Source organism: Emydura macquarii, unplaced genomic scaffold (assembly GCF_026122565.2).
Source record: "Emydura macquarii macquarii isolate MOO-44397 ecotype Brisbane River unplaced genomic scaffold, CSIRO-AGI_Emac_v2 contig_480, whole genome shotgun sequence".
Classification (NCBI taxonomy): domain Eukaryota; kingdom Metazoa; phylum Chordata; order Testudines; family Chelidae; genus Emydura; species Emydura macquarii.
The window spans coordinates 5,720,586-5,825,488 of record NW_027130617.1 but is presented as its reverse complement, the minus strand read 5'-3'; the positions used below and the strand labels follow the sequence as shown (position 1 = coordinate 5,825,488).

Below are 104,903 nucleotides of genomic sequence, written 5' to 3'. Positions count from 1 at the left end.
AGTTAAAGCTATTGTGGGGAAAATTGCTTTCAAAGCATCTGTAGTTTTAACCAAATTAAACATTCGACCCTAGATCTAAGTCTATGAAAAAAAGTTTCTCAAAACTCTTATAGTAACTGGAAATTGCATTGCAGTACCCATGTTCATGAAGCCACCATGCAAAAGAGAGGCAGTTACAGCTACAATGATAGTAAAGGAAGAGCTGTTTTGCTTTTATCTTTCAAATACAGACTTAATCTTTTTTCTGTTGAAGCTTTGCTGTGAAAATTAGTCTACTACGTTTTAATAAATTATTAAAGAGAGGTTGGAAGTAGTTACTGCATCTAACTACACTGGGGAGGAGAGGAGAGAAGAGCTCTTCCTGGGAAATGCATCTGCAGTGGAAATGAGTATTGTTTATGTGCTATGTAAGGTCATGTTAAAGTTGACATATTTGATTCTGACTTGAGCATGATTTGTCTTATCGCTGTCTTGTGTTTCCACAAAAAAAAAAAAAATTGTCTGAAGAGCACTTTCCAGAAACACCATAGACCATATTTTTTCTGGCATTTATATTAATTTACATTTTTAATGCAAACTGAGTGTTACATTCCTGAGACAATCCTACAACACTTGTACTGTCGATGCAATGCTTCCACTAAAATTAGATTAACTACTACAAGGGTGCCAAAGTGAAATTTACAGGCTGCCACCGAAATTGAATGATTAGTGCGAATTGTTGGTGGAGGGTAAGAGAGGAGGGGAGCTTGTCAATTGAGAAGTGAAATTGAGACGCTCCCCTCCCCCCCCCCCCCTGAAAATGAGGGATCAGTGCGAATTGTTGGCGGAGGGTAAGGAAAATGTGGCTCTTAGCATTATCCATAGCTATTTTTTGGCTCTTCGTCTATGACTGGTTGGCCACCCCTGAACTACTACAATTATCAGTGCAAAATTACTGTACTCATTCTGTTTGAATTCAGAGACTGAACAGTAAAGATCCCACAAATATAGCTTTGATTTCCATATTTGAAACTGTTCGTTAGTCTGAGTACAACATGAAGCAAGAAAAAGGAAGTCTCCTTTTAATTAATCAGAAATAAATTTGTTATTTGAAGTGAAGCTCTTGAATTTATAAATTGACACTTAATATGCAGTGTTTGTGTAGTAAAACAAGACAAGGATGCTTGCTTAAAAAAACAAATGTGCTGTTGACTAGTATGAATTCTAGATATTTTTCTGATGCAGATATTAACAGGTTTCCTTGTAACTGACTAAATACCCAGTAATGGGTAGTGCCAAAATCAAGGAGCATTGTAGTTCTAATCAATTCATCTTCAGTCACAGTTGGTGAGCATTGAGTATGATAGATACTATAGAAATATCTAAGATTGAATTGCAGGGATGGTTTGTATAGTGCAATGGTTTTGCTGCAAATGTGACTACATTATTGCCGCTTCCATGTTGCAGGGGATAAGCAGCTTCTTAAATTCAGTTTTATTCCTCCTATATGACTCAATTCTCTGTCTGTATTTTATATATGAAAATGCTGCTCATTTGCTAGTCTGTGCCTTGAGTTGAGTTCACCAAATTGATGTAAATATACAAATGCTGAATGAAGTAATTCTTAATTTGTATAAAGCTGAGATTCAACCCCCAAGGTAAGACCTCTTCCATTACTTCTGTAATGTCATGCATGTACATGGACTGTGGATGTTGCCTTTTGTTTGGGTAGTCTTTTAGACAGGCAATAATGCAACAGTTTGCTGGTCTTAAAGATGGTGGTTTCTGTCACTTTGAGCCATCGTTTTAAAAGGAAGACCCAACCGTCTTCACCTAAATTGTACAAGCCATGAACTTCAAGCTAACTTTGGGCATGATTATTTCTTACATCTTTGATGTAAGAGTTACAGCTTTGATTTGTTTCTAGGCTGATGAACAAAGCTTTCTAATCTTCTTCTTAAAATACTTTAACACTAGCCAAATTATGGGGGTAGGCCATTTATCGTTAATGTTTTAGCTGAATGTTAGAGGAATGCATTTTCAATTGCTGTGACTTACTAAATGTCTTGCAGCCAGTGAGCAATTGCTTGGATTTTGCTTTTTTTCCTTGTGTATTTTAAAAGAACTCAGGATTATTGTATGGCTAATCTTTCTTGCCAAGACGGTATTTGACTGAGAAGATAATCAGTTTCCTCCACACTGAGCTTTAAAGAAAATTGCTCTTTAACCTACTTCGCCACAAAGATTAAATTTCTTTCTTGCCTAGGAAATCTTTAATTTGAGACTCTGGGGGGCAAAAATCAGCCCTATGGTGGCTTTCTAATGAGAAATGCATATATTTTTATAATCAAGATGAGATAATCACGTTTGGGATGATTTGACATTTTATAGCAAGATGTACATAGCTTCCACATTTGTTTTTATAAAATGTAATTTAAGCGTGATGATAGTGTCAGAGCCAGTTGTTTGCTGTCGAGCAACAAGTTTATGCTATCATTTCAAGTACATGACTTTTTGGCTGAATAGACTTCTTTTAAAAGAATGTGCGAGTAAACTGGTCAAAAGAAGGTAGGGAGTATACCCTGCTTTTTAAGTTTGTGTAAATTTACTTCTGTAGCATGAAGTCCAAACAGCATTGTTGGGTAGTTCTCATGCTGTTGCTCGGACAGTGTAGAGGTCACCAAATCCATTATGTGCCTCTGAGATGCTCTGTCCTGAGCCAAATCTGGAGCGTTACAAGATAGCATGCCTGTGGGCAGGTGTGAGGCCATCCAGCAATCGTGTTTTAGGTCTTCCAGGAAGTCTTTCGTCCTGCTTCCAAACAGCATAGTAACATTTAATTTTTTTTCACCTACTAATGAACTACAAGGTGAGCTGGAATTATTGAAGACTGTAGATCATGTGGATAATTTAAACCCCTGGAACCTTGAACATCAAGGACTACTTACAAACTTTTTTTCAAATGACATTAGATTCTGCTTCTAATATACTCACGGAGGTGTTAATAATTTCTTCATCCTTTGTGCTTATTTGAAATTGTCAGTGACCAAGGATGGATGAATCCCTGCAGAAAGGTCTATTTTAAGAGTGACTTTTTTGTAGGGAGCAGCAGGAGAGGTAACTGGTATTAGATTCTGAACCAGTTTCTCCAAGTCTAGTTTTCTTTCCCACTCTTTTCATAAAGTTTAAAATATATCTTATGTATTTCAGGCCAATATTACTGTATTTCTTTAAGACTGAAAACTAGAGTGACTTCAGGCAAGTTCACAAAACTTGAGCTGCATCATAATTTCACTTTTCTAATTGGCAAATCTGGTAACTGTCAAAACCCAGAAACCTCATTTAAGTCTCCATGAAGACATAACAGCAAGGGGCTATAGTGAATCTATTACTAGAAACTTGTATAAAATAATTACTTAGTACCACTGAACATAACATGGAGGAAAATAGGCCATCCTCAGTTTAGAGTGAGCCTGAAAACACACTCTGTACGAGTGGTGGTTCCCCAAATGAGGAGCTTAAGTAAATCTAGTATCCTACTATACTACAATGTGTTAAACTAGTACAAAAAATAAGCATGTCAGAATAAGTGAACCTGGTATTTTTTTGTAATGCACTGTTGCAGTAATCTGCATTTGGTCTCAGTCATTAGTGGAGTTCTGTACCTGTGAAATTTTAAAATCTAAAGTGTTCTAGAGGGGCTGCCTGTGCATTAATCAGAATCCAGATCCTTTTAACTCCTAGGTGGAAGCTAGTGCTACTAAGAATCAATATTTTAACTCTATTTGAGGTTCAGTGGTTTGTTTTTCTTTTAATTTTTAAGAATTAAAAACCTGGGTAGAGAAGGGAGGAAGGAAATACCCACAAGTTCAGTACAAATACTATCTGTTGGGGGGACGCAAATGAGATAGTAAGAGAAGTTGCTGCTGAATAGTATTGTTCTTCAAGCTTATATACACCTTTCACATATTAAGGTGAATTGCTTAATAGAACTTACAAGGAAAACGGATCAATGCGCTGCTCAGGATCTCATAATACCGACTTATGGTGCTGCATAATTCAGGTGTCATATGAAACCTTCAGAATTGTATGAAATAGAAAATGGGTTTTAAAGATGTTGAATTTTTATTAAATAGGCATGAGAACCCTAAAATATATCTAAAAGATTAAGTACCAGTTCAGATCAGTATCTTTATTCCTGAACAATCTTATCCTGTTTTCTTCAATTAGCTGTTACAATTGCATTTGATATGACAGCTAATTTTTTTAAACTGTTTTTTTAGATGTTAAAGGAATAATATAAGATAGAGGAGCTTTCTTCAACCCAGTTCTCTAATTGTTAATATTGGTTTTGCAAAACCAAAATATGGTGGTCTCAGAGATCCTCCCTTAATAAGACAATGCATTGCATACAAAGGCACTACCCACTCATGCAGTGGTTAATTTTCCGCATCCCAAAGTTCCCAGATTCTCCTCCTGCTTTATTTTTTTACTCCGCCTTTTCCTCAAAGGCCTTATGTTGATGATCATCCATTTCTGGTCTTCACAGGCCAAAGGTTGCTATAGTGCCCTGTGAAAAGCTGCAGAGCATTCTCCCAGGATCTCTGGCAACTGAAAATTTTATTCATGTCTCTCTGCAAATGCCGAATAATCTACCTTTCAAGTTTAGTGAGCCACACTTAAGGGTAAGTTTTTGTCTGTGGTAATTGAACTCTGCACAGAATGTTTGGCAGAAGCATTGTTGTGTAAAGGAATATGCATATTTCACTTCTCATATATACAGAAACCTTGATAGGTAATATGTGCCAGGATCTTGTTCAGAGTTGAAATTAGTAGCTGCAGCGAGGGCTGGCTAACGTGAAGAAATGTGAATGAAAAAATTGCCAAAACCATTCCTAGCAACACTGTACTGCGTTTGCCTTTTCAGTTAACTTTTGAATACATGAAGTACTCTTTTATTGGTGTGCTTAAATTTAATGGTGTGGTATTAGAACACCTATAAACAAATGTTTGAGTAATAACAAAGAACTGACTCTGCGTAACACTGTGGAGACAGTGTACTATAACTTGGTTTGGGAATGCTGAAGTTAGCCATTAGGACTTGACCCAAGTGCAATATTAAATTTTTAATGTAAATCTCTTTTCTACTTGAATGGTCGAAGTAAAATGTTTCATCTGATGTATCTTGAACAGATTTGGGATCAAATTTCCTTTCAATAAAAGTTGGTTAAAAAACCCTACGTGTGCATTTTTTCATACTAGAATCATTAGATGAACAGTAATAGTTAAGGATCTTGATAGTCCATATTGTATAGCTGATCTTGGAAGAGCTTCAATTTAATATCAAGATGTAGATCTACTGCATAGAAAACACCCTTTAAACTAACTTTGGTACAGCAGTTCAGAACAGGTGGGTCCGTTTTTAATCACACAGCAGGTGCCAACACAATACCTAATAGATTTTGATGTCTGCTGGCATCTCTATATCTCCCAGTATGTGGGGCTGCAGCTCCCTGAAATGACAGACCAGGGGGGCTCTTCCATTGCCTGCTGCTTTCGGGTGATTAACAGTCACCACTTCAACAGGTTCTAGGTTGCAATGTTCTCACTTCTGTTCTCTTTTTTAAGGTAGAGGTGGGTTTATGGACAAGCCTGGCAGTTTCCCATAACCCTCAGTTTCTTTCCACATATACTTCCCCCATTGCACACAACTGGTGAGATTAATTACATCTTTTGGACTGCTAGGGTAGCCCAAACACTTAACAGCTTGGATTGCCCAAGAATAGGTGTCTCCTTGGGTGGTGTAGTGAGACAGGAGCTGAGCACAGCAAGGTTTCCAGAGCACTGAGCCCAATTTCTTCCCTCATTTGGAGAATGTGGTGCAGCTCTGCCTCACGCTAGTGGGACAGTGCAAGTGGTGCAACACAAGACTGGCAAGCTATTTTTTCCCCACGCTTACCCTGTTCATCTTGCTGAGGTTCATCTGACTTTCTCTTTGCACTGCCTACCCAGAGGCCTTTCCTCCTCTCCAGGGTTAGAACTTTTGGCATTTATGATGAGCTCAAACCTGTGAAATGAGCAGGACACTTTCCTTGCAGTTTCATGTCTTCATCTGCAGAGTGTGTGAACTCATGTTAGAGGGAACGCTCAGGCTCCCATGGTGTCGGAGGTAGCAGATACAAGTCCACTGACGCTGTCTGGATGTTTAAAGTAAGGATGGAAAAAAAACTCATTTAAAAATTGCCAGTAAAGGCTCTTTATTCAAGTGTTCTTTTGACATTCATTGTCTTCAAAGATAGATTCATTCACAGCAAAGAGCTTAAGCATATCTGTTTCCAGAGGATGCATGTTGCCTGCTATGATCATGGAATGTAGTGGACCACCTAGTTCCACTGTGGACATCTGTTGTAAGGTGCCTGAAGCAATTTTCTGATCCATAGCACCCACCCTTGCTAGGCCAACACAGATTGTGTTCTCTGTAATTTCTACAAAAGAAAATGCAATTTCAGGAAGGAATCCATCTCTTTCATTTTCTAGAGAGCAAATTCAAAGTGACAGTCTCTTTACTGAGCAATATTTCCATCATTGAAAGTAATGAATGTATTTTACATTTACAAAAGCATTCAATTTCAAGTTTCCAGTCTCTGATTTTAGTTAATCTAACATTTTAAATAAACCCAGGAGTTTTGTTGCGCAGTGGGATGGAAGTCTGTTCTTTGAGGAGATAAAGAATTAAAAGCCACACGGTTACAGTAGTTAGAAAGGAGTGTGGCAAACACGGGAAGCTGCTTACTAATGGTGGGTTGGGTATAATAAAGGAACTAGTTCCCTTCTCCAAGGGAATCTGCCTTTCAGTCAGTGCTAGTAGAAGGAAATTGGTCTAGGTGAGAAGATTACCTTACTTTGCATTCCTGCTTCCAGACCTGACTGGGGAGAAGTAAACTACTAAAAGAATAAGGGCAGGGAATTTGCACTAAAACGTATATTTGTAAATAAAAATCAAACCAAATTTTAATAGAAATACACAAATGAATTAAGGTGATGGTTTTAGCTCTGCTCTCTATAACGGTACAAATGCAAAGTAGCTACCTAATATATAGACTTGGTAGAATGTGGGGGTTTTTTTTATAACTGACATATCAATGGTATCAACCGACATACCAGTTTTTACCGTTCCACAAAATTATGGGTTTTAAGCATTTTTTGATTTATCAATTTAAAATTTCAGTTGTGGGGAAGGTTAAAATTATTTAATGACAGTTCATGCTGAGATTAAAAAAGTTAAAGCTTTAACTTCTTATTGTATATTTTGACATATGTTGTTGACAAAGTAAATAAATATCCCTAAAACAGACTAAGTTCTCAAGAAGCGTTTTTCTTTCGTTACCTATTTGAAAACTGACATCAACAAAAATGTCAGTTTGCATGAATATGATGAACTAGACATCCACCAACAAATCTAATCCTTCCCAAGCCTCTTTATATCAATGGGATTAATCTGAATTTACCCTAGTGTAAATAAGAATTTGGCCCATAACTAGTAGAGTGACTTAGGTGTCTACCTCACTTCTCCATCAAATGGAAACATAAAGGTACAGTTGTCTCAAGTGTTCACAGTACAGTTAAAGGGAAAATGTTGAGTTAGAATATTTTAAACAGTGCTAAAAACCTGTGTAAATAAATCCTCCATTCTGATCCCATCATACAGCCTCGCCTTGTTTAATGGCTCAAAAAGGAAAGATGAATGGTAACAGCGGTTCTCAAATTATGACAACTGTACCAGTTTAACCAGACTAAAGGCCCTGACTATACTTCCATAAACCACTAACTCCCAGTCACCAGGACTCTCTGCCTGCAGTACAGCTTGAGCTTTGCCAAATCCATCTTGCGATCAGCTGACTATGACTGAAGGCAGCCCACTTACACTTCAGGTCAGGGGCTGCTCAAACGAATAGCTGAGCAATAGTAGAGGCTCCTCAGTAAAGTTAGAGAAAGGAGAAAGCCTGAAGTGCTAGCACCTGCAAACAACTATTATATATGTACCTGGTTCTTCTCCTTGAAGCCTCCTATTTTGGACAATGGCAAGAAGCTGTTCTGCAGCTTGGTTCACACTCATGTACCGTGGCGATTCATAAATTTTCTTTCCTCTGGAAAAAAACTAATGTAAGAACTACCTTGCCAAATACTATTAAACCACAGAATACGAAGTAGTTGTAATTCTCTCAGCTCATTATTTCTACTGCAGTAGATTTCAGCTGAAACTCTTAACACGTAGGCTTTGTGGTAGGCCTTCACATGAGGGGGAAGGGTGAATTTCAGCTCAACTGCAGTCCCTGAGGTCTCCGCACACTTGTAAAACAGCAGGGCGTGATCTGGCTAATAGTTTGCTATATTGAGATTCTAATGAGACTGCTGGAAACTATACAGTTCCTGCCGCACTTTAGAAAAACAAAGCTCAAATAATTCAATGCTGTGTTCTCCCAACAGCCATCATGTAGGCAGATAATTACAGAACAGAAATATATTCAATTATTCTCAAACACTCTTCAGCTAGTTTGCCAACTCTGGCTACATGCAAGCAAAGTTTGCAAATGTGAGTCTAAGCCAAAAGTTGCAGCATGTCTCGAAGCAAGAGTTTACAGACCCAGTTATAAAAACAGGGTTTGGATGGAGATGGTTAAGAAATGACAAAACTTCTTTGAGACAGGTAAATGAACTTTAACTAACAGTATTAAAAATGCTTCCGTTCGGTGTTGAGAGAATGGAATGTCAGTACTCCAGATGCAGTTTCAGGCAAAAGCACTCTCTTGCTATTAGCCATTCATCTGCTTCAGGGAGACAGACTATACTGTGCAAGATTGAACAATAATAAGACTTCATTCACCCAACAATCTTTCATACAGAAGGAGGTAGTTAAGAATGGTTTGTTTATTGAACATAATACCGAAAACTAGTGTGCAGTTGCTGCAATCTAAGGGCTCAATCCCACTGAAATCCGTGGCAAAACTCCCATTCACTATAGTGAAGGCAGGGCTACACCTAACTGCTTTATTTCATTAAGACTGAGCATTTAAGGAACATGTGAGTGCAGCATTAGTAAGCAGGAGAAAGGATCTTCAACCAATTTTCATTAGAACCTGCTGATAATATATTTATTTTCAAAATAGTGACTCACCTCATCAGGTTTTCCAGAGATTGCTCCTTTACTTTAATGTCTGCAGGATAAAAGTTATATTTATTAGGCACAAAGAGACTTCATCTGAGGTACTGTAATCTTCTCACTCATCGTAATTTTCTAAACTCTTAAGGGCTTAGTGAATAGTTTAATTAATAGGTCCTTTTTGCTTATTTTCATATACCAATATTTTAGCTATTGTGGGAACTACGAATGTGGATTGCTAGCAAAGTAGTATCAACTCTATTACGATTCATGTATTCGTTATGAAAAAATATTTGCTCTTAACTATTTTCCTTTCCTTTTATAAAGAAGTAGTTTTACCTGGGATTGCATTACTTCTAGGATTCTAGAGCAAATAAACACAATGTTAAACAGCCCTTAAGTACTACAATGATGGACACAGGTCACAGGATTGAAAAATCTCAAATGATCCTGTTCTAAAATATTTAATCATATCAAGTTTCTGAAAGCCAGATGTATTGCCCACTTTATTCATAGATTTTAGGTTCAGTTGCACCTTTATGGTCAGAAGGCAAAGCAACATAACTGAACTACAGTATTCATTTTAACCACCACACAGGAACACAACTCATTAGCACTTCTTCCTGCCTCAATCAATTTCTGGATTTGTGTGTTTTAAATACACAGCAACTCTGTAATTTTAAGGAGCCTCCTGAGCTATCTCTGACAGGCACTCAAGTTCTATAATATGAAGCAATGAAAATTATATATGAAACAGCAGAATGCTTGTTTAGTTTGTACTGACTGTCAACTTTTGACTTGGTGGTATTCAAATCAGTGTGCATTACATTGCATACACTAAATACAGAGACAGGAGACTTACATCACACATCTTAAATTTGTATTTCAATGCATAAAAAAACTACAGAAAAGTAAAAGTTGGGGTAGGTTTTCAATTTTGAAATAGCTGTTCAGATTTTAGCATCAACCTTTGCCAAGGAAATTCTGAGGAAGAGGCACAACTTGGCCTTTTTTTTTTTTTTTTTTTAAAGTTGTGGGAACTACAGCTACCATTTATCAAAGTTCCACTACTTCCAAATCAGCACTATTTTTGCATTTGCTCATTTGTAAAATATCCTTTAATGTAATTTGACTAAACTATCAATTAAAAATAAAGACCACAGTCCAGTGGTATTAAAGGAACGCTTAATTTGAAATTATCAAGTTTCAAACACGAGTTAGTTTCATGGCAGGCACAGGACTTGACATATCCACCCCCACAAAACATTGTGGTTTTATAATTATTACAAAATTGTCTTCTCCCGTGCTCCTGTGTTTAAAAAAAAAAAATCAACACAGAAAAGGGAAACAGTGCAACAGTGATAACAGATGCAGAGTAAGTGAAGAAAAAAAAAATATCTCCCTCCTGCTCCCTTCTTTCAGTTTACTTGTAATAACAGGACTTCAAAAGTTTGCAGACAAAAGTAATTTAAATTCATGTTTCTTTTAAAAAGTTACCAAAATCTAATTTTAATTACCTCTGAAAACACATTTCTGTCCATGTAAAAAGTCAGTCAAAGGTGCAATGACACTTGTACATTTAAATTGTTTCCAGACTAAAATTCTTCCAACCCGCTCTGCATGTTTTTACTTAATCTATTAATTTGTTAAGCACTGACAGCTCCCTCCTGAATCCAAGAAACACATGGAAATGGTTTCATCCTGGACCTGGTCACAAGCCAAGGGCTCAATCCTGCACACATTTAAGCATGTGTAATTTTATGCACATGAACAGGCCCCCTGAAACCAGTGGGACTAATAACTATGTTATTAGAGTTATACACAGGCTTATGTATTTCCAGCATTGAGGTTTAAGATTTGGGTTACGGGATAGGGGCAAAGCGAAAGATCAGACAAAACAATGGGAGATGCTCAGGATGGCACTAATTTAAAATCAGTTTTAGATCCCCACTTTATGGTGTTTTTGTATACAATGTAACCTTGTCACATTGTAAATCTCTTCAGACATAAAAGCAAGGTCACTTTAGAAGTTGAGAATCATTTCATCAAGTGCTACAAATTTGGCTAATATGACATGCTTCTTCCAAGTTCGTGCCTATTAAGGTCTAAGCAATTAAGCAGTCAGATGACACTTCCTAATTACTGCAACCTGACTTGGATCCTGAGCAGGAGATATACTTGTCCTTAAAATGCAGTATGAGTTTAACAGCATCTAGAGATGTCTGATCCTTGTTGAATTCTATTGAAGCACTGTTTTGTTCTTTTTTAAATTCTTGACTCCCTTTTAGACATCCCTGGCCACAGTGAAACAAGGCCAGGGAAGCTATTCTATATTCACATAAGCAATACAAAAAGGATGCAATTTTTGGTATATTTTCTTCAAACAATTTTCAGGACTATAAATTAAGAACATTTTTCTTCTAAATGTCCTATGTCTGTCACCAGAGCCTCTGGATGTTGTACCAAATAGCAACTAAAGAACAAAGACAGATGTCCCTTACCAAGTAAGCACAGCGTGTGCATTCCATTCTGCTTGTTCTTCTTGATCTTGTCAAAAAAGCTTTCTGGTTTCCATGTATCCGTCCAGAAAACTACAGAAACAGTTTCTCCAAAGTTGTACAACTAAAAACAAAAAAAAACCCACACACGCAAAGAAGAAATTACTTAAGTGGGGATTACAAAGAGTTCCTATAATTTAAATATACAAAATTAAGGCTTGACAGAACTAAAACACTTGGAGGTCTTGAACCTGTTTAAGGAGGGAGCATTAGACTGGAATTCAGGCAACCTTCTAGGAAAGGGTATTGTCTAAACAATGTTTTTGTTGATTATGCAGGAAATAACTCTTTTTTTAAAAAGGTGTCCTGATTGCCCCTTGCTACATGGCAACTCCTTGTATTTCTTGGAAGGGTCTAATGCATTAACATGACTTTGTTTTTTCTTTTTATCTAAGTCTGGAACAAAGTTTCCCTCTCTGCTATGGAATAGGAAATCAGCTACTGTTCCGTCATCCTCCAAGCAGTGATGCATGTTGGAGAATGAGTAATGAAGCTGCCTCCTAAGACTTGTATCCAACTCTTTATTCTGGTCACCATTCTTCATTAACTTTCAATATTCCTTCAACCCTTAAAAGAACCCAATCACGTAGTCCTTATTCAGGCAAAACTCCCCAGTTAAGTCAAGGCAAATTGGGCTCTTTTGAAAGACTGAAGCAAAACTGTAGGTATCAAGTACATTATTTCCTAACACTATAAGGAAGCAGGTAGCCAGCCTCCAGTAATGCTGTAGCATCTGCAATGCCAGTGTAATGTTTCTACAAGCCTTGGGATACGTTATTCTTGTGATATTTGTATTAAAGTAGTACTCAGAGGCTTTGCAGAGGCTGAAGGCCCAGGGTGTTCTATATGAAGATGCTGTCCCTGTGCAAAAATAGTTAGACTCTAAAGAGACAGCCAATACCATGAAGATTAGAGGACAATGGATACAGCTAGATATCTTTTGTGTGTGTGTGTGTGTGTGTGTGTGTGTTGTGCGCATGTACACAATTAAATAACTGCAGATGGACAGTGGCAATTGCATTCACTTGTCCCTCAGTCTTTCAATCGTATATTGTCTGTCTTCTCACAGTAATGGGTGAGGTGGGCCATAGGCGATATTTGATACAGTTCTGTAGATTAGATCCAGGAGAACAATCCATTTTAAGGTACAGCATAAAATATAAATATTTTCCTGAGATGTAATTATACACAGAATTTGGCCTGCAAATCTTTATTACTGGTGGTGATGCATATGAAGGAAATAAGTCAACTTGGCTTTAAAATCCCAGGTTGAGTTGCAGGGTTGGGAGTTGGAAAACACATACTTATGCATCAACTCTAGGTTAACTTGATCTGAAAGGCAGCAGAGATGATAAACACTAAATCCTGATCTGTTTACTGTCTCACCTCAAAAGGTAGAAACACATCTTCAAGATCTTGGCTTAGCCATGTTGTGGTCAGTGCAGGTCCAGGGTGGGGCAACAAAGATGGATCTGCAGCTCTCTGAAATGGGGCAGGGTGGGGCTTGGCTCCAGAAGCCAGGGATACCTGGGGCAACAGATGCCCTGGCCATGCCCTTTTCCCCCTCTACACCGCTGCCACCTCTTCCCCCCCTCCCCTTACTTTAAATCCTACATAAAAGCAAAGAAAGGAGTGCAGCTCCCTCTTCTGTGCTATAAGCAGATGGGAGTTCCTCCTTCTGTCCCAGGCTTGGGAACTCTCCAATGATTCTCTTCTGTCATCCGTCACCTGGCTCCTAGCTACAGGTGGCAGACAAGAAACAGTTAAATAGATTGAAACGGGAGGGGGGGAGGGAACAGTTGCTTTTCAAGTCTGGGACGAGGAGCTCCCATCTGTTTTTAGCAGAGAAGGGGGAACTGCACTCCCTCTTCTGCTCCCCTTTCTTTAAATCTTACACAGAAGACAGTAGGGTGGTTCTAGGCCATCTGGGAGAGGGCACCCAAGAATCAGGTCTGCTATTTCAGTTCCGACTTTTGTGATGCTTCAAAGTTAGTTGTCTAGGGAACTGGTGCCCAAGTATTACCCATTCATGCTGAGAGGAGGACAGTACGTTCAGTGATTCTTGGCATGTTACACAAACTATTTCCTCATTTAAATATTACACTTCACTAACTCAAAGACATGAATTCACATTTCATAACCATGAAGTTCCTGCTGGTAAACTTTAAAAAAAAAAAAAAAAGTCACACTGAGGGGTAAGGTCTTGATTTAATTTTTAACTTTTTAAGTCCCATGTTGTAGAAATGGGGAGGAAGGGGAGGAAGTATTTTTCAGTTAGCTAGACCCCTCTCCATTTTGTACCAAAACATGGCCAGAAGCTGTTGAAACATAAATTGATGGATTTAAACCCACCCACCCTTTTTTTTTTTTTTTAAATTAAAGTTTATGCTCTGGAAATAGATTAGCCTTTAGTATTAAAGCTTAATTAGTGATCCACTTGCCTTAAAGTGTGAACTATAAATACTTTGGTAAATGAATAAACAATGTTCAGTTTCATGATGTAATTTTCTCTGCTGAAATGCTCTTTTATAGTTATAAAAAACACAGTCAGAAATTGGGCTAACAAAGTTAACAAGAGGAGATTACACAGTTGTACAGTATCACTGCTGGGTACATTCTACCGTCAGATTAGAAATATCTTGCCCCCAGGCCTCATATGCAAAATGAACGTGGGAGATGAGCAGCATCCAAACATCTTGGCTATCAGATCTGTCAGTGAGATCAATTATCTTTAATAATCTGAATTGTCTTCTCAACATGACTGGGATCACTGAAGGGCCAATCCAGACAGATTAGCAGCATCCTATTCTAGTCATTGGTGCAGCAACCCCATGGTCAGCCAGGGGCCCAGCATAAACAGACAAGCTTACTGGTTGACATCTGAAACCATCAGATCATTCACTACCAAATCAGGAGTGGTCTCCTCTCCAAAAGAAGGCCTGAATGTAAATTAGAAGCTACCTGCCCTGCCACTGGTGGCCAAGTACACACAGAGCAGAAAAGCTTTTCCCTTAACCAAACATCAAAGAAAAGGGTGGTTGGAGATTGGGTGACGATGTCTGCAATACAGACAACCATCCTGCTATGAACTGGACGGAAATAACCAACTCACTTCACATTATTATTTGATGACAGTTCTGAGGCTAATCACTCCTTTAGCCACTACACCTCTCTCCACAATGATTACTGACCTGAGCTAGGTATGAACTAGAGACCTAGGGTGTAAAACGTCCCTCTTTCCATTACCAATTACTCCTATTCTGTTATTTCTCACAGCACTGCTTCTCAGAGAATTGTGGCAGAGTCTTAGTGAAGCTGCATCTTCAAAAATGTGAGAAACTTTATGTGCTTGTCAATGTTTTAAACAAATCTTCTGTACGATTATCTGTTACAGTACAACTATGAAAAGCCAGGAAGAGCAGCCAGGTCTCCTGACTCCCCATCCAGTGCTCTCTCCACTAGACCAGACTGCCTCCCACAAAATGCAATGAAAAGCAGTGCAAACAAGATGGTCAGTTTCCTTTCACTTTGTTTTGTCCCAGCATAAACTGAAAATGTATTTAGTGCTTTCTATTTTATTTACATACTTAAAAAGAAAGAAAAGCAAATAGCTTTTTGTACCAAAGACTAAGGAGTCTACGGTTATTTTGTACCAGTATTTTTAAACACTGTGGTCATAAATTAGATAATACTGTTTATTGTCTGCAGTTCAGCACTTGGGCTAAATACAAACAAACTGCAAAGGTGGAATGAAGTATATTAGAGAGAATGGGCTAGATTCTGATCTCACTTACAGCAGTGTAAACCCACTGAAGGTTGAAGGCATCTTTCCTGGTTACATAAGCATTTTTTAAAAAGGTAATTGGCAATGTTTTCTCGGAGCTGAATGACTCTTCTTGCTCTCCCTGCCAGCCATGTTAGTCCGTTTAAAAAAAAAAAAAAGATGAATGGCACTAGTTGCAAGGTTGGAGGTTGAGGGGTTAAGCAGCTCTACTGCAGCTCCTAAAGCAGGGAAGGGAGGTTATGAAACAGAACCAGTTTGAGCCATGCCTTCCACACAGGCCTTTGGTACCATAGCAAGGGCATGAAAGGAAAACAACAACAACACACTGTGTACTGCAGCCAGCCTAGGGCTGGACTGCTTCCCATGTACTGGCTCTTTAGAGCTGCTTCTTGAGGCACACCAAAGCATTCATTTAGTTTTGGTCCTACGAACGGGGAAAGAATCCCTCTTTCAAATGGTAAGGGGATTATAAATTTAAGGTGGTGCAAGAAGTGTGCCCATAAGGCCAATTTTCAGCTAATTAATGGTGACAGTAATTGGATGTGGTTGCCAAAAGCAACACCATGTTAAAACTAGAGCAATTTGCTTATGTTTTTCCTTCTCTATCTATTCCAAGCCCCTCACCTTTAGTTGGTCCCTTCCCTCGTTCTTGTTCTCTCTCCCCCTACTCTCTGGCTCTTGTTAGTCAACCTCTCCCCTCCTGACCCCCTCTTTGTAGGTCCCAGTCTTTATATCTGTCCCCACAACTTGTCCCCCGCCTCACACTTCTATGCTACAGCATCTTTTCTATTGCAGCATTCCAGGGAGGGGAAAATTACAAGCCATTTTTGCCTCAGCAGTTGGCCTAACAGTGAAAAACCGAGCAAGGGAAGAGCTGAAGCCTGTGGAAGGCAGCAAAGAACTTGTCCCTTCATTCCACCTACAGGCTACATGCTGTACGTTCGTGGAAAGAAGTAGGGCTGAAACCATGCCTGTTTCCCCAAGTAGGTGAGCAGGGGAAGAGCGGAGGTCATTGCTCAAAACACTTGGCTTCCCAATACCGCCAGATCAGCTGCTGGGGAGGAAGGCTGCAGTGCTCCAGCAGACACCAACTGGCAGAAGTGCTATGTGAGGGCTTTAGACTGCACCCCCTCCCCAGTCTCCCCAGCAGGACATTCTACATGCATAGATACAGAATTGCAGAGCCTTTAGAATGGTGCTTAGTGCCAGAAATTGTGATATTGCATTAACAAGTACCACTGAGACCATCCAACTTCACAGATCAGAGTCCAGAGGGCAATGCAGAGAAGAACCCACTAGTACTAGGTTTCAGTGGCAATTCACACCCAAGGCACTTTCCCACCTGGCTTGTTTGTCCTGTTTTAACTCATTTTGGAAAAATAAAAGGAACATTCTCCAAATCTTGAACAAAAGCCTGATACTGCAACCAGGAAGACAGAGCACACAACAGCGTGAAGAGAGAGGCACAGCCAGGATCTTGAGGCTTTGGTGCAACATGACTAGAGCTTGTACCTGTCTTGCAATGTGCCTAATTGATCGAGCGCTCAAAAAACCTCCAACCAACTTATCAAAAACTGTAGAGAAAGAGTTTTTCAGAAAAACTCTGCATTAAAGGACTTAATAAAAAGATCTTGTCCCTTTAATGTGATATGAACCTCTGCAATGGCTTCTTTAACACGTTTACTACATGCAGTCTCTATCTGTTATCACAGAGGTTCTCCATACCAGTAGCACAGATCTGGACTGCATGGGAGAGATGTTTTCAGAATGGATGCACATTTTTTCCTTCCAAAATATTTTGCTTTTGATGTACAAAATAGCAAAAACTACATTTCTGCTCTTTCAGTCCCCGAAACAGTAAGTCCAACTCTAGTTCATGCTGAAATCTGTAGTTTATAGCTTATGGCAGCATCTTTGTAGAAATAAGTACACAAAAAGTGATGTATAGTACCAGAATGCTTACTCTATTAGCGTCAATGATTCTCTGCGCAGTAAGAATATGCAATTAATAGCACGTTATATGCTGCACAGAAAGAACATCATATGATAGACACATTCTTTTGTGAGCAGCTTGAGCAAAAACTGCATTTAGCCCAGACCGAGTCTAATCAGCAGCTATAGCTCTTTGTTCTGAAAACCATAAATACAATCTATAAAGGTGTTTCCTGTTTTTCACTAGTAGAGTAAGTTTTGTATCAAGATCACTTTAAAGGACAAAAAAACCCAAACCCGTTCTGTAACACCTCCTAAAACACATGAAACAAATTCATGACAGGCGACAATTACGAAAATAAAGAAGTGGGGAGTGTTAAGGGAGGAGGGAAGTGACAGTCACAACAAATAGATGACACGTGCTTTGATCTCCCTTCCTGATTTGTTTGCTTCCCCAAGGAGCACTGAAGATTTAAATATTCAGTTTGGTTACGGTCCTTTCCTGCAATACAACATGATCAGGATTTCCCAGGGTGTTTTTCACAAGAATGGGAATATGCTGATTTATGAGAGAGAAGCCCCTCCCAGGTTAAGACCAAAAAAGACTATTGCAAGGGTGAATAATCCCATGTTCCCTTCATGGTACGTTCCCTCAGCATTGGATAAAGAAAGTAAAGACAATTTTTTAAGGAAATGCATATGTAATCTATAGCATGGATTGTTTTAAGGGCAGTCCTGATTAGAGACTGCTTCTCCATAGCAGCATTAGATCCCCTTCCTGTAATAACTGCTGCAGGGTTGGACAAACTTTCAGAAACCCTACGGATTTTTAATACAGGGACCTGCACTATCAGGGGTTGGATTGGAGCGTTAGCCCGGCAGTTTCTCTCCTAATGGCAAAGAAAGCAAGACCATCCCATGCTAACGAGTAGTAGGAACTCATTGCCAACTCTTGAGAGTAGAGACAAATTGTGCACCACCATAAAACAGATGGGGGAAAAAACCAACCCTTGTGCTGCCCTATACTTACATAAGTGCAGCCATGTGGCAACCGCCACCTGTCTACTGCATATGTACGTTTTAACACCAAAAGTCTACTTCCTTCCTAAAAGATAATCTGACCTCCCTTTACAGCAACAGGCAGGTGTTGGGAGCAAGTACTCAGCGGGGGAGTTATCACACTTCTAAGGTCACGGGTTGTGTTCCCTGAGGGCAAGTGTACACTACAATTAACATTCATATTTCAACCATTGTGCTGCAGAACTCATGCTCAACTGCTAGAGCAGAGAGGGCTCAGTCATTTTTACCACTATGGATACGTCTACACTGGAACTGGAGGTATAATTTCCCACTCGGGTAGACGTAGCTATGCTAGCTTTGACTGAGCTAAGGCACTAAAAGTAGCAGGATAGCCATGGCTGAGCGGGCAGCAGGATGGGTTAGCCACCTTGAGTACAGACCTAGGGATTGTATTTGGGTTGGATGGCCTGTCTCACCGCCTGTGCAGCCTCGGCTACCTGCTATTTTTAGCAAACTAATTCACTCAAAGCTAGCAGGGACATGTCTACCCAACTTGGAAATTACACCTCCAGTTCCCATGTAGACGTACCCTGTGTCACAAAAGCCTGCTCAGAGTAAAAGCCTATGCCATATCTACCACTGGTACCGCTGTGCTGTTGCTGGCAACTGCTGAAATATGACTATTTTTTTCTGGTCTATGTTTGGAGGTATCAGTTATTTCTGTTAAAAACAGGCAACTCTCCCTTCTCTAGGCTAGAAGGGCCGGTTTCTTTCCGAAACGGAAATACTCTGGACATGCATCTAACCGCTTGTTTACGCCCTGATCCTCCAACTGGCTCCTCATGAGCAGGCCTGCTATGCTCACATAGAGCCTCACTGACTCTTCACAGGGGCCTACACGTGTGGAGCCAGTTGCAGGACTGAGGCCTTCAATGACCAGTTCAGTGGGGGCAGAGATGGTGTATGGTTGAGCATCCTGCCAATGTTCATTATTAACTAGAGTAACAGAGGGGAAAGTTGTAGAAAGCCAATATACATATGATTAGCGACAACAGATGTTGGCATAGCATTTTTCCTGTGTGATAGGCAGAGAGGTTCAGGACATCTATGAAAGGAAGCTGCCTAGTATTTGCTTGCTGGACACCAATTAGATCATCACTGCCTTAAATTTGTGAGAAGCAGAGAAACTGGACCTACAGTAGTTACATGGCTTGAAAACCGTTTATACTGGATACTAACTTATTCCACGATTGAGTCAGGGAGTTCCTGTGAGTTTTCCAGCCAAACAGCACCCATTTTTCCTTTATATATTAAATGAAAATACTCCAACTTCCACCTTGGGGACTAGAACTATTTTCTTTTCTTCCCTTGAAACTATATAGCTGCCAGTAGTTGATTATTTGATTGGGGAAACGGGGAAGGGAGAGAGGAGCGAGGAGGGGAACATAAAGAAGGTTTTACAAGACAGGTAGAGCAGCCCACGACAAAGTTATTTTCTTTAACATTTTAAAATAGATCTCTGGTTAGATCTTTTCTGGGCCTGGGAGGCTCCGGAAAGTAATCTATGGGACACACAACAGGCTAATTTCTTAAAAAAAAATAAATATTCAAGGTATGTGGCTCTCATCCTTGCACTCCCTGATAGAACAAAAATAAATGATCTGTTGGCAGACAGGCAGGGAAACTGAAGAGGTGAGGGTCAACTCAAAAATATGTCTGATGCCAGATTTCTGACATCACTTTTAATCTGGGTTTGGGATAATACACAGAATCATGTATGTACCATTTTATCTCCATTGACAGTATATTTCTCAAGCGGATAACAACTTCATTGAAAATTAACAACTTCACCTTACCAGATGACCACCAGTAGGAGCAATAAGCCATTAAGCATTGTAACACATGAAATTACCTATGAAATGCCTAGAAAATACTGCCTAGTTTTGTTCATGGGGAGAGAAACCAGAATTGTCACCCATTTATTCACATGTACATCAATACAAATAGGAATTTTGCTTTCCAAACATTAAGTTACATAGTAATGAAAAGTATGGAACAAGCTGAAAAGGAAATGTTAACTAACACATTCTGAAAACTTGCCAGAATTTCTACAGCTGTGTTCCTTAAAAGTTTAGATTGCATCATGCGGCCCTTTAGTAATTTCAGAGCGGTAGAGATCATTAATTCTAACATTATCAATTGTAGAACAGTATGTATAAAAGAATTACCTGTAAACCACAGCAGCCCACTGCATTCATTATGGAAGCATTATGAATAACTCTGTATGGAATCCCAAGCTTTACTGCACGCAGAACAAGATCACTGTGCGTTGTGGCCCTGTGGTAAGGAAGGAATGGGTTAGACTGACAAGAAACAGTGACTGAGCATAACCATCAGTGTAGCTTGTTTTGAAAGTAAAAATAAAATGCTTCATGAGTAAAGTTATGCAGTGGTAGTAAGACTGACTTTACCATAACAATAAGTAGCAAAAAAAAAAGGGCTAAAAGCATAGGGACCCACATGAACATCACAGCTCCCAGTTGCTTTCTCAAAGTTAAAACTGAAACACTAGCACGTTTATTATTTTTTAAAATAGCTTTTGATAGCAACTTAAAGAGGAAAGTCCTATTTCTCCTTTGTCTTTTGCAGGTGTCTGCTGAATATCTGTTGAAGAGCTAACGTCAGCTTTACTTAGCACAGAGAACAACCTGGCCATAACTCCAGTATTCTTCTTCGAGTGATGGTCCCTATATGGATTCCAGATGTGGGTGCGCATGCGCACCAGGTGCTGAAGTTGTTTCTAGTACTGTCCATTGACCTACATGTGCATCAGCTATGTGGTGTGTCTGAGACTTTAAGAGGCTGTGTGGGTCGATGCCGCTCCAGTTCCCTCTTACCGCCACATGGCTAGAGTCAGAACCCCAGTTCCTTAGTGCTCTTAGCTTGTTAAGAGAACTTTGTCCATTTTTTCCTGCCCTTTTGTACATATTTTTTCTAGTTGTATATAGTTACCACCGTTGTTTGTTAGTTAGGACTCCCCTGTTGGACTTCTTCCCTTCATAAGGCAACTCCCCACCTTCTCAGGGACTGCGCCCCAGCAAGGCAGCTTCAAAAGTTGTGCTTTGTGCCTGTGCTCCTTCTGTGAGTGACGAGCACCAATGTTGTCCCTATTGCCAAGCACACATGGTCACCTGCTGTTCCATCTGCCGCTCGTTCCCGCCTCACACTCGGGAAGCTAGAGAACTTTGCTTCCGCAAACATTTGATGTAGGAGGTTATGTGCCAACACGCACAATCGGATCCAGAACCGACAGATCTACCCGAGTGGCGTCCATCACCGCCAGTAAGCGCTCCCCTGGTCCCTTCCTGTGCATCAGCACCCAAGGTACCACTGCAACCACCAAAGCCCCACTGTGACCACAAGAAGCATGGACACGGGCATAAGAGCGGGTCCCCAATGGCCTCTAAATGTAGCGTTGCCTCCTTGCGCTGCACCACGACCCGGCTGCTCCACTTCCTAAGAAGCCTCGCGTGGAGGCTTGTCCAAGCACCACAGCAAACTGCTGGCACCGCCTCCAGCCATAGCCACAAATTTCATAGTCTGCCAATTTCACCTCTGGCAACGGCGATGCTGCCTGGTCCCCGGCATGCCAGGACTCCTGTCTCCAGATGCCCATGGCTGAGCTGATGCTGCCATACACAAGCTCCCCTCAGCGCCCTGGCCACCTTGAGGCTCCCATCTCCAGCGGATGAACCTCTCCTGCTCGAGCAACACCCTATTCTGCATTTCCTTGTACCGATGGCCCCATGTCTGCCAGAACCTCCTTGGATTCTTATGGTCCTCTAGGTCGGGCTCCTCCTCCTCCCTATGCGATCCTACAGCCCAGATCCTCAGCGACAACCGCCCTACCTGGCAGCATATGTAGGGTGACAAGATGTCCCGATTTCATAGGGACAGTGCTGATAGTTGGGGCTTTGTCTTATTTGGGGGGCCTATTACCCCTCACTCCCCGTCCCGATTTTTGACACTTGCTATCTGGTCAGCCTAAGTGTACAGCCCTTCTGCGGGGGCATGGTTCCGACACCCCTGGGGTATGGACTTCCAGTTTATCCATCCACCCCCCCCAATTCGTTCATGGTCTGCATGGGGACCAAATGCACCTGACAGAAACACTTCAAGGCAAAAAACTGAACCTTCTGGAGTGCAAGGTTTACTCCTCCACAGGCCTCCAGTTTTGTATTGCCAACTACCAGGCCCTGCTGGGAAAGAACGACTTCCTCTCATACTCCAAGTTGGTGGAGCTCCAGGCCTTCTTCCCAGCGGAGAAGCAGCAGGATTACCGGGCACTGCTGGATGAAGGCAAGCTGGTTGCCAAGGTGGCTCCCCCAAGCTGCGGTCAACACCCCCATTCTTGATCTCCGGTTGCTGAACAAATTCATTTGCAAATTCTGGTTCCAGATGGTCATGCTCCCTCCCATTATCCCATCTCTCCCCCAGGCGACCTGGTTCGCAGCTCTCAATATGAAGGATGCAGTCTTTCACATAGACATCCACCCCGCTCATCAAAAGTTCCTGTTTCACAGTGGGACACTCTCACTATCAGATCCTTCAGGGTCTTGCCCAGACTCTTCCTCACCATTGCAGACCGCTGCTGGGGACACGTCCTCTCCTCACAATGCCTCTCTAAATGGATCTCCCATTGCATTGTTGCATTCCTTCACCACCTCGAGTCATATCCCACTCCATGCAGGCACATGCCACCGTGTCAGCCTTCCTTGTAGATGCACCGTGGAAGGACATTTGTAAAATGACCCTGTGGTCCTCTGCCCACACCTTTGCTGTCACTACACCATTGCTGCAGCGGTGGCGGTGGATGCGGTGGTTGGCCATGCCATCCTGCAGATTGTGACTTCCTGAGAGTGCTCTCACCCACCTCCACACTTAGCTCTGCTCGCTACGTACCCACATCTGGATTCCATATAGGGACCATCACTCAAAGAAGAAAATGAGGTTACTTACTGTAATGGGGTGTTCTCTGAGACATGTAGTCCCTATTTGGATCCAATACCCACCCTCCATCGCCTCTGCTGCAGGCTCTTTTGCTTGCTGATATGAGGGACCTGAGGCAGCGGCGTCCTGAACAGCTTCTTAAAGCCTCTGCCACCCCATGCGGCCAACGCACATGTGGGTCAACGAACATCAATACAAATAGTTCTGGATCTGGTGCATGGCATGCATGTGCACCCACGTCTGGAATCCAAATAGGGACCACACATCTTGAAGAACCCCCACTTACAGTAAGTAACTTTTTCCTGTAATTAGCATGCAACCAGGCCTTATCATAGCTGTACTGAGAACCGGTGAAAACACATTAGAAAGACAGCAGTACACAGTATACAGAATGTTTTAAAGATTTATGCATACTGTAAATGTACATGTATACAGTAGCTATTCATTAACTTGGAAAAGCAAGCCTGACGTGCAAACTATTCTCTTTGACATATTTAAGTACTGAAGTCCACAAAGACTCAGGGAAACTGCTCTGGGATATGTAAAGAACATACAAAGGAGGGGGAAAATCCATTCCAGAAGTAAATAAGAACAATCCCCATTTAAACTTACCATAAGCTGAATTTGGCTCAACATACCCATCAATCAGTATGCACCCCGTATCTTCACATTTGGACTAAACTCTCTGCCAGGTTAATGAGAGCTTTGCCCAGATGAAGACTGCAGGATTGAGCTCCAAGTACTATCAGCATCAGAAATGCACAAAGATCCAAATTAATCTTATTTTTGAATTGCAACAATTTAAAACAAATTAATTTTGATTTCAAATGGGACATGTGCATGTTAAGATGTTTAACAAGGATTATACTCTCCACATTACATGTGAAAATGTGTTTAAATAACAAATCTGTCAAATCTGAACAATGGCTTCAGCTGTCTCCTCTTCTCCTAAGGTACCTCAGTCAATGCTGCCTATTCCATACAGGGAAACAGGAAAAGCAGCAGCATCTGGTTGAGCAGAGTAATTAAACAGGAGGGTTGTTTTAGCCCTGATATCCTCTGTAATTCAAGTCTAATTCTCAAAGAGTTCCCTCAGTCCCTGGCCTGACCATTTCCCAACCCTAGTGCATTTCTGTTATGCTACTACTTAGGCAGGTCAGCTGCTATAGATATTGACACAGAAATGTGGCAGCAGCTGGTGGGGGAGGGAGGAAGAATCAGTTTTTAAAAAATATGATAAAGCCCCATTCATCTACAGCAGACTAAGCCCTTGTCTCCACTAGTACTTATGCCAACAAAACTTTTGTTGCTCAGGGGTGTGAAAAAACACCCCCTCTTGAGCAACATAAATGTTGCTGGCATAAGCACTGTGTGTGGGAGATGCTCTCCTGCCGACATAGCTACCACTGCTCGTTTAGGTGGCTTTACTATGTCATAACGTATGACATAACGTAGCTACTACACAAGCACTCTTACAACAGTACTATAAATCGTACAGCACTGTGCCGCTGTAAATTTTAAGTGTAGACTAGCCCTTTGTAGAGGAGTCTGAATTTTGGGAAGTCAGGGAGTACTGCTAGAAATAGATTACAATACCTAGGAGAGCAGCAGAGTTCCCTCATGAACTGCTAAACTTGCATCCCACCCCCTACACTTCCATGAGCAAAGAATACCCAAGCACATCTGCTTGTGGGAGAGCAGGGGGCTGACTCTTCAGCCGTGTCCCCTTTTCTCCATATCCATGGCATAAGGGCTCAGAAGGACTTTGTGAATCAGGGGAACAGCTGGCTTTATTTAATGAAATCTGCTCCAATCAGAATCTTTTCCCACTAAGCCCCTCTGCAAGGGTAGCTGCAGGCAGTGTGCTCACAAACAGGGACTCAGCCAATTGCAGCAGGGGGCCTGAGGGAGGAAGCCCTCTGTGCCCTTGTCTACACTATCACTTTCCCTAGCACTGGTAGCAGCTTCACAGGCAGTAGCAATGATGGAAACCCTCACATAAATAAACGCGCACCTGCATCCAGTTTATTTCAGTCACCGCATTGTCTGACGGTGCTAAAAGTTGCCTGGTTTACATTAGTACATCCTACCACTATTGCAGACACAACAGTGAATGGACCAAGGATGGGGATAAAGAACTGAAAAATTCCAGTGTATCTGCCCCTTGTGTGGATGTCTCTGTATCAGCCAGACTGAAAGGCCACACTTCCTGCACTCACTAAACCACTCTTTCTTGAAGGACAGATTACTTGCAAACTCTGGAGGTCAACTTTTAGAGTTTCCTGGCTCCTCCATCACCCTCCCACAGGGTTTTCCACAGGATAGGACAATCCTGCTCTTTGTTACTAGGAGCAACCAGTCACCTCATAGCCCTACAGGGAGCAGGAGTGCTTGGAGCAATCAGAAAGAAAAAGATATCTGAAACGAGGTGCATTAAACTTCAGAACACTGTTCTTCAGTAACTTGCCTTCAACACTCATGAGAGTACAAACACTAACTGACAGAAATATACACCATGGACTGTGCTATCCTGCTTATAAATGGTTAATGTATGTCACAGGCTTTATGAATTTTATATCTACAGCTAAAAATTAATCCATATTTCCCTCAGATTTAGCATAAAAATTGATATATTAATAAACTGAAAGAGTTATTGTGGGATTCTTAGTTTCATTTCTTGTTTGCAAAGTTCCCCTACCCCCACCAAATGATTTGGCCACAGTTTAGTTGACCATCCTAGAGGAAAACGTTTCTATAAGGAACATGAACAAATTACTGAACTCCAGTGTCTAGTTTTAAATCCATGAGGCACATAAGTGGCCTGATTTTCAGAGGTATTGTGCAATTGTAGCTCCTATTGATATAAGTAGTTCTGGGTGCTCAACCTGTCTGAACAGTAAGCCACTTGGGGGGGAGGGGGGGAATACGGAGTTACCTAGCTTTAGTTATCCAACTTTGAAAATTATGGCTATATAATACACTGCACAATGCTCTAGAACATCAACATCACCAACCAACTTCAAAGCTGCCTGGAGTTAGATCTTAGGGTCCTGGTCCTGCAATATAGTCTCCTCCCAGCCCCACGCAGGGGGACCCTTACATCCTCCCTTATGGAGACTCACTGAAGTCAGTGGAGCTCCACACAGGCATTAGAGTCTGCCCACATGGATCTGACTGCAGAACTGGGGCCTAAAAGCCTACACATTTAGACACCGTAAATAAAAGTTTTAGAAAATACTTCATACTTTTTCAAGACAGAGTATGTTATAATAAAAATTATGTTTCTATATTATGTGTTTTTAATAATTAAAAACATTGGTATACGCATTTGCAGAAGCAGGCCAGGTGACCCCCATGCAACCTCCAACTAGGTTTTGATGGACACAGTCATTATGTGGTTTGTATGCCTAAATTTATTTCTGGATTACAGCAAGAGGGTCCAGGTACTGCACCTTTAACTTAAACCCTGATTTGAATGGCAATGCACATTGAAAAGTATAATTACTTCAATATTTCTAAATAACCAGCATCATCTGCAGCTACATAGTTTAATAAAAAGAAATTATCTTATAATGTTTCCCCAGGGTCTGTATATACATAAATTACTCTTCTCCTTTACAACCTCTCCCCCCCATTAAACTGTGTGCTCAGTGATTTAATTTTCCTTGTGTCCCTTAAAGCTGTGATACAAGTCTTGGATCACCAGCTGGAGACAAAGATCTCTTCTGTATGGCTTGACATTACAGATTGATGATGCTTGATGGGATAGGCTCTTCTGGTAAGAGAAAAAGGCTATAGCTTTCAGCAGGAATAAGAAATGGAAATAAGAGGCTTAATAAACCAAACTGATAAGACATTTATAATGACCCAGCTGTCCTTAAATATTAGAATAGATATAACCAAAAGCGTGTGCAACCAACACCAGCATCCAATTAAAAAGCAACTGAAAACACAAACCATGATTAATAGAATGTTCTCTTACAAAGAAAACATTCTTGATTTCTTGATTGCATTTCTTGATTATGTAATAGCTTAGAACTTCTTCTGCTAAACTGATAAAATTTAAAACACTGGGTTTTTTATGCAGGGCAGCTTGGATAATGGCAATTAATTTTACAGTTGTCGCTTGACTGTTGAAGGGAAGATTTATATACCTATGTGAGTGCCTGTGGATCTGAGCTCCTATCTGATAAGGATGTTTTTGCAAGCTGTTCGGGTGCAAGAACTGAAAACAAGATTAAGAAAGTGTGAGAAATGTATTTGCATTTGCATCAAATCAAATGTAGCCAATTGTGCAAGAAAATGAATGTGGGCCATTCCTACCGTTTATGAAAACGATATGTTTCTTTTTCCAAGCAAGAAAATTATGATAACATGATAAAGGACTGTAAAGGACTAGCAGTAGCCAAATGATCAAGCCAGAAGAATAATTAAAATGTTGCCTCTTCTTACCCAAATGGATCACCAACTACAAGAAAAGCAACATCACAGATATCAGCATCTTTTAAAATATCATCTGCTTCTTGTTCCACTGTTTCTCTGTCAGCCAGAATCAATTCTCTCCCATAGAACTTCTCCTAGACATTGAAGTAAAATATCAAAATTAAACAGCTCATGATGACTTCCATTTGTCTCAGTCTGTTTTCTGCGGCATCCAATCAGATGTAGATCAGACATTAGCTAAAACTGTGCTATGACCCAGTTTTTTTTATATCATGTTGTAATTAACCAGTCTTTAAATCATTATTTATTAGTATCCCCAGTGGAAGGAGACTCCAACAGCTGATGCTTGGTTTCTCTGCACTTCAGATTCACCCTCCAACTCTGGTTCTGCATGCTGAATACCTTTCCATGCATATTGATATGATAACACAGTTAGCCTCTGATCCTTCAAACACTTACCTTTGAACAGATGAGCAATCCTGCTTAAATCAATGAACTATACATGTTCTTTAAATTAAGCTCGTGTGTGAGCATTTAAAGGATCAGGGCCTCACATAGGAACCATGATACTTAGTTCAGTTCTAGAATGTTTAGTGACTATCTTGCACAACTGTACATCCTTATAATTCAAGTTTCATCATCCTATGTAAGTACTATTATTACATTAGATTACAAGCTTCTTCAGGGCAGGGGTCAGACTGTCATGTCTTTCTGTTCTGGGATCTGGTAGACCTAGGTTCAATACACTGCTCCGCTACAGACCTCCAGCGTGACCTTGGGCAAGTCATGTTGGGCTAGACCTACAAAGGTATTTAGGCACCCAACCGCCTTTTCGGGCACCGAAAACCAATACTGAGGTGCCAGTGACATTCACAAAACCATTGGTCAGCTGGTGTCTGAAGTCCCCCCTGGCAAGCCTATGCACAGCCAACAGCTAATTAGCAGCTCATGCCTAAACCCCAGCAGGGTTCTCATACTTAGCATCCCCTTACTATCTCTGCAGTGGGGCCTGACAGCACATCTACCAGGTCAGGCCTTGTGCAAGCCAGGGGTGAGAAGAGTGGGAGTTTTTCAGGTGAGGGTGTGAACCTCCCAGGACAGTCAATAGCCCAGTTACAAGAGCACTCACGTGGGATGGGGGAGACCCGCCATGTGGGCTGTTTTGAAATCCCTGCTCTGCCTGATTTGGAGCCAGGGCTTGAATCTAGGTCCTCCATATCCCAGGAAAATGCCCTAGAATTGGGCTGTTGGCTACAAGATCCACACAGTTCTTCCAACAAATTGAAAGCCGACCTAGATAGTTAATATGCAATAGCTTTAACACATATTATTTTAAGCTGGGTTGATAAAGCAAATCATGCTGTTTGGACTTTGAGGTTTATCAGAAAAAAGAGGAGTAAGTGGACTGAGGAACTAAACACAAGTATTATTTAACATTTGTTTAGTGGTAGTGCTTAAAAGTCAACAAGACTGGTCTGGACTGGCAGTGGGAAAGTGAATCATCTGAAGAGCACGTCAACAGGGCTACCCAAAGGTTGGGGGAAGGCACAAAAATTTGTCTCAGAACCCCCATTTCAGAGGCCCCAAATCCATGGGACTGGAGGTAGGGGCATTATAACCTTGAGCATGCTGTCACAGTGCCACTCAGATTTAGCCCAGCTACTTCTCCATCATGACAGAGGGGCAGCTGGGCCAAATCTGAGTGAATGAGCCAAGATGCAATGCTATGCACTCAGATTTGGCCTCAGCACTATTGACGGAGGGATGGCTAGGTCAAAACTGAGTCATGCTGTGACCCCATATGCCAGGTCGCAATATACAGAGCAGGGAGCTGGGCTCAGCCTTGCAGGACAGGAACCAACACTGCAGAGTGAATGTGTGCAAGGTGGGCTCACTCTCCAACACCGTCGCCCAGAGCTCCTGTTTCAGGATGGAGGGGCCTCAATTTCAGATTTGACCCCAGATTCCCACAAACGTCTGTGAGACCCTACATGTCAAGATTATGGGATGGGTTTTAGCAATTCATTGCAAGCCAGTGTCCTCATCTCTAGACAGCTTTCTGATTCCCTGTATTGTTGCTCATATGCGATCGCTCACCAAACCATTAAGCAGCCAGTTTCCAGGTGTCATCTACTTCTAACTTGGTCAGTAGTGTCCTAAGAGTCATTCTTTTTCATCTGAAGAACTAGCCATTTATTCCTTTTTTTTTTCTGTTTTTTTTCTCTTTCCCATCTCCTAACCAGACTCATAGCCTTAAGAAGGCCTCATCCTAGGAATATTAAACGTTCAAACCTAAGCCATATCAGTGACTTCATGAAAAGCTGTTTGAAAGAATAACAACAGCTCAATTTTGCCAAGGTTTACTATTTGGAAAATCTAAACTAAATATTTTGTTTCTGATAAATTAAACCCAAATCAAACATTTCAGGCAGTTTATTGTTGAACTGACATTTATGTATGTTGCAGTTCAGGTGTTTTACATCCTCATTGGCTCCTAAGCAGTGGGCTCTAGACTACATCTCCCATGATGCACTGAAGTTTTCCCTATGACCAAATTGTGTGATGCATTATAAGAGACTTAGTCTAGACAGGGAAAAGCATAAGGGCATGAAGCAACCTAACTGCAATTCAGATGAGGAACCACTGACAGCACCATAGGCAGATACAGTTTAACATTCAACAGACCAAAAATAAGGTCTTTTTTACACAGTGCATTAGTCTGCATCAGTGGGATGCACATTTTAACGTGCACTAACTGGCCTGGGTGGTCCCTGCTGATGTGCACTAAAAGTCTTTTAGTGCATGTTAATGTAGTCCTAATTCAGCACTACACTAACGTGCACTCGGGATCTTTCAGTGTGTGTCAGCAGGGTCCCAGATGGGCCAGTTAGTGTGTGACACACACATCACTGTGCACTAGAATGTACACTTCTGTGGTACTGACTTACGCACTGCTTTAAAAGTTCCAGTTAAACAATGAAATGTTTATGCATTTCTGAACAGATTTTTCTAACTTTCTGTTCCACAAAACATTTTTATATTTAGACTTTGTCCCAATTTGGGATAAAAACGAATGTTGAAATAGTGGAATTTCCTGTGGCTTAACAAGCTAGAGAGACAAGTTACTCACATAAAATGCTTGCTGGGTTTGTTAATATAAAAGACGCTTTACCATTCTTTCTTCTACTGAGTTGCATTATTGTTTTTTCCTGGTAATGTTACTGATCCACAATACCCTGGAGCTCCCTTAATACCTTTTTTGAAATCACAGTAACAACTTTCAATTCAGCGGTATATAAACCTACCAGTACTTCCTTCCCTACAGTTAGGATCGACGTGTAGGCCTCCAGGTAGACTCTGCGGCACTGCTTTACAACCTCCAGTCCTTTCACTGTAATATCTTTGGCATCTCCCAGCCCCAGTCCAATCAGATACAGCATTTTAATTCCAGGAGTGGAACAGATGCCAGCTCCAGAGTGTGACTCTGTAACCTGCCACAAGACGGACACTGGGATCAGAGCGGGTCAGCCCGTGCCCTGGATTGCTGTGGGCCGCCGCAGGGGAGCACTAACTGCAGGACTCCCCGGCAGAGCTCGGGGTCAGCCGGGGCACTGGGCGCGATGCCCCGTAGGGGTTACCGGGCAGCTCGGTGACGACCCTCCACCGTACAGTTCTCGGACGCAAAGCAGCTTCCCCCTAACGTAGCATCCCGACCCCTGGCCCCGCATCCAGCGCCCCGCCCCGGGCTACCACCGGCTGAGCCCCTGCAAAAGATCCCCTCGGCTCACGGAGCCGCCCACAGCTTGTACCAGCGGCACGCGCGGCAGGCGCCTAGGCCCGGACCCGGAGCGCGCTGGGCCGCGCTGGCTCCGCACGCACAGGGGGGGCACCGAGCCTGGCTCGCGGCGGGGGCGGGGCCAGTCCAAACCTGCTCGGGTCGCGGCGAGTCCCAGGGACCACCACGACCCCATACGGCACCGCCGCCGCAAAAGCCCGCCGTGTCGCTTTGCGGCGCTCTTTACGACGGCAGGGAGGGAGGGAGGGAGGGAGACTGGGATCTGGGATCACTGGAGTGTGGTTGCCCGGTGCGGCTGGATGAGCCACTCTGATGGGGACACGGCTCAGCATGGCCTCCTGGGCGCCTGGGCGAGCGCTGGGCTTTCCCACGCTCCCCCTCTCCAATGGCTTACACATCCCTGTGCTGGGGCTGGGTAAGTGCCCTGCGCCTCTCCCCCGCCAGCCGTGGTGGTGGTGGGGCTGAGCCCAGTGCTAGTCTCCCCCCCCCCTCCGCCCCCCAGCCCAGTGGCCCTACCCCGCCCCATGCCACCCCCCAGCCCAGCGCTTGTGTCCCTGCCCTGCCTCGCCTCATGCCATACCCCAGTCTAGTGCAAATGTCCCTTCCCCACCCCAGCGCCCACGGCCTGTGCCACTGCCTTACCCCTACCACAGCATGGTCCAGTGCCTGTGTCACTGCCCTATTTTGCCCCCTCCCAATGCCACGCCACACCACACCACACCATAAGCCCAGTGCCTATGTCGTTGTCCTACTCATACCACACCACAGCCTGGTGCCTGAGTCATGGCCCTGCCCTGCAGTCCCATTTCACAGCACAGCCTGCTACCCACCGCCTGTGTCACTGCCCTGCAGCAGCACAACATGCTCTCCAGCCCCACTGTCCAATGCCTTTGTAATTGTATTGCCCTGCCCTGCCCCGCCCCGTCCCATGCCAGAACACAGCCCAGTGTTGCAGCTAGGCTGTTTCTTGTGGGAGGCTTCCAAGAATCCCAAGGGTGAGTATCACAGCCTGCCCTTATTGAAACCCACAGAGCAACATCCTCCTATCCTCATAGAGGGAGACTATACCTCTGCATGAATACACCCCTGCTTTCCTATCAAACCCTTCTTTCTCCACAAGTGGGGACTGTAAACACTGCCTACTGGGGACCACTATGTTCCAGAGGGGCAGGTCTGAGTTTGTGAAAGTTGGAAGAAAGGAGACTTTTTGGGGTAAGTTTTCAAAAAGCATTCTGTGTTCACTTGCAAGTGTGCATCCTTAATTGCACATGCAAATCAGGTAACTGTGTGCATAAATGGCTAGTTGGCTGTGTACCTAACCATTTGCATGTGTGATTACCTGACTTGCACATGCAGTCATTGTAAAGGCATGTGCATTTGCTGGTGCAGTTTTGAACATAGACTTCAGTCCTCCTTGTATAAAAAATTGGCCCTAAATATCACAGTGAAACACACAGTGAAATCATCTGACCCCAGAGCAAGATGGCCTTTCAGCATCTGCAAGGTCTGAATTATTACTATGCAGCACCTGTGTACTTTGTAATAGGTTATATATAGGATAATAAACACATTAAATAAAATGAAATCCATCCACTTCCCCACAATGAGGGAAAATGTAGAGCAGGTGTGTCTGCCCTGCAGCACTCAGGAAAAAAAAGTTACAACTGACTTCTCTTTCTTGACTTTTTTATTTCCAGTTTCAGGAGATTTGTTTAAAGCAGTGTTGCCACTGGCTCTTGTGAATTTATCTTAGGTCTTTCCATATTAGGTGTTTTTCTTAAAGCTCCAGCTGCTGGATTCAAAAGTCTGCCAAAAATCTCAGCTTTCATTTTTTATATAAAGTATAGTAAGTTTTTAACCTTCATGGCTGCAGGCAAATATTTGAAAATGTGACCTGTGTGTATCCTAAAGGTTCAGACAGCAGAAGGCAAATAACTCATCTATTTTTTTAAAATCTTATGAATTTTAAGGCAGTCTCATGATTTTTTAATGCTTAGGGTTGGCAATATTGTTATAAGGTATCACTAAGGATAAGATTCTGTAATGGAGGTCATGGAAGTCATGGATTCCTTGACTTTCTGGGGCTTTTGTGACTTCTGGGGCAGGGCTGGAGCAGCTATCAGCCCCCAGGGCTGAAGCAGTGGCTGGGGTTGAGTCAGCACCCTTGGGGCTAGAGCAGCTCCGGGGCCACCGGAACAGCTGACTGGCAGCCAGCTCCTTGGTTGCCGGAGTAGTGGCTGGCAGCCAGCCCCAGGGCTGACAGAGAAGCGGTTCCTGGGCCCGCCAGAAGGCTGGGATTGGGTCAGCCCCCTGGTGTTGGAGCAGTGTTAGTCAGCCCCTGCCTCTGGAGCAGCACTCTGACTATTTGTCCTCCCATGTGTATTTTTAGTAAACATCAGGGACAGGTTGCGGATCTCCATGAAATTTTTTTTTATTGCCCTTGACTGTCCCTCACTTTTACTAAAAATACCCATGGCAGAATCTTAACTTCAGGTATAACAAATGTGTGGAGGGTTGACCATCGATATACAATAAACATATCACTGTTTTGATGCAAATATGCTGTTGATACAATAACAGGTTTTAGGTTTACTGTAATAGGTAGAAATCATATAAAATAATTCTATACTCTTTTTCACTTGGGTGCTTTGGCATATTTGACAGAACTTTTGTATACAGTCAGTTCCACTGTTTTGTTAATGGTCAGTTGCACTTCCTGCCTCATACCCTAGCAGGATGACATCACTGTCATGCATTGCTCTGGAGAGATCTTCACTCATTCTTCCCCTGATTCTGTACCAGGGTATTTATTTACTAGTAAGAGCAGCAGCAAAAGTGAAAATGAAGAGATAGCAGACAGGTATATATACAGAGCACTTCTTGATTTTTACCAGTTTTACTTTTTGTTTTTTCCAGTGAAAAGTTGTTTAAAAAAGTGTTCCCACACTTGCTCTTTTTTTAACCTCCCCCCCTTTTTTCCTATGGAGAAAAGCTTCAGAGGGAAAATAAAGAATTTTCCTGCCATTTTGAACCAAAAATTTCCTAAAATTCAATTTTTTTTTAAAGATGGAAACGTCTTCCAATCTAATGGAAGAAATATCAACCATTCCCAATGTTCAGTGTTGCTCTTACATTACCCCAAAAGGCCCTTCTAATCTTTAGCTGGGAAATCAGAAAGCTTAAAAACACCCAAAAACTTTATGGACATACTATTTAAGAGATCCCTTCTATGAGACAGCTGGATGTTTAAAAATTAGTTAATAGAAAAAAGTCACATAGATATTGTTGTTTCAGTCCACTCTAGTTTAAGTCATCTCGCTGCTACCTCTTTTGGGCCCAAATTTTGCCCCTTGTCTTAAATGAGAGTTTTGTACACCATTCAGATAGTCGAGTTTGGTCCTTTAGTTTAAGCAACAAATCTCTGAAGGATTGACTCTTCTGGGAAATTAAGGGGGAATAGGAACCAGCTTTCTGAGTGGTTTGTGGGATGGTAATGCTTCGGTGTTCCTAACAGGTAAAGTGTGGCAAGGAGGCATAACATAGGTGCCTAAGGACCAAGAACACAATCCTGCAAATCCTTTGTTTGTCCAGGTTTATACATGTGAGTAAAATTAGTACAGGCATATATTTGCAGGATTGGAAGGAAGGTTCATGGAAGTGGAAACAAATATTCTTTGCTGGTTAAATTTAAGCTAAAATTTTCAGTGGTTATTTAGTCAGTTCATGAAAACAATGAAGTGGATCATCACATTAAAAAAAGTTACTCGCTTTTGTTTATCTGCTTAAAGTATTTAGTTCAAATCCAATTTACTAATATTATGACCAGGAGCTTTGTGGTAAACATTGTGTCATTGGTGGGGATGAGGTTGTGTAATATAAGTATGGCATTTTCAGCCAATATATTCTGTAATACAAACACAGGATTGCCAACCACAAGTATTCAAAAATCATGAGTCAGGCCCCTGAGTCATGAAGTAGGCTTAAAAATCATGAGATTTTTAAAAATAATACATTTGGGAAGTTTTATATTTGCCTTCTGTGTTTGAGTCTTTAGGGTTCCCATTCTCCAGCAACCATGAGGGCTAGTTCCAGAGGGGTAGCTGTGTTAGTCTGTATACAGCAAAAACAACGAGAGTCCTGAAGCACTTTAAAGACTAACAGTGACAATTACTTCTTGTAATTTAGATATCCCTTCCAAATCCCTATTCAGACGCAGTCTGATTGTGTCAAGTTTGCATATGAGTTCCAGCTCTGCAGTTTCTCCCTGAAGTCTGTTTTTGAAGTTTTTTTTGTAGAAGAATGGCAACTTTCAAGGGCTAGAAATTTTTGAAAGCTGAGATTCTCATGTAATCAAATAACTCCTGGAGCTAGGGCTTTAAGAAGAATACAGAAAATCACAATAGCAGACAACACTGCAAGCAGTGATTATAAAGAGAGTTCTTGGCATGATAATGTAATCCTAGCACAGTCACCAATCCTGCTGCCAGGCATGAGGGTTCATGTATGGGGGTCCATTTGCAGAATTGTGGTCACAGGCAAAACTCACACTGAGGTCAATGGGATTTTGGATTGGGCTCTCTATACAGATATTTTTGCTGAAGGCTACTAGATGTCATTTGCTGTATTTGCTGTCATTTGCCTTGCTTTTTACTGTATCAAACCCTTCTTTGTGCTATAGCAAGTCAATGCCTTATTCTGAGACTTTTGGAATTACAGATAAGACTTTGCAGGATTGAAGCTGCACTGTTCTTCACCCAGTGGGTCAAATACTAGTAGTTTATTAACAGTCATATTATGGTGCTATGTGAGTGAATTTGGCTTTTTATAATAATTGTTATTAATAAAAGCAAGTTTCTTCAAATAAAAAGATCATATTCTGTGCCTGAAAATAGGAGAATGATAGTGAAAATAATTGTTTTGTCAATAACAAAATTAAAATGCAAAATACTGACTGCACAGCAAACTGTCCTACATTAAGGCTAATACTTTAGGGAGCTTTTACATAAAAATGAAAAAGAAAGTAGAAACCTATCTGGACACACAATAACTATCTCGGTCAAGGCTAGCAATGGGTCAGAGAAACTGCTTCATAAAAGTCAGCATAGCTGGGAATACAAACTCCCCAGAATATATCCCTGCTATGCCTATTCAGGCATCAGAGTTTCCATAAAGTTTGAAAGAAAAGATTTCCCTCTTATCAATGAGGCAGAGCAAAGCAGGTATTCCTTCCCTCTGCCCTTTGAGAATTAAAGAAAAGGATTTTCTTGTTCACTGAACTGCAGTTGAAATATCCTGAAAAAATAAATGTCTTTTGGATTAGAACATTCTTTTTGGCTGTCTGTAGGACACGTTACACATCCACTACCCCAATTTCAGATCTCTCCCTCACAGCCATCAGAATTTTCACCTTGGCTGATGGTTCTGAAGAATCCAATCATTAACCGATGTTGTGTATTTTGTGTCTTGCCTAATTACCTAGGTTGCCATAGCAACAGAGGGTAGCTTGTTGCCATAGCAATAGAGTTAGACTATTAGGGGATAGCTCAGCCAGTCCTGGCTGGTTTTAGTGTTAGTTCAATAAAGACTTTTCATGGGTTTGCATCTCTCTGCGTTCTGTGCTGATTTCTCTCTGACTACAAGTACTTTCCAAGGATTTAATATAACAACTGACATGCAGCCTGAACTACTCTCTTATTCCTAAAGATTGTCCCGCCATTAAATCAGCATAGCAGCATGTAGGTAGGAGAGTGAGAGTAATCCTGCACTGCAGCTGCCTGTGCTGTACATATTCAGTTGATAAATAGAGGATTTCAATCTTCCCGACATACAAAAGGCACAAACTTTCCCAGATAGGAGGACGGGGGAAGGACTGGCTGGGATAGAAGCATAGCCAATAGATCCCACAAAGGGAAGCAAACCAGCCACGGGGTGAGTGCAGCCCCAAGACTATAGTAAATACTGTCTAGGGCTCTGCTGCTACTCTTCAGCCAGGAGGATTTCTCCCTCCTTCCCCCCTGTATGGAGGCCGGGAATCTCGCACCTGATTTTCAAACATTTTTGTTCATGACTATTAATTTTTCGCACGTGTCTTATGGAAAATTTAATCTGAGCTCTTGTATGTTGTAAAGCAAACTAATTAATTTGACCATTTGCTTAAGATTGGAGTCCCTTTCATGCATCATTTGAAGAGCTTTTATTTTTTTTCCTCTTCTCCTTTGTGACCTTTCCAAAAGCCTCTTTCATTTGACAGCATGTTGTAAAACTTAAGTACCTTTTCCAAACCATTCCACATTAAGCATTATTCATTCTGCTTTAGTTAGATATTACAGCTTCTCTGTGATTTAAAAAAAACAACCCAAAACCAAAAGCACTTGTGTTCTTTGTCTGGTTTGCTGGAATCAAACCAAACAGAAACCATCAAGTAATTAAGCTGTAAAGTAAGAGGGGTTTCCACTTCTTTAATATAGAATAGAAGGTATTAATATTCACATGTAGTTTCTTTTCAAGTTTGTGGGGCTGATTCTCCATTCGCCTTCTCCAGTTTGACATTGATTTTACACACTTCTGACTTCAGTGACGTTATCCTAACTTTACACCAATATAAATGAGGGCAGAATCAGGCCCAATGGCTTCAGGAGCAAACTATCAAAGACAGAGCATGAAATCCTGGCTCTGTTGAAGTCAGTGGGAGTTTTTCCATTAACTAATGGGGTCAGGATTTCACTTAGAATCTTTCTTTTACATGTGGGTAATTTTTAATGTTTACTGCACAGTGCCAAAAACATTTTGAGCACAGCCATAAAACTGGAGCCACTCAGTACCATTGAGAAAATTAGTTTTAAATCACTGAAGTGTTTATCACTACAGTTTATCACTACAGTTAAAATATATGTATTTTACTCTGTTTGAAATATTTTCCTAATTCAAATAATTTTGTTTTATTATCTTTTAACCTTACTTTAGTAAGGGTTTGATGTAACTGTCAGAGAGTGTATGAAGTGGTCTATGTAATTCAAATGGTTCATTTTATTCCCTTTGCTTTAGTTTTTTTAATTTAATTCAGAGCACTGTCTTTGATCTGTGATAGTTGAATTGAAGAATAAGTTCCTAACTATTGAGTTAGAGTTTATGTTGACAATGCACTAATGCAGACAATCCGCTTTTGCTGTCAGTCACTCTGAGAAAATTAGAATATGTTGATTTCTGACTGCCTCAGAAGTTATGTCCTCCACCCACCAGCCCCACTGGAGATTGTAAAACTACAAATTGCATATCACTGTATTTGGAATTGCTGGTAATTGGGGAAGAATTTATTAGCTTTTAGTATCTCTAATACGCCTTTGTATTCTTTTCAAAATAGTTTGCCTCCTTCTAGCATTCAATAAGTATTAAGCAATTTTTTATAGCGCTTCCTAAGAGAAACCACAAGAAGGGGACTAACAAAACAGAAAAGCAAGAAAATTCAGAGTTAAGTTTGAAACATGCTGGGCCAATAACTCTGTCAGATACGACTTCAAAGGGACGACTGTTGATTAACAGTGTTATAACTGTGTTGTTGTAGCTGTGGTGGTCCTAGGATCTTAGAAAGACAAGGTGAGTGAGGTAATATCTTTTATTGGACCAACTTCTGTTGGTGAGAGAGACAAGCGTTGACTCGAAAGCTTGTCTCTCTCATCAACAGAAGTTGGTCCAGTAAAAGATATTACCTCACCCACCTTGTCTCTCAATGTTATAACTGACAGCAAAATTTGTTTATCTAATCTCTTTTTTTCTGTTGCTACCTTGATAGAGCATTATATAGAATATAAATTATAAACTCACCAGTTATCTTGAGGACCCTACAATATATAGAAACAAGGCAATATTAAAAAATCCTTAACTATGCCTCAAAACACTTCAGGCAAAAAAGCATGAGACTTAGTCAATTTATATTCAGATTTGTGACCAAAGTATTAATTCCTGAAAATACAATGCCTAGCATATTGGTGCATGCCAGGGGCTCCTAAATGCTACCACAATACAAATAAATAAATAATAATAGTAATATAATAGTAATGTGTTGTTGGTACAGCCATAACTCTGCTGGTGCTCAAGGCTTGAAAAATCCACTCAGCTGTGAAGATTGGAGAACTTTCCCTGATGATTGGTGGTAAAGGGATGCCTAAGCTAATTTCTGCAGAATTTAAGATTTAATTTAAAAATAAATTATAACTCCTGTGGAACTGAATGGACCCCTATGGACAGTACAGTGCTGTCTTCATAAGTCTATATTTTACTAACTTGTACTGATTTCAGCATTCAGGGTTAGTACGTACCATCAATTTGCATTATGACAATATAATATTTCCTGTATTATTCTCTGTTCCCTTCATTACAATGCCTAATTTTTCTGGAGCAAACAAAAAAGCAGATCACTGCTCTTTCGCAATAATATCTCATGAGAGGTTACAGATAATTCAGAACCTCTTGGTGCATGCATGCAAATATTTTAAATTCTGCCTTCCAATGTACATTACCTTGCACATGTCCACACTAAATCCTGCAGTTTTGTTACCCACTTTTCTAGTTTTGTTAGGTTAGTTTTAGAGTTGCTCAGTCCTTTCTAATCTTGACCAACCAAGAAAGTGCCTCCTGCTGTTCCCACTGAAATCAGTGGAAGTAGCAGCAACATTGGGCTCTAATTTTTTGTCAACCACAAATTTTGCCACATTGCTTTTTGCACCTCTTTCAGATCAAGAAATTTATGGAACATTGGTCCTGGTATTAAACTCTATGGCATGCCCCACTATTAATCTTATTGCATACTGAGAACTGGCTGTTTATTTCTTCCCTTTGTTTTCTATCTCAACCAGTTTTTTGGTTTTGTTGTAATCTTGACAGGATTTTACTTCTCACCCAGGGTTACCAAGTTTCCTTAATAGCCTCTTGTGATGAACTAAATGCCATGTCTATAAATCTCTTTTTCTCTCATTCATCCACCAGTTCAGTAGCTCTGGCCTTGAGAAGCTGTACTTGATCTTTGAGGCCCTCCAGATACTTCACTTGCTACATACGTTCAAAAGATGGCTAATCTCCAGGCAGCAGTACATTTGCACTCAAGGCAACAAAATGAGCATCCTGTTATATCCTGACTAAACTGTTGGCCTGCTCACTCCATTGCTTTCCCTAATTTCACCCAGTTCCAACTTGGTGCTTGTTTACTTTATTTTAAAAACTTGCTAAACACCAATCTAACTTATTTTTTAAAATGTGCACTTTTTTTGCTTCCATTTTTGTATAAAACAGTCCTGAAAGGTCTTGTTTTTTGGGAGAGAAGTTGCTTCTTCCTCTGCCCTGCCCTTTAGAAACATTCAGTACTTTCAAAACTATCCTTCTCTGTTTTTGTTGGAGTCATTGGAGAATTAGACCTGGTCTATACTGCCAGCGGCGTCAACGGAAGAGATGCAAGCTACGTACTGAAACTTGCGTATCTCCTGTCAACCCACTAACATTCCCTTACCAGGGTGTCTACTCAGCTCTGTGTTGACAGGAAATGCAGTCCAGTTGATGCAGCAATACTCTTTTCGGGGGGGGAGGGTGGATTTACTGTGTCGGCCGGAGAGCACTTTCATGATGGATTGTGCAGGTCTCCACTGCCTGCTCAATCGATCCTGCTGCATCGATCCATGGAGCCCCACAGCCCTGGCAGTGTAGACATACCTAGAGAGAACAAAACTGAGTTTTATCTGAAAAGACAGGGGACTGTTAAATCTTTCACAAAAAATTTTCCTACCCAAATGTTTAAGTTAAATAAATGTTACCAAAAGAAACACAAGGAGTTTTAATTAAGCCTCATTTATATATCATACAGACAAAAAAAGGGACTCAAATACAATTTTTCCCTCATTGTAGTCATGTTTAACCCCCGCTCTGGTTTTAGAACTAAAAAGTTTAGAAAACAGCCACGAACAGCTCTCATCTGGTTAATGTTGTTTAAGAAGTTTAAAGCACTGACCCATCTGTAGCACTCCCTAGTCGTTGAAAAGGGCAAAGTTTACATCTGGTAGCTAAGTAACATTGATTGACCAGTTTATTGGAAAGAATGGTTCAGTTTTTGAATCTCTAATTTCAACTAAACTGAACACAGAGTTGGGAAAAGAGTACGTAAACTCCCTTATAGGCATAATGGGAAGACAATTTGAGAATAAATTTAAACCACTTGATTTTGAAAATGATTCTAAAGGAAATGACCTTGAAGTGGGTATAACAAAAGATTGATGATTTCTTTGTGCTAAAGACAACTGTTCTCTCTTCGCAGGTTTGCTTTCACAAGGGGAATCAAAAAGTGGGTGAAGCCATTGGGAGCTTTGCCATGATTTTTCAGAGATTTGTCGTAAACTTCTGGATCTATTTAGAAAAAAAATACAGAGGATTTTATAGTATGTAAGAAATGCATGACCTGAATATTTGTACCAAGTTCATACTAGTGCCAAAAATGTCTGTGTAAGTGTGGCCCCCCTCAAGTGAATCCTAGGGACTCTTGATTGGTTGCAGCCATATTCCTATACTTATGGTTCTGAAGAAATGTTTATGAAGAAAACCCAGGAGGGCCTCCTGGAATTCACAAGGCCAAATTCCGCCTTCAGTTGCATTTCCATTTGGATTAGGGTATGTGGTGTGAGTGCTGCCACCCAGTGGGGAGTAAGAGGAAGGGGAAATAGTGTAAAAGTACCTTTGTTCATATTTTTGGGAGGGGAGAACCCTATAGAAAGGTACTTCCTTTCAGAACAGATTCCTCATGTGTTATTCCTGCACGACATTGTTTGCTTTACGAAGACTGGCTCACGTGAATGCTCTCCTATCTACAAGAACAGTCTCTCTATTTGTCCAAATTCATGATCAGCTCCACACATTAACTCTGCTTTAACAGCAGAAAGTTAACTAGCTTAATCTCATGCTGGCTTCTCTTGCACTTTTTGATCATGTAACAAGGACACAAATTGTGTCACTGGCACTCATCCCTACAGTAAGAGGACAGTAAGAATTCTGCACCATCATCCAATGAGGAAGTGATCCTCACTTGTATGAAAGGTAGCAGCAGTAAGTAGCCGTTTCCATTGCCCAAGATTAGTTAAATCCAAAAAGTAAACAATTAACAATAATGAAAAGTAAATTAGATTTTTAAAACAATCACTTTTGATAATAAAATTATATTACTATAGATGAAGACATTTTAAATATATGATTTTTAACCCAATAGTGGTGATTTTAACTGAAAATGGTTTTGTATAATATAAAAATCCAGTTTGTATTTTCTTTCTTTGATAGTGGTCTCATAAAAGATAAAAGAAATAACATAAAGCAATCTCCAGATGGGCAATAGAGCAAACCTAAATATATTGAATTTTAGACATTCACTGGTGTTTTTATGATGTAGAAAGATATTTTAAAATTTTTTGTTTAAAAAAGGGGTTTTCTCCCCCTCTTTCCCCCCCCTTTCGCATATCACGTTTGGAACATAAAGCCCCCACTTCCTTCTTTGCCTAAAGTCCTTGGCAAGATCTTTGGAAGAGATGAATAGTGATGTCACATGAGGCTGTAATCTAAACTGCTGCAGCTCTCATCTGTCTTGTCTGAGGGAGAAGTGGTGCTGATTTGCAGACTTTCTTCAGGTCCTCTAGTATTCTTGCCAAGGACCTCCAGCAAAGAGAGTGATATGAAGACCTGATTATGCAGAAAACAAGCAAGAGGAAAAACAAGATGGGAAAAAAGGGTATTTGCAAATCGTCTTTGAGGTAGTCTTTATACGTTATAAAGAAACATAGGGAGAAACTTTTATTTTTTACTTTTTGCTGTTCACATTTACTAAAGTTTCACATACAGTATGCTCAGTTCCCTATGCTCAGTGCACGAAAGGAAGTCCTTTGCATTCTAGTACATAATAATCTAAGGCTATGTGTAATAGAAATTATGAAACATGTAGTTCGTCTTGGAGACATTGAAAATTTATTTTTTTCATTGTCTTATTTGAAATTAAAAACAAAACACATTTAATCAAAAGGGTACCTTATTGTCAAACTTCAGCATTCAGTCTGAGGCCCCAGTGCTGCAAACATGTTCTGAGGCAGACCTTTGCACCCACCCAAAATCTAGTGGACCTCAGCAGGATTCCATGTGAGTCTAAGAGACTGCATTAGTTTTCAGGGTTGGGGCCTTGTTTCAAGAAGATATCTAACCACATCCTAACTTTAAGCACATGAGTAGTCCCATTGGCTTCAGGGGCACTGCTATTGTGGTTAAAGTTAGGCGCAAGCATAAGTACTTTGCTGAACTGGGGTCTAAATCAGCAATAGCTCTCAGGTATACTATGATGATAGTTATTGTAGCTATATTTTTGACACCTAAGGTATCTAGATATATGAGCATTGTAGATTTTAACTTTCTTTGTACATAGGTATTTTAAGTGTTAGTTTTGTAATTATTGACATCATAGTAAATTAACTCTTTTTCCTGCATCTGTTTAATATTTTTTTAAATATTGCCATCCCTCTCATAGCTGCACAGCCATAAATGGTACATTGAACATTTTTGCAAATATGAAGCCCATAGTTTATACTGTAATAGATCAGTCTCATACAAAGTTTCTTTCTGCCGGGAAGTTTGTCCTCAAAAGTAATTATCTCCTTGTGATAGATCACATTTGCCTCATACCTTTATGTGAAATGCCTTAAAAAAAAAAAAAAAAAAAAAAAAAAGGGGGGGGGGGAGTCATTTACCTGGAAAAGGATTCAAAATATTTAATATTGTTGATCAACTATTATCTTTTTTAATTTACTTGGTAACAGCTAATATAAGTGCATTACAAGATCTTCATCAGAGTGATACAGGTTGATTTATTAAAAGCCTAAAATAAGGTATGGGAGCAGGGAGAACATTAATGTTATTTCTGTTCAGTTTACTTACTTTTAATTTATACATTTTGCCAATGTGCTGCGCATATCATCCTGGCCAGTTATGAAGTTAAAGTTCCATCAACGTATAATAAGCACTGGAAGTAATTTAAATTGAGTTAACAAAAGGGATGAAATGAAAATCATTTAAAACTGGTTCACACCAGCAATTCTTCGTGCACTATTAACTGCTAAGATCTAGTCACAAAACATTATTCTGAGAAGAAAAGGTTTATTGAACCCTAGAAATTGGATTTGATTTATGCCAGAAAATCTGCCTTTTCACTGCTTGAGATTTCTATGGAAGAAAGCCACAGTCTTTTACCAAATGGTTTCTAAGGAAACATCTTATAGCAGAGCATCTGAAAACAATTTGGTTGTTAATGAGAAATAGTTCTCATGATGGTGGGAAAGTGTTGAGTGAAAGAAAAGGCTGCAAGATTTGGCAGTCTGTCCATAAAGGCATTTAAATAAATGTGTGCTGCAGTTCATCTTATGAAATTTCTACATGGATTACACATTCATAGCCTGCCTTTCAAATGTGCAGGTCTGATTTCAGAGCTGTTCTTCCCTAAAGATAAACTCTACAAAGAGGTTATAAGCAGTAGGAAGAAACATTTGTATCCGAAAGCTGGGTACTTCAAATAGTTAGCGTATCAGAGCTCATGTCACCCTGCAGCAAAGGTCTTTGCTCTGGGTCGTACTGTGACTTTTAAAAACAGAACTGCATTAGTGGATTTATGGCTGCTGAGCAGCGTTCAGTGACAGTGAGTGGAGGTATTCTTCCTGAAGAATGCCGAGGCATGCAGGGCCTCTATGGTTGCTATGGGGAGTACTCTCAGAAGTGATTCTAATACCTCCTTTTTAAAGGTCCTGATTAGAGAAATGCTAGCTGATGATGTGCAGGGCAGGGCCTGAATCTTGTAGCAGATCATCAGCATCTGAGTGTCCTCATCCTACCCTGGCCAGCCATGCCCCTTTTGGGGTTTAGATTGCCTCTGTCAATAATGGCTCACCTCCCCCCCGCACACCCACTCTACACCTCATCGCTGTCCCCCATTGTGCTCAGGAAGCCTAAACTGCAGCATTCTGGCTTCTCTCCCCCCCCCACCCAAGAGTGGAAAAAGGCTCCTACCTTCTCCCACATTAGCACAACTAGAATCGAACTGTGTTTTGCCTTTCAGTGGCTGAGTGGAGTTGTAGGGAAGCTCTGTTGCTTTCTTTTATTCCTCCTCATATGCACGTCTACCAGTTTATTTTAACTAGAAGAGTTCCAGAGGGGTAGCCGTGTTAGTCTGTATATAGCAAAAACAACGAGAGTTCTGTAGCACTTTAAAGACTAACAATTTTAATGTCAGTAGGCATAAGCTTTCGTGAGCCTCAGCTCACTTCCTCAGATGCAGTTGGTAGAAATGATACAGCAAAATAGGAAACTAGAAAATATATAGAAGGCAACATTTACATATCCAAGGGCATAGATAACAATGGGGAAGCCGGGTACTTGAGGCTTGATGACAACCATTGAGTAGGAGGTAAGAATGGGTCATCAGAGCAAATTACTTCTTGTAATGAGTTAGCCATTCCAAATCCCTGTTTAAACCCAGTTTGAATGTGTCAAGTTTGCAGATAATTTTTAACTCAGCAGTTTCTCTTTCAAGTCTGTTTTTGAAGTTTTTTTGGAGAAGTACAGCAACTTTCAGGTCAGCGACAGAGTGCCCTGGGAGACTGAAGTGTTCTCCGACTGGTTTATGACTGTTATTATTTTTTATGTCTGATTTGTATCCATTTATCCTTTTGCATAGCAATAGTCCAGTTTGGCCAATGTACATGGCAGAGGGGCATTGCTGGCACATGATGGCATATATAACATTAGTGGATGTGCAAGTGAATGAGCCCGTTACGGTGTGATTGATGTGGTTAGGACCAGTGATGCTGTCACTAGAGTCGATGTGTGGGCAGACTTGGCAACTGGGTTTGTTGCAGGGATAAGTCCCTGGGTAGGATTTTTTGTAGGGTGTATGGTTGCTGGTGAGTATTTGCTTCAGGTTGGGGGGCTGTCTGTAAGCCAGACGGGTACCCAGAAGTCACCTACTACAGGACAGATCCAACAAAGAAAACAACAGAACACCACTGGTCACCACCTACAGTCCCCAGCTAAAATCTCTCCAACACATCATTAAAGATCTACAACCTATCTTAGCAGATGATCCGTCTCTCACTCAGGCAGTGGGTGGCAGACCCATCCTGGCTTACAGACAGCCCCCCAAGCTGAAGCAAATAGATGCCCTGATTGTCCGTTTCTCCCACAAGCCACAATGTGCTTTTATCCACACAGCTCTGTACATGTGGAATACCCTACCAATTGGGATCCACCAAGCCATCACATTCTCTTCATTCAGAGATTAATTAATTAATTAATCCTTAAAATTCATTCATTCATTCAGATGATCCATCTCTCGCTCAGGCAGTGGGCGGCAGACCCATCCTGGCTCACAGACAGCCCCCCAAGCTGAAGCAAATAGATGCTCTGATTGTCCGTTTCTCCCACAAGCCACAATGTGCTTTTATCCACACAGCTCTGTACATGTAGAATACCCTACCAATTGGGATCCACCAAGCCACCACATTCTCTTCATTCAGAGATTAATTAATTAATTAATCCTTAAGATTAATATCTTTCACAATGGCCACAAGAAGTAACTAAGCAATAATAATTACAACGAAAAAGATTTAATTGGCCGTTTGAGATATACCCATGCCTAAGTTAAAGTAACTGCAAGATCTTATTGTTGTAACCCTTGACTTTCCTCTCCTCCTTCGTTCACTACAGTTTACCTCCACTAAGCACATAGTTTTATGTTCAAATGTTGCAAAGTTTTAAAAGTTGAGCAAAACTCAAAAATAGTCAGGAGAGGAGAAGGGGAGAGAGGCAAGCCACATAAGTGGGGCTTGGGAATGAGAGCATATTATCACTTTTATTGCAGGTTAAACAATGCATTTGGTATCTTAGTGCTCTATCCCCACAAAAGGGAGCTCTCTGCTCAGGGGAAAAAATGACTGAGGTTCTGTTGTGCTCTGATATCTTAACATCTGTGTGGGCTGTGCACCTTTTTTCTTTTAAGGAATTACTTCTGCAGGGTTGGCCAAAACCTCATCCACATAATGCAATCTGACTAGTGTCTTCCCTCATTTGTAAGATGAAGTTTGTGGCATATGGAGGCCATACACTAAAGCTGGTTTGGAAATGGGGGGGAGGGAGGAATACGTGAAAATGATCACAAATTTATGTTTCTGTTTTTTGTTGAAATTTCCCTGTCAGTTTTACTGCAGCCCTATTGTTTCCATAGGTTGCACTTCTATATTAAAGATGACAGGGGCTGCAGTTCACTCCATTGTATGTATGTTAGGTGCTGCTCTTGGACTTCTGGCAAGTTGTGAATGTATTCCTCACTTGAGCAAAGTCTACATTTATTTGGAACATAACTTGATCCCAAAAATGAGATTAATATATAAACATTGTGTTAAAATTATACAGAGTGACAATTTCATAACAAAATGAAACTTTCTGAGACCAGCTAGTACATAGGAAAACTCTGTGTTCTTCCCAAGCAGATAAGACACAATGAATTACTTATTATGGGACACTAAATACAGCTTTCATAGTAAATGACCCTGTTATTGAAACATAAACCATCATATAGCAATAAGAGTGTTTGTGATTTGTACTGCAATAGTTGTAGAGAGTTAACATGAGGCAGTCTGGTTCTGTGATAGAAACTTGAGTTACTTTTAAAACTGTTTTACACTTTGTTAAAAGTCATGCAAAAATAGACATGTCACTGTTTAATTTAAATGCAGTCTGATGGAATAAAAATGTTCTAGTTGAGTAATTAATCATATACCAGAACCAGATAAGGTCAGATAAATTAGCATGCTTATGGGATCTACATATTCTTTTCTTTCTGTGTTCACAGTCATGTAAAGGCTTACACGTGTACGTAGACACATTGACTTCAAGTACGTAAGTTTAGTAATAATAAAATGAGAGTAACCCAGTGAAGAACCAGACCCTATTATTTTAGATGTTAAAAGGTTATAACTTAATATGAAATGGGATCATTTTCATATTAGCACACACAGCTTTAGGATATAGTTCTCCATGGGGAAAAAAAGTAGTGCCTGGTACTCCTTTGCATTAATATTGACCAAAAACATCTCTAGCAAAATGTCTACAACTTCCAGTGAAGTAGGAGAGGGAAGGGTAAGGGAGCTGCTTTGCTTATATGGCTTGCATTCCATCCCTTTGATTATTTTTGTCACTTGCCTCTGAATCCTTTCCAATTTCTCTACATCCTTTTTGTACAGTGGTGACCAAAATTGGACACAGTACTCCAGCTGAGACTTGCGCAGCATGAGGTAGAGTGGTACTATCACCTCCTGAGATTTGCATGCTATGCCTCTATTAATGCAACCTAAAATTGCATTTCTTTTTTTTTTGCAGCAGCAGCAGCATCACATTGCTGACTCATGCTGAGGTTGTGCTTCACCACAACTCCCAGATCCTTCTCAGCAATGCTGCTGCCGTGCCAGTTTTCCCCCATTCTGTATTTGTGCATTTGGTTTTTCTTCCCTAAGTATAACACCTTATATTTGTCTTTGTTGAATTTAATTTTGTTGTCTGTAGTTCAGTTCTCCAATATATCAAGATCCCTCCAAATTTTAGCTCAATCATCCAAAGTACTGGCAACCTCCCAGCTTTGTGTCATCTGCAAACTTGATCGGTATGCTCTCTATACCTACATCCAGGTCATTAATAAAGATGTTAAACAACTGTGGATCAGAAAGATAGTACATTCAAATAATGGTAAAAGTTTGGCTTAACAGTAAAAATAAAAAACCCAACCAACCAAAAATAAAAAAAAAAAAAATAAGTTCAGAGTTAAGGTTATACTTCTATTCTTAACTCATCCTAGTTCCCCTCTGAATTACAGCACATATGGTTCTACAACAATATGAATAATGTGAGAAGCCTGTAATTCCTAGAATTCCTTGTCTGAATAGCATTATTAACTCTGAAATACTTGGTTTTCATGATTTCAGTGGTTCATACTATATACTACTCTCTCTAATTGTTGAGGGACTTTAATTTACTGTAGCAGGGCTGATATGGCTTATTTTAATTTACAGATATTCAGAGAATTCCTTCCCATTGTCTGTTTATTTCCTCTGAACATAGTACACACTCAGTCATTAGAAGAGAAACAATAACAAACTGAAATCTCAGATATCCCTGATCATAAAAGGGTTAAAAAAGTAAAAGTTTTTGTGTCCTAAATATTCTTACTGGATTCCATTATGCATGAAAAGGGTCTGAGTCCATGTGCAAGACCTCTGAATGAACTTCATTCATTCTGTACTTGGAAATGTCTATTCAACCACAAACAGACACAATAGTTACAACCTAATTTCTTTGGCACCAATAACAGCTTATTAAAAACGAAGAGATCATTATGAAAAAGTGTAGTAACTTTTCTATGGTAGCTATATAATTTACATTCCTTTAACATCTCATGGTGTATTTGTATAAGTATATTATTTTTAAATGGTTAAAGTGTGGTAATATTACATTCATTTTACATTTCTGAACAAAATTAATATGAAGTTTTTGCAACATCTAGTATATAAATATAATTTGTTTTAGCTTTGTGAATATTAATATGAAACAAACATATGCATACTCATTTCTGAATCTTTTGTGAATGAATTCTCATGTTATTCATATTTAGTGCCAATATTTAAGGACAAAAATAGCACTTTTATCCCCACCATGTTTTTTCTCTTTTAAAATATTAACATTTTATTTCATATTTGAAGAAGTAAAAGATTTGCTGTGTCCTTGCTAAAAGTACAGGAGTACAGTATTATCCCTTCATTAGGCCTTATTCTGATCTTACTTGCTTTGGTATAAATTAGGAGTAACTCCACTGAAATCAGTGGTGTTACATCAGAATGTACATCAAAATGGGTGCAAGTTTGTGCAATATCAGGTTAAATGATGTTTTGTTTGATGTAATGGGAGAGATTAGATGGATATAGTGTCATGACTTTCATTCTGAGATGATGACTGAACATACTGTAACAAGAATTTAGGAGAATCTAGCTTGCTTTATTCATGCAATATAGGGATTCCCTAAACTCTCCTGAATCTTACAACAATTGGTTAGAAAGTTCCAAGAGCCGGAGTCCCATGGAGGGAGAATGGGCAGTGACTCCCACTCTTCCTCTTATGCAGGAACAGTAGACATGAGGAGGATAGGAAAAAAAAGTTATTTTATTTATTTCCCTGGGTTCTCCTTTGTGATACCCTTAATGAATATATACACGGTATATCCATCTGGTAAAGGTGTGGATCTTTGTGTCAGTGTAGAATGAAACCATTTTGGAGGGTGAAGAAAACCAGCAAAGGATACCCTTGAATAATATTCTTCTGCATCCTGGATTCCTTTATCTCTTTTAGATTCTGCAGTGACCTGTAGAGCTGGTTATACTTAGGGTCTGATACTGCAATTTGTATTGCGCAGGCAGACTGCTATGCCCGTGGAGAGTCCCAGTGAGGCTCCGTGTGGATGCAACAATCTCCCTGTCCGCTATTGGTCGCAGGATAGCAGCCATAGCCTTAACAAGTCACTTTTATGAGTTGACTGAGCATGTCCCCAAACAGAAATTGTGGAAAATATTGCTTCAGAAAAGAGTTTGAAGGGCTTGTAGCATGAAAAACAACTAACAGGAAGATAGAAGATAAGCCCCCTCCTTGCGCTCACAAACACTCTTTATCTTACAGCCTTCCTGCTAATGGCTTTTCCTGCTACGTCTCCTCATCCTTCCATCCCCTTGACATGTAAAATACATTTATTTAGTACATCCAATGAACGACTAGCAGTTCAAATTACACTGTTTTATCACTTAAACCCCATTTATGTCCATTTTCTATCCCATCTGTATCTTACACCACAATTTCAGTCACCAATGAATTTGGCCGGGAGATTTATATGGGAGTTACACCTGTTTATATTAGAGCTTAATATGGCTCGTTATATAGTATAGTGTTGACCTGGGCCTATGTGGAATTTGACAGAATAAAGACCTCAGGATTTGTCTCTTACACAGCAAACTGCTGAATCTAGCTTATTCTTTTTAAGAAGTGACAATCTAATACTTTCATTTTTTGTTAATATTTTCATCATGTAAATATTTATATTACACCCCATGTGGAGAATGAATGTGGCATATATTTATTTGTTATACCATGTATATAACTTGTCTCTGCCCTTTTCTAAAGATACAGCTTTCAGAAGTAACTAACTATAGTAGCATATACGCATAGGTCATGAAATCCTATAGGCCTGATTCTGATCTCACTTTTTTTAAAACAGTTTTACACTGCTGAAATGCCAGTGGAGTTGCTCCTGATTTACACCAATGTAGGTGAAATCAGAATTAGACCCTTTGTGTTCTAGGGTCTGGGTGTTTTTACTATACACTCGCACATTTCTTTCATATAATGATTTGAGAAACCAATATGTTAATTGTCACAACAGCAAACACTGAAAACTGAAAAATCTGGCAAAATTCTATTTATCACTAAGTAATAACAATTCATGTCTATTAATTTTTGCTTAGGTACATCCCATCAAGGTGGATATTCCCATGATGCTGTGGTATATGCACTACAAAAATGTGGCATTCGTCATATTGATACAGCAAAAAGATATGGCTGTGAATCACTCCTTCAGAAAGCTATCAAAGAAAGTGACGTGAAGCGAGAGGACCTCTGGATAACTACGAAACTCTGGCATAGTGACTATGGCTATGAAAACACAAAACAAGCCTGCCTGGAATCATGCAAAAGACTTGGTGTTCAGTACCTTGGTATGCCATTTTTTATATTTCTGTTTTACTATGCCTCCCATGTGCGGGTTGGGGAAGATAAATGAATTCTAGGATGGACTTCATAAGAGAAAGAGTCCACAGTTTCCCTTAGTTATATGTCTGTAAACCTCTTGTCCCAACTGATCTTCACGAGAGTTACATGCATGTAATTGAAGGCACAGAATATGGCCTTTGAGCTTTAAGATCTTTTTTGAATTGACTAGAATGAATTTTGTAAAATTGCTTTTAATTGTTAAATCGAATTGGGGATCATCTACGCAACAGTTCAAGTGTTTTGGTTAAGGAAACAAAAATTATTATAAAACTTTAAAATAAGCTCACTGTCAAACTCTTGATTGCTTGCATTGTGTATTATAGCTAATTTCTGAAATGTCCAATCTCAAAATATGGGTCACCTTTGAAAATGTTACCCTTTAAACTTTCTCTAAAATTATGAACACGTTATTAAAGTTTTTACTAGCCATGGATTTTGAGTACAATTTTCAAAAGCGCTTAAGTGACTTAGACATCTAAGCCCCATTGAAAATCAATGAGATTTAGGCACTTTTGAAAATACTATCCTGGTGATGTACCAACAGTATAGTATATCATAATCAGGGACACTGATATGGCTGCCACCAGAGTTCATGTCATAGAACATAGAATATTACCTGAGGCAAGAAGAAGCTGCGGTGGTGACACTAGTTAGTTGCCCATTGCCTTGTGATAAAAATAGGGGGATAACATAGAAATAAAAATGGAGAGTATTTTAAACTTGGGGGGGGGGGGGACACTTTCTCTTTCCTAGCTGAAGGGAGGAAAAGAAAGGGGGGAGGAAATGAAAAATAACAATCTAAGATTATCATGTTGTAGGAGCTTAGACCAAAATGTCAGTGTTGACTGCCAAGGAAAAATAAATGTAACGGTCAAACTTATCAGTGATGGCACTGAAAACCTTTCTTTTGCTTCCTTCACCATTACCAATAAATAAACTGTAAGGCAGAAACAAACAGCTTTTGTAAAAAAATAAATAAAAACAACAACAAACAAAGGTTTTGTGGAACATCTTACTGAGTGCTGAGCTTAGGGTTTTGTCCTCTCAGTGTGTTGTAAGTTGAACAAAAAGAAAATCCGAATAATTTATCAGAGCCACCACAGAGTATTCAGTAAAAGATTGTGGCATATGTCTATGCACACTTGGTATGTTCTGCTCTGTTAACTGTGCAAATGTGTCCATCAATGGCTTCCTGCAGACTAATGTGAAATGTCCGAAAGCTACTTACATACTTCGATGCAGTATAGATACAGATTACTGGAAGGATGCTCTCATAAATAAAGAGCTGCAGTCCATGACTTTGTCCTTTCCATCTAAATTAAGAAGTAACATCTTTTCTTCGTCACTGCTCTCCCTTTAGTTCATCTGCTCCTCATGTTTTGTATTTCCTCTGTTTTTATTTTGGTTGCTGTGGGCACGGGTGGTGAATGCTAATCAGAGAAAACTTGATCCAACTCCAGGAAATCTTTTTTGGATAATTTATTTGAATACTGCAAACTTATGTATCCCTCTTGGGCACTGCACTGATAAGAATGAGAACTTGTACAAATAATCGGCAGATACGTTATTTTTTGATTTGTTGATCCAAGAATAGTTGCATTGAAAAACTTATTTTCAGGTGGCAGAAGTGTTCTAGTTGCTGTTACCTTGTAGTCCCTGGAATGGCATGAGAGCAAATAAGAGAGCAAACGTGTGAGCTTGTGTTTGTTAGATATGTTCAAATCTTTTCATTGGAAGCCTTATGGCTGAGTCTTCTCTTGTTAACATCACTTTTATACTAATGTAATTCCATTGACATCTCATGAGATACTAATCTGTACTTGTGTAAATGAGGTAAGGGTCAGGTCATTTATTTTTAATATTGTGCCATTTAGCTTCAGCCTTCCTTTGAGGGCAGGAGAAAGCCCCACCTCCCCAGTGCTTCATAGAAAGTACTCTGCCTTAGAGAGGCAACTGCCTCCCAGAGTTCCCCACTGTGCACTGCACAAACTGCTGCACTACTTTAAGGGGTGCAGCATACTCCCTTTGCATGGCAAGCCAACTCTGCTGACTAACCATAGCTCCAACCATAGTTCCACCTCTCCCTGCCACCTTTGGGGTACAGTGTACCTCCAGGAAGGTAACTGGAGAGAACAGGGACCGCAGTTTCGCCCAGCCCTTAAGAGGATCAGCGCCTAAAACAGTAGTAACTGATGATTAGTTAGATGAAATAGTCTGTGTTGCTAATATTAACCAGTCACTGCTTTAAGACAAAGTGCTCCAAGCAGAATTTTATTACAGAGCCTTTCCAATGAGCACTTTTGAACAAATGGTAATAGGAGAGTAGTGTTCATGGTTTTTATTTTAATTAGTGGATTATATAGCCATAAGAAGCTGGAAATGTGTATTATTTATGGGCAGTGGTTAAAACAAATATTCCATTACTTGCGTTTTCTAAATGTGATCCTCACTCTTTCCATTTAAGATTATTGTCTGGCATCCATGATAAACCAATATGAAATAGCAGCAAATCTTATAGTTTGGCAGTACAAGAATACATTCCTTTGGATTTGGACATAGTCCCCAAAATAATTTCTTCTTGAGTGCACTTTGTGGGTTACTGCTTTGAAAAACTATTTTGTTTTCTTCATGTCTGTATTGAACTTCAGATTCTTGTTAGCTGTTTGTGTTTTACTGGGTTGAGAATTTGTGTGGAATCACAAACTTTATTCCCATTTGATGGGCCATACACTGATATTTATTAGATTACCAGCAGCACCATGTGTTGATATTCCAGTCTCAAGGCCTGCATTACTCCAGTGTGATTGCCTTTAAAGGGTGCTTGAAACAGATTTCATAGCTAAAGCATCTTGTGTTTAACAATAGTTAAATGGTTGTTAATGACCTTGATTTCTACCTTGATGCAATAATTTTTCTCTCTGGTATATAGTTGGGAATCATAGCAACTATTACTTAATTCTGCATTTAAATGAAATACATTAATTTAAATTTTCTAAGCAAGCATTTTTTTAAATGAATTATCTAGTGATTCCACTTGCACCATTGGCTGGGAAACAGAGTTCAGTCTTCAACACTGTTGCTTTCTTCAGGACTATTAGAAATGATGTTTGCTTTTTTAACAGACTATGTTTTAATATAGCTATGTATACTGTTACCTATTTATAGCCAACTAGTAAATGGCCATACACAATTTACAAAACATTTTGGTCCTGGGAGCTCTGCTCCAAATGTGTCATGCCAGTGGGCAAGAGTATTTTAGTGTATTATTTAATACTAATTCCTAACGGAAATGTGTTCAATTAATAATGTTTGTGTTTATGTAATCCTCAAAGGAGAAAAACATTAGGGCAAATCAAAGTGTGTGTGTTATGTGTATATACATTTGGTAGTGTATACACACACATATACACACATACACATAGTAAATGAAATTTCAGGACTTGATCCTGACAAATGCTGAGCACTCACAATGATTATGACTTGAACCGTAATCAGATCTCAATTTCAATGGCTAACAAAGGACTGTAACCACAGAATAAACTGTAAAAGATGAAACTGGAGTGATAGCATCACCGCTCATTGAAAGGTGCAGTATGCACTTCCCTCCCTCTCCAGCTCAGTGCTGTTGGTTGGTATAGAGAGAGAATGCAGGGTCATGGTCTAGGCCCTCACCACTCCACACACCTTTCAGATATCAAGCCTTGTCAAAGGCATCACCAGCCTGGAGGGATTCTTGCACTTGGTGGTAATATTCACCCCAGAGCACAGGGTACCAGTTAATCTCTTGTGGCCAGATCCAGGCCCCATTGAAGTCAATGGGAGTTTTGCCATTGATCTCCTTAGGATCAGGATTTGGCCCTTTAAATAGTGCATAAACTTTTGTGTGAGTGCTCTGCTTTGGGATAAATTTTACCTTAGGAGACAAAGGGCTTTAAGGGCTGGTCCCTGTACAAGGACAGAAGGAGGATGCAGAAGACTTGTGTGCTTCACCACCCTTTGCCCACTATCATGTAGATAGCCACAATCTTGCCTTTTAAAGTATATTTCAAACATTGCAATATGTACAGCCTTTCATAGCCTTTTTTCTCAACCTCTGAGTACTTTTGATGTTTTGCTTTTTAAACTAAGGTTGCTGTGATTGCATTTACTTAATCATAGAGGTTGAAATTAGCTCAAGTGCAGAGGGTTTAATTGATGAATTATGGTCTTGTTCATGTCCTCTGAATTGAAGAAAAATTCACCAAGAATTTGCTAACTGAGAAGATCGGCAAGTTGTATTGCTTTATCATGCCAACACTAAACTCATTTTGAAATATCTTTATTTAAATAAAATCATGAGATGATATGGACATCATATGTGTGGAAACATTACTCTTCTAAATCAAAAGATTCCTGAAAGACAGTTAATCCTGTTTGTATCCTAAGAAGTCTTTGAGACACTAAACACAAGGAAGGATAAATGTGCTGCATTTCTGAGATTTACAAGGCCAGAGGTCTTACAGTTCTCAAAGCTGTTAAAAGTCATTCTTCTCAGGGTGTTGCAATTTCTCGGGCAAAGTACAAAGCATCTTTGTATGTGGAAATCTGCAGAGTAGCTATTTCCATGAACATTTACTGACTGGTGCATAGCTGGATATTCAGGCTTTTGCAAGAATACCATTGCAGTTAGTGCTTATATTGAGCTTTCCCTGCATAAGTTGTTTTGACATTGCTAAGCAGTCCTGATTATTCTGGAGAACATAACAGCAACAATTAAAGATGTGTAATTTCCCTTTTTTTCAGATAACATCAGCTTCTTAACTGTACTAGTAACTTGTCCGTATTCAGTTGTGGCAATTGTCTTGTATGTTTAAATTAAAGATTTTATTTATAGTTCTTAAATAACTTTTCCAAATTTGGCTGTACATGCATATAAGAACAAAGAACTAATAGCGTTGTCCTTGAATGATCTTAGTTCTGCAAATCCTTACATATATGAGTGGTCCTTACTCAGATGAGCAGTCTTATTTGAAAGCCTATTGGACTACTCAACTCAGTAGGAATTTGATGTATTGGCTCATGGTTTTTTATGCAGCCTTCCCTACATACTTCTGCCAATGCACCTTAGTCCTAATATGCAAAAGTCTATGCTATTCTAGTCATATACCTATCAGAAGCAGACACGTATTTTGATAATTTTTCTATATCGTACACAAATGGAGACCAGGATGAAAACACCAAACTTATTTTTATTTGTCCACTTAAATCAAGGTTTGAATAATCTTGTCTAGAAATGAAAGGCTAGTGCACCAACCCAATGTGCCACCTGTCCGCAGCACTTTGGTTGAAGTTTTAGGAGATTTTTTTTTTTAAAAAGGACAGAGGAGTCCTGTTGCCACAAACAGTTATTGTAAGTGGTTGTTCTGGTGTATTCTGAAAAATACTTCTTCTATGAAGAGTTACAATTTCTCATTCCTTCATCAACGTGAGATAGCAACTATCAGAAAGAGACAGCTGTTTTAAACACAAAGAATATCTGTGGTTATGAGTGATGCACACCTCAGCCAATCACTTCTCTCCTTTTCCTGTTTGTGTTGTAAACTAGAACAGTGATTCTCAGACCTCAGTGGTTCATGAGCCAAATTAGAAATCAACATTAACCAAAAGAACCACAGTAGTGTTAATTCATTGTTTCATTTACTATAGTACTATTCATATTTATGGATAACTGGGGAAATATTTAGTTTATATATAATATATTAAAACGTATATTCATATAAAAATCTTTTACCGCAAATAAGTTCATAACTTAGTGCAAGTTGATACCTTAATTAGTTAATAACATAGTAAAAGCATCCTGATTGATTAATCATTTAGATTGATTAATAATTAAATCACAAGCTGAAGGAGACACATTAAAGGGCCACTTGCAGCTCATGAGCCGCAGTCTGGGTATCACTGGACTAGAAGCACAAGGCAGTAGCCAACCTTTTGACATTTGGGTGCCTGACATTAGACTCCTGAATCCATATTTAAGAATCTAAAATGAAAATGCCTTGATTTTCAAAGGTACTGAGCAACTCCAAATTCCATTTACAAAAATGCTAAAGATGCGAATGCTCATTGATTTCAAAGGGAGCTGGGTTTGCTCCTCACCTTTGAAATTGAGGGCGTTTCTAGTTAGGTTCTTAAATACAGATTCATCAGTGAGACTTTAGGCAACCAGACTTAAAAATTTTGGCCATAAAGTATTCCTTTCTAAACTATATTGGAAATGTGTCATTTTTGGTGAAAGAGCTGGGCTATAGATTCTATATACCTGATCTGCTGCAAACTCCTGTTCAAAGTTTAGCACCATGCATATATGTATGTAAGATCCATGACTGGGGCTCCTAGATGCTGCTGAAATACAAATAATAATAATTAATTAAATGTTTGCAGGATTGGGGCCTGAAGTGTAAAGGGTTTTGTTTATTAAATCAAGAAAGGACATATACTTACTGGTCACTTAGTAATAGTCACAAGCTTTTTGATATAGCTCGATTAGGAGTGGTTTGGTATGGTTAAGGGATAAAGAATGCCATTAAACTACTCTGCTGCATCACTGACGGGTCTTTTTTTATATAAATACAAATAAATTGGTTGTGTTTCCCTTTTAGATCTTTATTTGGTACACTGGCCCGATGCACAAGTTCCTGGTAAAAGTAATCGTGAGGTCCGAGCTGAAACCTGGAGAGCCATGGAGGACCTATATGAGAAAGGTGGGATGACTGTGAAAAATCACAGTTTTCAGGAGAGACTATAACATATTTGAACATTCAGGAATCCCATAAGATTGTGGTATGCTGGGATTTTCAAAGGAACCCAAGAAAGTTAGGTGTCCAAATCCCATTGGCTTTCTATGCAACTTGGCTCCGCAACTCTCTTGTGCACCTTTAAATATCCCAGCCCTAGTCAATATTATCCATTTGGGAAGCTAAAAAATGTTGCTTGTAAATAACATATTGTCATGTGGTGCTCCTGAAGAAGTAAATGCTGTTATGAATGATTTTTTGAATTTGTCTATATTCTATAGCTTACCAGGAGACAGGTCATTACAGTACATTTTGTGGTAGGCACCAGTTCGTATAAGTTCAAAGCCATGCCATCTAGTTTAACTTCCCTTTGATTTTTTTTTTAATTGTAAGCTGCTATTTCTCCTTACACAGAGCAGTAGTTAGTGGATCTTTGTTGTCTGTGATTTAGAAAAGGTCAACTCAAGCAAGTTGGGTGGATGAAGAACAGAAATTGAGCTGTGGGGGTTTTGTTAATTAACTTTTAAAACATCCCCTTGAAGGAGTTGCAAAGCTAAGGAGAAAATTCTTCTCTCAGATTCTGATGATAATTCTCAACTGTGTTATTCTGCATGCATCAATCCCTCATTGACATTAAATAGGAGTTTTCAGTATCTAGAAAGATTAGAAAATTGACATCAAGATTTGTCATGGATTTAAGAGGAGGATTTTGCCCCTAATGTATGCGGTATTATTATGACGTTCTCCGGTGATGATGATGTTTTCAAGCAGTAGTTGTAGACCTCATTTACAATTCCATGGAAAATTCCTAAATATCAAAGTTGGATAACAGGGATGAAAAAAGACATCCTGGCTCATGTAGTCCATTGTCTAACCCAGTGTTTCTCAATCATTGGGTCATGATCCCCAGAGGTGTCGCCGAGGCAATCGAGGTTTTTGAGGCATTAAAAATTTTATTACAATGTAAAGCAAAGAAAATCTTGCTCCTCCATTGCTCATACAACCATACCCTGCAAGGTCAAGTATTCTCTGGTCAACCTCTTGAAATACACACAAATAACGCTTATCATTGTTACCACTGATACATTTACATAAGAGTAAAAAAAATGTAAGGAGGTTGTGAATAAGGGATTGCTAACCTGAAAAGGTTGATAATACTGCCCTAACATATTCTTAAAGAACTCTAGGGACTTTGTCCTTCACCAGATTATTCTGTAGCTTAACTGACCTTGCCTTCAAGAAGTGTTTTCTGATTTCTGACCAATGTTTAGTTTATCATAGCTTCTGTTGATTGTGCCCAGTTAAGCTATTTAAACAGCTGTAAATAAATTCTCCCCTTCTTTTATATTGTTACCCCTTTCTGTTGATAGCTATCATTTCTCTTTTGCTTTTCATTTTATTTAAGCTGTGTCTGTGAGCGTGCGTGTGGGACCTATCCTAGGATCTGTCTTATTCTCCTTTCTTTATTTTGTTTTTCTCTGGAAATTTCTAATCTAATGACATCCTATTTTTAATGAGATGATGATTGAATTTTTCAAGGATCAGATCCTGCATCCAGTGAAGTCACTGGGAGCTTCATCATTGACCTCAGTGACAGCAGGATAACTACACTATTTTTCGTTCTTACACAGATACCCCTTTATATACATGCCAGAATCTTGATTGCTTGTTTTGGAGTGTATCACCTTATGAGCTCCTCTCCAGTTTATTATCCTATATCCATTTCTGAATTACTGCTTCTTGTGGAGTCTTGTCCCATTTTGCACTTTGCTGGGCTTAATTTTTTTTTCCAGCTACATCATTTAAATGTATTAAAATTTGATCTCATCTCAATTAAATTTTCATGCATCCCCAGATAATTCTGTAATTTGGTCTAGTCAAGGACCTCAGAATCCTAGGAACTCTTATCATCACATTTCTGTCTTAAAGGATGCAGAACTCTGGAAGCCCTGACCATGACCATGTGATATTGAAGTGATATGCAAACATTAACTGTCATGGAGATTTAAATACAGTGGTCCATGAGAAATATGATAAATAATTTACTTGCATGGTTTTAACTACCAAGTTTTCAGTTGAAGATTAAGCATTTGCTGCATATCTTTATCTGACATATTACAACATTTTGGTTGACACAAAAATCTCTGAGTTAACATGCTTCTCTTTGATGATTCACCTGAATCAGGATAGTCTGTCTTTAGAGGCTAAAATGTCAATGTTAATGTCAGTTTAATACAGGATTTGGTCAAGTTGTCAACTCCAGCAAAATTCTTCGTTTTCTAGGGGAAAAATACTAGCCATGCCTTGAACTAGTGAATTCTGTGTCTTTTCTGAGTTTTATATTTACTTTTTCTGATTAAACTAAGCATTGGTTCAGGTCATCTGCTTTTTTATTAATAATTACAGCTGGGTGTATTTCTTTATTTAAATAGTTCATATTTGAAACATTGGCCCTTTGGTTTTAAAATTCTTCATTTTATTAAGTGTGTAGTTGAAATGGAAGGCTCCACATTTCAAGGACTGGCCATTTCAATGAAATCATCATCATCCAGTCTATTAGTAATGGAAAGGTTGAAGTTGTTATCATTACTGGTGTTTTTACAGTAACCTACTTTGGGGTAGAAAAGACTGTAATGGATTTCCACAGAGGGATGAGAATTTTTTTTCTCTACAGAAAGACACTTATTGATGTGGGAATGATAATATTTACCTTCCTCCTAGGGAGTTGTGAGGATTAATCATTTAGGGTGGGATTTTCAAAAGCTCTCAGAGCTAACTTCAGTGGGATCAGAAAGTTTGGCTAATGGGAGTTTCACTGTTGGCTTCAGTGGGTACACAGTTAGGCCAAAGTTGAGTGCTTTTGAAAATCCCATCCTTAAAGTTTAGTTTAAATTTAAATCCAAATAAATAAACGTTAGCCTTGCAAAATTCCACCTGCCTGGGGCAAATAACGTCTTTGAATGCAAGATTAAATTATCATCAAGTTATTTAATTGTCACCCATCACTGTAAAGGAATAATTAATAGATTTTAGTACCTGGGCTGATAAGTCCTCATGGCCATTTTTCAAGACTGGGCTAAGTGTTATTACTTTCTTGCAGTTATCAATGAAAATATTTAAAATTCTGTAGATGGCATTATTTCAAAGGGATGTCAAACTGGAGCTTAACTGAGATTCCCTTTAATGTTGAGTTCTGCTTGAGAATGATTGTCCTATTTGGACAAAAATACTGAGAGGTGCAAAGTTCTCTTTTTCCCCTACAATACCTCAAAAGGTCAATAGATCCAAGCATGGTCAGCCTTTTCTTCATCCCTTCACTGCTGATGTTGAAAGTCTATCCTTTGTCCATATTAGAACAGTGTTGTAGCTGACGTATCTCAGTTGCACCGATAGGACCCTGAGCCGGTGGTAACTTGTAATATCAAGAAGTATAGCTATCTTCTGTATACACTGTAGAGAATACAATACCTTTCTTGAGTGTAGCCATGTTTATTTCCTTTCCCTTAAATCCTGTTATTTCCCTTTTATAAATTGGATCTCCTTATTCGTTGTTTTGTTGTTGTTTTGAAGAGGAGAGTGTATCGTGTTGTGTTATATAATACTGTACCCTGAGGATTTTGGTGGGGGCTCATTATCTCAAAGATTAATGACTAAATTAAGGTGGTAGATTACTTGTGGCATAGCTGCAACACTAAGTTAAAAAGAGAGAGAGAAAGAGAGACCACACACACTGACTAGAGTTTTTCATATGCATGTGAATTCATGGTATTAAAGGGTTCCTACAAAAGGAAGATTTTTAGGTAATAATTTCCCTCCAATAGCAATGTTGCTGGATTTGTGCTAAAGGCATATGCTAAATTTAAAATTTAGATGTAACCAGAGATTTGACAGATTTGATGATTTGTGTTTGTGTCTAGTTAGTTAGAATCTGGTACTACATTTGGATCCATGCAGGGAGACCCCTGACTGAGCCTGTGCAGAGCCCCATTGACTTCATAAAATCATAGGGTTAGAAGGGTCATCTAGTCTAACTCCCAACCAAGATGCTGGATTTGTTGTGTCTAAACCATCCAAGACAGATGGCTATTCAGCCTCTTTTTGAAAACTTGAAGGAGGTTCCACAACTTCCCTAGGCAGTTTGTTCCATTGTCCTACTGTTCTTACAATTAGGAAGTTTTACCCGAGATTTAATCTAAACTGCTATGCTGTAGTTTGAACCCACTGCCTCTTGTCTTGCCCTCTGTGGCAAGAGAGAACAATTTTTCTCCGTCAGTTTTTTTATGGCAGCCTTTCAAGTATTTGAAGACCACTATCATGTCCCTCCTTAATCATCACCTCTTTTCCAAACTAAACATATCCAATTCCTTCAGCCTTTGCTCACATGGCTTGCATTCCATCCCTTTAATCATCTTTGTCCCTCGCCTCTGAATCCTTTCCAGTTTCTCTACATCCTTTCTATACAGCAGTGACCAAAATTGCATACAGTACTCCAGCTGAGGCTTAACCAGCATCGAGTAGAGTGGTACTATTACTTCCCGTGACTTGCACGCTATGCCTCTGTTAATGCAATCCAAAATTGCATTTGCTTTTTTTGCCACAGCATCACATTGTTGACTCATTTTGCGGTTGTGATCTACCACAACTCCCAGATCCTTCTCAGAAGTGCTGCTGCCACACCAGTTATCCCCCATTCTGTATTTGTGCATTTGTTTTTTCTTTCCGAGGGGTACATTTGTCTTTATTGAATTTAATTTTGTTGTCAATAGCCTTGTTCTCCAATTTATTAAATTCCATTTGAATTTTAGTTCTATCCTCCAAAGTGTTTGCAACCCTCCTAACTTTGTGTCATCTGCAAATTTGATCAGTGTGCTCTCTATATTTACATCCAGGTCATTAAGAAAGATGTTAAATAACACCGGACTCAGAACAGATCTCTGTGGACTTCCACTTGAGGCCTCTTTCCAATCTGACATCATTCCATTAATAGTTACTCTTTGTTTGTAGTTGTTTAACCAAGTATGTATCCACTTAATGGCAGTTCTACTGAGCCTGCATTTCTCCAGCTTACTTATGAAAATGTCATGTGTGACTGTCAACAATCTTGCTAAAGTTCAGGTATATTATGCCCACTGCATTCCTCCATCCACCTAACCAATTACTCTGTCAAAGAAAGAAATCAAGCTGGTTTGGCATGATTTGTTGTTGTAAAGCCATGCTGGCTGCTAGTGATCACCCCTTCATCCTCCAGGTATTTGCAAATTGAATTTTTTATACGTTGCTGTAGTAGTTTCCCAGGTATCAAGCTTTCAGTGGGCCTTTACGCAGAGGTAAGAGACACTTGCATGGATGCAATTGCAGCATTGGGCCCTTAGATTTTAAACTTCGTAGCAAAATGACCTTGTCTCGTTACGTTGATTTACCCCTTCCCAATCTTTCTCAGCCACCAGAGCTGATCAGATGTGGAGAAGGAAGCACACTGCATCGCCTTAAGAGAAGGTGCACTAAGCATACTCACCCAGCACACGTGGGAGTTCCAGGTGCTTACAAGGTATAACTAAGCCCTAAGTAAGCAACACGGTAATAGTGACATTTTTCTGATATTTGAAGTCCACCTAAAGTAACAGCTACAAATTCTTCTTAGTTATCTGCCTATGTCCCTGAATCATACCTAAAGAAGACAGCAGCAGTTTGAAAAGACAATATACAATACTTTGTTGCTAACAAAATTATTAGAATATTTTAGAGAGGAGATAAGTTATGTAACAAATTTGTTGGTAAAGATATATTGGACTGTTAACAATATAATATAAACAGTAAATAAAAATGAAAGAAGTATTGGAAGGTTCTAAGTATCTAAGTTTGTAGAATAAATTGTATGATATTATTTGAGAAACAGTATGTGCTAATGGAATTAAAGACTGTAAGATAATACATATGGACAAGGGCCAGCCTCATTCTCCCTGTTGCTTTTACAAAAAACAAACAAACCAAACCAAAACTTGTGTTTTGTCGCAATTTCAAACTCCACAGATGAAGCTACCTGAAGAACCCCTTGACCAGCTCGTTCAGCCAGTGAAATTGCAGAAAGGCTGGTTAGGTTTATGTGGACCTCAGGGTCACCTTCCCATCAGACTTATCATGTTAACACCTTGTCCTTTCTAACACCTTGTCTCTGAACCAGTACTGTCCTGCACATAGTCAAATCCACTAGGAATAGGCACCGTTTTCTCATTGTCCCATGCATGCCTGCTGGGTGTATCAAACCTATCCCGATTCCTTTTCCTGTGTTAGATCCAGTTTCTTTTTCTGTATATCTGGTTGTCCTACATTCAACACAGACACATGTAATGCTGCATTATCTTTGTGTTTCCTTCTTTTTCAGGTCTGCTCAGTGTGGATCCTTCCCTTTTGTTCTCATTGGAACTTTCTCCCTCTTAGTATAATGCTTTTACATAGACCTCACACCTGCAGCTGAATAGTTCTTTAGACTGTGTATCACTGGGATGTGGTAAATCTACCCACAGTATTTTGCAAGTTTCTGAGAGATTTTAATTTTCTCATTTTATATCCTCTAGAGATTTGTATTTTATATATAAATAAATATAATATTAAAAATAAAATTTAAAAATATTAGAAAAGGAAAACAGCCTCTCTGATCCATGGAGTGTACTCCAGTGAAGGCATGAAATCTGCATTTCATAGACCCAAGAAAGATAAAATATTCACATTCTTATAGTGCTGAAATTCCCCCTTACAATAATACTTATTTGACATTTTTAGCACATAAAATTATAGCTGTAATTTCTCAACAACCAAATGGCCAATGAGCTCTTTTTAAAAGTGAAAAATATGCACCTAGCTCACTTTATATATCGAACTGAATTACTTTTTGTTTTCTGTATTCTTTGTCACCATTATAGTTTTTGACTTTGTACAGTTCAGTGCAGCAGCCACTCAAGGTCTCAGTTTCTCAGCTGGTCATCTTCTACTCCACTTAGCCTCCAGCAACTTTTGGGTTGCAGAGATTTAGCTCTCCAGCTAAGTCATTTATAGTTCTATTGCTCCTAGGGCACTCAAAGTCCAAAACATAGCTTCTTCCCATTCCTCTAGGAGATTTGCTAAGCACCGGTCTCCCACAGTCCCTGGCCAGCCTTCTCTCCTACCATGGGAGTCCCATATCTGCACACACACTCTCTCTGCCTGTCCTCCCCAACTGAGCTGGGCTCTCTCTTTTTGTTTGTTTGTTTGTTTGTTTGTTTAGCCCCTCCCTGAAAGTCTAGCTCCTGCTTCAGGTTTCCCAGTTTTGGCTAATTGGACCTGCAGTAGCCCATTAATCTCTTCCTGCCTTGCAGGGAAGCTTGAGTGCCCCATTACAGTCCCTCTATGGATTTTGTACTCTAGCTTCTTATATCTGTAGTCTCGGATAATATAGGGTAAATGCAATCTAACCCCATCCTCCCAGCCTCATAACAATCCCTACTGTTTTAAAATGTGAGACAGTATCCGATAATATGCTAATTCTGTAAAACTAAATTGATTGCTGGTTAATTCATAATAGAACAGATGTGAGGAGTCTGGGCTTACCAGTGGTGCCACCCACTGGTTAGGTCACTGGCTCCCAGCTCTCCCCCATCGATCTTCAGCATCCCTTACCAGCAATCACACCTTCTCTGTGGCAGTGCCCTGTTTGGTAGATAGCAACTAGGCCCTTCAGCCGGTTCACCAGTCGAGTCCTCCCCCTTACAGGGTGATGGAGCCCAATAAAATATATGTAGTCCAACATCCCCACCAAAAAAAAGCATCTGCAGCCTACCTCCAGGTTCCTGAAGGTTGCATGTCCTTGCCTTAGGACTTACAGTGTCTCTATCTCCCCCTTATCTGCAGGGAGGATGGAAAAAGGGGTTTGTGCTCCCTTCATGAGAGGGTGGTTGGTAGGGGAGCCTGGGCCCTGCCTCTCTGCTGGGCTCTGACCAAGAGCACCATGAGAGGCAGTAATAGCAAACACCCTGGAGTGCTTTAGGGCTGCCTCCCTCAGCCACTTCCTACCACTAACTTTCCCAAAGCAGGGTGAAATCAAAAGTCTCTCAGATGATCCACCAGAAATTAGAGTGAAGGATGCCCTATTGCTAGGGAAAGGCTAGTCCCTCCTCTAGGGCCTGGGGTAGCTGCTGCTTGCAGACCTTTTCCCCTGCAGCCAGGACTCTGTACCCTTACTCAGGAGCTCCCAAGATAAGTCTCTCCTGGGCCCAGACCTGCCTCTTAACCTCTTTATTTCCAGTGTAGGGTTTATACATCCCATCATAACAGGTCATGTTGCTATGCAGATTTACACTAGAGGAGGATCTGGCCCAATATTTTTAATTTAAGACAGGTTTTAATTTCTTTATGAGGTATTCTGCCTGAGAACATAGCATTTTTTGCTGTGGCTGTTATCTGATTTGCTAAGCTGCTGTGAGGTACTAATTTGTTTGCAACTATTTCAGAGATACAGCGAGTGTACTTTTTGATACACTATTCTTAATCTGAATAGAGCAGGATATTAAGGTCACAGTCCTAAAAGCAGACAGCTAACTTGCATCTGTAAATCCCTGAAATTTTTGCAATCAGATAATTTGTTAGTAAAGTGACTCTAGGCACAAAATTTGGGGGGGGATGTGTCTTAAGTAACTGCATTTGAAAATATGGCCTTACACTTTGAAGTAAAATTTTAAGCTAACTGATGATAATAATAATACTTAGGACTTTAAGTAGCACTTTTCATTCCGAGGTGAGTAAATCATATTATCTCTATTTTATAGATGGGAAAACTGAGACACAAAAAATATTAAGTGACTTGCCCATGGTCACATAACAAATACATGGAAGAGCTGGGAATAGGCTCCAGATATTCTGCACCTCAGTTGGTGCATGCTCTGTGATTATTCAAAGAATCGCTGACATTGCATTCCAAAAGAACAGCACTTTAACAATAATCATAATTATTAAACCATGAGGCCTCTGTTTAGAGAGACTGGTTTTTCTTGTTTCCTGTTGCAACAGCTGATTTCAGCTATGGTTTTCTTAGTGTCAGTCCTGTGGTTTGAATTTTTGGGGCCTGGTGTCCGAGCATTGTCAGTTGTGGAATTATCTTCTCTGGTTCATCAGAGCGCTGGTTTGGCTGCTTTTAGAGCATATTCAAGATATATTTATTAAGTCAAACATTCCCTTGAGTGTTGGCAGTGTAGCTATTGGAGGATCTGTTTGGTGGCAGATGGGATAGTGTATCTAACTATTCTTCCTGAATAGTTATAATATGCCCACTGGTGATGAGTTAGAAGCTTTGTCTGCTGCTAACAAAGTGACACTTTGCGTGTGCAATAGTTGTCTATGAGAGCAGCCCAAGTACTGACATGTGACGAGCCCATGCTCCTGACAACACTTCCACACACACACACACATATATATATATACACAAAATTACCTGTCTCTCCAGGTATATGTGTTATGAAGAGACAGAGCTCACAGCCAGGCTGGTGACATTGGAGGTGGGACGAGTGACAACACATGGAGGAGGAGACAGAGAGGGGATATCTTTTGTAGGAAGAGCAGGGGTCTCATCTATTGATCAGAAAATGTCTTGTATTGTATGTTTACAGACATGTGAATGTTGGTAGCATGGGCTGTCCCTGATAGCATCAGCAGCACAGAACTTGTGGATGGACATTGTTAAATACTCACTAATATGGTGATAGCAGCGGGGACAACTGCTGGTCAATTACTGCCTTGATTATAAACTCAGGTTCATAGGTGTGTTTAATACAAATGATTGGAAAATAGCCTTTAATAAACTGCAATATGTGCAAAAGAGGGTGGGAATCTTTAACCCTTACTTGATAACTTGCCTTTTTTTATGTGCATGTAGATCAATGCAGCTAGCACCTTTCCTTCCTACCTCTGTCAGTTTTCAAAAGCACAGCAACAGGCTGAGTAAACATATTACAGCTATTTTGTGTAGCACAAAATGCAGTTAGTGAGATCAGTACATTTCTTCCAATCCTATAGCTACACTTTTATTGCCAGAGCCTAAAGAACTTTGACCATTCCCAAATGCTAAAGATTTCTGTCCTAAAAGTGGATGGATGTTGATATACATGCACAAACACCCAAATAATATGACTGAGTGTGTATATCTATGTAAAGTGTGTATGTGTGTGTTCACCTCGCAATTTGAGTCATTAAAAGCAAATGACTAACTTTGGTGACAGCACAGGGGCTGTTTTCATATTAAGATTAACAACGTTCTCTTTGCACAGGCAGATAAAGAATGTGACACTCTTATTTGTTACATCAACATCATAGAGATTTTCACATGGCCTCCAAAGGTATGTGGTTTGGGAGGATGTGGGCTGTGCCCCGCCCTGTTGCTCAGCTAAAACAGCAGGATAGAAAACATCACCACCACAAACCTTTTTTTAAAGTTAATGATTGGAAATTAGCCTTTAATAAACTGCCATCTGAACAAAACCCTAGAAAATCATTTTCAAAATAAGCAACTGACCTAATATATGTTGCTCATTGTGGTATGAATCTAGAATTGTGGGATAGTTCAGAGAACTAATCTAAGCTAGCAGAAATATCAACCCTCATTTGTCAGGTTTTGCAGCAATTGTTTTTTGTAATGTGTTTTATAGTGAATTCTAAATGCAAAAATGAGCCCTCAGCCCTCTTTGTTTAATGATTTGTTGCAATGTCCTGTTTGTGTACACTTTCATGTAAATCCCCTTCCTGATAAAAGTGAAATGAAATCTTTGTTATTGAGTTCACTTACAGTAAACCTGTATGAAGGATTATTATTTGTTTTACAGTAGTATCTAGAGGTTTCCAGCAAAGACTGGAGCCCCATTATACTAGGCACTGAACAAACATATAGAAAGAAAGTCCCTGCCCTGAAGAACTTTCAGTCTAAGACCTTGTCTACACTCAGAAAATAAGCCGACATAACATAGGTCGACGTCCACACTACCCTCCTTGGGTCGGTGGAGTGTGTCTTTACCAGGAGCTCTTCTGCCGATCTAAGAGGGCAGTGTGGTTGGGAGCTCCTGCCGGGAGCCCCGGGCTTTTCCCATCCCTGTTCCCCTCCAGGAGCTGGGGGAAGCTGCCAGGGGCTTTTTGCCACTGGGGAGTGGGGACCAGCTGCCCTGGCTTCTTCCCCTACACCGGGAGACAGGGTCCAACTACCTGTACTCCCATCCTGGCTTCTCCGGTCCCGGCTCACAGCCAGGACCTGGAGTCAAGCTGCCTGTGGCTTCTCCCGTCCCAGCTTGCAGCTGGAACCTGGAATGCAGCCTCCCGCAGCTTCTCCCATCCCAGTTTGCAACCAGGAGCTGGAGTGCAGCCATCCACAGCTTCTCCCAGCCAGAAGCCAGGGTCCAGCTGCCAGGGGCTTTTTGCCCCGCTCCCTGTTGGGAACTGGGGTCCAGCTGCCCCAGGGCTTTTCACCTGGAGGCTTTCTGTTGAAGCCCTGAAATTGACAAGAATGATAGCTAGCTATCAGTGTAAGGGAACACAATGTCTACATTGACACTGCATCGCCCTATCTATGCTGACATAAGTCCCACACCTCTCGTTGAGGTGGCTTAATTATGTCTGATATCAAGGGAATTACATCAGTGGGAGGAGCATTTGAATGTGTATGTGACCCATCCATGCCTAGGGTAGCCACCTGAAAATGCCAAGGTCAGGGCAGGCTGTAAAAGGAGAGCAGATTCTCTCAGCACTGCTGGGTGACACTGAAGTCAGACTTCCCAACCAGCCACAAACAGTGCTTCTGATTCCCCACACTGGTTATCAAGAAGCCAAAACAAAAATATAAACAGCCCCCTTTACTGCATTTCAGTTTCTGGCTCCCAATCGGCCACTTGGTCCAGTAAAGAGACCAGTTATTTAAAACTCTATGCTCTTTACCAAAAAGGTTTCTCCTGATCCCAAAGGGTCAGCCACAGTACCAGATCAATATAAGTTTGGATCTTACCCAAAATACCACACTGCCAGCCAATCCTTTAGTAACTAAAACGAAAGGTTTATTATAAAAGGAAAGAAACAAACTAGAAGAGAAATGTTAAAGGATTAAAACAATCAGACAATTACAATTGGTTTAAAAGTCCATATATATCAGGTTTCTAGTAAAATTGTGAAGTTTGCAGGCTTGTATAGTCCCTCTGGTATACATCCAGTACCTGGATAGGTCTCAGTCCTTTGTTTCACAGCTTTAGTTCAGTTGTAGATGAGTTGATCCAGAGGTAGGCTGGAGACTGAAGACAGACTGAAGACAAAATGGATGTGGTGCAACTGCCTTTTATGTCCTTTGGCCTTTGCCATGCTGCTTGTGGAATGTTACAGGAATAAGATGGAGTCCAGGGTCACATGAGTGACTGATGACTCATCAGGTAAATCCCTGGCTTCTCCCCCTGGCCCATTGTACCTGTGAGTTTCCTTAATGGGCCATTAAACAGGCGCTTGTGGTGCAGCTATCCTGTCTGGGGTGTCGCCCAGACACAGCACAATTTGAAATACAGATATATTAAACATACCCATAACTTCCATTACACATATAACACATGAACATAAACATCATTTTACTTAGCATATTATAGCCTTTCTAACAAAACCGGACATGGCATATCTCACATGAATTATTAAGATTTTGACATACTGGTGTTAAATAATATAATAAATGCCCCCCCCAATCCAGCCAGCATGACACCCCCAATGCGAGATTGGTGTAGAAGGGAGTAATCAGAGCTCCTGAATACACCTCAAGGGCCCCCCTAATCCAGCCAGTATCACAGTGTACATCTCCACTGTTTTGTCAGCAAAAGGTGACTTTTGTCATTAAAACTCTCTAGTGTAGACTAGCCCTAACTAAACAGGACTTTCAAAGATTGGGAGAGAGGAAGTATTATTTTCCCCATTTTACAGATAGGGAACTGAAGTACCGAGGGCCAGATGCTCAGTTTATGTAAGTCAGTATAGTTCCATTGACATCAGTTGGGTTACACCCGTTTATATTAGCTGAGGCTCTGGCCCAGAGAGATTACGTAACTTGCCCAGGTCACATAGGAAATGTATGGGCAGAGCCAAGAGTTGAGCTTGGATTTGAGTTGCAACACAGTACTTTAACCGGAAGATCATCCTTCCTCTCAAAGAAGTAACCTTCAGAACAGATGCAGTTGTATACCCTGCAGATTTATTGGGAAATAGTTACAGTGGGGCAATCCATAGTGGTACTGGTTGTGGTGATACGGGGATAATGTTTGGAGCCAAAATGCATTGAAATAAAATACCTAATCAGAACATAGGTTTCCTGTGATTCTCTTGAGAGTTATTTATCTGTGGAATCTATATTATACATACACACACACACACACACCTCACCAACCAAAGCCCCTCTTTCTTCAAAGTATTCGGGACTTCAGCGTTCATTGAGGGGCTACATTGCAGTGCTGAAGAAGGTGGAATATCACTGATAGTTTGTGGTGGTCCAAAGAATAAACTAGTCTGAGGGAATCTGACTCCTCAAAATTATGCCTGCTTGCCAAGACTTAAGAATGCCAGGGGTGAGACAGACTTGGTGGTAGACTACTATTAGCTATCTCCCTCCTCTCAGCGGCAGTGTAAGCCGGTGGCACGGTCCAGCTGGGGCATTGCAACCCTTCCTGGCCCAGGCTCCAAGAAAGGCCACAGCGCCTTCCTTGAGGGGAATAAACGGTGCCAACTACAAGTCTTTACCCACGGCCCCCAGCGGGGCAGGCTTCCTTCCCAGTCTGTAGCCCTCCGGCTCTCCCGTAGGACAGGGCAGATTCGGGATCTGTAGCCTCGGCCTTCCAACAGGTGGGCTAGTAAGCAGTCTGGTGCCCCTGGCCCTCAAGCAGGACAGGGCAGGCAAGCAGTACAGTCCCTGGCCTGCAAGCCAGGCAGGGCTGATTGGTCAGACAGTAGCGCCCGGCCTTCCCACAGGCGGGGCCAGCAAAATAGTCGAGCCCTGGCCTTGCAGGCAGGCAGGGCCAGTAGAGCTCAGTATCCTCTGCTAGCCAAACGCAGAGGATGTCAAGCACTCTCAGGGTGGCTAGAGAAGGGGAGGATAGGGGATGCAGGGTTAGCCCCTGCCTCAGCCACTTGCTAGTCGGCTGTCCCTGGGCCACTTCCTTCCACCCTGTTCCCGGGTACTTGCAGGTCATAGTCTCCCTCTGGGTCGCTGGGGTATACAGCAAGCAGCAGACCCACAAGTCCCTCACTGTCAACCAGCGGCAGGTCCGGAAACTCCTCTGCATCATCAGCAGAAGGCAGCTCCTCCAGGTCAGGACTGGCCTCGGGGTATTTCCTACCCCAGAGTCTCAGGTGGCTCATCCCCAGTCACTAGGGCCTGGTAGCCCTCCCCAGTCACTAGGGCCCAGCAATCCAGGCAGGTTTTGGATGCTTTGCTTGGTCAGGCGGTTGCTCCAAACAACCGCTGGGTCTGGGGCAGGCTTTGGCCACAGCCTCTGGGATGACATATCTGCCTCCAGCAATAGCTTCCCCCTTACTGAGCTGCTAGGCCAGCCTTTTATAGTTCCCTTCCCTGCCTTGGCTCCGCCCCTCTGTTGCTGGGCAGTTTGGCCTGTAGGGCCCGGTTTTGCCCAGCAGGGGCGTCACGACCCTTCCTCGGGCCCAGGCTCTGAGGAAGGCCACAGCGCCTTCCTACAGGTGGTAAATTTGTTTCCTGGGTCCAGTGACTCCTCCCCTTCAGAGGAAGAAGCCTTTAGCAAGCCTGCCCACTTCCCGGGTTACAAATAGCACAGGCAGTTACTTAATCAAGAGCAATGGTAAACTACCACCCTAGCCTAGGTCTTATGGTATTAGATCTATGGCTAGTTGCATATGAGGCAGTTAGTTACTATTCACAGCTTAATCACAGATAGGATGCTTAGCCTTGTTTCAATTAACAAGTCATGGCTGGATAACATTTGGCCAGCTGTGTACTTGGTTTGGTCAGATCCTAGGATGGATCAAGGACAAGTGTGGCTGTCCTTTTTTGCATCTGGCCTGATCTGTAGACTCTGCAGATGGGCACACATCCAGGTTAGAAATATTTTAAAATTCCTGTTCTTGTACAAATCACAACCCTAATTCCCTAGATTTCTCCATTGTCTGGGAAGCCAGTCAGCTGTGGGGAACACCAGTAATTACCAAGCTGCTGGAGAAGGAACTCCATGACCTTCAGGAGGCTGAGCAGCAGCTGGATTTCCTCATCCAGATGTGCACTGTCCAGTTCAAGCTCTTCATCAGGTACCCTGAGAATCAGCAATATCCTTTTCTAAGTGGGGCTGGGGAAGCCACTTCGATATGCAATGAGCTCTGGTAGCTTTAATGTCTGTTCTGTGTGGCCCTGATCTAATATCTACAAAAGGATTCCTTGCTGCTTATCTGAGGACAAGCGGGATCAGACTAGAAGAGGCTCCATCCTGCATCAATTCTGCTTTTCCACAAGGAATGGGTGGTGATCAGATTGGGGGACGCTCCCACTTCATTGGTGTCAAATGGAAATCAGAACATGGGAGTTTCTCCTCAGTTTCCGTTTTGTCAGTGGGGGATCAGGTTAAAAGGGTCTTTCCTTATGATTCACAGGGAGAGAAGTATGCATGAGAAGAAGGCTGTAAGACCAAGGAACTTTATTCATGGGAAGGTGTCCCATTGATTTGGGGGGTCTGGGCCCTTCACATAAGGGGTGTTGAGTGCTTCACAGATTCAGGGAAGCATGTGGAGGGAACATGTCTCTCATGGTGGTGTGTTTATGTCTGTATCTCTTTCGTAGGGTGATCATGTGTTTCATGGGGGAGGAAATGTCAACTATAAGTAGGAGCAGAAGGGAAAATTCTCTCTATGGGGAGAGTTTTGTGTTACATGCCACTTTGAACCAAACCCAGCGTGCTTTCTGTGAGTAGTCCCAGTGACTTCAGTGGGGCTTGTCACATGAGGCTTGTCACATGAGACTTGGCACCAGAAAAGTAGTATCTAGTTCTGTCAAAATATATTGCATAAGTGTTTTCAAAAACTTTTTGATTGAACCTTGTACAGTTAATGTACCAGAAGGTTTCAAGGGACTGATAAAAACCTATAGCAGTGTTTAAGAAAGATAAGGCATGCTATTATACTAAAACAATGTTGTGGTGCCAAAACAGCATATTTATAGATGATTGTGGTTAGATTAACAGTGCCCATCTTATTCTGTAGAGTTTTGATCTTGTAAGGCGTTTTTCCTCAAACGGTTTTCTGCTAATTAAAGGAAAACAATCTATCAGCTTTTTAGGCTGTCAGGAAAAGTGTAGTAAGCTCAATATGCCATTACATTACATAGCCAGTCTGTTAGCTTGATGTGTTGCCTCATGGCAGATGGGACTAATACAGTCCAGTGAGATTGCTCACACATTTGCTTGAGGCAAGAAATTTTTTTCCTGACGAGTGAGTGAAGTATTCGTTAGTGTTAGTTTTCTCATTATCATCAGTCGTCATTAGGAAGAGCAGTATGTTTTGTATCTGTTCTTGTAACTTTTCATGACAGTTTTGCAAGGCTGAATTAATATTTTCATTTCTCCATTGTACATTTATTAGTCACTTTTTAATATGTGTACAAGAGGCATTATTGTTACATTTCCCTTTAGGCCATTGAAGCCATGCTGCCAAGGAAGGGGGAATGACTTGAGTGAGCCCAGAGCCAATGGGGAGTCACAGAGCTTCTATGTAGAGGAGCTGGGGTCCCTAGTGCACGCCCAAAATCTGTTTAACGAGTGGACTAGTCCCCTACCGGACTGTGAATTCTATGGCTTTCTCAATATAACTTAAAAGTGCATGTTTAGATTGTGCTGTATAACTGGACCTAAGTAGCACCTTCTAAAACTCTACTCGGAGCAAAGTAATTGTACATTAGAACATGCTAAACTGGTACCACTGCAGCCTAAGGGAAACCTAGGCTTTAACTCCAGTTGCTAACATTGTGATAAATGTCTAAATTGGTTTCAAGTGGGATTTTCAATCAAGTTATGGTAGTAACTAGAATGAAAAAAGCACCTTTTTCCTAGTCTAAACAAGACCTGAGAGTATATCACTGCCCCCAGTGCAGATATTTTCATGCAGGAACATGATTTACCCACATTTTTTACTTAGTTTTTCCCTTGGTCCTTACTCATACAAATCTCCCTTTGAAATCAGCAGGCATTTTGCCTGAGTAAAGACCATAGGATTTGGCCCCATAATATAAAAGCCTCTTTTCCTTTGTAATTCACTGGTTTTGTAGAGCAGCCCTTTGGAAACTTGAAGCTGGAATCTGTTTCCTTGACAATATTTCCCCCTCTCCATTGCATGCACACATTGCTATTTTACTGTAGATGTTGTTCATGAATACTGGACTGCTGACATTGATTCTGTTTTATATAGAAGGAAGCATGTATTTATTTTTAAAAATGTGAAGCGTTACAACGCATTTTTAAATGGATTGAAATTAAACATAGATACATAATAGTTGAAACTTAGGGAGACATAATTATTGGAAAATAAATGTATTTGAAGTGGGAGTTTTGTTTGTTTGTATGTTAATGTGGCCTCAGTTCTCATCTGCATTTAACAAAAGCCTGGTCTATACTAGAACATTAGGTCGGTTGAACTACATCTCTCAGAGATGTGAAAAACTCACATTCCTGAGTGTCTAGTTAAGCTGACCTAAGTCCCCATCTAGACAGTGCTAGCTCAACCGAAGAATTCTTCCATTGACCTAGCTACCACCACTTGGGGACATGGATTACCTAAGCCGATGGGAGAACCCCTCCTGCTAGCGTAGGTAGTGTCTACAAGGAAGCTCTACAGCAGTGCAGCTGCGCTGTTGTAGTGTTTTAAGCGTAGACAAGCCCTAAGCCACCTTTCTGTCTCCACCAACAAGGATTGGCTGGAACAGAATGTACTCTGGCTCTGCCCATTCCCCTCCTCCTCTTCCCCAGACTCTTCCCCTATGACATTTCCATTATGCCAGGATAGAGTGGTATAGAGCCAGCAAAACTATCTGGGTATTCGCCTATGTGAACAGAACCCCAGCTCCACCTTTAGGACAGATTCCTTGCTGCTTTGCGATGCCTGAGCAGTGCATAGCAGTTGGAAGAAAGGCCTATGATCTGGCTCTGTACATTCTGAGGAACTGAAAACATTAATAGTTGTCAAACACCTTAGTTTCACAATAGTTTCTTTTGTGTTTCTATTATTGAGGTAGTACCTTCCGACCTCTTCCTGGCTACACGTAGCCCCAACCAATGGTCTGACAGACCATGGACTGACCACCCCTTCATTTTTAGTCCATCATTTTCTACCTGATCCTTCATGCTTAGGACCTGTTCCTACGAAGACTTAAGCTGCATGATTTGGGCCATTGATGCCTTGGTGCAATTGCATTCTTCTCTGAGCCAGATTCCAGGGCTGCTTGCCTACTAGAGCTAGTCAAAACTTGGAATTTGCATTCCATGGGAAATTCCAACATTTTGACATATGAATCGGAACAAAAAGTCACAATTTAAAAATTAACCACAGAGCACAAATTCTGAAATATTTTGTTTCAGAAACATTGAAGTGACCTTACTGAAATGTTTAATTTAGATCATAGTCAGAACTTTGTTTTGATAATATCAGATCGTTCCTTTTTAACCTCTTTGTTTTTATTTTTGTTATTATTTGTAATAGTCTAAATGTTTAGACTTTCATGTATATATATAAAACATAAAAGTTAAAACAAAACTTTCTGAATTTATTGAAACAACACATTTTGCTCTTATTGAAACGAAGCATTTCAGTAATTTCTAGTAAACAATTTTGATGAAAGTGATATGTTCCTGCCAAACTTTTTGATTTAATCAAAAGTTTCCATCAGAAAAGTTTTGATCAGCTCTATTGCCCACCTTGAGGTGTTTCACTGGAAGGGTTAAATTCTGCCTCTTAAATAATACCAGGCAATCTGGTTGACTTCAGTGAGGCTATTCACGTGTAACTAAAGACCAAGCTTAATCAAACTGAGTCTTGATTGGAGATCTAGGAAAATCTCCCTAGCAATGCATTTGATGAGATTGTGGAACAGCCTTCCAAGGGAAGCTGTAGAATTCTTATCGCTTGAGGTGTTTGGAACTGGAGTGGACAAGACACTTGAAAATATACTCCAAAGAAAGATCCTGGGAGCTTGTTCTGCAGTTGGATAGAGGATCTAAGAAGTCTTTTTAATATTTGACTTCTGTGATACTAAGTTTTGTTGTACTATAGCTTCAAATACAGGGTTTCATTTGCAAAAGAGAAACCACAAAAAAGAATGGCTTTTAAATTCTTCACACACAATAATAGTGTATAATATTTTGGTGTGCCCTTTGTGTTTAAACTGCAAACATTTTTCAGACTTCTTTGGCATAATGATTTATTAGTGTTGATGCTTCAGGATTGTTTTTCACCAGAGGTCTAAAACTAGGTTTGACCCCTTCTGGCAGATTAAATACAAATTATGCAAACTGCTGTGGTGTGGGTCATAACCCAATTAATGTTGCAGATCTTGAGCAGATGATCAAATGAGAGCTATCTAGCAAGCTGGTTGATACAGTTTTTCTTCCCCCTCTAATATTTTAAAACAAAAACCTTATTACAAATATGATGGTGTAAGGTTTTACGGCTATACTGATGTATCCACTGGTCCTAATATGTAAAAGCAACGTAATTGCAGAGTTTGTGTTTGTACGGTTAAAGAAGTATCAGCATTTCTACTACAAAGCCCATTTTACACAGGTTTACAGGGATATAGAAATGAGCGCCATAATGTAACTTGATTTACAAAATTTCAGCATAGTAGTATGTAATTGGATTTGCTTTAATAAACTTAAGTAATTGATATGCTAATTCTGGATAATTTATTGTAGTCATGTAACTCAAAATCAGTCAGACTTTTAAAAAAAATGCTTGTTGTTACTCTGCTAGTGGATTAAGACTTTTTGGTATTTAAAATTTACGATTTGTGTGTGTGTGTAAAATGAGATATCTACATAGCAAAATTTCTTCACGCCTATCCATTAACTTTATTTTAAATTCTAAATCAAGGTAAATTCTTCCCTTAATGCATCCATAAATCCCATTGGTATTAATGAGAGTTATATCTGTGCACTGAGTGGCAACTACACCTCTATGGGGCTCAATTCCATTGCTGTTCCACATGCACAACTCCCACTGAAGTCAAGACAATGGCAGCTCCAAGCATGGAATGGTTGTAAAATCAGTCCATTAATCAGTCATACCTTATTTCCAGTTGTATGAAATTGCCTGATGAAGTATTTTCTGGTGAGACCAGAATAGCTTTTGTTTTCTTTTCTTTCTTCTTTTGAAATGAAGATAGCGCTCAGAAGAGATGCTGGATTAATAGAAGTAGTGATTGGAGTCCTCTGTTTATCCACAGAGTAGGCCCATCCAGGGCAATGGCAGTGTGAACTGCCCCAGCGATGTGCCTGACCTGACTTGGAAGTGAAAGGAAAACTCACTCTCACGCCTCACATTCAGTCCTTAGCCCCTCTACACAACTGCCAGTGAAGAAACTAGTTGTGGTGATGTATTTTGTTATATAAATCCCAGTCCACAAAGAACTGGACTAAGACTGCAGTTCACTTCATATATATGACCTAGCTCTATGGGTTTAAAGAGGTTAATTTAATAAATTCTAAATTCACACAAAATGTGAAAAGAAAAATGCAAACTTTAGGAGAACTGGATGGCTCAGGAGATTGGTAAAAGGGTCTTAGAAACTTTCGCCTCTAAGGTTACCAACTCAAATCCAGCTCAGGTCAATAATGACTGAAAGTGTTAACATCTGATGGCTAATCAGTGACCTGTTTGAAAGGAGTCTGATGGTTTAGCCTGGTCTACATCACAAAAACTGTTTCTGCAGTTGATATCTTGTATTACAGTCTCAACAGAGACACCAAGGACGAACAAGTTGAACTGCCCACCCACCCCTAGGATTGTAGCAGGGCAGTGTTCGGAAGTGTGCTATGCCATTTCCATGGATTAAAGAGGACATCTGACTCCCCAGGGCTGTCATCAGCACTGACTTTGTGCACACACACTCACTCATTCTAAATTTTGTTAAAATACATTAAATGCACACTAACAGAAGCCAAGAAATCCAATGTTAATGCAGACACTCTACCCACTCCTTTGAGTTTCCTGACTTTTCTTATACATTTCATTTTTAAGATTTTAAGTAGTTTTTTATACTGAATTTTATGTAACATTTTGGTCTTAGTATTAATCTACCTTAAATGTAAGTAGTGGGTAGTTCATTTGGACTGTGTGTCCTTGTGTTTTATTACTCATTCCCTATTAGTCTTCTACGAATGTTCCGCTTTTCTTTAGTTTTGGCAAGCTGCTCAGAACACCATTTCCTTCTTTTCATCCTGGTGAGGTCCCATTGTTGTTTGCTTATAGTACATTAGCCTTTCCCAGAATTTAGCCCGGAGTTTTTATACACTGGGGAGCCTCCAATGTGTTTAGATTATAAAACAGTTTTGTAACGTGACTCTGATAGTACCATGTTTTCAGATAATGCTGTCAAACTGGAGCTCAGTATTTTTGTCTGTCACTCTCTGCAATATTCTGTTATGTAGATATTAGTGTATGTAATCATTTTGTCCCTTCAGAAGCTGTATTTTCAAGTTGTTCTCCCCACAAATTTAAAATTTGTAGAGCACTTTTTCTTCTTCTATAGTGCTGTTCAATGCCTTACTTCATTTACTTTTTCTTTTGTTAGGTATATGTCGGTCTATTGGTGTAAGCAATTTTCTCATTGGTCATCTGGAGCAACTAAAGGAAGATTGTAAAATAACCCCGCATGTTAATCAGGTGAATGTGTATGGAATGCATTTAAGATATCTGTTTTTAGAGTAAACCCCTTCATCCAAATAACATGATTTCTCCTGTCCCTTTCAACAAATCCAAATGTCAAAATTAGTGTTAAACAAAACAAACAAAAAAGAAAAAAATACAGCTTTAAAATAATTTCCCCGCATGGTCAGTTGTCTTCTTACCAGACCTGTTTATGACAGATCTTCTGGCTGATGGTCCAGTTTTGATACTGATGTAAACAACCTTCAACAAAACACTGAGCATCAAATCATCATCATAGTAATAAGATACTTGAAGACATATTGCCAGATTTAAATCTGCATTTAAAAAAAAAGACCACCTGAACTGGGCACCTATCTGCCTTAGGCAACACTGAAAATCCCCGCCACACTGTACAGTTGTCACATTTTAAAGATTCTTTTGGTTTGAAAGCTTTTACTGTTTCTACTGGTATTCCACATTATGGACTAGACTTTGCTATCCTTCCTCATGTTGTGCAATACTTTATTCCATATGGTATTCTCATTCATTTCAATGGACTACACATAGAGGAAGATACTACACAGCTAATAAGGGTGACAGAATCTAGTCCTAAATGACTAGGAAATATGTAAAACCAGTAAAGACTGTAAAAACTTCAGAAACACTTTAATTATGACCACAGAATCAAGAAGATAGAACATGTGCTTTGAAGATACAACTGATGACGGTGTTAATTTGAACAAGTTAGAAATGTATTTTAGCTCCTTGGGAAATGATCATTTGTGCACAATCTGATCTAAAATAACCATCCTGTACACAAAACCCAGTGCCCCAGCCCAAATTTTAGTTGTACATAGAAAAATAATGGCTCAAATTGGGCATTCCTTTGGAGGAGGTTACAGGTGAAATCCAGAGGTATAGGAAAGTCTGTGAGGTTCCCCTCTTGAAGTTTCCTGTTAATTAGCTTTCTACTGGTGAAGGGATTTGGGGACCATGAAATAGAGCTGAAAGCGGGCAAAGCCTCTCTGCATATTGCAATCTGAGATATACATAGAGACATGAGCTGTCTATGAAGCTCCAGTATCCCCTCCCTATGACAGTATGGCTTATACAAAAATAATTCTGACTAATAGCAACTGTGGAGGGGTCAGTGGGATTTCATTCAGCTGCAAGCTCCTTTATTAAATCCCTGCCAGGTTTCCACATACAAATCCAAGAGCTCAGTAAAGAGCAGTGCCAGAGAACAGTGGGACTTGCTCCATCAACATAGGATGGGTAGTCTTTGTCTGAGAAAGATCTAGGACTAGAATAGCATGGGTATTGCTGGTAAGGAAGTAGGAGTTATTAGAAGAGGGGAAGCTTGCACAATGGTCACTCTCCCTATGCCTCCTCTAGCCAGATCTTATTCGTCCCTCACTTTCAGTAGCACCAAAAATCATCCATATATGTTTGAAAAGAGAAAAATTCTGCTGAATTTAAAAACAATTGTAGGAAGTTACCTGCTCTAGCCAGCTATGCAGCTGAATATCACGAATTGTCAGAACTCAGCTCGTGACGTCTGGGATTTCCTAGTCAGTGGATGATGCAGAGTTCAGTACCTCCGGAAGAAAGCCAACATTAGCTCTGCATCCAGTTCATCAAATTTGTGGGTGACATATCAGCATGTCATACTTGTTTTTAATATTTGTGAAATAACCTTGAACTATGTAACTCTGAAGCCTTAAAAGACTAAGGGACAGATTCTGCTTGCAGTTGCATTAATGTAAATGTGAATTACATCTTCTGAAGCCAATAGCTATTCCAGATTTACTCTGGTGTAATTGGGAGTAGAATTTGGCCCTGAAGTAGAAAATTAATTAGTCACCTTTTTATTTAATCTCTTGTAATGTATTGTATTGATGACACCTCCTCAATAGGAATCTAATTTAAATATCTATTTCCTACTTTCATTTAATTTTACTACAGTATTATTAATTAATAATACATCCTTAGGAAACTGCAACTACAGGTTTTATCATTTCACAGACTAGTACTTTTTGTAAGACACTGCATTAACGTTCATAATTGTTTAATAACTAGTATAAAATCATTCCTATCCCTCTAGTGAGCATTTGTTGCCTCTCTAAAATGTTCATTTTTTGTGATGTCTGATAAGTAATAAACATGGTAGATTTGCTGTGGATTTTGTTAAATAGTATTTTGCAAGCAAGGGCTGGCTCATTCTTTTTTCTTGTCACCATTCTGTATAACAAACAATGGCAATATTTTTCTAGTCTGTTCAGGTGCAAGCAAATGAATAAACTAGTGACCTAAACACTGACCATACAAATATAAACATTAAATACAAAGGCCACTCAAGGGTCAAGAAACATCAAAGGTTGAAGACATGGATGTGTCTGTTGCTTGAACCTTGGCCCCAGTCCACACAGTAATTTAGATCATAGCATTTTTAGGCTGACTCAGCCCAGCCTTCGAGGGGCAGGGTTTTTCTTAGCGTGTATTGAACAAATGCCAATCTATTGTTTCTGGTTATTGTTGTCTGAAAAGACAACATGAACTAAAGATGAGAAACAGGAAATCTTCATTTGTCCTTCTTGTGGTGAAATAAATTTTCCAGATTCCACATGTTGATGTAATTGTTTTAAACAATATTTTTCCTCAGAATACGCAAGTACTAGATCACTGGAACAACGGTGACGGCTGTTTGATTTGAAGTCATGTCACATGATTATATAGTGGCTATTTAAAGGGAAACTACACTCGTTGTGGTCTGAGTGCATCGGGAGGTGTTTTTTGTTTGTTTTTTTACAATTCACTAGTTGTGAAATGTTTTTCAAAATAACATTTGTTATAGCGATGTACCTTCAAATGTTCAGTTTCAGTTTCAGTTTGGCTAGGTGGACACCAAACATTTGATTGTTTATCCAAAACTGAACATTTTGCGGTTTCTTCTCCTTCCTTAACAATCCAGTAACCTGCATCCTCCCCATTCCTTTATACCACTATCTTTGAGCTACTTACTACCCTCCCCTTATCACGGGCCTCTTATGGGTTTTTGGCAATCTGTGACCTTCATCCCCAACCTAGGCACCCTGCAAACCTAGTCCCAACACTCCTTTTTGCTACCCACCACCTTCTCTCACTAACACCCCATTAACATATAATATAGCGTTTTCCCATACACTAACAATTTCAGTTGTTGCCTGTCACTGCATTCTCTCTAACATTCCAAGCCCGGGTGCTAGGTATTCTGTTTTGATTAGAAGCTTCTACATTCCCCTCAGCTGTACATAAAGGGGATCAAAAGTGTGGAAATGGGCAAGAAGGTGGAATGGGAGGAAGCAAAGGGAGCTTTAAGTGACCAATACACATACCTAGATCTGGGGCTGTTCCCTACTGTGTTACCACTTGTACTCCTCAAGAATACCATGCAATTTCAGTTCCATAAGAACACGAGTGCAACTCCAGCTGCACCATGGAGAAGCAGTAGCTTTACATGGCATGGTCACAAGGAAAGGGTCTCAGTGTATTCAGGAAAATTGCCGTGTAAGTTAATGTAGTGGGTTTATGCATTAATGCCCTCTCCATGTCTTCTAAGGTTGATGGAAGGCCACATATAAATCTTCCAGAAATACTATGGTTCCACTCATGGTCATTTTATTATATTTTTAAAAAGAAAGGTCAATCATATATTTTTACTATTTATTGAATATAACATTTTCTTTTAAATAGATTTTAATCAAAGTTTTTACTTAGATTTTCTTCTTACTTATTAAAGGCTGAATATCATCCTTTCCAAAGGCCCCAAGAGCTGGTGGATTATTGTAGAAGCAGAAACATTGTTTTTGAAGGCTACTGCCCATTAGCCAAAGGCGAAGCTCTTACTCATCCTAATATAATTCAGCTGGCAAAGAAATATGGCAAAACCCCTGCACAGATCTGTATACGCTGGAGCATACAGGTAAGAGAGGGCAGGAAGATAGTGGTGCCAGCTTAAAGAGGTAAATGCAATTGAATAGTTCTGTTCAGATAATATATTTGCTGTGCAGCAAATTAAAACATATATAGAAAAATAATGATTTTACCTCTGATCTGCTGCTATTGTTTCATGAGCTAAGTGCTTGATACTGGGTAGTGGGAATATACAAGGCTGTCCATGACAGTATCTTTACCATGGAAATAATCTTTGGTTTCAGCAAAGTAAAAGGAAATACAAATGAAAAGAGTTATTATTTTCCCAATATAAATGTTACAGTCAGTGAGTTTCGTCATTCTCTTCCTTTCTCTCAACATATAGCACTAACCAGTGAATGTGAATGAATGTTTGAAACTGAGTGGAAAACCATGTAAAGTGTGTTAGAATTTTATACAGTGTAGGTAACTGTAATTATAAATAGTGCTGCACAGGAATTCCAGAGAATCAGAAGAATAGAATCAAGGCCTCAGAAGGAAATTTAGGTTAAACTATTTCTCTAATAGATGTTTTGAAAATCAGTGCAGCTTTTGTTTTGGATAACTATTATTTTTAATGATGAAAATTATTACATTTTTCAGAATGGGATTGTCACTATTCCAAAATCTACAAAAGTAGAAAGGATACGGGAAAACTGTGAGGTAAGATCTGATTACTGGCTTCATATGACTAATGCCCAAATTATTTTTGATATAATATTTTGGATCTTAACTCTCCACTGTGCTATACCAATTTTATGCCAGTGCAACTCCAATTACTGCAGCTAAAATTTGTTGTAAGCAGTGGAAAAATCAGCTCTCTAATATGCGCAAATGTAAGAAATCAATTGGAAGACATAATTATGTATAAAACACACAGTATGATAATCTATTGAGTCTAGCCAGTTTGATCAAGGAATAGCAATAAAGTTTTTAGTTTTGTTTTCATTATTATTATTTATTTGTATTTATTATTAGGATTATGGTAGCACCAGAGGCTCCAGCCAGGATCTGTGCCCCATTGTGCTAGGCACATAAGAAGGCAGCGGGAGGATTTCACTGTAATACTGTGACCCATGCCGTCTCAGGGATATCCCAAGTTCAGGAAGCCATCTGTAGAAGCTACAGAGATGGCATAGCTGCCTCCCCTCCCCCCCCCCCCCCCCATTCCATCAGGAAGAAGTCCCAGCACAGAGCAGGTGGTATTGGAACCAAACAGGGACTGGCATCATCTCAGCTTGTGACATCCACTGTTTGTTTTATACAGAATTATGTCCTGTAATTGATTCTTCCTTTTCTTTCATGGCAATGTTTCAGCAAGTAAATTGTGGGCCGAAGTCCTTCAGTCTCCTTCCCCAGGAACCATTTTTAATAATGTGTGGGAGCTGGTGCTTTACAAAAGCTAGAAGTGTGTTTTCAGAAATAAATTTTAGCCTTACTCCTAAATATCTCTTTGTCAGAAACTGGTTAGCAGAAAAGAGAATGAACTCTACCAGAGCAAAGGAATCCCATTGCCCGTCAGTCACAACACTGTGTTGTATGTGTACATATAAATTAGTTACAGGCACCAACCACTTTGTCACATTTTGATATTTAACTTTCCATTAAGCAATTTTTAAATGTAATTTCTTACATCTATCTTTTTTTGTTTTTCTTATTTTTTTGTCTCTTCCTTCACACTGCATTTTGGTCCAAACCACACTTACCATGACTGATTCATGTTCTGCGGGAAGAAAGCAAAGGCAGCCGTAAGCCAACTGTGCATATATTCAGTCTTAGGGTCAGTCCCCGTGTTTAAGTTTAAGTAGGCTGAGGGCTAAATTTAAGGATACAAAGGATCATTCCAGCAGCTAGAGATTGCTGATTGAGGGAGGAGATTGCCTGACAGCAGCTCACTGCACTGTGTCTGTGTGTGGGGTGAACTCTGGTGAGCACTTAGGGGAAGTCCAGCTCTAAAGCGATGATGAAGCGACAGACACTTTGCTAGTAGATCACAATGTGTGTCCTCCTCCCCAAGAATACTGAAGGGATATACGTGTTTTGGAATCTGTGTAAAGCTTTTGGTTTGCTCGCTTGACTAAAGTACCTTTTAGGGATTCTCTGTGGTGAGGTGCGTGACTCCCAGGACCTAGTGTCTGTATGTGACAGAGAAGTGATGAGCTTAGGCTTTCAGAGGATAGCAGTCCAGTTATTCACACACCTTTCCTGATGGCCGTATGGAGTTTTGTCACAAGCAGCTTTCATGTTACCTTTTTCTTATCTTCCTGCCCCTTAGGCCAAGGTGCTGGGGAATAGTGTAGCCAATCTAAATGTAAATAGCAGTCACAATAAGGGGAAAAGGGCCTAAGAAAGCTTCTGAACCCCAATTTACTAGAGTTCTATTCCTGTGCAACAGAAAAAGGAATCATTTCAAGGGCAGAGGAAATAATAAAGCCTGCTACAAAATTAAATCTGAGTTTAAAATAATAGGAAGCGTCTGACTTTTTCTCTGTGTCCATTACATTAACCCCATATGCATTCCCATAGGTGTTTGATTTTATACTAACGGAAGATGATGTTGCAATTCTAAATGGAATGCATGATGGGAGGCATGTTTCCTGGGATCCAAGCCCTATTGTATAAATTGCAAGGTTTGAGCTTTTTTCTTGTGTCAGTTATCAACCATCCACACATTTTGATTTAAATTTGTACTGTCTCATGGTAAGAATGTAATTGTTAGCTTGATAGCTATCAGTAATTATAGCTGATTTAAAATCTGTAACGTAATATACAAAAGGAACATTTTCTTACAACAGTATTCTCAAACAGATGTGAAATTTCAGTTGAAAATATTGTTCTATTGGAAAATTGCATATGGTTTATATTACACTTAGTGTTTTGTGCTATTTGGGCCTGATCTAAATCCCGTGGAAGTCCATGGAAAGCCTCCCACTGATTTCAATAGGCTTTGAACCATTTATACAGAAAATATAAGGGAGGATACACCTTTTCTTTAGAAATGAAAGGAAAATGGTATATTAGAAACATTATTCAGTGCAAAATGACTTGTCAGATGACTTGCTAAGCAGAAGGTTAGAATCTGTGAAGGAGAGAATGCTGGGTGAGACTTAAAAAACCAACCTGTACTATTATTTATTATTGCAGTAGTGCTTAGGAGCCTCCGTCATGGACCAGGGCTTCATTGTGCTAACACAGAACAAGAAAGATAGTCCCAGCCTCAGTGAATTTACAATCTAAGTAGTAATGTGGATATAGAATTAGAAAACAGAAACACTTCCAAAAATTCCTGAGGCAGATCCTATTCCTAAGTCAAATCTACTTTTAATTAGAATTTTAGTCTTGTGAGCAAGAGCATTGGAGGAATCATGAATGCCAGGCATAGACTTCTATAGGAAATAGAGATGTACATATTGGCACCATTGCAAATATAGGGTTTGGTCCTGCAGTGCTTAGTCATGAAAGCATCCATTCAGTAGGCTTATCTGAGTGCCTATGGCAAGTAAGATTCATTTCATAATGAAATTAAATCAAAAATAAACATACACACTCTCCGGCCATTACACAAAAGATACATCACATCACCTTATCTTCACCCTCATTGAGCCAATACTCTATGGCTCACTTTTGCACTGGCTTGAACATCCTTAGGGTCAATCAGGCTGGTGCAGAGCTTTGTGTGTGGGAGTATGAGATTAAGATACCTCATAAAACAGGATCCAGATTTAGCCCCATATCATGTATAGCACCACCACAATCACCGTCACTCAACAGCCAAAATATATATGTCTGTTTCTTTCCTTTGTTTTTTAGTAACTGAAATTTGACACAGGAGTTTGTTGTTTGTTGGTTTGTTTTTAATGAGCCAATCCACTTAGCAGAAACGGGACAGGTCTAACATCTGCATCATTTCTGTTTTCTTATTCGTTTTGCAAAGTCATGAATGTTTTTTGCAGCAAAAAATTGTTTATTTTTTTCTTTGGTGCAGTCATTCAGGAAATCTCATTCACAGCACATACTGTTCCTTTGATTTTTATGCTACAAGTGTATACGTACAGTTTGCAGGCATATTTTGGGAAATATATTTGCAAGCTCTTATCAACAGAGCATTCAGCATATAGTTATGTTGGTCTGATATTTTAGGAGTTCCTGTGTCTAGAAAGGTATGGAAAATCTGACTATGATTTATATTGTGTTTGGACTTCCTGAGGCAGTTTTCCCACTGCCATTCTGTTTTAGTTATATCATGAAACAAAGCTCCTTGGTTTTTATCAAGAACCAACTTACAGCAAGCCATGTATTCTGGCCATGCATTGTTGTTTGTCCTTGAAGTTTATTTTCTACACAACTAGTTAAAATAAAGACAAAGTTTTCTGCTTGGTAATAGTTCCTTCAGAACTATTGGCTAGTTCAGCAAACATTCAAGAGAAAAATATGCCTAGGTCTACCGCCTCAATTACAATATCATTCACCAAAATGTTAAAGGAAAGAGACTTACTGGGCCAAATGCTGCCCTCCCTTACACCCGTGCAACTCTGTATTCTAAGAAAGATTTTGGACCTTCCTAACAAAGAGTAATGGCCAACTTTTCAAATGTGGGCTCTAATTTTGGTTGTCTCAGTTTTTGGTTGCCCAATGTTAGATGCCTAGGAGCTTGATTTTCAGTACTGAGTACCCACCATGCCCCATACACTTCACTGGAGTGGGGAGTGCTGCAGCAGATCTGTAAAGTAGGTTCTTTGCACATAAAATGTAGACATCCAAAATTAGAAGTCGTTTTTTAAAATCTGGGCTCCTTAGTCTTCTTCGAAGGAGGACAGGAGTGAATTCAGTGGTAAAGTGAGCATGGGAGAGCTCTCTGCAAAAAGTCACCAATAAATATTTCTGCCAGTGAGCATCAGCTAATGCACCTCTGAAAAGTCATTTTACAGAACACTAGAGTAGTATAATGGAATTCATTTAACAGTATTCAAATTAAGTAATAAAACAAAGCACACTGTGCACTAATAGGCTATTGATGCACTTATTGGGCCTCAGACATAAGAAGAGAAACACCCAAGTGAACCTATTATCTCCTGCTGCAGGGCTTGGCTTACTGTCACTGGGGAATATTTCAGAAGTTACAGGAAACAGTTTGGAGTCTTATCAATACTTACTTTGAAAAAACAGCCATCGTGAAAATATTGCCTCTTTTTTTCAAGTTTTTTCATAGTTATGCATAGAAAAAAATGTGCCAGACATAGAGGTCTTTGCTTAGTTATATTACTCCAGCAAAACTCCCATTGAAGGCGTTTGTCAGAGTAAGGACTGAGGGAGCTTACTGGTCAACAGTCCTGTTCAGGTCAGGACCAATTTTCTGCTCTAAATCCCAGTGGTTTGTCCCACTGTTTTGAGCAGTTAGAACTAAGCCATGATTTCATTGTAGTGTCCCCTCCAGGGACAAGCTGCAGGACTGGCTTCAGGGGCAACCTATCATCCTGCTTCCTTGCTATAGCTCACTAATCACTCTGATGAGGCCACTGTACACCTGACATAGCATCTACTTCTGCTCAAATCTAGGGTCAGGCAAGAAAGCTGACCATCAACTCTCTCTCTGACTCTAATAGTGATACCCAAATGGTTAGGTGGGTAATGGAAAGAAGTTACCCAGGACATGGGGACACATCATAGGACACGGCAAGTAACGGCTAAGATTAAGATTACTATCCCTGAAAGAGTTAGGGGGGAGGAGGGATTATTTATCTCTTTTTTCCAGTGTATTAACTTTGTGAATTTAAATACATTTTGTGACAGTCTCACTATTTTCCCAGTAGGAACACCATTAGTCAGTTTACTTCTGTTTGAGCGGGTCTTAACACAGCGGCAAGGGACAAAAAGGTTTTTACACTTTCAAACATTGAAGAATGTGAGGAGGGGTGACCTCAGATGTAGTACTTGAAACTAATTTTAATTGATTTTTTAAATGGACTACATAACAAAGTTATCTCCCTTTAATCATCTGAACTAGTCACTAGACATTTTATTTCTACTGAGTGGCTTGAATAGTATTTAATACGAGCTCATCATAAAATCATACCTTCTAAATTTAAAGGCAGGTTTATGTACAAAATGAAAACGTGTTCACAAGGCTCAGGTGTCAATTATCAGATAGAAATAGTATGTATGTGAAAGGCTCATTGCTAGCACGCTTCCTTTTAAGGAACAGTTACTGAAAGTAACTGTTTTACTTCTTAATTCTTATTTATCTAACTACACTTGTCCTTGGTACAGGGATTTTTTGGTTTGGTTTTTGCTTGGTGCAGAAAAGCATCATTTTAAAATCAAGTGCACAGTGCTTTGAGCTAATGTAAGTTTCATAATGCTGTTACAAAGTTGACGCATGTTATCTTCCTTGCAGGCGTGATGTGATATGCAATTTTGCACGTTGTGCCATCACTAATCACCAACCATTGTTTCCTTTCGGAAGCATTAATTTTCCCAGTATCATAAGAATGGAATCCTGTTATCTCCTGGCTACTGGGAATATAATGCATGTTACCACTGTAGCTTTCTTCCCTTGTGAACTATTTTCTCAAACTTAATACAAAGTTAGTTTAATTTAGGAGCATTGGGACAATTCTCTCTGGTTCTATTGACTTCAGTCATGTTGGACCATGAAAGAATTGGGCTTATTGGTTTCATATTTTACATTTTTGTCTTTACAACTAACTTTTTGCTGTTTAAGAAGCAAACTTCTGTTATTGTCTGGGCTGCTTTCAGCCTTTCTTGAGTCAGAAGTCCATATAGATGGATTTACACCAATATCCTAATATGGTGTTCTTAAAGTATAGTCCAACTAATCTAAAATGGTGGGTAAAGAAAAGAGGGCAAATGAGCTCTCTATTAGTTTAAAGGCATCACTCGGCATTGCTGTCAGGATATGAGTAGCTGTGTTTTATGCTAGAAGCAGATGTACGCTGCACTCTGTTACCAAGAAAACAAGCTGCACTAAAGGTATGAAAACTGAAAGCCAACTCCACTTCATGTTTCCTCTTATTACAATGCCCAAGAGGGCAGTGGTAGAGGATGCTTTTGCAGATTTTCTTAAAATGTATGTATATGCACACATACATTCAAAATCACGATGTGCCTCTTTGATCAAAATTCTGAAATAACAAGAAAGAATGGATGGGATGCAGTAAGACTATTGTCTCCAAAGGTGTCTTTCACCTTTATACAGACTCACATTAAGGCTTAAAAAAATTCTTTCAATGATCACTGTAGTCCCCAGCCATGCCAATAGGAGCTGGAATAAAGCTGAGGGCAGCACTTGTTATCCAGTATTATGTATATTATTAACATACTGAGCTATTAGGGTAGCCCCCTTTATCTGGCGTTAAGCAGTGCCTGATTTGAAATACTGAGGAATCAAGTACTGTATATGTAAGTGTAATCAACCATCTTTGCTACAACACTCTGATCACTAAGGGAATGGAAACTAGTTTGAAACAATAAAAAAGGAAAGGAGAAAAATAAACAAAAATTGAAAGGGAAGGGCGAGGTTTTCTCTGGTGGCTGCCCAGCCAAGTAGCTTCCTGTCTGATCTTTTGAGAGTCGCTTTTTTCACCTTTTGTTTTTATGCCTGTCTGTTTTCTTGACTGCAGCTTTTATATTATTTGGGTTAAAGGCATCTCAGACCCTTTTATTGAGGAATACTGGTGGTCATTATGTAAAGTGCAGACATAAGGCATTTGTGACCAAACATCAGAAGTGATTGCACAAAATCAGGGATTCTACAACATCTCTTCCCTAAACCTAAACTTAAAGGTAGCTGTATTGCTTTCCTAAACAACATATGTAATAAACAGGCTGTCATAATTATAAGTTTAAAAGCCCTCAATGTCATGACGTCAGAAATGTACACTGTCACCCTTGTGCATTATGGTAAACATCAGCTCCTTTTCTTTTTAAAGGTGGTTGCTTTACTTTGACAGGAAATCTGATAACATTAACACCACTCTTTCAAAGCACTACACTAGAGTGGCCCTGCTCTTGCTGATGATAGTGGGGATCAAGTGGTTCAATCTCCTCCTCGTGCTTTGAAGATCTGAGGAATAGATCCCTGAGTTCAGTGTACCCAATAGAAGTTAAAGATGGGTTAACCTACTGGCTACACTTTGTGATCCTATTTGATAGACTTAAACTTAATTCTTGCACACATTTCTCAACCTCCCTTGAGAATGCAATGCCTCTGAAGGGGCATGTGAACTAGATGGCCTGTCATGAGCTCCTGTGATATTTATGAAATCAACAACATGACTTTACTCATTAATTTTATTCAGCAGCCACTTAGCCATCCTCTGCGCCAAACGGGAATAATTACAAGTAGTGCCAAGCGATTAAAGAACAACTTTGATGACTTTCAAAGGGGACTAGAGCTTGAGGACTAAAAGCCCAAACCTCCAAGATTGTGAGCACCTTCAGCACCCACTGAAATAAAAACCAGCATAGACCCTCAGATTAATTTGGCTCAGTAATAATATTACTGCATCCCCCACCCAGTGGTTGTATAACAAATATCCACTAGTAATTACATCAGACAGGGCCAGCATTAGGAGATCTGCTGCCCTAAGCAAACTTCCAAGGGCCACTTGAACCAGATCTTATTCACCCATGCAAAGAATTCCACAAAGTTTTGCTGCCTTTAACATGTTGTTGCCATTGGTGGCCCTCTTGCTCAGTCTCTACTTGTACAGCCAGCCCTCTGCAGGGGGATCTTTGATGTTCTTTTTGAGGGTGAGCTAGTCAAGGCTGGCTAAGATTAGTTCAGAAGCAGAACTACTAAAGGAGGCTTTATATCAACTGTATGATAGTTCCATAAATGGTTAGTTCTTTTCCCCCCAATTTTTGTAAAAGGGAGTTCTATTATTTTTTAGAAGAGGCTTCAAAATTCCACTGGGGATGTGCCAACCTTAAATAAATCCATAATTTGGCTACAAAATACATTTTTTCTCTTTTTCATCTGGCTTTTAGAGTTTCATGGTAGGAGAGTTCTTGTCTGTGAGCTTTTCATTCCCCAGTGATTCTGTACAGCACAGACCCATCCCATGAAAAGAAATTGTCTATCACTGCCAGGGGAGTTAGTGGCAAACCATTTAACTGGGTGTATGGTAAACTGGTAAATGATCACTCTCTGAAGTATAGAGATGGAAGTCATGTACTGTGGCTTAAATTTACTTTTTTGGCATAGGAAGAGTGGGCTATTTTAGTAGAGGGCTTATATTAATGATACAAGTGTTTTTTGTGTGTATGAAAACACATGAAATGTCCAGTGTAACATGATTATCATAAAATACAACTATAAATACCTTTAATTTATCTTGAAGATTATTATAACAATCCATTCTGCCTAGGAAATTGTCATCTGGCTCAGTTTCTTTCAAAATTTCACATAAATGAGGTTCCAAGTAGTGGCAGATATTTCAGTTAAGGCTATATTCTTGCATTCTGTCTCTTTAGACTCCAGTGTTTAGCTCTGATGCCCTGTCCAGTAATGTCTTAGGTTTGCTGGTGGGACAGAGAAAGCTAACAGTAGAATTTTGCTTGACTGATTTGCATCACTGGAGTAAAAGTGAGTTTGATAATATCTTTCTATTGAATTTTTGTAAGTATTACCTTATCCAGTTGCATCACTAGGGCACTTCTGCTATATTTTAATAAGTGCAAAAAATAAAAATAAAGATACATAGTGAATGGATATAGTAAAGTTTCTTAGGACTTTGGATGCAATAACTTCAGGTAAACTCAGGTGACTTATTTCAAGTCACTTACTGAACTCTTTTCAATCTTATTCTCATTTCCTGCTGCTGACTCTCATGGTTTTTTTTGTTTTTGTCTACTGCAACGGCATCAATAAACTCAGTGCAGTACTTGTAATTCAGACACAAATGTGCTAACACCTATCAATTCTTACTGCTTTGGAATTAAGCTGCTCCTGATGTCACCCATTATTTACCAGTCTAGTTCACAAAAATAAGTTGTATTACATGGAAAAACAAAACACTAATTCAGACGTTGCAACAAATAAATGAAATATGTTTTTTAATATTACTTTGAAATGGTAGTCCATTTGATTAATGCTAAATTACCGTCTAAAACACAGTGGCTCTTATGACATCCATATACATATTAAATGAGTTCATCATGATTAATATTATAACTGTGTTTATTAATAGAATGAAACCTGATTTTACTATCTGATAGTGTGTTAATAGCAAACAATCTATCTTTACCTGTTTTACCCTAATCATTGTATTATTTTCTCCCAAACCAGGTTTTTGATTTTAGTCTGGGGGAAGAAGATCTGGAATTTTTAAATTCCCTGAATGTCAACAAAAAGCTGGTTCATCTAACCTATCCGTTATGGAAAGGATAACTTCAAACCAGATTGTTCTAACCTGCAACAACTGTCTAACTAAAAACACTAATACATTTTGAATTGCACAAAACTCTTTCACATCTAAATTGTTCTCTGTTACTTTTAAAGTTCCTGTTAGTGGCTTAAGATATTGACTATTATATGCACAAAGTGACTTAAATGTGGCTTAGTTTCTCTCTTTCACATACACACACTCATGTTTCTTAATAATTAGTTTCTCTGATCTCCAGGTCTTTCTGGAATGTTTTTCTCAGATGGTGTGAGTTATTCTGCTTATCCTCTTCCATATTTGAATTCAGCTGCTACTGTTTGGGACCCTGCTTCAGTTAAGACTTGGGCTCATTTAAGTCAATTGTAGTTTTGGAACTGCAGCCCTGATTTTCGAAGTATTTAGACACCTAAAGTTGGAGATAGGCACATAGTGAGATTTTCAGATGCACCTAAGGTGCCTAACTCTCATTGATTTCAATAGGAGTTAAGCACCTAAGTGCGTTTGAAAGCTGCATTTTAAAAATCTAAATACCTTTAAAATCTGACTTTAATTTTGGTGGGAGCAGGATTCTTTTCTTAATCCAATTTTCAGTTATGGGCAAAACTTTTCATTTCAACATGCTTTAATATATGTTTAAAGTGATTCTCTTAATAAAAAAATAAAACAGTACTTTGCACATCCATCTCTGCTTTCCATAAGTGAGTAAATAGCCCTATTCCATTTTCCAGATGAGGAAACTAAGAGGTTAAGTGACTGAGGCAAGATCATATAGTCACAAAGCTGGAAATAGAGCCAGTGTATTCTGATTTGCAATCTGAGGTTCCAGCCATTGGACTATGTACTGATCTCAGTTACACTGGTACAAATCCAGAGAACCTGCTGGATGTAGTTACACCTGGTTTACAATGACGCAGCTGAGATCAGAGTCTGATTCAGAGTGTCCGATCTGTTTTCTGTAGTTTACATTTCTTCCCTTTTCATTTATTTTTGTAAATTCTTCCAAGACACTGCAGGCTATTCTCTGAACTCTTCCTCAGTTGGGCAAAGCTGTAGTGTTACAAGGACCATCTTACAAGGACCATCATGTCTTGACTCACTTGATGGAACAGCCCTGATAGCTTTCATGGTACTTGATCTGCAGTCTTCATTTTGTCTTTTTAAATTATTAAAGAAACACCCACTTTTTGCATGCACGGGCTCAGAGGTTTGAATGCACAAACAATTGTGTGCAAAAAATTGTGAGCAGTCTACAAGAAATGTACAGAGTGGATAGAGCACCTTTAGAGAATCCCTGGAAGCAGGTTTTCAGTCAGTCTCATTTGAAGGGACAAAAGGGACCTTCAGTCTTTTCCCAACAGACACAAAAATGACATAGTAGTTATAAAGGGGGAGAGTTGTGTAAAAATGAGAAACAAATGTATTTTTCACCTCATATGATGCTATTAGCAATGGAAACTACATAAAGATTAAACAGTTAGATACATTCAAAAGCGTACAGATTGTAAGAGTGACACAAACTTCAAGAGAAGTTTTTACAAACATCAGTCCGACATTTCTTGACTTTAGGACATAGAAACACTATCAGGGGAAAATTTGTCAGTTACATCAATTGGCACCTGCAGCTATGTAGTACCCATTATAAATCTTATTTTGAAAAAATTCTAAAGAACAATGAGTTTGACGTTTCCTGGATACTACACCAAGTCAATTCCCTTTCCTCATTGGTTGCAGCTGATTGTAATTCTTCCTCTCATTTGATTTTAATGCACATATTCTAACTACTGTATTGGATTCAGTAGTTAAACTTTACTGGTCACATGGTTTCCTGACACCCAACTTTTAAAGAAAACATCTTGGTGAAGTGGCTACCATATAAGAGTCCACTGCCAGACATTTAACTGGTACATCCATCCCATTGAAATTTGCTTGCTGATATATTTCTGAGCTCTATGGACAGTGTCCCTTTGTTATCTTATTCTGGGCTAAAGGTAACCTTTCTCCTGACCTTGAACATAAGTGATTCCAGACCAGAAAGTTCAAATGAGCCATATATATATGGAATTTCTAACGTGTTAGATTTTATAGCAGAATAATTCAGGATGTATTCAATACAGGATTCATTCACAGTGGAGCCAACAGTCATTTTAAATTTAGGAAACTTAAAAGATCTAACAGAAAAGTTCCCTTTCTGTCATTAACCAGGAAGGAATAAAATGCTGGTATAAACAAGTTTATTAATAGACAAAAACAACAATGGTAAACAGTGCAAATACATATTCAGGTGACGTATTGTGTCCCTCTGAGAACAGCTCATCATCATCAATAGGTGGAGAGAAATTTGTGGCCATTTACTATCAAATATAAAAACTCATAATGGCTCTGTTCAGACTGGTTTTGAAATGGCATTCCTCAAGTAATACATAAAGCAAGGTTACTTACCAGTAACTGTTGTTCTTCGAGATGTGTTGCTCATATCCATTCCAATGTAGGTGTGTGCGCACCCCGTGCACAGATTCCCGGAACTTTTTTCCCTAGCAAGCCCCGCATGGCCAGCTCAGGCGCCCCCTGGAGTGCCACGCTCATGTCGCGATATAAAGGGCGCTGCTGGCCCTGCGGGTCCCCAGTCCCTTCTTTCTGCCAACTCCAACAGTGGGGATGGTGAGTAGGTTTGGAATGGATATGAGCAACACATCTCGAAGAACAACAGTTACTGGTAAGTAACCTTGCTTTCTATCTTCGAGTGATTGCTCATATGCATTCCAATATAGGTGATTAATTAGCCATACCTTGGAGGTGGGTAGGAGTTATCGGTAACCTGCTCGTGACAGCACGGCTCTGCCGAAACTCGCATCTTCCCTCGCCTGCTCCACGATGGCGTAGTGCAACGTGAACGTATGAACCGACGACCAGGTCGCTGCTCTGCAGATGTCCTGCAGGGGCACCCGCTCCAGGAAAGCCGCGGACGAGGCCTGGGCTCTAGTTGAGTGTGCCCTCACCGCACCTGGAAGGGGCACCCCTGCCTGTTTGTAACATGCTCTGATGCAGGCGGTAATTCAATTGGAGATTCGCTGGGTGGAGACTGGTGAGCCTTTCATCCGGTCTGCCACTGCCACAAACAGTCGTGATGATTTCCGGAAGGGTTTGGTCCACTCAATGTAGTATGCCAGGGCATGTCTGACATCCAGCGAATGTCCCCTCCTCTCCTCCTCGGAACCGTGTGGTTTAGGGAAGAACACGGGAAGGAAGATATCTTGGTTATAGTGGAACTGAGACACCACCTTAGGCAAGAAAGCCGGGTGGGGCCTCAGCCGAACCTTATCTTTATAAAACACCGTGTATGGGGGCTCCAAGGTCAAAGCCCTTATCTCGGAGACCCTCCTAGCCGATGTAATGGCCACCAGGAAGGCTACCTTCCAAGACAGGAGGAGTAGGGAGCATGTGGCCATGGGTTCGAAGGGGTGTCTCATCAATATGGTAAGCACTAAGTTGAGAACCCAGGGGGGTACCGGGTCCCAGACCTGAGGGAAGGTCCTCTCCACCCCCTTAAGGAACCTAACTGACATAGGATGGGAAAATAGGGACCGCCCTTCCATCGGCTGGTGGAAGGCCGAAATGGCTGCCAAGTGTACCTTCAGGGAAGCCAGAGCTAGGCCCTGAAGCTTAAGGTGCAACAGGTATTCCAAGATCACCTGTATAGGCGAAAAACTTGGCGGTATACCCCTAGACGCCGCCCAACAGGAGCCTCCACTTGGCCCTGTACGTAATCTGTGTGGACGGTTTCCTGCTACTCAGCAGAACCTGTTGGACTTGCAAGGAGCAGGCTCTTTCTCCATCCGTCAGCCACAGAGTCTCCATGCTGTCAGGTGGAGGGAGTCCAGGTCCGGGTGCAGCAGGCGCCCCGGTCCTGGGAGAGCAAGTCGTATCGCCTGGGTAGTGGAATCAGCTCGGAGATAGAGAGGTCTAGCAGCATGCTGTACCAGTGCTGCCTCGGCCACACTGGGGCAATCAGAATGATGTTCGCTCTGTCCCTCTTGATTTTGAGGAGGACTTGGGGCAGGAGCGGGATGGGGGGGAAATGCGTACATCAGACCCCCCGCCCAGCTTATAAGAAACGCGTCGGACAGAGAGCCCAGCTCGCGACCCCTGAGCGAGCAAAACCTTGGGCACTTCCTGTTCCAGGCTGACGCGAACAGGTCTAGTTGGGGAACACCCCACTCTTGGAAGATTGAAGTCACTATGTCCTGGTGTAGTGACCAGTCGTGTCGGGGTGAAAACGACCTGCTGAGGCGGTCCGCCTCGTCGTTCCTGACCCCGGGGAGGTGAGAGGCCGACAAATGAAAATCGTGCCTCACAGCAAAGTCCCAGAGGCGAATAGCTTCCTGGCAAAGGGCTGAGGAGCGTGCCCCCCCTTGTCTGTTCATGTAAAACATGGCCGCCGTATTGTCCGTGAGGACCTGGACCACCCTGCCCTGCAGGAAACTGAGGAAAGCCTTGCAGGCCAACTGGACTGCTCTGAGTTCGCGTACATTGATGTGTAGAGCTCTCTCCTCAGGTGACCATAGCCCTTGAGTGCCCCGGTTGCGACTGATGTGGGCTCCCCATCCCACATCGGATGCATCTGTGATGAGAGTCACTGACGGGGCCAAGTCTCTGAATGGGACTCCCTTCATCACTTCCCTTGGGTCCCTCCACCAATTGAGGGATGACAGCACCTGTGGGGGAACCATGACCACTCTAGTCAGAGAATGCCTGTTTGGCGCATATACCGAGGCCAACCATGCCTGAAGAGGTCTAAGCCTGAGGCGAGCCAGCCTCACCACATATGTGGAGGCTGCCATATGTCCCAACAGCTGCAAACAGTGTCTGGCCGTCGTCGTGGGGGACCTGTGGAGATCGGCAAGAACAATAAGAGTGATGTCCTGGTGGGTGTCTGTTACAGACCACCAGACCAGGAGGACGAGGTGGATGAGGCTTTCTTTACTCAACTAGGGAAAGTTTCCAGTTCACAGGGCCTGATTCTCATGGGAGACTTCAATCACCCTGACATCTGCTGGAAGAGCAATACAGCAGAGCACAAACAATCCAGGAAGTTTTTGGAGAGTGTTGCAGACAATTTCCTGGTGCAAGTGCTGGAGCAACCAACTAGGGGCCGTGCTTTTCTTGACCTGCTGCTCACAAACAGGGAAGATTTGGTAGGGGAAGTACAAGTGGGTGGCAACCTAGGCAGCAGTGACCATGAGATGGTCGAGTTCAGGATCCTGACAAAAGGAAGAAAGGAGAGCAGCAGGATACGGACCATGGACTTCAGAAAAGCGGACTTTGACTCCCTCAGGGAACTGATGGGCAGGATTCCCTGGGAGGCTAATATGAGGGGGAAAGGAACCCAAGAGAGCTGGCTGTATTTTAAAGAGACCTTATTGAGGGCACAAGAGCAAACCATCCCGATGTGCAGAAAGAATAGCAAATATGGTAGGCGTCCAGCTTGGCTTAACAAAGATGTCCTTGGCGAACTTAAATGCAAAAAAGAAGCTTACAAGAAGTGGAAGCTTGGTCAGATGACCAGGGAGGATTATATAAACACTGCTCGAACGTGCAGGAATGAAATCAGGAAGGCCAAAGCACAATTGGAGTTGCAGCTAGCAAGGGACGTGAAGGGGAACAAGAAGGGTTTCTACAGGCATGTTGCCAACAAGAGGAAGATTAGAGAAAGTGTGGGCCCCTTAGAGAATGAGGGAGGTGACCTAGTGACGGAGGATGTGGAGAAAGCTGAGGTACTCAATGTCTTTTTTGCCTCTGTCTTCACAGACAAGATCAGCTCTCAGACTGCTGCACTGGGTGGCACAGAATGGGAAGGAGGCGAACATCCCACAGTGCTGAAGGAACGGGTCCAAAACTATTTAGAAGGATTGGACATTCACAAGTCCATGGGGCCGGATGCAATGCACCCGAGGGTGCTGAGGGAGTTGGCTGAGGTGATTTCAGAGCCGTTGGCTATTATCTTTGAAAGCTCGTGGGAACAGGGGGAGGTCCCTGACGACTGGAAAAAAGCAAATATAGTGCCCATCTTCAAAAAAGGGAGGAAAGAGGATCCAGGGAACTACAGACCGGTCAGCCTCACCTCAATCCCTGGAAAAATCATGGAGCAGGTCCTTAAGGAATCCATTTTAAGGCACTTGGAGGAGAGGAAGGTGATCAGGAACAGTCAACACAGATTCACTAAGGGAAAGTCATGCCTGACCAACCTGATTGCTTTCTATGATGAGGTGACTGGCTCTGTGGATGTAGGGAAGGCTGTGGATGTGATATACCTTGACTTTAGCAAAGCTTTTGATACTGTCTCACACAGTATTCTTATCAGCAAGTTAAAGAAGTATGGGTTGGATGAATGGACTATAAAATGGATAGAGAACTGGCTAGAGCATAGGGCTCAACGAGTAGTGATCAATGGCTCCATGTCTAGCTGGCAACCGGTCACAAGCGGAGTGCCCCAGGGGTCGGTCCTGGGGCCGGTTTTGTTCAACATCTTTATTAATGATCTGGAGGAAGGGGTAGATTGCACCCTCAGCAAGTTTGCGGACGACACTAAGCTGGGGGGAGTGGTAGATACCCTGGAGGGTAGGGATAGGATACAGAGTGACCTAAACAAACTGGAGGATTGGGCCAAAAGAAATCTAATGAGGTTCAACAAGGACAAGTGCAGAGTCCTCCACTTAGGAAGGAAGAATCCCATGCACAGCTATAGACTGGGGACCGATGAGCTGGGCAGCAGCTCTGCAGAAAAGGACCTGGGGGTAACGGTGGATAAAAAGCTGGATATGAGTCAGCAGTGTGCCCTGGTTGTCAAGAAGGCTAATGGCATATTGGGCTGCATTAGGAGGGGCATTGCCAGCAGGTCACGGGAAGTGATTATTCCCCTCTATTCGGCATTGGTGAGGCCGCATTTAGAATATTGTGTCCAGTTTTGGGCCCCCCACTACAAAAAGGATGTGGACAAGTTGGAGAGAGTGCAGCGGAGGGCAACCAAAATGATTAGGGGGCTGGAGCACAGGACTTATGAGGAGAGGCTGAGGGAACTGGGCTTGTTTAGTCTGCAAAAGAGAAGAGTGAGGGGGGATTTGATAGCGGCCTTTAACTACCTGAAAGGGGGTTCCAGGGAGGATGGGGCTAGGCTGTTCTCGGTGGTGGCAGATGACCGAACAAGGAGCAACGGTCTCAAGTTGCAGGGCGGGAGGTCTAAGTTGGACATTAGGAAAAAGTTTTTTACTAGGAGGGTGGTGAAGCACTGGAATGGGTTACCTAGGGAGGTGGTGGAATCTCCATCCTTAGAGGTTTTTAAGGTGAGGCTTGACAAAGCCCTGGTTGGGATGATATAGCTGAGGTTAGTCCTGCTTTGAGCAGGGGGTTGGACTAGATGACCTCCTGAGGTCCCTTCCAACTCTAATATTCTATGATTCTATGATCGGATATAATGGCCGCCATTGCCTCAAACCGAGTCTGTGGGAGGAAGGCCCTGGCCTGTACAGCATCCAATGTAGCCCCAATAAAATCTATGCGCTGCACCGGGGTGAGTGTGGATTTCTGTTCATTAATAAGCAGCCCCAGTCTGGTGCATGTTCCGCAGGTGAGCTGTAGACTGTTTCTCAAATGGGCCCTGGACTTTCCCCAGATCAACCAGTCATCTAGGTAGGGGAAAACCTGTATTCCACTGCGACGCAGGTGGGTTACCACCACCGCCATGCATTTTGTAAAAACTCTTGGTGCTGAGGAAAGACCAAAGGGCAGGGCCCGAAACTGGTCATGAATCGTAGGAACCTCCTATGGGCAGGTAATATGGAGATGTGGAAGTACGCGTCTTTTAGCTCAAGGGCAGCGTACCAGTCCCCTGGATCTAGGACCGGAATGATGGTGGCGAGGGAGACCATGCGGAACCTGATGCGTCTGATATACTTATTCAGACAGCGTAGGTCTAGAATGGGTCTGAGCTCCCCCTTTGCCTTGGGGATCAGAAAATACCTGGAATAGAATCCCCACCCCGCCTCAGTCACTGGGACTTCTTCCACTGCCCCAAGCTCCAGGAGGGAATCAACCTCCTGTACCAGGAGCTGCTCGTGGGCAGGGTCCCCCAGGGGGAACATCCTAGGGGGGGAGTCAGGGGGAAGGCTGTAAGTTGGAGGGTATAACCCTTGGCGATCACCTCCAGGACCCACCGGTCCGTAGTAATGGCTTCCCATTCTGCATAGAAAGGTCGGAGCCTTTCTGCAAACGGTCGGTTAAGATCCAGGGGAAAAGGAAGAGTGCTACCCTCGTGCACAACATCAAAAACGTTTATTTGAATTATCCCCTTTGGAAGGCCACTGCTGGCCCCCAGCAGAGGACCCTTGCCGGCCTCCTCTGTTGGGCCCATGGTAGCGCTCCCGACCTCTCCTCGGTTGGGCGGGTCGGGGAGCTTGTCTCGGTGGGGGCGGCGGCTGCCTCTGGGCTTGAGGCCGGGACTGTTGTCTCGCAGCCTGGGGGGTATATAGCCCTAGGGATTTCAGGGTAGCCCGCGAATCCTTTAGGGCATGCAGTTTCTTGTCCGTCTTTTCCGAGAATAGCCTGGAGCCATCAAAGGGGAGGTCCTGTATGGCCTGTTGGACCTCTTGGGACAGGCCTGACGCTTGAAGCCAGGAGCAGCGGCGCCTGACGACAGCTGAAGCCATAGCCCTACTAGCTGTGTCCGCCGCATCACTGGCAGACTGCAAGGCCGCAGTCGCCGCGGCCTCCCCCTCCTGTGTCACTGTGGCAAAATCCACCGCTTGGTCAGGCAGTAAGGTTGACGCAAGCCTCTGCATCGAGGCCCAGAGATTAAGATTATATTTTCCTAATAAGGCCTGGTGGTTAGGTACTCTAAACTGCAAGGCTGCAGTAGAGTAGATTTTCCTCCTGAATAAATCTAGCTTCCTTCCATCCTTATCCCTGGGAGTATTCCCCTGGTTCCCCTGGCGGTCTCTTTGATTGGCTGCATCAACCACCAAGGAGCCTGGCGTAGGGTGGTTGTAAAGGAACTCAAAGGATTCTTTGGGTACATAGTACTTCCTTTCTACTCCTTTAGACATAGGATGTACTGAGGAAGGGGTCTGACAGCGGTTCCTGGCGATCTTCATGACCTTGTCATGTACTGGGAGGGTCGCTCGTGAAGGGCCCGCAGACCCTGAGGGCCCAAAGAGGGGGTCCTCCTCCTCGGACATGAGTTTAAACTCCATGCCCAAGTTCTCAGCGTCCCTCTTCAGGAGGTCCTG

The 104,903-nt window shown here is 40.8% G+C and overlaps 2 protein-coding genes across 7 annotated transcripts; one reads left to right on the top strand and one right to left on the bottom strand.

Moving 5' to 3' along the window:
• Positions 1-6,005: 6,005 nt before the first annotated feature.
• On the bottom strand, positions 6,006-31,876 carry DPH5 (diphthamide biosynthesis 5). 3 transcript variants are annotated; one of them, XM_067538359.1, is made up of 8 exons: positions 31,696-31,866; positions 31,192-31,377; positions 27,896-28,020; positions 20,662-20,770; positions 11,641-11,761; positions 9,155-9,194; positions 8,023-8,126; positions 6,006-6,176 (listed from the first exon to the last, which is right to left on the bottom strand). In XM_067538359.1, exons 1-8 carry the CDS (start codon positions 31,855-31,857, stop codon positions 6,127-6,129), a joined length of 897 nt encoding a protein of 298 aa, XP_067394460.1. In that variant the 5' UTR covers positions 31,858-31,866; the 3' UTR covers positions 6,006-6,126. The 3 variants fall into 3 exon arrangements, with proteins under 3 accessions (XP_067394460.1, XP_067394461.1, XP_067394459.1); XM_067538360.1 differs by lacking the exon at positions 6,006-6,176 and adding an exon at positions 6,209-6,464 and having other exon boundaries at positions 31,815-31,876; XM_067538358.1 differs by lacking the exon at positions 6,006-6,176 and adding an exon at positions 6,209-6,464.
• Positions 31,877-31,959: 83 nt separating this feature from the next.
• Positions 31,960-96,294, top strand: LOC137146829 (uncharacterized oxidoreductase ZK1290.5-like). 4 transcript variants are annotated; one of them, XM_067538363.1, is made up of 9 exons: positions 31,960-32,097; positions 32,803-32,894; positions 52,292-52,540; positions 59,234-59,335; positions 81,192-81,283; positions 85,047-85,229; positions 85,823-85,882; positions 87,746-87,849; positions 95,529-95,664. In XM_067538363.1, exons 1-8 carry the CDS (start codon positions 31,982-31,984, stop codon positions 87,839-87,841), a joined length of 990 nt encoding a protein of 329 aa, XP_067394464.1. In that variant the 5' UTR covers positions 31,960-31,981; the 3' UTR covers positions 87,842-87,849; positions 95,529-95,664. The 4 variants fall into 4 exon arrangements, with proteins under 4 accessions (XP_067394464.1, XP_067394462.1, XP_067394463.1 ...); XM_067538361.1 differs by lacking the exon at positions 87,746-87,849 and adding an exon at positions 94,715-94,826 and having other exon boundaries at positions 95,529-95,659; XM_067538362.1 differs by lacking the exon at positions 87,746-87,849 and having other exon boundaries at positions 95,529-96,294.
• The last annotated feature ends 8,609 nt before the right edge of the window (positions 96,295-104,903 follow it).

Bases quoted from the DNA above. Each gene is read 5' to 3' on its own strand.
- DPH5 (XM_067538358.1), bottom strand. From the start codon at position 31,857: ATGGGGTCGTGGTGGTCCCTGGGACTCGCCGCGACCCGAGCAGGTTTG. The intron at 31,378-31,695 runs GTACAAGCTGTG...GTCTTGTGGCAG, and splicing joins GCCTGCCGCGCGTGCCGCTG to GTTACAGAGTCACACTCTGG. The intron at 9,195-11,640 runs GTAAGGGACATC...TTTATCCTGCAG, and splicing joins GCACACGCTGTGCTTACTTG to ACATTAAAGTAAAGGAGCAA.
- LOC137146829 (XM_067538361.1), top strand. From the start codon at position 31,982: ATGAGCCACTCTGATGGGGACACGGCTCAGCATGGCCTCCTGGGCGCC. The intron at 32,098-32,802 runs GTAAGTGCCCTG...TTTCTCCACAAG, and splicing joins CATCCCTGTGCTGGGGCTGG to TGGGGACTGTAAACACTGCC. The intron at 59,336-81,191 runs GTGGGATGACTG...TTCTTTTGTTAG, and splicing joins GGAGGACCTATATGAGAAAG to GTATATGTCGGTCTATTGGT.